The sequence below is a fragment of the Cupressus sempervirens genome, chromosome 10 (assembly GCF_028749045.1).
Source record: "Cupressus sempervirens isolate cs-2001-9-10 chromosome 10, ASM2874904v1, whole genome shotgun sequence".
NCBI classification, from domain to species: Eukaryota; Viridiplantae; Streptophyta; class Pinopsida; order Cupressales; family Cupressaceae; genus Cupressus; species Cupressus sempervirens.
In genome coordinates, this window is record NC_143127.1 from 548,816,714 (window position 1) to 548,960,892 (window position 144,179).

General features: G+C 35.0%; 1 protein-coding gene across 2 annotated transcripts; it reads left to right on the top strand.

The window, feature by feature from the left end:
• The first annotated feature begins 1,753 nt into the window (after positions 1–1,753).
• Positions 1,754–93,774, top strand: LOC149535065 (serine--tRNA ligase, chloroplastic/mitochondrial-like). Of its 2 annotated transcripts, none has more exons than XM_089804729.1 (10): positions 1,754–2,075; positions 2,144–2,304; positions 35,179–35,272; positions 35,398–35,546; positions 35,627–35,719; positions 90,436–90,615; positions 90,825–90,991; positions 92,770–92,904; positions 92,989–93,082; positions 93,200–93,774. In XM_089804729.1, exons 1-10 carry the CDS (start codon positions 1,823–1,825, stop codon positions 93,491–93,493), a joined length of 1,620 nt encoding a protein of 539 aa, XP_089660855.1. In that variant the 5' UTR covers positions 1,754–1,822; the 3' UTR covers positions 93,494–93,774. The 2 variants fall into 2 exon arrangements, with proteins under 2 accessions (XP_089660855.1, XP_089660856.1); XM_089804730.1 differs by having other exon boundaries at positions 2,159–2,304.
• Positions 93,775–144,179: the final 50,405 nt, after the last annotated feature.

Sequence of the window (144,179 nt, forward strand, 5' to 3'; positions counted from 1 at the left end):
GTAAGATAGAGTGATACCAACATAAGTTGTGTGTGTGTGTGTGTGTGTGTGAGAAATAAATATAATTATTTTTCTTAATAAAACAAATAGTCAAAATAAAATCATGGTTATAATAAAAAATTAAAATATATTATATTTTAATTAATGAAACTAAGATTTTCATTTTTATATTAAAACTCACATCTTTTAAAGAAAAAATGAAATGTATTGAAATATAAAAATATTTTATAAGTAAAACTAATTGTTTAATTTTACACAATTAGAGAAGGTTTACTATTTAATGTTTTGTATTTCTAAAATTTTCATAAAATTAAGTAATTTTTAATTATGAAATAATATCTATATAATTTAATATGTATATTTGTAAATAATAAATAGATTTAATATATATAAATTTGATGTTGATGAATAAATATGATGTAATAAATAAGAAATAAAATATAACTATTTAATTTTAATACATAGTTTATAAAAATCTAATAATAATTTATATATATTTTAGAATTGAATTATTTCTATTTTGTGGTTATTTTTTAGTATGTTTTTTGATATAAAATATAATTATTAATTTAATATTAAAATATATATTTAAGTTTTAAATGTATTTAAACTAAATGATAAATTGTTTAAATAAAAAATAATAATAATAAAAAATAATATAATTTAAAAATTGTAACACTTATCAATTATACATATTACAAACACTATTATAAAATATAATTAAAAAATTAATATTGTTTAATTTATTTTTATTAAAGTAAAATAATAGTAATAATTTAACTACTTTTATTTAAAAAGCAAAGTTTAAAAAAAATAAGAAATTCAAATACAAAGATATAACATATTGAAATTATATTTAAAAGACATAGAGAGAGAGAGAGAGGTATAATTTGAACTTATGCATTACATGAAGTTTTAGGAACAAGTTATATCAAATAGTAAAAAATAAACATCAATGTAAAACTAATAATAAATATATTTAAAATAAGAAATTAAAAATATTTAATAGATTGTGATAATTAATATTAATTAGACATGTGGTGTGAGGTGGAAGATAAAATGATTGAAAAAATAAAATTTTATCAAATTGTCACAAATGTGGAAAAGATAAAGTTATAATTAATACATTCATTAATGTAAGATGAGGTTGTTAGAAAATAGTTATATTTTTTGTTGAAGAAAATTAATTTTCTACTCTACCAAAAATAGTACGGACCAATAGAATGGATGAAAAATGTGATTTATAAAATAACGAAAAATCAGAAAAAAAATAAACATTTGAAATCTCATATAATCTTTTAAATTCTTGAATTTGATTGGTTAGTGTTAATGTCATATTTGGATTGACATGAATGCATAAGTATTCTTGCTTTCGTAGGAACTAAAAATCAACTTGTCACAAATGTGGAAAAGATAAAGTTGATAAGTAAGACATGATTTCCACAGCTAGTCAAATTGTGATGTGAATAACAGGATTTAACTGTGTGATTTTGAGTCAAACTCGATGACCCATGTTTCATGAGTAGTGATTCAACATGAATCCATCTCTCATGAGAATAAATGGAACACTTGGCACTCATTGGATCTAGGTGATGCTCACAGAGAAAGTTGTAATTAATGCATGATGAAATTGTTAAAAAATATTTGCATTTTTGCTGAGAAAACAGAAATTAATAATAATAATAAAATAATAAAAAATAAAAATAAATTTAAATATAGCAAATTATGGGCATATGGATAGGGTATCCAATTTGTAGAGCCGGACAATTTCAGCCACGGGGGGGTATGTTAGACTAATGGTTAAAGTTGCTATCTGACTCCCATGCTTGGAAGGCATCAGTCATCGCACCATTCGAAGATTGGTACAGGAAGAATGAGTCTTCCATGGGGACCGAGTTCAGTGGCTCGCAATTCATCTCCTCTTTCCACTTCACAATGTCTGTTCAGAAGCAATCCCAATCTATGGAGGAGAGGTTGTGTCGTGTGTTTGCCGATGAGAAACCCGTTCTTGCGCTGCCCCATGGCTGCTCTGGAAACCCAGTCTGCTCAATCTCCTTTCAAGGACGAAAACAAAGGTATGTATATAAAATTTCTCTTGGGCTTTTGTAACGAATTATAAATGCAAAAAATCAGCTTGTGGCAGACACCTCTGTTGCAGATAGGCCGTTTTGGAGAGCGAGCATAGACTTTAAGTGGATTCGGGATAATAAAGAGGTCGTTACTTTGAATGCCCACAACAGAAAATCCAGTGCCAATGTGGAGCTTGTAGTTGCACTATATGACCAGTTTTCCAATCTCCAAACCGTAAGACAAATCTCTCTTACATTATTTATTGCAAAGTTAATGTTGGAGAAGAAAATTGGAGCGTATTACATCAAGATTGCCACTTTAGTAGAGAGCCTTTGATATTGTGGTCTTCCAATATGAAAAACTTATTGTTTAACTATAAAATACAAGAAATGTGGGAAGATAATATATCTAGTAGCGGTTGTGTTTACATGTCTAAAAAACTTATTGTTATTCTCACGCTGTTTAAGATGTATTGTTATGGCAATGAATTGTCTCTAAGATCTATGTTGTTAAACTTTTCTTATTCATTCGGACTTCCATTGTTAGGGACATCTATAAACCATTTGAACTTGTGGACAACGTATCTGTAATATTTAATAACAAATCCCTAGGAGAGCAGGACTTCTCTGAGTCATCTCCTTCATTTAATCTTACCAGCAAATATTGAGTACTAAAGAAACTGCTGGGTAATTCATGTTTCTTTGATATATTAGAAGTCCACAGAGATGCAGCCATGACTGTTATTGATATGCATACGATTACATTGCTAAACGTATTTCTAAATTTTGTAAAGACCAAAAAGTCTTACTATGTCGTTTAACATTCCTAGCAGTCAATCATCTTTTTATTTATTTCCATATATTCTTTACAGCTTTCATCTACTTTAATTTTCTTCCCCCTCTGACAGCTGCTTCAGCTGTCAACCTACTTTTTCGATTTCTATCTGTCATTTACAGCCGTTTCAGCTTGTCAACTACGTTATTTCTAGCTACCTTCACATATAAGTTTTCTATATTTCTATACTTGTACATGAACTAACTATGTAGCTACAACAGGTTTTATCATCATTTCCCAATTCCTATATGAGATTTGGAACATTGTTGGGGAAGCTGATTGAGAGAACTAGTTTACATTTTGGAAGAGTTCCTTTCCAGGCTAACAAGGTGTGTAATGATTTTCCAATTGTAATTGGTGTGGGTCTTGACATCAGGCAAAGCATCTCTGGCAGTAAAAATTGTTGAAAATTGGTAATGTTAGCCTTAGGTTGAGTAATCAAACCTCCTCCTTCAAATAAGAGAGCCCCTACAGCTGGAGCTTGCTCACATTGACAAAATCACAAATGCTGCGTTGAGCTGGAAGATTAGGTTGAAAGGCATTAGCTGTGTGATATTTTTATATATTAATATAATATTATTTGTCTTTAATGTTTGAAATTTTCTTCACGACCCCCCTTTAGAGAAATCTCTGAGCAAATATATGTTCTTGGATTGTATTTATTGTTCTAAAATGCATGATGCAATAGGTTTTTTGAGGTCTTCTGATAAGAGTCAGCCCTAAAAATTGAAATTGTATGACTTTATAGAAGGATATTTTAGAATGTCATTTATTAGGATATGTTAATTACGGGTTCTATTAGGGCTCACACCTAAGAAATATTACAATAATAGATAAGTCGTCTATTATTAGTTAATGGTTATCTTTTGTAAATATCTAATTAGCTTTAATTTGCTTTTGTTTTTTTGCTTTCTCTAGAATAGAATGTTTCTATTCTTTACGATCGTTTTCTAAGGAAACATCGTCTCATTCTTTTGTATAAATTGACCGTCTAGTCTCTGTTAATAACAAGCAAGTATTTACCAATTACTTCCTTAATATGGTATCAGAGCCTAGACTTCAAATTTTTTCAAAATTTTTATAATTTCTTTCGAAATTATCTGCTCAATTTTTTTTTTGAAATTCTTTTTGGAGTCTTTTACGTGCTTTGTAATACCTAGTCATGGCTAGGGTTTCATAGATAAATTTGCAAATTCATTTGAAAAAAAAAGGCATATTTTCTTGGGTGTTTTTTTTCTTCTGAAAATTGCAATCTACAAATCAATGATTTCTTGGGCGTTATTTTTTCTTGGGTGTTTTGGTTTGTGCTGTCCTTGCAAAAACGCCTCTGTTTTGGAACAAATCGGGCATCTTTTTGCCTGCGAAGGTTTTTTTTTTGCCATTTTTTACCTCCATGGCTGCTGATTGTATTTTTTTCGAAACCCTAATTTTTGAGCTCGAAAAAATATTTTGATTTCAAATTCTTGGTGGGTTTTTTGAGAGCTCAACTAGGTTGTCTGTTTTTTTTGGGTACCTCAATTTTCGTGCCTCAATTTTCAAGCTAATCTAGAAAATGACAGCATATTCCTTTTGAGTTTTTTGGCCTCTCTTCTGGGTCCCTCTCTGATTTTTCTGGGTGTTCCATTTTTTGCTTTGAAGAATGTGCCTTCACAGATTTTTATTGAAAAACATGCCATGGCATCTTTGACAAACATTCTACTCGACCATAACTCCAAATTCAATGGTCAAAATTATGGCACCTAGAAGCAGCGGATCAATGCAATTTTTGAATATTGAAACACCGATCAACTTGTTTTGGGTGTTACGAAGCGTCCGACTTCTCCCGGTCTTGATCAAGATACATGGGATTTGAATAATCAAGAGGCAGTGATGCTTCTCAAATTATCCGTGGCTGATGATTGTTGGAAGACTTCCCACCATGTAATGTGGCTTGTTACAAATTGAAACTGCAGTTATTGCATTCCCTATTCTCTCTCAAACAATTGAAACAAATTCTCTTCCAACGGAAAATAGCCTGCTTGCGTATAGAATGGTTGGCAGAATAAGTTCAGTGCTGTCCATCAAACCAAAATTTTCTGCCCATGTTGAAAGCAAGTTACACTGAAATTTGAATCTAGAATGATCTAAAGGCTTCTATCAATAGAACCTCCCAGCTGATGTAAATTGTATCACAGGAATTTATGATTCAATAAGAAGTGCTTCATATTCTTTGTTCTTGTTTATTTTTTTGATATAGCTCTGTATTGTTTCATATTTAAATTTCATCATGGTATCAGAGCGCATCTGATTTCTGGGTAGTGGCTTTTTTGGAGCAAATCTCTAATCTTCTTTATTGCAGGCTGAAAATTGGTTGAGCAACACCAAGTTTGTTCTCTAGACAAGTTTGGTGAGAATTTCATGTTCTTGTTAACTCCGAGGTGCTGAAAGTTCTATTTTTTTCTTCAAAAAGGAGAGAAGTTGATTAATGGATTCTCTTGGTACTCCTCTACTCTCAATTAGATTGAATGGAAAGAATTACTATGATTGGGTTTCACAAATTGAAATGTCTTTAACTTTACAAAACTGTTATGATATTGCCATTGGTAGTGAACAGAAACCAAAAGACTCTGGGAAAGAACAAGATGACTGGGATAGGAGAGACAAGAAGGCAGCAGCCTTGATCAAACTAACACTGAAGAGTATGAAATAAAAGAAGTGGAGTGCAAGTATAGAAGATATTGAAAAATCTATATCAAAATTTAGGTGATGTATGGATTATATTTCTCACCACAGAGCTGTATAATATGAAATTCACAAGCCCACAAGAAATAGTGTCTCCTCTAAGTAAATTAAAGGAAAAGAAAAATGAGTTGGTTTCACTTGGAAAGAACATATATGATAAGGGATTTTGTTCAAATCATATTACAAAGTCTTCCAGGTTCTTATCAATCTTTTATAAGGGGACTAGATATTGCAGACAAACTAAAAGCTATTAAATTTGATGAGTTGTGTGCTAAGTAAATTCAAGAAGAAAAATGTCAAATAAAAGAAAGAGAATCTTCTACAGTTGAGTGTGAATCTCAAGCATTTGTAATGAAAGGTAAACAATATCATTAAAATGTACAAGATAATAAATCAAATGGAAGGAATTGGAAGTATGATGATAAAAATAGCTCATCTAAGAATCCAAATAGAAGCAAGTGGAAATGTCACTATTGTGGTAAACAAGGACATAAAGCTAATGAATGCTACAAAAGGATTAATGATACAAAGTATAAGTCTACAAAATCATTTGATTCTAAGAGAAATGCCTTTTGTGTAGCACTTAAAGCAAATAGTTCTTTTAAAGATGAATGGATAATTCATTCTGGTTGCACACAACATATGTCACATAATCAAGAGCAATTTGAGTTACTAAATGAAAGAGATGGCGAAAATATATATTTGGGAGATAACAGTCCTCTAGAAGTTAAAGGAAGTGGAAATGTTCAAGGGAGTAATGGAATCTTTAAGAATGTGAAGCTTGTCTATCAATTATCAACAAATCTTCTCTCTGTATTTCAAATTGCCAATCAAGGATATAAAATAGAATTTTACAATGATAAATGCTTAGTCAAGGATGTGAACAATAATTATAAAGTGGTTGCAATTGGTAAAGTGGAGAATGGATTATATAAATTTCAAGAATTCATTGAAAATAAAGATGTATGTGCTATTGCCAAGTATGATGATATGAGCAGGTTGTGGCATGAGCATATGGGACACATTAACTATCAAAGCCTCAAGCTTATGGAGAGGCTAAATATGGCGCATGGGCTCCCATAATCTCACCTAAGCAAAAGGTATGTGAAGGATGTGCAATGGGTAAACAACATATAGAAAGTTTCCCACAAGGAAGATCATGGAGGGAAAAAAACCTCTTTACATTTGGTCCATAGTGATGTCATGGGTCCTTTCAAAACACTCTCACTTGGACATGCAAGGTATGTTCTTACATTCATAGATGATTGTACTAGAAAAATTTGGGTGTATTTCTTACAAAGGAAGGATGAAGTGTTCCATAAGTTTGAAGAGTTCAAGGTTCTAACCGAAAAACAAAGTGGGAAATCTCTAAGAATCATAAGAACAGATAGAGGAACTGAATATATGAATAAGGAATTCTTGGGATTTTGAAAACAAAATGGCATAAAAAAAAATTCAACTATTTCCTACTCACCACAACAAAATGGGTTGCAAAAAGAAGAGAATTTGTTTCAACTGTTTGAGAGAGAATAGGGGATGCAATAATTGCAGTTTCAATTTGTAACAAACCACGTTACGTGGTGGGAAGTCTTCCAACACAATATAAATTTCTTCTTCTAAGTCACCATACAAAAAAACACTTTTTACATCCATTTGAAACATTTTCCATCCACACTTTGCAGCTAAAGCTATAATAGTTCGAACGGAAGTCATTTTAACAACAGGGGCAAATGTCTCAGTATAGTCAATACCTTTTTCTTGTGAGAAGCCATAGGCCACTAACCTTGCCTTGTATCTTTCAATTGCTCCGTCTGATGTGAACTTTGTTTTGTAGGTCCATTTGCAGCTGACCACATTCTTTCCCTCTGGAAGTTTTGTTAATTCCCAAGTTCCATTCTTCATCAAGGAGTTGTACTCCTCTTGCATAGCCTCCTCCCATTCATCTTTTCCTTTTGCTTCCAAGAAAAACTCGAAGCATATTGTGTTGGAAGACTTCCGGAAGCCTATATGCATGATGAAATTTAAAATATGAAACAGTACACAGCTATATCAAAAAAATAAATAGAAACAAAGAATATGAAACACTTCTTATTGATTCATAACTCCCTGTGATACAATTTACATCAGCTGGGAGGTTCTATTTATAGAAGCCTTTAGATCATTCTAGATTCAAATTTCAGTGTAACTTGCTTTCAACGTGGGCAGAAAATTTTGGTCTGATGGACAGCACTGAAATTATTCTGCCAACCATTCTATATGTGGGCAGGCTATTTTCCGTTGGAAGAGAATTTGTTTCAACTGTTTGAGAGAGAATAGGGAATGCAATAACTGCAGTTTCAATTTGTAACAAACCACATTATGTGGTGGGAAGTCTTCCAACACTCCCCCCTTAATTTCTGCCAGTAAATATATTGTGTGGGAGAAATTATTACAAGAATAAAGTTAAACATCAACTTCTTTGAGACATAACAAGGTTCGAAATTTGAGAAATTTGACTATAGACAATGATTTGGTAAAGATATTTACAACTTGATCTTCAGTGCCATAGAAGTGTAGCTTGATTACTTCACTCTCCATGAGGTCTCGAACAAAGTGGTGCTGAACTTCAATATGTTTGGATCTTGCATGGTAGACAGGATTCTTTGCAAGCTTGATAGTGCTTTGGTTGTCACAAAATATGGTAGTTGGATGAGCTTGTTGATGACTTGTCTCTTCAAGTATTCTTCTGATCCATAGAGCTTCTTGAGATGCCTTTGATACTGTAGTATATTCGGCTTCTATTGATGATAGTGTCACTGTTGATTGCTTCTTGTTGCTCCAAGAGATTGGTCCGGATCCAAGGTGGAAGATATGTCCTAAAGTTGATTTCCAATGCCAAGCTTGTAAGTGCCTTTGATGTACTTCAAGATCCTCTTAGCAGCCTTCCAATGTTCAAAGTGTGGGTTTGCCATGTACCTGGATACAACACCAATTGCATATGCAATGTTTGGTCTAGTTATTGTGAGATACAAAAGACTACCAACAAGTTGCATATATAGTTTTCCATCCACTTTCTTTTGATCTGAATGAGCACTTAATTTTAAACCTACTTCACATGGTGTATTAGATGGCATGCAATCACTCATATTAAACTTTTTCAATATATCAATAACATATTTGGTTTGGGAAAGCAAGATCCTACTATCTTCTTGCCAAACTTGCATGCCCAAGAAATAGTGCATCAATCCAAGATCAATTATCTCAAAATTTTTCTTAAGCTGTGTCTTGGTGTCATCAATACATTGTCTGGAATCCCCTGTAATGATTAGATCATCCACATATAAAACAATGATAACAATTTCATCTTCAATATGCTTGACATATACATTTGGGTCAGCTTTGCTCTTTTTAAAATCCATTTGTTACAAAGAATTCATTTATTTTGGAGTATTATGCCCTTGGAACCTGTTTAAGGCCATATAGAGATTTCCTCAATCTACATACTATATGTTCGTCACCATCTTTAACAAATCCTGGTGGTTGTTGCATAAAAATTTCTTCTTCTAAGTCACCATGCAAAAAAACACTTTTTACATCCATTTGAAACATTTTCCATCCACACTTTGTAGCTAAAGCTATAATAGTTTGAATGGAAGTCATTTTAGCAACAGGGGCAAATGTCTCAGTATAGTCAATACCTTCTTCTTGTGAGAAGCCATGGGCCACTAACCTTGCCTTGTATCTTTCAATTGCGCCATCTGATGTGAACTTTGTTTTGTAGGTCCATTTGCAGCTGACCACATTCTTTCCTTCTGGAAGTTTTGCTAATTCCCAAGTTCCATTCTTCATCAAGGAGTTGTACTCCTCTTGCATAACCTCCTCCCATTCATTTTTTCCTTTTTCTTCCTCAAATGTGCTTGGAGTTTCAACCTGCATCACCTTAGCCGTAAGAGCATAGTTAGCAACAATCTTGGGGCCTTTATGATAGACCTCTTGAATGCTTCGAGTTTTTCTTTTATTCCTTGTGTCTTCATCATCACTGCTGCTCGAATCTTCATCCTGCACTTCTTTTCCTTTTGTAGGAGATATCATATTTTGCTCTGAAACATTAGTATCAATATGCTCATCTTTTTCAAGCAAAAAAGGAAACTGAGAAAATGTAGAGGAATTAGTATTCTCAAAGCCTTCATCAAACCAGACATTTCTTTTGATTTGAATTTCCTTTGTACTAGGATTATACAGCCTATATCCTTTTGATTCTTCAATATATCCCACCATTATGTACTTCTCACTTTTCCTTTCTAATTTACTTCTCTTTTCATTAGGAATGTGAACATAAGCAGTGCAACCAAAAATACAAAAATGAGACACAGTAGGCTTTCTTTCACTCCAAGCCTCTTCAGGGGTTATTTTCATGACAGCCTTTGTAGGAGTTCTATTTAGAATATAAACTGCTGTATGAATTGCTTCAGCCCAAAAATGTACCTCTATTTTTCTAGGATGGAGCATACACCTAGCCATTTCCATTATAGTCCTATTTTTCCTTTCTGCTACCCCATTTTGTTGTGGTGAGTAGAAAATAGTGGATTCTTTCTTTATGTCATTTTGTTTACAAAATCCCAAAAATTCTTTATTCATGTATTCAGAACCTCTATCTGTTCTTATAATTCTTAGAAATTTCCTACTTTGCTTTTCTGTTAGAACCTTTAACTCTTTAAATTTATGAAACACTTGTTCTTTCTTTTGTAGAAAGTATACCCAAATTCTTCTTGAATAGTCATCTATGAATGTGAGAACATACCTTGCACCTCCAAGTGAGGGTGTTTTGAAAGGACCCATCACATCGCTGTGGACTAAGTGTAAAGGCGTTTTGGCCCTCCATGATTTTCCTTGTGGGAAACTTTCTACATGTTGTTTGCCCATTGCACATCCTTCACATATTGCTTTTGTTGGAGAGATTCTTGGTAGACCATGCACCATCTTCAACTTCTCCAAAAGTTTGAGACTTTGTTAGTTTACATGCCCTATACACTCATGCCACAACCTGGTCACATCATCATACTTTGCAATAGCATGTACATCTTTATTTCTAATAAATTTTTGAAATTTATAAAGCCCATTTTCCACTCTACCGGTAAATTGCAGTCACTTCATAATTTTTAGTCACATCCTTGACCAAGCATTTATCATTGTAAAATTCTACTTTGTATCCTTGATTTGCAATTTGAAAGACAGAGAGAAGATTTGTTGATAGTTGAGGGACAAGCTTCACATTTTGAAACATTCCATTATTTACTTGAACATTTCCACTTCCTTGAACTTCTAGAGGACTATTATCTCCTAGATATATATTTTCACCATTGCTTTCACTTAATAGCTCAAACTGCTCCTTATTATGTGACATATGTTGTGTGCAACCATAATCAATTACCCATTCATCCTTAAAAGAACTATTTTCTTTAAGTGCTCTACACAGAAGGCATTCCTCTTAGAATCAAATGATTTTGTGGACTTATTCTTTTTTGAATCATTAATCCTTTTGTAACATTCATTAGCATTGTGTTCTTGCTTACCACAATAATGACATTTCCACTTACTTCTATTTGGATTCCTATATGAATTATTATTATCTCCATACTTCCAATTCTTTCCATTAGATCAATTATCTTGTGTCCTTTGATGATATTGTTGTCCTTTCATTACAAATGTTTGAGATTCACAATCGACAATAGAGGATTCTCTTTCTTTATTTGACATTTTTCTTCTTGAATTAACTTAGCACACAACTCATTAGATTTAATGCCTTTTAATTTATTAGTGTTGGAGTTGAGGAAAGCCAACTCCGAAGACGCCCAAGATCACCTGCATGCGAGAACCTGTCAAAGAGAAGCCAAGGAGAGGAAGAGCATGGAGCAAGGGTAAAACCCTAAACGGACATGAGAGACAATATGTGCAAACACAATGAAAAATGTATTTACAATATACACAATGCCTTATGAAAATACAAAGAGGGAGCCCGCATATAAAGAGCTCATGGAAGCTTGTAGAACAAGCTAAAAGGTGGTAGAAGATAAGGATGACAACTCAGCACATATCCACAAAAGGTGGAACATGCTAGAAGGGAACAAACTCCCGTGTTGTCATCAACTAACCACTACATGCATTAAATACAAAATATTAAATAAATGCATTTACCTAAGTAAGCTTAAGTAAATAGAATAAATAATTAATAATTAATTATTTACTCTAACACCCCCCCTTAAGTACAACTTAGGGAAATGCCTTAAGCTCACAAAACTAAGATGAATGTAGAATGGGTCTCGGCAACGAGGCCATGTTAGGTACCCATGTACAATGCAATAAAATGCAACCTCTGAAAACGGGGAAAGAGAGAAAACCACGTGGGAAAAACCCTCCCCCAAAAAGAGGTAACCTAGTGAAGAACTAAAGAAGTCTCCAACTAGGGAAATGTCCCCTAAAACAAGAACAAGGAGTGATCATGAAGAGCATCACTGAAGCATGAAGAAGCCGCAAATCTGTCAAAGTGCTGATTTGAAAAACCTCCATGGAAGAAGAAGGCACGAACCGAGCATGTCTATATGGTAGATGATCCATCTCACCGAAATGCATATGTAGCCAGCCACTGCAATCGCCTTGTATATAGGATCAACCACTGAATACATAGTTCACACTATCGAACCATCGAACCATGAATGCATTAGAACAACAACATAACCCCCCTTAATGCAGACGGGGTGTGATGACAGGCAACTGACCAAAGTCTCCTGCAAACGAACCAAGAACGACGAGAGAGGAAAAGAGTTACAGACACCTATAAAGACACGGTCAAACGAACTCTGTATGGGGCTAATGTCGTGGAAGGGACACTCACTTGACAAAGGGAGAAGGCCTAAAACAGCAAACAACTATCCCCCCCATGGTGCTTTATGAAAATAGTGCATGTACAACTGACTCAAAACAACGTTCATGATTTCTGGAATGCAAAAGTGGCACTTTATCTCAGTGTGATACATAAAAGTGCTTCAAAATGATAGCTACAATGATCAAAACTGAAAACAAGCTGCAACAAAAGAAAGTACAGCAAAAAACAAGAGAATCCATGCCATGGAAACAATCTTCGGGCCTAAAACACTCAAAATATCCACCATATAGCAAAAATGCCAAAACTATGATAGAAAGAGCAGAGGCCAAAAATTTAAAAAAAGGACTACATTTCTGAAAAGTACATAGAACCAGCTTTCCAGAAATATAAAGTTTTCAAAAAACAGGCATGGGACGCAAAAGATATACTTGCCGGAGTAAAAAAACACAACTTCAGACTTTGATTGAAAAAACGGGCAATAAAAAAGCATCAAAACCTAAAAATGCCTGCACCAAAGTCTCCGTCTCGGAACCAGCTTTCCGACGCTTCTTTCGGATCGGAAAAATACCTCCGTATGCAAAAGTTATGGCCAAAAAACCACAAGTAGGTCCAAAAATGAACTTGGAGAGGTGCATGCAAGGATGGATGATGCAAGGATGACGTCATGTTGATGTCAGCAAGTCATTGGTTTAAAATTGATGGCCACGTCAGCCGTCAAGCAAAAAAAGAGGGCCACGTGGCTACCACGTGGCAGTGCCACGTGGACGCCACGTGGCGGTACGACAGATGACGTGGCAGGGGCCACGTGGCAAACCTACCATGTGTCAGTCGCTAACGGGTTGCAGAAGCTGCTGACAGTGCAGAAAATCGTCGATGCAGGCGCTGACAGAGCAGGGCCTGCAGACTGTCGACGTGGATTGTGTTGCTGACGCGGGCGGACACCTGTCGAGCGGACGTGAGTGGCGGAGGAGTCGTCCGGAGGCGGAGCAGACAGCGCAGAGGGAGGCGTCGCCCAGCCGTGGCGGCCGATGGGTGGCCCGGCGGTGGCGGCTCTGCAACGGTGGCGCGGCTGCTGCTGGTGGGGCCATGGTGGCGGCTACTGGGTGGCCGCCCGACGGTAGTGCCTGTTTTTATTTTAAATTTTTTTTTTTCGACCCTGCGTCTGTACAGTCAGTACGATAGCGACCTAGAGGCTTCAAAAAATCTCCAAAAATGCCCTGTGTCCAAAATCGAAAAGTTTTATATGACTCCTGACTGCAAATGGCCTTCCGAATCCAATGGTGATGTCTGTTTGGGCCCAAAGTGCTCCTAAAATTTGCTGATCCCCTGATTTGAAGAAAAAATGCACAAACAAACTAGAGTTTGTGACTCCAAATCACAGCTTCAAAATTTCTTCAACCAAGCAGCAGCAGGAAGGCTCTGATACCATGTTGGAGTTGAGGAAAGCCAACTCCGAAGACGCCCAAGATCACCTGCATGCGAGAACCTGTCAAAGAGAAGCCAAGGAGAAGAAGAGCATGGAGCAAAGGTAAAACCCTAAATGGACATGAGAGACAATATGTGCAAACACAATGAAAAATGTATTTACAATATACACAATGCCTTATGAAAATACAAAGAAGGAGCCCGCTTATAAAGAGCTCATGGAAGCTTGTAGAACAAGCTAGAAGGTGGTAAAAGATAAGGATGACAACTGAGCACATATCCACAAAAGGTGGAACATGCTAGAAGGGAACAGACTCCTGTGTTGTCATCAACTAACCACTACATGCATTAAATACAAAATATTAAATAAATGCATTTATCTAAGTAAGCTTAAGTAAATAGAATAAATAATTAATAATTAATTATTTACTTTAACAATTAGTAGTATCAAATCCCCTTATAAAAGATTGATAAAAGCCTGGAAGGCTTTGTAAAATTATATGCACAAAATCCTTATCATCTATGCTCTTTCCAAGAGAAACCAATTTATTTTTCTTTTCCTTTAATTTACTTAAATGAGTCACTACTTCCTGTGAGCCTTTTAATTATAGATTATATAGCTCTGTGGTGAGAGATATAATCCATACATCACATGAATTTTGATACAAACTTTTAAGAATCTTCCATACTTGCACTCCACTTCTTTCATTTCGAACTTCTGGAAAAACTTCTTCTGAAAGTGTCAACTTTATCAAAGCTGCTGCCTTTTTGTCTCTCCTATCCCAATCATCACGTTCTTTTCCAAAACTTGCTAGTCTCTGCTCACTACCATTAGCAATATCATAACAGTTTTGTAGAGTTAGACATTTCAATTTGTGAAACCCAATCATAGTAATTCTTTCCATTCAATCTAATTGAGGGTAGAGGAGTACCAAGAGAATCCATTAATCAACTTCTCTTCTTTTTGGAAAAAAAAAAAAAGAACTTTCAGCACCTCAAAGTTAACAAGAACATGAAATTCTCACCAAACTTGTGTAGAGAACAGACTTAGTGTTGCTCAACCAATTTTCAGCTTGCAACAAAGAACATTAGAGATTTGCTCCAAGAAAAAGCCATTGCCTAGAAATCAGATCTGCTCTGATACCATGATGAAATTTAAAATATGAAATAGTATATAGCTATATAATCCTAATACAAGGGAGATTCATGTTAAGAGAAACGTTTGGTTTGATGAAGATATTGAAAGTAATAAATCTCCCATATTTTCTCATTTTCCAATTTTGCTTGAAGAAGATTATATTTATTGGCACTAATACAATCCTATATAATTCTAATACAAGGGAGATTCATGTTAAAAGAAATGTTTGGTTTGATGAAGATATTGAAAGTAATAAATCTACCATATTTTCTCATTTTCCAATTTTGCTTGAAGAAGATAAATCTATTGGCACTAATGATTCAGATCAAAATATGACATATAGAGTCAAAAGGGTATAGGCTATATAATCCTAATACAATAGTCAAAAGGTTATAGGCTTCAAAAGGTTAATTCATTAAGAGTCAAAAGGTTATGGGCTATATAATCCTAATACAAGGGAGATTCATGTTTAAAGAAATGTTTGGTTTGATGAAGATATTGAAAGTAATAAATCTCCCATATTTTCTCATTTTCCAATTTTGCTTGAAGAAGATAAATCTATTGGCACTAATGATTCAGATCAAAATATGACATCTCTTCCAGAAGGAGCAGACATACAGGTTGAAGAGTCAAGTAGCAGTGATGATGAGGACACAAGGAAGACTCGAAGCATTCAAGAAGTCTATCAAGACAACCCTAAGATCTTTGCTAACTATGCTCTTATGGCTAAAGTGATGCAGATTGATACTTCAAGCACATTTGAGGACGCTAAAGGAAAAGATGAATGGAAAGAAGCTATGCAATAAGAGTACAACTCCTTGATGAAGAATGATACCTGGAAATTGACAACACTTCCAAAGGAAAGAATTTAGTTAGTTGCAAATGGACCTACAAAACAAAGTTCACATCAGATGGAGCCATTGAGAGATACAAGGCAAGGTTAGTGGCTTGTGGTTTCTCACAAGAAGAAGGTATTGACTACACTGAGACATTTGCTTCAGTTGCTAAAATGACTTCAATTCGTACCATTATTTCTTTGGCTGCAAAGTGTGGATGGAAAAATGTTTCAAATGGATTTAAAAGGTGCTTTTTTGTATGGTGACTTAAAAGAAGAGATTTACGTGCAACAACCCCTAGGATTTGTTAAAGATGGTGAAAAACATCTAGTATGTAGATTGAGAAAATCACTATATGGTCTTAAACAGGCTCCAAGGATGTGGTACTACAAAATAAACGAATTCTTTGTAATAGATGGATTCGAAAGAAGCAAAGCTGATCGAGATGTATATGTAAAGCATATTGATGATGGAATTTTTATTATTGTCTTGTATGTGGATGATCTAATCATTACAGGAGATTCCACACAATGTATGGAGAACACCAAGAAACAACTCAAGCAAACTTTTGAGATAACTGATCTAGGATTAATGCACTATTTCTTGGGTATGCAAGTTTGGCAAGAAGAAGGAAGAATCATGCTTTCTCAAACTAAGTATGCTCTTGATGTATTGAAAAAGTTCAATATGAGTGATTGTAAATCAGCCAATACACCATGTGAAGTAGGATTAAAATTAAGCACTCATTCTACTCAAAAGAAGGTGGATGAAAAATTGTATAAGCAGCTTGTTGGTAGTCTCTTATATCTTACCATAACTAGACTAGATATTGCATATGCTGTTGGTGTTGTATCTGTTAAATTTTAGGATCTCTGCAAATGTAATAACATTGCCATTGTTATTGATGTGTTCCAATTGCAGATTTGCTTCTCATATAAATATGAGAAGGAGGAGACATGTCTCATAAAGAGACATGTCTCTATAGTTAATCATCATTGGTTAGTATATTTAATATAACTAACCATATATATATAAAAAATATAATATGTAATATATATATTATATATATAATAATATGTATGTATAAATAATATATAGCTAATGATGATTTACCATTTATAATGAATCTCATGATTATATCAATCTGACTGAACTACAATTTAACATAATGTGCTATCGGCAATTTGATTACATACAAACTCATTACATTATGTAGATTCTTAATATAATTTTAAGTATATATGTATATGTATAATATTATATATAATAATAATAATAAGACATATATATAATTTTAATGAATTAGTTATGTAACATTAACTTGAGGATTCAATTTCACACAAGCTAACTTCTTAACACTCCCTCTTTAGCAAGGGAAATTGAAACAAGTTTAACTTACACAATAAGGTGTAATCATCATTATGTTTTAAACTAAGAGAGAGAAAAAAAGAAAAAGAAAATAAAATAATGGATTTTCATGGTGTCCGACTATCGCCCAAAAGACCCGTGAAGGTTATCAATGTGTCCGGCAAAATCCGGTCCAAAGAACAAAGATAACACCAAATTCAACCATTGTTTGAAGACAGATCAACTAAAATAAAGTCGTCACTTTATAATAGGATCAGAACACACGAAAGGTCGTCACCTTTCACAAGAAAAGTCATCACTTTTCACAAAACAAGCTTGCAAGAAAATTATATATATATTCATGAATATGATGCAACAAAATGATGCAAGTGCACCGACTAAATGATGCAAGTGTACCTCCATGTCAATTAAATGATATAACTCATCCTTGTGCTAAGTGCACCAGTATCATCCTTAGGATACATATCACAAGGTCATATGACATTAGGTCATGGAACATTCTCTACAAAAGTAGATTTATCACTGTATGCATATAATCATCAACCATATGATGTTAGTCAATAAGTGCATAAGAAACAACAAACATTAATCATGTCAAGTTTACCTCTAAAGTGATATGGTCTACTCCCTTTGAATAAAATATTAATCTTTTTAACCTTCAGGTGATAAGTCAATACTTCGTCATGATGTACATAGAGGTAGGCCCATCAAAATCATGAAGACACACCCATATATTTCTAGACTCCCTCTGATTATAAATCTTTTGAGCTTCAACGTTGCTTTAGAAGAAATGTTAGACTCCCCCTTAATAAAGAAGGATACTCATAATCGCAATCATCATGGATATTTGTTTCAAGATCCTCACATTATCCAACTCGATCATCATAAGACTAATGAATTCTAGATCACAACTTCTTTGGAGCTACTTCATAAGATTGAGTCTACACAATATTTGGTAGCATATGTAAAGTATCGACCTTCTTTTCTTGCAAGAACATCCTCAGATATGAAGGAAAAAAAGAAAAGGTCAAAGCAAATTAACTCTTATAGTACATATAAATTTATAACCAAGAAAGAGAGAGACTATAGTGAATAGATACTGAAATACTCAAGAGTAAGAATTACTTATCTTTCTATGACAATCCATAAATGTCAATTTCAAGTGGGAATTTGAACATTGTTTATTATATTTACCCCCCACAATGTGAAATTCCAACTCTTGAACAATTTTACATACTTAGTACCCAGTGTATGATCATGCAAGTTATCTAAGGAAATTTTTTTCATTTTCTTATGATGTTCACAAAGTATATACCCATTAAAATCATTTTATTACTCATAAGAACTTTTGAACTCCCTTTGAATATCATTATTAGAGCTCCTTATCCATGATTGCTTTTGAAGAAGTGTCAAACTCCCTCTAAGTCTTGATATCATTCCTGCAGTTACATTCTCAGAGGAAAAGATCAAGGAAGATAACTAATATAGTATAAAAATAAAAAATTACAAAGAGACTATACTGAGTAGATAAATGTAATACTTAAGAATAATAAATACTTATCTATACATCAACAACCTTGATATTAATGAATCCAGCAAAGGCTCGTAAAAAAACAATGCCTCCCATGGAAATGAAACATTGGTTCAGGTAATTATCGAGTGCTCCATAATGTAAATTTCTACTTATTTGGGTGTATGAATTTCGGGGGCATGATTTATACTTCTCAGACTGCATAACATGTTATATTGTGTTACATACTTAACATTGAGTCTTTGGGTATGTATATTCGACCATTCAACTACACTCCATTTTGATTTATTCACTTTCATGACTAGATGCATATTGCTTACAATCAGTTTTAATGCAACTTATAAATATCTCCATTGTGTATCTTAGGATGGCACATTTGGGTTGTACCAAAATGTGTCATAAGAGAGAGACTAATCATATGAATCAATTATTTCTTATTATAGAAGATACTTGAGATTCCAACATTATTAAATCATTTCTATATTAACAATGATTTGGTCAACTTATCTATTTGATGAGATACATTATGTGGATGTTTTGTCAATCACTATCTCCAAATATATATATGTATATTCGAGTGGTGCTATGCAGATTTTCTGCCACCAATGAGGAATTTATTTATTTTCTTGCTTATGCTCAGTGATGAATTCAGTCACACCAAACAAGTCTTCCATCTTAACATACGATTTGAATTTTTTCCTTGTCTTAATAACTGAGATAGCAATTTATTATGTTTGTATTCTGAAATGATAATATCCCTTTTTAAGAAATATGTCAACCAATCCACTGCCTTTATTAATATTGATTTGTATATTGGTCACTGAGTATCTTGAATCTGATAATGATGACCTTATGAAACTTATATTATGTACGCCAAGGAGTGGAATATATCGATAGGTAACTGTTTTTGATATGAGTAATTATTCTTGCAACTATAGCATTTCATAGTATCATCATATTACATTGTATAGGTTCAATAAAGATTAAGATGGCATGACTGATGGAATGCAAAATGACTTTGTATATAATTTTTGTACATATGAGTTATTCATATTTATTACTTTAATATATATATTCTAACTAATAATGTGAAGTAAAAACTACATAATTAAGCCATTTACCTAATAAAAATAATAAGAATAACTTTTCTAATCAATAAAATATATTAAAATTTATAGCACATACCTCTTTAATACTTAGCTCCTATAATTTCGGGTTTCTTAATCTCCTCTTATTCAATGGCTATAAAATATATTTTATTCTCTTTTTATTCTCCCCATGAAGGTCCACATAAGATACCCTTGTTTAATTTTGAGAATGACTTTTGAATTAAATATTGAAATGGCCCTTAACGTTAGTTGAGTATGCCTTGAATCTTTTATTTGAGTTTTTTTAATCCTCCTTTTTTAAGCAGGCTCTTATGGTCTTGTCACAATTTATTGTGTTCATGATAATTCTTATTCTCATCCCGTCATGTCCAAACCACTTTGTTGGAGTTTGGTGATCAAAATATGAGTGATGCCTTCCTTCACGAATCTGTTGTGATATTATTCTGCCTTTAACTGCACCTTGACTGGACACCTGAGGTATATGTTGGAAGGATTTGTTTGATTATTCTTCTTATCCTCCAATGCTTGTTACACTTTTATTTGTCTTTGAATCTTTATCCTTCCAATGTCTTATTTGTATCCACGGTGTCTATCCCCGTGCCTCTATGTTTTTATCTATGCTCATCTGCAAGGCATCGACTCAGATCTCCTAATCGATTTTTATATTATAAATCTAAACTTTTCGCCAATGTTGAGGAATGATTGCTGCAGATTATTTTAAATACTACTGCCAACTACATTGGATTGAAACTTTGTAAATCATTTTCATTGAATTATTTGTCTGTATTGCATTATTTGTCCAAAATGAAAATCTTTCTCTTAACATATATATTCTCGAGCTTCCCACTGTCGAATTGAGATTCCTGTAATCTATGTTGCCACAGTTGCTTTAAGGACTTTGAATACAGATCAGTATCTGAATTGTGACTGGGAAAATGATGCATCCTTTTGATTAACACTCCATACATTTGTGATTGCATCACTTCATACAAACTATCATAGGTACTTCAGAATGAAGTCAAATTAAATCACCATTGTTTTCTACTTCCAAGTGCTCATTATAACTGTTCTGATTTTAATATTTTGCATCTGATTTAGATGCTTAGTTCACTTTTTCTTTATTACATTTGCAGTTGGCTCTAATACTATGTTAAATTTTAGGATCTCTGCAAATGTAATAACATTGCCATTGTTATTGATGTGTTCCAATTGCAGATTTGCTTCTCATATAAATATGAGGAGGAGACATGTCTCTATAGTTAATCATCATTGGTTAGTATATTTAATATAACTAACCCTATATATATATATATATAAAATATAATATGTAATATATATATTATATATATAATAATATGTATGTACAAAGAATATATAGCTAATGATGATTTACCATTTATAATGAATCTCATGATTATATCAATTTGACTGAACTACAATTTAACATAATGTGCTATCGGCAATTTGATTACATACAAACTGATTACATTATGTAGATTCTTAATATAATCTAAGTATATATGTATATGCATAATATTATATATATTATAATAATAATAATAATAAGACATATATATATATATATATATATATATATATATATATATATGTATATATATATATATATATGTATATATATAAAATATTATATGTATATATATATATACAATTAATGAATCAGTTATGTAACATTAACTTGAGGATTCAATTTCACACAAGCTAACTTGTTAACAGTATCCAGGTACATGGCAAATCCACATTATGATCACTGGAAAGCTGCTAAGAGGATTTTGAGGTACCTCAAAGGTACTTCCAAGCTTGGCATTGAGTACAAATATGAAGGAGAACCTACTTTAGTAGGTTATACATATTCTGATTATGCAGGAGATATTGATGACAGAAAATCAACTTCAGGATACATCTTTCATCTTGGATGTGGACCAATTTCTTGGAGCAGCAAGAAGCAATCAATAGTGTCACTTTCATCAACAGAGGTAGAATATATTGGCGCATCAAAGGCATCTCAAGAAGCTCTATGGATTAGAAGACTACTTCAAGAGACACATCATCAACAAGCTCATCCAACCACCATATTCCGTGACAACCAAAGCACCATCAAGCTCGCAAAGAATCCTGTATACCATGCCAGGACCAAACATATTGAAGTTCATCATCACTTCGTTCGTGACTTAATGGACAATGAAGTAGTGGACCTACACTTCTGTGGCACTGCAGATCAAATTGCAGATATATTTTACCAAAGCATTATTTATTGTCAAAATTTCTCAAGTTTAGAACTTTGCTATATCTCAAAGAGGTTGATGTTTGAATTCACTCTTGTAATAATTTCTCCCACTTAAAGATGCATTAGTGGTAGAAATTAAGGGAAGGTGTTGGAATAATTCCACTATTTAATAAGTAATTATCGCTGTTTGTTACAACTAAGCAGCAGGTTGCTATTGACATCTTCCAGTCCATTAATTGGTGACTGAGTAAACTTGCAATTTTGTCATCTTTACCTTCTCCACACATGAAGTTAGTTAAGATTTTCTTGGTTCTAGAAAATGTAAAAGTCTCTATATATAGAGAGGTAATTGCAGTGCAATAATCAATCAATAAACAATATCTTTCTCCTTGAATATGTTCTGTACTACTGTTCTTTTCTCTTAAGTTTATTTATGTTTTATGAGTTTTTCTTTTATTCCTATGCAAGAAGAGTGCAACTCCTTGATGAAGAATGGAACTTGGGAATTAGCAACACTTCCAGAAGGAAAGAATGTGGTCAGCTGCAAATGGATCTACAAAACAAAGTTCACATCAGATGGAGCAATTGAAAGATACAAGGCAAGGTTAGTGGCCCGTGGCTTCTCACAAGAAGAAGATATTGACTATACTGAGACATTTGCCCCTGTTGCTAAAATGACTTCCATTCAAACTATTATAGCTTTAGCTGCAAAGTGTGGATGGAAAATGTTTCAAATGGATGTAAAAAGTGCTTTTTTGTATGGTGACTTAGAAGAAGAAATTTATATGCAACAACCACCAGGATTTGCTAAAGATGGTGAAGAACATCTAGTATGTAGATTGAGGAAATCTCTATATGGCCTTAAACAGGGTCCAAGGGCATGGTACTCCAAAACAAATGAATTCTTTGTAACAAATGAATTTAAAAAGAGCAAAGCTGACCCAGATGTATATGTCAAGCATATTGAAGATGAAATTGTTATCAATGTTTTAAATGTGGATGATCTAATCATTACAGGGGATTCCAGATAATGTATTGATGACACCAAGACACAACTTAAGAAATTTTTTGAGATAACTGATCTTGGATTGATGCACTATTTCTTGGGCATGCAAGTTTGGCAAGAAGATAGTAGGATCTTGCTTTCCCAAACCAAATATGCTATTGATGTATTGAAAAAGTTTAATATGAGTGATTGTAAGCCATCTAATACACCATGTGAAGTAGGTTTAAAATTAAGTGCTCATTCAGAGCAAAAGAAAGTGGATGGAAAACTATATAGGCAACTTGTTGGTAGTCTTTTGTATCTCACAATAACTAGACCAGACATTGCATATGCAATTTGTGTTGTATCTAGGTACATGGCAAACCCACACTTTCGACATTGGAAGGCTGCTAAGAGGATCTTGAAGTACATCAAAGGCACTTACAAGCTTGGCATTGAGTACCAACATGGAGGAGACCCTACTTTAGTAGGCTATATAGATTCTGATTATGCAGGTGATATTGATGATAGGAAATCAACGTCAGGATATATCCTCCACCTTGGATCCAGACCAAGCTCTTGGAGCAGCAAGAAACAATCAACAATGACACTATCATCAATAGAAGCTGAATATATTGCAGCATCAAAGGCATCTCAAGAAGCTCTATGGATCAAAAGACTACTTGAAGAGACATGTCATCAACAAGCTCATCCAACTACCATATTCTGTGACAACCAAAGCACTATCAAGCTTGCAAAGAATCCTGTCTACCATGCGATATCCAAACATATTGAAGTTCACCACCACTTTGTTCGAGACCTCATGGAGAGTGAAGTAATCAAGCTACACTTCTGTGGCACTGAAGATCAAGTTGCAGATATCTTTACCAAATCATTGTCTACAGTGAAATTTCTCAAATTTCGAACCTTGTTATGTCTCAAAGAAGTTGATGTTTAACTTTTCTTGTAATAACTTCTCCCACACAATATCTTTACTGGCAGAAATTAGGGGGGAGTGTTGGAAGACTTCGCACCACGTAATGTGGTTTGTTACAAATTAAAGCTGTAGTTATTGCATTCCCTATTCTCTCTCAAATAGTTGAAACAATCTCTCTTCCAACAGAAAATAGCCTGCCCACGTATAGAATGGTTGGCAGAATAATTTCAGTGCTGTCCATAAAACCAAAATTTTCTGCCCACGTTGAAAGCAAGTTACACTGAAATTTGAATCTAGAATGATCTAAAGGCTTCTATAAATAGAACCTCCTAGTTGATGTAAATTGTATCACAGGGATTTATGATTCATTAAGAAGTGCTTCGTATTCTTTGTTCCTGTTTATTTTTTTGATATAGCTGCGTACTGTTTCATAATTTAAATTTTATCAATGATCAACTTTCTTAGATTCCATCCGGCAAGATAGTTGCTGAGATCTGGATACATCTCAAAGGTCTTCATGAGACTTCTGATAAAAGTAGAGCCTTCTTTTTGAAAAATACTCTATTTTCTATTGTCATGGATGAGTGCACCTCGCTCTAAGCACACCTGAATTAGAATCATGAAATCCGTGATCAGTTACTTGCCATTGGTTGCAAGATGGAGGAAGAGGATATTGTACCAAAATCCTATGAGCATTTTATTGAGACTCTCAGCATCACATCTTCTAGTGTTGATTTGAAGTTCATTGCTCCTTGCACACTGCTGCTTCAGCAAGATCGGTGGAAACAATAGTTCGGTAGCAGCTCCAGTTCCACCTCCATAGAGCAAGCCTTTGCTGCGAAATCCTTTCAAAAGGATAAAAACAAGTTTCAACAGCCATCTTAGCAGAAGTCTTTTGCTCCAGCATCAGATGGTTCTCGAAAGAAGAACATTCAATGCAACTGCTACCACAAGTTTGGACACATGAAGGTTGAATGTCGAAAATGCTTAGCTGTACAGTCTAAGCAATCAAGTTCGCAGCCCAAAGCAAACAGTGCAGATCATACTGAGCAGGTGAAATCTGCCTTTTACGCCTTCATGTCTAAAAGACATGCAGATCATGTTCATGTGAAGTCGTTTGCTTGGTACATTGATTCAGGTGCCTCTCGTCATTTTACTCACCGCAGACACTGGTTTACTGACTACTAGCCTTATGTAGACTCTATTATTTTTGGTGGCGGAGAAAAGTACATGGTTGTCAATAAAGGAAACATTCAGATTTAGTTTGTTGGGAGGAATCTCATATTCCTTGATGTGTACTACGTTCTAGGGATGGAACTAAATCTACTCTCAATCAGTCAGTTGCTGCGACATTGTCCACACTTGGCAGTCACCTTCAGTTCACATCAGTGGACAATCACTGATCGGGCGACTAAGTCTACTGTTGCAATAGGTCTTGAGGATCATGGTCTTTTCAAACTTACTAATTTTGGTGATTCTCAGGACTTAGCTATGGCTGCTCGGCAGTCTTCTGTCAGCACACTTTGGCATCAACAATATGGGCACTTAAATGTGCATTATCTCTCACAGCTTGCTCGGGATGAGCTTGTTCTTGGATTACTAGAGATTCAGACTCAACAGCTTGGAGTTTGTGACGCATGTTAGGCTGGGAAGCAACATCGCACACCTTTCACCAATGGTGATTCTTGGCGAGCTTCTCAAGTACTTCAACTTATTCATGCTGCTATTTGCAGCCCTATGGCCACTCCTGTTCTTGGGTCCAGGTATTTTCTGTTGTTTGTTGATGATTTTAGTAGAAAAATGTGGGTGTATTTCCTTAAAAAGAAATCAAAAGTTTAAACCTTTAGTTGAAAAAGAGTTTGGGAAATCTATTATTACTCTTAGATCAGACAATGGGGGGGAATTTTGTTCTAATGTTTTCTCTAGCTTCTTGGATACACATGGCGTCAAACGCTAGTTAACCACACCCCACACGCCACAACAAAATAGTGTAGTTGAATGTCGGAACAAGACAATCATTGAGATGGCTCGATCCATACTTGAACATAGACATGTTTTGAAGCAGTGTTGGGCAAAAGTAGTTAACACTGTAGTTTATTTGTTGAACTGGTCACCCATAGTGGTGGTCAAAGGTAAAACTCCGGAAGAGGCCTGGTCAGGTCGCAAGCCTAGAATCAGTCACTTGAAGGTTTTTGGCTTCCTTACTTTTGTTTTGATCCCTGATGCTTCATGCACCAAGTTGGATGCCAAGAGTTAGAAACTCATGCTTGCTGGATATAACAATCTTCACAAAGTCTACCACCTGATCAATGTTGAGACATCTCGTCTCATCTACAGTCGTGATGTAGTCTTTGATGAGTAGCGAGGACCTTTGATGCCTGTTTCTCCTGTTCTTGATCTAGCAGACCAACCTATGCAGGCTCATGGTTTGGGAGTTCGGCTTCCATTCGGTCCACTTGATGGGAGAGCTCCAGTAGCTCCTGCAGCTCCAGTTATACCAATGATACCTATATAGACACCTTCGGCTTCTCCTGCAGGATCACCTCGCTTTGTAGATGGTTCACCTGACTTTGATCCAGATTCTTCTGATGAGGATCCTGCTGATCAAGCATCTCCTAGTACTAATGTTGGTCATTCTCCTATCCGGCCTAAGTGGTGGGCTAAGGCACTTGTTGATCTTCATGATAATGAGCTCATTGATGGGAGAACTGCTTGGAAAAAGAGCAAAACTACAGATTTTATTAACTTTGCTCTCATGGCCAACATTCATAGTGTGTTTGAACCTCCAACATATTCTGAGGCTAAAGAAATTCCAGAGTGGGAACAGGCCATGACATCTGAACACCAGAGCTTGTTGAAGAACAACACTTGAGTCCTTTCTGATCTTCCACCAGGGAAGAAACCCATTGGTTGCAAATAGGTCTACAAAATCAAATACAAATCGGATGGTACTTTGGATAAGTACAAAGCTTGTTTAGTGGCGAAGGGCTTTTCTCAACGTTAGGGCATTGATTACGAGGAGACCTTTGCTCCTACTGCAAAGATGAGCACCATCAGATTAGTCCTAGCACGGAAACACAGTTTGGTTGGAAGGTCCATCAGATGGACGTCAAGAGTGCTTTCCTGAAAGGTGATCTCCATGATGCAACCTCTTGGTTTCAAGGTTGCTGGTAAAAGACCATCAGGTTCTCAGATTAGTAAAAGCTCTCTATGGTTTGAAGTAGGTTTCTCGGGCATGGTACATAAAAATTGATAAGTACCTCAGTGATCAAGGCTTCAAGAGGAGTTCTTCAGATTCAAATTTGTACATCAAGATTACTGACAATGACATCATCCTTCTAGTTATTTATGTGGATGATCTGATCATCATTGGCAGTTCGGCATCTTTGATTTAGGGAATCAAATAGAATTTATGCTAGTCTTTTGATATGACTGACCTTGGGCTCATGCATTATTGCCTAGGTGTTGAAGTTTGGCAACAGTCTTTTGGTATATTCATCTCTCAGTCCAAATATGCTAGGGCCTTGTTAGACAAATTCCGTATGCAAGATTACAAACCTGCATCTACACCTATGGAGAAAGGTCTCAAGTTGACAGCAAAGTCTGATTGTCCTTCCGTTGATGATACTACATACAGGCAACTAGTAGACAACCTCATCTACCTCTCTACTACTAGCCCTGATATCAGCTTCGTAGTCAACTATATTTCACACTTTATGACAACTCCTAAGGCTAATCATTGGATGGCAGCAAAGCGTGTGCTTTGTTATGTGAAGGGCACTTCAGATTATGAACTTCTGTACTCTCGAAGTTCAAATCCTAAACTTAGTGGGTTCACAGATTCAGATTGGGTAGGCTTTGTTGATGATAAAAAGTCAACATCTCGATATGTGTTCAGTTTGGGATCCAATGCAATCACATGGACTAGTAAGAAGTAGCAGGCAGTTTCTCTCTCTTCTACAGAGGCCGAATACATAGGGATTGTTAAGGCAGGATGTGAAGCTGTTTGGCTTCGTCGGATGCTTGGGGGTATGTAGATGTCACTAGCAGGACCGACTACCTTGTTTGTTGATAACGAAGGCGTTATCAAGTTAGTACAAAATCCAGTCTTCCATGAATGAACCAAGCATGTGGATGTTCATTGTCATTACATACAACAATTGGTTGAAGACGAGACTATAGATTTGCAGTATGTTCCTACCACAGATTAGACTGTAGACATTCTCACCAAGCCTCTTGGTTCTGATAAGTTTGTCAAATTCAGAGGACAATTTGGTGTTGTGGATAGATTAACCATTAAGGGAGGGTATTACAATAATAGATAAGTCGTTAACTAGAAATGGATCATCCAATGATTGTTTTATTTTGAATTCAACGGCCTTTAAGTTTATATATATTACTTGAATTGATTTTAATTCTAATAAATAAATATTTAAAAGATATAAAATTAAATGGATAATTATAATACATTTTTATTTAATATATATTTTTAACATATGTTTACTATGATGAATATAAAAAGTAAAATTAGTTTTTAATGTTTATGATTTTATATGTAAACTTTTAAATATATCTAATAACGAATTATATTGTCGAATAATTAATCACGAATTTTGTCGTTCATGGGCACAAATTCAAACTCTGTGGTCCCACATTGTCGATTTGCCAAAAAGAATTTAAAAAACAACTGTTTAAATTTAATTTTTAATGCCAAAAATTGCACGAATATTTCGGGGACGCTTTTTTGTTTCGGGGACAGATTGGGGACATTTTGGGCATCCCCTATATGTTTCATGAACAGGTCGTCGTCCCCAAATGTCAGGGGACTTTTCCAATTGTTTCTTACTGTTTTTTGAAATTGGGGACGGCTAGGCATGTTTCCTTTTTGTCCCACTGTTCCCTAAATGTTTCAGGGGTGGAAACAAGTCCTCTAGGGACAAGAAATGTGTTAATGTGTAAGATAGCTTATTTCATAATACACATTTCGATCTTTACAACAATATCTTCAGTACAATTCGACAAAGTTAAAACCATGAAGCTCATGAAAGCTCAAAGTCTTATCATGACTCCTTATATGAATTTGGTAACAGAGATGAAACATGCATGTAGCTCAAAGCCTCCAACATATTCTTTACCTTACGTGCACAGATAGAGAAAATAAAAGCAACACCAAGTCTGCTAGTTACCTGCTTGCTTGAGTGTTCTACACTAGCTTTAAACATGATAAACAACTCAAGGTCTGCAAGACCAAGTCTTAAAACCAAACTATAAGTCTAAACACAATTAGCAGCTCACAGTTTGCAAGATTGAATTTAAATCCCTTGACAGTAGCACAACATTCATAAACAATTTCCAAACAATTGTTGTCACATAACAACTTGAATTAGCACAACGTCTGAAAATAACTTGCCTTCTTTATTTAATGCAATTGGATTTGCATCTAAGCTCAAAGTCTTAGAGTGCATGCACAAATTGGCAGAGTTTTATTATATTGTCAAAAGATAAAATATTACATAGAGCACCCTCATATACATAGGTGAAGGGCTGGGAGAAGAAAGTGGGAGAAGTCCAACTAAGATTTATTCCATAGCTAACTAACTGCAGTTGACTTATTCAACATTGCAGGTCCTATTATATTTTCAGTTGTAATGTGATTACATGTAATTAGTATTACAAGTTGCAATTTGGCATGCAATCTTATCACATTTGATCACAATTTGTCACGTTACATGCAATTTGTCAAAATGGGATTTTACTTATACATAATTGAAACTAATCTGAGTGTCTGTAAACATGATTCTATTACACAATCCTCTGTCTGATCTTCATGCTTCTATAGGATGCTGACACTTTGAGGAATCCAGGCTTGATGAAGGCATTTTTGTCTCGAGACAAGAAGTTGCTTCTATTAAGATAATATCTTATACTTTCTATAATAGTCAACTACTTGTTTGTAGTCCATCTTTCAATCTAGATAGGAATGTTTCCTATCCCGTCTCTTTTTTCTTCAGTCCAGATAGGAATGTTTCCTATCCTGTCTCTAGTTTTGTTTCTAATTCCGTCTTCAGTCTACGTTGTTTCTTTTAGAAACAATGTCCTTGTAATTCTTTCTAAGGAACACATTTGTTCCTCTGTTAATTAATGAATCATTCGGAAATCCGTTAATCTGCCAACTCTTCTTGAATCTTGTAACATGGTATCAGAGCTATTACTTAAATTTTTTCGAAAAAATTTATAATTTCTTCGTGAAATTATATGTTTAAATTTTTTCAAAATTTTTTCTGTTGAATTTCTCTAAAACCCGCTTAGGGTTTTTGGCCTAGAGAAATTCCCGAACTCGGGTCTGCCTGTGTTTGTTCAGCACACTCTAGCCCCATTCGTCTATGCACATCGATCCTTGAAGAAAAATCTGCCATTTTTTATCAAGAAATCTGAAGTTTTTTCAAGCGTTTTTCAGCCAGGGCCTTTTTTTTCAAAACCCTAATTTTTGGGGCCAAAAAAAAATTTTGTTTGTAGATTTTTGGTGGGTTTTTCGAGAGCTCAACTGGGTTTTCGTCCGTTTTTTCTGGCTGCCTCGATTTTTGTGCCTCGATTTTCGAGCCAGCGGATCCAAAAAACGACAGCAGATTCCTTCTGGGTTTTTCGAGCTCTCTTCTGGGTCATTCTCTGATTCTTCTGGGTCTTCCGTATTTTTGCCTCGAAGAACGTGCCTTTATAGATTTTCATAGTTTTTCATTAAAAAACGTGCCATGGCATCTTTGACAAATATTCTGCTCGGGCATAATTCCAAATTCAATGGTCACAATTATGGAACCTGGAAGCAGCGCATCATCGCAATCTTCGAATATTGAAACACCGATCAACTTGTTCTGGGTGTTACGCAGCGTTCGACTTCTCCAGGTCCTGATCAAGGCGAAGCTGCATTTTTTGCCTTCTGAATCTGTTTCTATTTTTTATGGGTTTGTTGATTTTCTCCTCAAAAATCATTTCAAGTTGTCTGTAATACGCAAGGTTGCGTGAGATTATGGGTTTGTTGATTTTCTCCTCAAAAATCATTTCAAGTTGTCTGTAATACGCAAGGTTGCGTGAGATTCTGGGTTTGTTGATTTTTTCCTCAAAAATCATTTCAAGTTGTCTGTAATACGCAAGGTTGCGTGAGATTCTGGGTTTTACCGTTTTTTTCACAAAAACGAAGTTTTGTAATTGCAATTTGTTTTGGGTCATAGCACTCTTCTGGCAAAGCTTCTTGGTTTCAGCATTCTGTAGATCCAGGGAGGGTCTCAGTTATCACAGAATGTTCCGACATCCGTACGTTGACCATTAAGGGAGGGTATTAAGATAATATCTTATACTTTCTATAATAGTCAACTACTTGTTTGTAGTCCGTCTTTCAGTCTAGATAGGAATGTTTCCTATCCTGTCTCTTTTTTCTTCAGTCCAGATAGGAATGTTTCCTATCCTGTCTCTAGTTTTGTTTCTAATTCCGTCTTCAGTCTACGTTGTTTCTTTTAGAAACAACGTCCTTGTAATTCTTTATAAGGAAAACATTTGTTCCTCTGTTAATTAATGAATCATCCGGAAATCCGTTAATTTGCCAACTCTTCTTGAATCTTGTAACAGCTTCCTTGATCATTCTTCTGTCCAGTAGCTTTCATTTGGAAAACATTGTTCTGACTTTCTGTGACCATCTCAGTCTTGAACTTGCCTTTGATGAAACAATGGACCCTTTTCTGTTTGCTGTTATCAATGTTCAAACCTCAAATCACTGCAGCGCACCCTTTGTCTTTTGATGATATGTAAGTGTCCGCTGTTTGTTCTTTTTAAGGACAAATTGAATCCATACACCTCCATGACCATTGTAATAAAAAACAACGATTTAGTACTGTTCTGAATCACATGATTGTTATCTTACGACAACACATCCTTTGTTCTTTCACGGATCCCTCTTGGTTATCATTGCTTCTCTTTCATGCTTAGCTCCTCTTGATGCTTTCAATGTCAATATCTTGACTCTAAGAATCTGCATTTCATCATGGTACCAGTGGAGAATCCCTAACACCTTCTTCAGGATGAAAATGTTGTAAAACATTGCCCCTGTACCGATTTATTAGTTTGGTGAATCGTGTGTGCAAACAGTACTGACAAAAGGAGGTCTAAAATGAGACACAAATGTGGGGTCACAAGTGAATTTCGGGTCTTGAGGACTGCATTACAAGTGTGGAAGGTCATAAGCATTTACTTGCAATTGGGGAAACTGAAAATGCATTACATATGTGAAATGGGAATATAGAAGTTTGAAATTGTAATCGAGTCTTAGAGATCTAATTTCAAGTGATCTAAAGTCCTTTCTAGGCTGCATTTGGGTTTTGGAAGGCACACTGGAAGTGGGGAACAGCTTGTTATATTTTACAAGTGTGAAATAAACATTACAAGGTTCAGATTGGGTCTTATGACATCAACTGCAAGTAATATAAAACTACAAAAATAGCAATTTGCAGTGTAGTTCTCGAGATCCGAAAATGCAATAGGGCATTTGGACAAGTAATACGATGCATAAAATAGATCTTGAGAATATAGTTGCAGGTAACTTGCTTTCATTGTTATGCAGTTCTACTAATCCGATATAGCAATATCATACCATGGAAGAGGTTTTTCCTTTAGAGAAAATACGGATTCTAGATCATTCGAATTGCAAATGGAAAAATAATATACACATGTTTTCAAAGACCACAAATGGACTTGAAACTCACGAGTTTCTAAGGAAAAACAAAGCATGAGAAAACTGTAAAAAATGAAGTAATAAAAACTTAAAAATCGACTAGCAAATAGAGAAAAAACTACAACTTAACCCATAAACAAGAAACAACCACATATAAAATGCATATAACTCAATATGATGCTCAATATGACCAAAGATTCCACAGAACATTTTGATACCAGAAAATTCTCTGCAGATTTTGACAGCAGAATTTTGTAAGCGGAAAATTGACTGCAGAAATTTTAATTGTGATATTGCTATCAGAACTTAACTGTATAGATTTTGAGTCAAACTCATTGACCTAGAAATTTTGTTTACAAATGAATATTGGTTTCGAAACTCGAAATTTTCAATCAGGAAACTCGAAATTTTCAATCAGGAAGGGCTCTATGAGCAACCTGGAATCTGATACACTAGTGCATTGATGTATACCTTCTCTCTAGGAAGAGGACCCGAATTTCTGAGCTTAATTATAAAGTTTCAAAACAAACAGAAATCTAAGAAATGGAAAGGGCCTGATTGTTAGGTAGTCTACTGGATATATTCAAGAAGCATATCAAAGGCCAACTAGTCTGAAAGATAAATTTTCAGATATGGGAAGGCGTGTTCATTAGACTGTGATACCAATTCATATGATTCTGTTACTGTGTGTCTTAACATAGATGTGGGAGAAGCATATGTATTTAAACTAAAAATCGTACTACAACATTTAATATTCCTCACAGTTTGTCTCTTTTTACTTATTTCTGAATAATTTTAACATTTGTTCCAATTGTTCGTCACTTCTTAATTCATTGCAATCTTCTACCCTTTACAGTTGTTCTAGCTGTTCTTCTACTTATTGGTTTAGTTTTATCTATCATTTACATCTGTTACAGCTGCCATCTACTTTGTTTCTTCTGTTTCTCTGACTTTCATCTATTTTCACTTTATCTTAATCTTAATCAACCCACTTGTGCATGGACAATAGTTAATTTCTAACTTCACAGGATGTCCTTATCAGTTACACCAGTGTATCTTATTTGTTTTATAGTGCTAGTGAGCTGCCCAAAACTTCTGTACAAATGGATTTGAAACTCACAAGTTTCCAAGGAAAACAAAGCGTGAGAAGACTGTTAAAAATGAAGTAATAACAACTTAAAAATTGACTAGCAGATAGAGAAAAAACTACAAATTATAACCCATAAACAAGGAACAACCACATATAAAATGCATATAACTCAGTGAAGACATATTTGGGAAAAAGGCAAGGGAAAACGTCTGTTATGATGCTCAATATGACCAAAGATACCACACAACATTTTGATACCAGAAAATTCTCTGCAGATTTTGACAGCAGAATTTTGTAATTGACTGCAGAATTTTAATTGTGATATTGCTATCAGGACTTAACTATGTAGTTTTTTAGTCAAACTCATTGACCTAGAAATTTTGTTTACAAATGAATATTGGTTTTGAAACTTGAAATGTTCAATCAGGAAGGCCTCTATGAGCAACCTGGAATATGATACACTAGCGCATTGATGTATACCTTCTCTCTAGGAAGAGGACCCAAATTTCTGAGCTTAAGTATAAAGTTTCAAAACAAACAGAAAATCTGAGAAATGGGAAGGCCCTGATTGTTAGGTGGTGTGCTGGATATATTCAAGGAGTATATCAAAGGCCAAGTAGTCTGAAAGATAAATTTTCAGATATGGGAAGGCATGCTCATTAGACTGTGATACCAATTCATATGATTCTGTTACTGTGTGTTTCTATGTTAACATATATGTGGGAGAAGCATATGTATTTAAGCTAAATATCGTACAACATTTAATATTTCTCACAGTTTGTCTGTTTTTACTTATTTCTGAATGCTTTTAACATTTGTTCCAATTGTCTGTCACTTCTTAATTCATTGCAATCTTCTACCCTTTACAGTTGTTCTCTCTGTTCTTCTACTTATTGGTTTAGTTTTATCTATCATTTACATCTGTTACAGCTGCCATCTACTTTGTTTCTTCCGTTTCTCTGACTTTCATCTATTTTCACTTAATCTTAATCTTAATCAATCCTCTTGTGCATGTACAATAGTTAATTTGTAACTTCACAGGATGTCCTTATCAGCTATACTAGTGTATCTTATTTTTTTTTATAGTGCTAGTGAGCTGCCCAAAACTTCTGTACAGCTGGATGCAGTCTATATATTTTGTAACTATAAAAAGTAGTACATAAACTTATTTTACCCATGATATGTACTACTTTTAAACATAAATGTTTCACTTGAAATAATAAAGTAAATATTCATAGGAATGAGCAATAGATCTATTTAGGCATTGTATCGACAAACACTATACTTATTTTCAGTAACAGATGGCAGGTAGTACAAAGCCTGCGAGCTGAGAGGAATGCAGTTGCGAATAAAATGAAAGGCAAACTTGACCCTTTACACCGTACAAAACTAATAGAAGAAGGTATATGTATTGCTGTTCACATAATAAGCTGTTAACTGTTTTTTGTTTGTGGGCTTACTATAGTTCTATGGTATTTAGGCATGAGATGGCTTTGCAGTTTTGACTGACAGTATGCTCATCTGCAGGAAAGCACCTGAAGGACAGCCTTGCAGCACTAGAAGATGATCTTGCAAAACTAATGGATAAACTTCAGCAAGAAGCATTATTGATACCAAACCTTACTCATCCAGATGTCCCAATCGGAGGGGAGGATGCGGCTTCAGTGAGAAAAATGGTGCAATCACTTATCTAATTTCATTGGCATAGTTGAAATCTTGTAACACAAGATGCTAACATGTTATGATCTATGTACAGATAGGAAGTAAACACGAATTCCAGTTTCCTGTGAAAGACCATGTGGAGTTAGGGCAAGAACTTGAACTCTTTGATTTTGAATCAGCTGCAGAGGTATGATTTGAAAACTTAATATGTCATTGGCATTGGGAAGCTCGGATGATTTTCCAGTTACACGAGAAAATTTGCATTATCCGTTTGCATTTTCTTTGTAATAGATGAGTTTGGTTGGCTCTTGGCATGGTTGGGAAGTATCTGTTTCTGGTCAAAAGTGAAAAAATCTGACCCTTCTAAATTATACCATGTACAACCAAAAAAATACATGTATGTTGTGAAATTTCAGACTATTAACAACGATATAGAAACCTTACTTGTATGTTCTCTAAAATTTTGCTTTGAATTGTCTCCTTCCCATGCATGGTCAAGGACTGTTGACTGAGTTTTCTAGGTGAATTCAGTGGTGTCTTTCCTGTGAATTATTTTATCATTCTTTTGTAGATGATTTTCTTATTTGTGAAGGCTAATTTTGTTTGCTGGTGATTCTCACTTTTTCTTATTGTAAGTTGTTAAATTTCTATTTATACATTACTTTTAGCTATGAAATGGTAACAACTGAGATTCACAATGATTTGAAAGGATGATGTGCTTGGATTTAAATAATCAATATGGATCAGCAATGGTTAAAATAACTTAAGTGATAAAAGTTTAGTATTGTCAATAACATAATCAACTAAAATGGTTTCCAGTTCAATAGTATCCAAAAGGGGTTCAGGAGAATATTTTTCCTTTCTATAACATTATTTGTCAATACCACCAAGTCATTTGTAAGAATTTTTCTTCACTAAACTTTCTATGCTTTTTTTGGCCAAGGAGAGCATTTCTTGATGCCCCTCTTCATTTTGCTTCCATTCACTGCACTGAGCTCCAGTGGCTGTGATGATTAATTGACATTCATCTTTTCTATGTTTCTGTGTGTTTGGTTGACTCTCCTCTTGCCATGACTCTCTATTTAGTATCTCCTATATTTTTCTACAGAGAAGACCCTGTTTTATCTGTGCTTTGCATTGACAATGGTTCAACTATTTGGGAGGATATTGACAAACTGGTGAAGAACATTATTTGTGTAATAATGGTTAGGACTGGTTGGTAATATTATCTGATTCGGATTGCTGATTTTTTGTAGATTCAGGCATGAACCCTGAGGTGCAAGAAAATCATTGAGTCTTTGACTTGATCAGAAATTGTGATATAATGCTATTTTATTTGCAAAACTCCAAACTGTGATTTGTCAGAAATCGCTATTTATTTTTTGCTATATTTTAATGAAATTATTCATATTTTCTGATTCCTAATTAATTTAATTTATTACTATATTTAAATAATAAAGTGCTTGGTAAACTTTTTAACATGACTGGCGAAGCTGGTACAACATGCTCTGCAGCTCCACGAGAAATGCTTTTGTCCTAGAGCTATGAACCTGTGAGGTCACAAACGGGGGACCTCATCCCCTTATTACAAAGCTGATGCCCAAACCTGTGAGTTCATTGGATCAGCGAAGGCACAAGCCCATGATCACAATGGCCCAGCGGGGTTTGAACTTAGGAGGGGACAACACCACCACCACCACTTAACCAACACACTAGTGGTGCACCTTAAGGATTTTCTGATTAAATAACAATTAATTGAAAATCTAATTATCTAATAGTATGCCTAGTCAATCTTGAGGAAGACTTTTACAATAGAATTTTTCATCTGCTATTAATTTCATCATTATGCGACAGGTCATCATAGATGGATTCAACTGCTGCTTAAACTGTCATAGATAGGAAAAAAGACAGAGCCCTAAGAGATTGAAATAGCTGAGTGTTCCAACTTCAGGTGTTTCAAATTTTGAAGACTCTTGAGCTTCTTGTTGATTTTTCTTGTGACTCATCCTCGTAAATATTATTTGGTGTTTCAATTTTTCCTCAGTTACGGGTACTGCTGTTTGGGCCCGGGTCCTGGTACTGGTACAGTTTTGGTACTGGTTCTTCTGGGGTACTTCATGGGTTCTCTTTGGGTCCTTCATAGAAGGACACACAACAAACGTGGGCACCCAGGAAGTACCTAAAGGCAGTAGGTTAGTTTATGTATGTATTTCTAATTTGTTCATCAGCATGCTCTTTGTATCAGCTTTAGATAGTGTCTTGCAACAGCTTGCTAATATTATTCAAATTAAAATCGGTCTATGTAATGCCCTTAGTTTATGACAGTAGTGAACAGCAACCTACTTTGATTCATTTGATGGTCACGGATTGATTTTTTTTAATTTCAAAATCTGAGTATATTACTGTTGATAGATTTGTATAACCCAGCCAATAGTTATGTTTGTTGATCATGTTTGAATTGATGTCAATTTGTAATGGATGTAATCTGAAACCATATTAATAACACAATTATTTATTTATAATTTTATTGGCCAATACGGATTTATGAGCATCAATCTTTTTTTTGTATTTGTAACTTTGATGTTGAAAATAAATACATACATATATTGACAAATCCCGAATCCGCAAGGAGGGAAAAAATTGTCGTACCCATGTACCCGAACCACGTATCCATACCCGAACCAGAACCCGAATTGGCAACTTAGAATTTTTCTATCGATATCCTTACGGTTTTGGCTTTTCTAGTTCACAAGATTTTTTTTTCTTATTAAATGATTAGAAACCTAGATTATTTTTGTGTTTCAGCCCCTTGATTATGTTGCTGCTGTATTCTTCTATTTTAATATTGACTGGTTTTCTAGGTTTAATCACCAAAGTTTATAGGTTGATCCACTTGAATTTCAGTCTTATTGTCCCCTAGTTTTCACTTACAGGTGTTTGACTGCACATGTATGATCTCTTAATTTCTAATCATGGTCGTACTGTAGCTGAAGTCCCTGGTAGTGTTCTGTGTGTCAATTTCCTATTGCACATTGTGAGGATCCTTCAATTGCAGTTGTCTTTTGAAATATTTTGCTAAAACTTCGATCTAGCAATATCATGTCAAGTGTCCTGGAGTGTGATGGAGCCCAAATATTAGGAAAATTTAGGGCCTCCATTTGAGAAATAATGTTGGAGATTCAAGGTGATGGAGTATTGTCATATGAAGAATCTGAAATTATATACTTAGCTGTACTTGAATGGTGTGTTTCTAATGAAAGGTCAGTGAAAGTCTTCTTGAAAACAAAATTTTAAAAAGAACAATATCCTTGGAACAGGGCCCTTCTAGCAGAAGTTCTCACACGTGCATTACAACAAGATCCTGAAGGATTGGTTGGAAGTAGGAAGCTTGCATACTGATGAAGAAATCTCAGGTCCTAGTGTGACTGCATATTGGTTTGTATTAACTGTGATGGTTTATATTGTTTTGACAGTAATGGTCTCCAAGTGAAGGATCCCAATGGAGAGTAAGATTGAATATGATTATTGTGACAGAGTACAATCAGCATCTGTCTGTTATTTCATAATCATTTTGAAGTTTATCATGTGTGCTCTTCTTCCAACATTATTCCCAACTATTGGACAAGGATTCCAGAAAAGGAATTTGAGGCAAAATGCAGATTATACCCAGACACGATGAAGAGCAATTTTCTGAGAATATTGCAGGAGTCAAGGAAGTAAAACATAGATGAAATCATTGATGCACATTTTACAAAATATATCTACTGATATGTGTGTTGAACATTCAAAGGGTCGGAAATTTCTTGAAGTGTTTGAGGTGTTTGCAAGATACACGCACAGCAACTGCTTTTGTGGTTTCCAGGTCCCATATTATCTGGTAGGCAATGGAACAGAAAGTTTCACAGTAAAATACGGCACTAAAACCATGATTGCAATGGGAAAATATACTACAGGATCTCCACAATTACATTTGTTTTGTGAAAGAAATAACTCAGGCATTCCCAAACTTAGAAAATCCAGTCGGTGGTCCAAAGCTTGTGGAGGTATTTGAGCCGAGCAAGGAAAGAGGTGGAAGATGTGAAGAATGAGGATGTTGTCACAGGTTTTAAACACAGTCCACAATGAAACTCATAATATCGAGCAAAGACTCCACTGGCAAGAAGCACCATCGCTCATTAAACAAGTATTGATTTTGCAGTGAACAAAGTGTTGCAGTGAAACATAAACTTCATGTACACCTTTGATATGGATCAATTGCACTACAAGCACAGATACGCAATTTTGTGAAGGCACAAAAGTGACTAGCGGCTCTACTTTTTACTAAACATGGGAGTCTTGTTATCAACAGAAGGATGCTGCTTCATACCAATGGAATGCAGAGGTGTTACAATATAGTCCCGATAATTGCCCAACAAGCATGCATAACTTCAGTTCCAACCTACAAACAATGAAATGAAATGAAATATTTTTTAATGATATCCACAAGACCAACCGTCTAAGGGACCAACATAGGACCCCTTAATCAGTCTATTGAGATTGTCACTTTTGTTGTGGATCTGCATAAGATGGCCCCCTTGCGGAGTCTTGGCCCTTCAAAGAGCTCTTCTATCTTGTTCACCTTTAAAGTGTTCTTGTGCTGGTTGCGAATATCCTCGTATGTGGTGCAATCTTTCACATAGTGCCATTCCGTTTCCACCACTCCCTCATTGCAAAACCTACAAATTCTGTCCTCCCACTCTTCCTTAGGGACTGTCCATTTGCTAGTTTCACATCTCAGACGGTGTGATCTAGATGTCAGTTGGGTGATTAAGATTTTCGCCTTTCCTTTGATCTCGGCTCCTAAGTACTCTTTGTCGCCATGTTTGCATGTGGGGTTAAATTCTTTGACATAGTAGGCTTTTTTTCCTACCTAACTGATTTGTCCACACGGCAGATCTGATTTTTTCTACCACCCATTTTTTAATTTCTAAGTTGGTTTCGGGGCACTCTTCGTAGTCAATGTTCCATTTGTTGAATGATTTGTTGTTTTGTTTCTTCCACGTCTTCTTCCAACTGTCAAGCTCCTCATCAACCAGCATACTAGGCCAGCGATGTGCATCCATTTTTCCCACTTTTTTTAGATAGCTCAACAAACAAACAATTGCCGAGGCCTCCACTGGGAACATGCCTGCCTCCGCCAAAAGAATCTCGTAGGGAATTGTTGACTTGACTTTGAGGTTAGTTGTAATGAAGTGCTTTTGTATTCTTTCAATTTGTCGCCATTTGTGGTTTGATATGTTGCTCCCCCATACCTCGCTGCCATAAAGAATAATCAGAATCACCATCAACCCAAAGAGGATTTTCCTAGTCTTCCAATCTCATAACTCCGCTGTCCTGCACCTATTTTGAAGAAGGTAAGAGGCCTTGCACCCCCCCATATCCTTTTTGATTTGCTTGTCTCCCAACCCAGCTAATAATGGAAATCGATCTCCAGATTTTTGTATTCTTCTATAATCTCTAAAGCTTTGCCCTTAAATATGTAAGTAAGTTGATGTTTTCTTTTCCTTAAGGAAAAGACCATGATCTTGGTCTTAGATGTGTTGACCTCCATCCCTACCTCTGTGCATGTTCCCTTAGCCCATGTGCTGTTTTAGCAATGAGGATAAGATAACCAGCATAAAGAAGCAACCTAATCATTTAATCAGCTAGCTGCATTCCCTCTCCATTGGCTTTGTTTAGCCATTCCTCCAGCTTGCCAATATAGAGGCCAAACAAGGTAGGAGATAGCAGACAGCCTTGCTTGACCCCTACGTTGCTGCCAAAACATTCCGACATGCCCTCGTTGGTTCTGATTTTCGCTTTACTCTGTTCATAAAGCTTATAAACAACAACCCTGTACTTTATTGGGACCTCCAATTCTTCCATTCTATTCCATATTTTATCTCTAGGGATAGTATCGAAAGCTTTCTTAAAGTCAACAATGCAGCAAAAGCCTCTTCTCCTTGTTTCCCTCACACTTTCTCAATGAGATATCTTAGGGTAATGCAATGGTCAATGGTAGAGTGTTTTGGTCTGAAACCCCCCTGTCCTGTAGCTCCTTTTCCTTCTTTTTTTGTCCATCCGCTGATTCTTTACTCTTAACATACTCCCATAGAGCTTGCCTCATAGGGGGTTCACCCTGATGGTGTGGTAGTTGAAAGGGTTTTTGACGTCCCCGCGTTTATGAAGAGGAATAACTACATTGGTGGTCCATTCAGTGGGAAAGCAGCCTTGTGTGACTGTATTAAAAATGTTCTTGATGTGCGGAGCCAACAAATCTGCCCCCCACTTTAGAAATTCAGCTTGCAACCCATCAATATCCTGAGCTTTGCCACTCGCTAATCTCCTTATCCCTAGATTAATGTCTTCATCAGAAAATAACTCAACCAAACTGCTGATTGTGGGAAGTGAAACTTTGCCCTCCGGTCTCTCATAAAGAATTTTTGCGTATTCTAGCCATTGGGAATTCGTAATTTTATTTTCAACATGTTTTCTAGCTTTTTGTAACTTCCTCCAAAAACCTTTAGGGTTATGCTTTCCTAACATGATTAACTCCTTCCTTTGGTTAATCACATATTCTTCTTTTTTGGATTTGATCAGCCATTTGTATTCTCTTATGATTGCTTTGTTTTCCTTTCTCCCTTTAAGGTCTTTTTTTGCAGCCTTGCATTCTTCATCATACCATGGGTTAGCTGGAAAGGTGTTTGAGATGCTTTTCTTTATTCTTGTTCTCTTCCAACCTTTTAACGCTCTTTGAATTAGTGGGATCATTGAGCTGTTGTTGATGTGGTCTTTCTTATCAATGTTTACATTGAGATTTGTGTTGTCGTGGTGCATTTGGATCTGTTGTTTAAGAGCGGTGCAAAATAGCTCTTTATTTTCATTGTTTATAAGAATCTTGCCCTTTTGTTTCCTTTTGTATTGTCATCTTGGACCTGATCGCTTTTTAGCCTTTTGATTTTCATATTGTATTAATAAAGATGGGCATATGGTCCGAATTTAGCTCCATAGGACATCGTTCAATTCTGAAATCAGCTACCTTGGTGATGGTTGAGTGAGAACACATCATAGAGTCCACTATGCTTTGTCCGTTATATGTTTTACAAGTGATTTTGTTTGATTTTGGCCACATCTTCATGCCATTGCAAACAACCAACCCGTGAAGGCTACATAGCCCTAAAAGTTCAGCCCCAAAGTGAGACACCCCACCTTTCTCGTCCTATGAGGTCCTTTTACTGATATTGTCTTCATCTTCTTTTAGTCACAAGGGATTGCTGTCCTCTGTTAAGTCATTAGCCAGATGAATAGATTGGTTACTCACAGTTTTAGCATTAAAATCTCCTATAAGGATTGTGTTTCCGGTATAACTAAAAGAAAATACATCTTTTTTGACAGCTGCAAATGGATCTTTGTTGTCTAGATTTCTCTTTTTGTAGAATTTAGAACTTTTTGGTACGAAATAGCACGCTGCCAGCCAGGTGATCTCCTCGTCATCTTCAATCTTTAGCCATATAAATTGTTTATTTGAATCCTCTTTCTTCACTTTTATGTTTTTGTTCCACGTATCTTTTATCAAGATAGTAATCCCTCCATGACCTTTACCTGTCTTTGTTTCTTCATTCCACACAGAATTTATTGTACCCTTCAAAATCTGGAATCCTACACCCTTCATGTTCATGTGTCTCTATGAGGCAAATAATGTCTTGCTCATCAGCTATGGGCCCCAACCCCGGTTCTCTTCTCTATGGATAATCTCTACAATTCCAACTCACCATGTTTAGATACTCTCATGAGGTCCTAAGTTCCTATTTTTGACTCGTTGGTTTATCGGCAATCTATGCTTTACCGTTTTTCATCCAAGCCCATTTACCAGCAGCCCTTGCTGATTTTACTTTCTCCCACTCCTTTCTCGTTTCCTCTTGCTGGTTAATGGTCAAATCCTCGTCTAAATATATTTGAGTGCCTTTGAGTAGCCCCTTGTTTTTCATGATTGCGCTTTTGTCCTCTATGCTGTTTGAAGTCTCTCACTTGTCTATTTTTCCCCAATCCCATATTTCTGCCAATCCTGTTCGCTTGTTGAATTTTACCCACCCAATTTAGTTTGTCCCTAAGGAAGTCATGTGTCAAGATTTCTGTTTATTCACATTCCCCATAATCTTTTAAACCTTTAATAATGAGGTTTACAACCTTTTCTTTTATGTCCTCTCTCATTTGTTTCCTGATTTGTTTTTCAATGAGTTCTTTTAGTTCCATGGACGGTTCATTGACTACTTGTGCCCATGACTTGGCCTCTTTTATTTGTTCTTTTAGTTCATTTTCTCTTAGTACCATGTCTGCTAGTGCTGCTTGAACTTCCTCGATTTTTGTTGTGGTATCTAATTTTGCCATTTTTTCCGAGTTGTGTTCTTCTATTGCTTTCCCTTTGCCCAAAGCTTGTTTGAGAGTGATTATCTCTTGCTGACCTCTCTCAATGTTGTCTTAAAGGCTTAAAACATGCTTTTTCAGCCATTTGTTCTCCCTTTCAAGCTCCCGACTGGTTATTGTGACCTCCTGCAACTTTCCACTCTCTTGCTGTCCTTCTCTTCTAGGGCCTCTATCCTTCTTTTCATATCCATAAGGTCATTTACATACAGTTCCGATGACCAGAGCAAAGGAGAGGAGGGGCTGTAAGATTCTTGTAGGAATCCCCCCTCGCAAGTTCCCTTGTTTGCCTCAGCTTTTATTTTAGGGATCTTTGTTGTAGGCTCCTGGTTCCCCCCTTGGACTACTGGCTCATCGGTTGTTTGATCCTTTGGGTTAGTTATTGGAAGATTTTTAGCTGTCTTCAATAGAATCATGATCAGTTTCTTCTACTTCAGTTGTTTTTTATTCTTTCAAATTTGCCTCTGTTTAAGTATCCCCAGGTATTGCTTTTCATTCACAAAGATGAACTTAGTGTTTACGTTGTGATGTTCCTCCTCCTAGCCTCTGATAGGCTGTAATGTCATGTGGGTATATAACAAGCAATCATTGTAACCCTGAGGGGAATCTAGGCAAAGAATGCTTCAGACTCCTTGCGGTGGAAATATGGTAGTTTCGAGTTTTACGACAATGAATGTAATCGCAAAGAAAAATATTCATGAACCCGCACAAATGCGAGGATGACAAAAGCCTGTGAAATTGGGGAAGTCCGATTACGACAAATATAATAATTAGAAAATATTACACCTTGCCAAATTATGGAAGCATTCGAAACATCTCCTATGTTTACAACTGGACGGTGATGTGTCTTGCCACTAAGCCAACCTAGACATCGCAAGAAAAAACAAAGTATATATAGAATCAGGAAGAAACATAGTCAAAGGAAACACGCCAGTCATTGAAGAAAAGTCAATCAGTGTAAAGAAAACAATTGTAATGAAACAATCAATAGAAGATGAAAGGTGGCAATAAAAACGACGATTCATAAGATACTATTGTTAAAAACAATCCATCTTATCGGCAAGTTAAGACAAAAGTCTATCGACTTGTTAATGTTGACAAGCATATTAGTAACAAGAGATGCATTGCGTCATAGTTCCTGCCTAGAGTACAGTGGAGGTGAAATAATAAAAGCTTGCATAAATGTAATTTTTTTTTATAATATTGAAGGTAATGATTTATTTGTCTTCCAAGAAAAAGAAAACTTTAGAGAGTGCTTAAGGTAATGAAAAGGATCTAAAATTGATTCTAGACTGTATGCTTCGAATTCAAAATTTTGTAGCATTGACAAATACTCAAAGTTTAAATAATATTTAAATTTGAGAATAATATAAGGAATAAAAATAAGCATCTTCAAAACATTATAGAAAGATACAAATTTCGCATATAATGTTAACATGATAAAAAAAAATTGATAATAATAGGTGGAATATAATATTTTGATTATGTTATTATGATTAACTATACTATTGTTATTAATTTTTTATATAATTCAATATTTCCCTTAAAGTAAAAATAATTAAAATATTATGCAGAATTTTAGAACTAAAGGAATAAATAAATATGAGATAATTGAAGGAAAATAAATAAATGCATCCTCTCAATTCCAAGACAAAAGGCAGCTATAGAAGAAAATGTCTATGTTTAAAAATAATTAGTTAAATTATATCACTACTGCTAATAGTCACCAGCAATGAGAAATGGTTTATAAAACATGTTAGCAATAAAATATTGCTATTTTAGTTGCATGACAATCATAAAATTAAAGAGAAAGTAAATCAGTGAGTGAGTCAAAAGGTAAGGTCTGCCAGAAAAAATTGGGATAAAACATGTGTATGCTGTTTGGACAGATGACAGAGTGCAGCTGAATATGAACAATGGAGAAGGCAGGTGTCCTGTTCTACAAATGCCACTTGAAAACAAAGTAAACTTGATGCAAATATTGTAATTCCATAAAATACATACTCATTAAAAGATCAGTGCTTCTCCAAATTTACTGGCATAAATAGTTTGCAAAGTGAATTCAGCTGTATTCATCCATGGGCATGACAAAATGAGGAAAACGGAAGGGAAGAAAATATAGAGACAAAAAATAATATATGAAGAAAAATGAACAAAATGTAGCTGAAAATTGTTCTTAACTGTTTGCTGCTTGCAATGACTCTGTCCAATCTGCAGTTCAACTGGTACTTGCCCGCAACAATTATGCTGACTGTAGGATTGTATGTTAAAATGCTGAAATAGTATGGCGACAGAAGTTTAGTGGTGTATAGAGGTGAGGAAAGAAACAATAAGATAAGAGTTTCTTTTCACAAATTGGGGATGGGGTACAACTTTCTAGTAATTACCACGTATGACGTATTCAAATGATTTAAGAAACATGTAGTGCAAGTTTTTTTTTTTAAATGGTTAAAATTAAAACTTCATATCTTCTAGCATTTTTTTGCTTTAAATTAGAGATTTTTTCTCTGCTTTGAATTGACATAAAATTTGTCAGTTCTGTGAATTTTGGGGAGGGAATTTTGAATACAGTACAGTTTTGAAACCCTCTTCAAGACTATTACTTTCACGAGCAAGACATTGTGTTCTTTGGAAGCTACATTTCTCAAGTCCGTGGACATTGAAAATCCTTCAGACATCATGGAAGATGTTGACATTGGGATAGGCATATTTCCACAGTATAGCAACATGAAATCTGATTAAAAATGATAATTACAGGGAATGCAAAATATTTTGTTTGAACAAATAAAAATATGAAAAACAATTGAATAGAAAACTAGATACTCAAAACACACCATTCAAATAAAATGAATCAGATTTGAAAGCCAACCAAGTTGGGTTCACTGTAAAGAGAAGTCAAGTTGAAGCTGAATAGCGGTTTAAACTTTGTATTGTGCACAAAGACCCACTGTGTGAAGGCTACCACGATCTTATAAAAAATCCAGCTGGTGTCCCTGCCATAGCTGTGGCTCATGCATATGATTCATTTCGATGGAGCAAATTCCTCTCCCCCTCCTCTCCGTATTGGCGGGGATGTCTGTGTGAATAGTATTCTTCAGCCATTATTCAGCTACCATGTCATCCTTAAAATTGGGCGGCACAAAGCTTTTTTCAAGTATGGTGAGAAGCGGGAATAAAGGGTGCATGGCTGCCATTTTAGAACCTTTAAGGCTCCCAACTTGAGAAAAGATAGAGTGTGCATGGCAACAAGAAGTTTCCAGAATTTTCTGAAGTTTTCCATGTTTTTTTCCATTGTTATAATGTTAATAAAAACTTATATTTTCTTTAAACAAAAATTACTTTTCTGCTTGTTTCGTCCAATGAAAAATCAGATAAACTAGAATTTTCAATTTTCAAAAATAAGCATTTATATATAACTATAATGTTTGCTGTGGAATAAAATATAATACTTTGCGCTGATTGGTCCGTTAACAAAGTCAAAAAAAAAATAGGGACTGAATGAATGCGATAGTTACCTGCCTGTCGGCAGGAACTAATAAGTATGATGGTCGATAATTATAAAATTAAATGATCAATCAACAGGCATAACCTTTCTATGAAAAGTCACGTAAGTTGTATATAAAGGGTTCAAATATTGAGGAAAAGAAGCTTTAAAAATAAGACATATTTGACATTGGACAGGAAAAAATATTCATATTCATTTGTAGAGAGGGATAAGGAGTTTTAATATGGCTTTGTAATATAAAATTCAAAAATTATATTCTAATGATAAATAAAAAGTCTTTTGTTTATATTTAAAGCATGGAGATTTAAATTGCAGTTGATTCATCCTTTATAACCATTTAAAAAATTTCATGAACAATTTAAATGTTAGATAAGTGGAGTGGGTCTTTAATGGCATTTTAAACTCGATCATCCTAGATATAGTGAAATATTAAATTGTTTCCATATCTATGTCTAGTTTGTCTCCCTACCTCAGGAGTTAAAGTGCAATCTGGACTAGTTTTAAAATTGTGTATATATATATTTGATCTGTCGCGTCTTGATTATTAATTTGTTTATAGTTTACATGCATAATTTTTTATAAAGTTGTACATGATAATCTTCATTGTAGTTGACTCTGTTACCCGAATAAGCAAAGGCATTGGTCTTTTGAATCATTGAAGTATTATTGGATTTATATTTAAGTCAGAAAATCTATATCTTCTTTTTTACAAGCATCAAATCCATTATTGACAAATATTATACAAAATATTCAATCAATTCAAACATTCAACATCCAATTTTATTTTGATCGAGTTTGAGGACCTTGCCAACCAGAGAACTCACAAAGCTTAAATTCGCTATAAAAAAGCTTTGGATCATGTGATCAGGTTTGGAGTGAAGGTTTACCCGCCTAAGTGTAGTGAACCCTGAAGTGCAAGGGAATTGAAGTCATTCCCGTTCGTTGGCCAAAACTGATTGTGGAATCCTATTGGAGAATTGGCAAGCTCATGGATTTCCAATCTGTGGTTTTGGGAACCAACAAAGTGGAGAGTTATACTTACTAGCTTACACAATATCTTGTTGTCTTTGTACTAAGTTGATGGCTTGTGGTTGGTTCGTTAAAGCCTATGTGTGTAGCTCACGTAGTGAGTGCAAAACTTTTGTTGGCTTGGGATAATTGGTAAATTTGCTCATTTTTGCAATGCATAATGACTTTGTCTCTTTTGGGAGAGAATGTTGATGTGGTTTCGAGTTTGAAGTATTATATGTGGTGGCAGACAAATGGTAGATTATTATTGCATTTGATTTTGAATGTGGATCCCACTTCCGTATGTGTGATGTGCAATAGAATACAATGCCTTATTTTTTAGTGCACATGGTGAGATGTGATATAATGAGGCCACATATTAATCACCCCAACAAATGCAATGCTCCTATTGATTGAAGTGTCTAGCATGCCTTTCTAGTGGCACTAGGCATAAATCAAGAGCATAAATTTGATGCCTAGTAGGACTTTTTCATTATCAAGGCTTTTTTCATTGTGGCTTTCAAGGGATGTAATCTACACAAGATTGGATAGTGATTGATCTTTATCATTCAAATACATCAATGGTTGGCATTCAAACAAAATTTGAAGGAGTTTGTATCATGCTATCGCTTTGAAGAAGTGTAGGACATGGCACCTGTACCACTCCTGCACAAATATAGCATAGTTGCACCATTAACGATTTATTGAGGCTCTGTAACTACCTAATTAGATTTTCCTTCTGCCCAAATGAAATAATTGATCATTTTAATGTCCCCATTTGTTGCCAACATCAGAATTTCAAGGATTAGCGTAATATTGGATCCTTGTAGGCTAATGAGGATGGTTAAAGGGTCTTCTGAGGTTGATTCATCTCCAACATTTATGGATTTGGCCTTCATTTGATATCATTTGGACTCCATTTGCCATATTTGCTATGTGTAATAAGTTACTCTATAACTTTATAATAACATTAAAATATTTAAATAAATCACTTAAATCACTTGAACTTTAATATCTCTTGAAACACTTGTTTGATTGCCATGTCATCTGAAATAGGGATCTCTCCTCATAATTCCCCATGTGACCAAATACACCTTCTGAAAATAGAAAGGGTCCATTTCTATCCCTCCTGACTTACTACAATAAAGTCACTTTAATATTATAAAGTGCAAATATAAAGTTACTTTATGATTTAAAGTCACTTTATGACAAAAGTAACTTAAGTGACTAAAAGATGAAATTGACATTTTATCCCACATTGCCTAGTTGTTTGTCTTACCTCATATCGAGGTTCTAAAATTTGGAGCTACATTGGGATTGACACCATGAAAAGATATTAACATATTGTTTTGAGAATTGGTTGCTTTAATGTGACTGATTGCCTTAAGGGTGAAACCCCTTAAGTGGTGGAGGAGCTGGATGTAGCCCCAACATCTCGTCAAAGACTCATTCATTTCCAAACATAGCATATTGAAGATGAGATTTTGTATGGTGGACAGTATTCAAGTAAGTATTGGCACGAGGCTATGAATTTGTGATTTCATAGGTATTGAACTAGGTTCAACTAGCGGCCAGTTTATTCTCAGTTGAGCAGTGGCCAAGTTGGGATTACAAACAGTAGCAGGTCTCCTAACGTGGTGTAGGAGGAACAACATACAGACATTTTTACCACAGGCAAACCATGTGAAAGTCAGACAGGCCATAGAAGGAACCACAGTGTCTGCTAGAGTAACAAGGAGTTGACAAGCCTAAGTGCATTGTGTGTGGCATAAGTGTTGACACTAGATATCGGGAGTTTGGGACAGAAGCAGACCTGTCCATTGACCTAGCTGCCACGCGAACCAGCTCCACAGCAATCAGACCAGCTATCCTTTTCACCATCGAAGGAAAGGTGGTATAGCAATCTAGTATAAGTGCAGGCTTAAGTACAAATTCATTAAATTTCCTTGCATATTTGTCTTATACATTATTATAGCTGTGGTATTGTGGGAAGTCCAAGATAGTGGTAAAATCTGCAGGTCACCATTACCATCAGAGATTTATCAGAACAGTCCTTTTACTGTTGAACGAGTACAGTGCCCAACATTGATACACCACAACCTTCATACTAGACTGCATGCAAACTGTTTGTTGAAATTCCACCTGACCGATTCTACCTTTTTGATAGATTTAGAGGGGAATCTTATAGTGGTATCAGAGTTGTGCATCCTGATAGCCTGTGAAACATATTTTCAGGGAATTTTAATGAGAGTGCCAAACCTGCCACCCTGTTGGGTTTGTTTTGCATTTCTGAACAAATCAGAATCGCTTAGTTTCCAGGAGTATATTATTGCTGTTATTGCAAAGGTGTTTTGGCAAAGTTGTGGACGACATTCAAATAAGTCAATTATAATAGCTAGTGAATTTTGTAGTTAATGGTGGTAGCATAGATACTCGATTGGTTTCAGTTGGCCCCCAATCTATTATTCATCAAAGTAGTGTATTCTACCAGCCTATGTGGTTATTGGAAATTGTTTGTCAGAAATTCTAATTAGAAATTTCATTAGAAACATTTTACAAAAGGTTTAATTTGAATGGTTTAAATTTTCTGAGAAATGTTTTGAAAATTGTATTCTATTGGAGGTTTGGAAGAGTATTTCTATGTGAGAAATAAAGCAATGCTATTGCTAGAGCTATAAGTCCTGCTATCCTATGGAGTAGGAAAGTTATTTTATTTTCAGATTTGCTATTGCATTTGGAGTGACCAGCACTTTAGCTTTCTTTTTCTATAGACAGACATAGGAGGACTGGTAGTTCTAGAAGCTGGTGGAGTAATGAGGAATTTAGCACGAAAACGAATGCTTTGCAAGAGAGTATGAAAAAACTTAAACTTCATCAATAGAGGTTGGTGGTGAGCTTGTCAGATCCAGAGATAGTTGAGAGGATAGCGAGGTATATGGTTTCTGCCTTTAGAAGGTCAACATCGAGATTGCAGGGAAGGAAGCTTGATTTATCCTCGATAGGTGTCCATGATGCAGATGTACTTTTATTTAGTACAACACCTGCTAGTCCTATCTGCAGTGTTGATGATGGACCCATTTTACAGAGATCAGTAGATGTGTTAGTACCCTTGGTGGATAACGACACTAAGCTTCAACACGTTGAGGCCCCTAAAGTTGTTGCAGCCAGTGCAAGAGGCAAATTGCTTCCTCAGATAGGACCAATGCATGTATGGAGTCACCCAGTTGTTATGGTGGTGATTTGGGTGTTACAACGAAGTTAGTAGATGTGGGTTCATGCTCTAGCGTTATTGATTCATAGCCTGACATAGAGTCATCTGTGCGGAGTCAGGTGACGACAGCTGAAGCTCTATTAGGTGATGGGGATGCAAATAGTATGGACACCTTTGGTGATTTGTTGGATGATGCTATGAGTTGCACCGGGATATTGGGTGATGACTCTAATAAGGTTTTGGATGAGTCCGAGGATCAATGTTTACAGGATCTTACTATTGAGGTGGAAGCTGAGACATGTGGGGAGATTGATATTGCGAGGGCATCTATCTCTTCGGAGTAGTTGTTTGAGGTACATAGTAGTTGTATCTCGGATGTAGAGTTGTGCAAGGACGATAGCACACATATGAGTGATCTTGTGGTGGATAATTCTGATTTAGTTTCCTATCACAATGCAGTTACTGAGATACAGAGCTTGCATAGGAGTTAGGGGTTACAAAGGCATCATGTGACTTATCAGTTGAAGGTGAGTGATAGTGACATTTCTTCATCTCTTGATCATTATGATGCTATTCGACATATGCTAGCTACATTTGGTTGGGGTGCCCCTGTGTCAGATGAGCACGGTGATAGTAGTCTTCCCCTAGGAGAGGTTCATGTGCTTTGAGAGGTTGTTAGGATCTTGAAGTATAGTTACTCTCAGTTAGTTGATGACAGAGATTACCTTCTGAAGTGGGGTAGCACCTGTTATGAGACATTGTTAGGGAAAGAGGAGGAGGTGGTTGAGCTCAATCGAGAGCATGAGGTGACGGTGGACTCTCTTCAATACACTCAGTTGGCTCTTTAGGAGTCATAGTCACAGTCACAGTTGGATCAGGTTACCATGGAGTTAGAACGGGTACAATCAACACCAGCGCTAGACCCTGTTCAGTTACATATTGTGGTTGGTGGTGAGTTTGATTCTACGGTTGAGAATGAGGGACATGATGATGTGGTGAACCCATTCGTCCAGGATATGAGTGTAGTATGTACAGAGGAGGCAAGAGCATCAGTGGAGACAGGCTCTCATGGTGATTTGCTTCCTTCTACTGGAAGTGAGTCTATTTCTTCTTTTCATACAACTCATAGCATTGGACAGTTGGCATTGTCACATTTTTGGAGAGATCAGCTGTGGATTGTGGGGGAGCATATTGATGCTTCCACATATAATTTTTACTGTGTTGAGTCATTCATGGAGTATTTTCTTGAAAGCTCGGATTTGTAGGAGATTTCATACAGTATATTTGAGGGTGGTCTCATTTGGGGCTCTTGTGCTATTCAACAATTGGTGAGGAAGATTGTAGAGACCTTGGCTACAATGCTTCCCAATAGGGATTTTGTGGTTGGGCTTGTTGAGAGGGTTGCCTGGGATCCTACCCGACCAATAGTTCAGAGTCAGAGATTGGAGCCATCTTCTGATTTCCAGTTTGATGACGATGAGCCCTTGACAGAGATGGGAGTTTTTATTGGCGTTACACTGTGAGGAGTGCTCATTACTTTTCTTTTGACCCACAAGTAGAGGACTTGGTTTTCAACGTTATGGATGGTGATAGAAGGTTTGGTATTCATTACACCCGCAGAGGGCGTACTTCTCCACTAATGGAGGGAGATTCTAAAATATAGGGTATTGTGAAATAGTTGGATGTGCTAGTGAATGAGATGAATCAAAATCACAAAGGATGACCCAATTGATTTCAAAGACGGGATTTGAGCAAAGAATGATATCACTTTTTCTAAGAGCAGAAGGTGATGATATAGTTGCGGCTTTAGATTTGCGAGACGTTTCTTACAAGGTCACCGGGAGACGGGGAGACTTTGAGGTCTCCGGTACTGGTACTGGTACCGGTACGGCAATTTTTCAAATAGGAGACGGGGGTACTTGGAGACGGCAATTTTTTTTTTTTTTTTTTTTTAAAATAAATTTTTAATAGTTTAAACTTAAAGAGTCTAATACTAAAAGTAAATACAAAATTTCAAAATTTCAAAATAGTAATACCGTAAGACTAAAAGACTAAAGTAAATAATAAATTAATAATACTAGTGTTGTCACATTAAAAATTAAAATAGATTCATAGAGTCAAACTGTCAAAGATATAATAATAATAAGCGGTTAGATACAGAAGTACATTACTGAAATAGATTTTAAAACCTGACAAATTGGCATTGCTACAAAAAATTTGTGAAAATTATTGAATTATTCAACATTGATGCATGCATAGAGACACACTTAGGATTTCTATTTTCTAACTAAGAGTTAGGATTGCTTAGTTTAAAAGGGAGTAAATCATTTTGTAATAGTGTTTTTTTTCCAGTTACACAGATTCAACTAACAAAGGTTCCTATATTGGTACTAGGATATTGCCAACAGCAGATAAACAGGTACGAATAATAAATACGACTTATACATCAAACTGAAACATGATATCCTCTTGAAAAAACAGAAATATGGGACCAAATACATTCATGTTAACATACATAAAACCTCTAGTCTATCACTGTTATCGCTGAGTCTTTATTAGCAAATAGATGCTTGGTTTTCATGAGGAATAATACTATTATCAAGCATTTGCATATCAGGTTTCTGTAACATACGTAATACTATCTTCTAATGCACTAACAACAGTTTTTGCACCCTAATTCCTCAGCCGCATAAATTTATGTGATTTGGGATCTTTACTGCAATCCTGTACAGCTTCCAATATGTTGTCTTAGACTTGTATCGTGTTCCTGTAGGTGACGTACATCACCAAGCAATTGTTACGGAATTCATATAGTACCTTAGATTTTTGCATTAAAAACATTTAAATGAGGGCTAAAATATATAAAATTATTTAATATTATATTTTACATTTATATTTTATCAGGAGACTTCGGGGAGACTTCACTTTTTGGATTAGGAGACGGGGAGACTTCAGGAGACTTCGTCATGAAGTCTCCAACCTTTTTTGAGGTCTCCGGAGACGCGAAAAGTCTCCGAGACGCGTCTCGGTCTCCGAGACGCCACTTTTAGGGGGGAGACGGGTCTCCTGGTAACCATGGTTTCTTATGAGGCACTGCATGAGTTGGGCACAATTGAGGTGGAATGTGATGAGGATTTATGTCAGGTTAAGTCAGATGATGCAGTTGTTGGCATGAGTTCCCTGGATCATGTATGTGATGGCGATGCAACGATAGTGGGAGTAGGAGCATGCAAGGATACTGTCATATCAGCAGCCACTTTTGTGTCGGTTGAGCCATCCAATGAGGAGTTTAGCAGTATGCAAGCAGTTGTATATGTGTGCTCTAATGATAGTACACTTGTTATTGTTGATGAGGTGAGTGATGTAGTGATAGAGTCATGTTATACTATCGATCGACAAAGTTTTGATGTTCATTTCATGAATAGTCCTATGTTTGACATGGTGTAACAATGTCTTATGACAATCCGTTGTTTGAGGTTGATGTTGATCACTCCCTTGAGTGGAGGTGGGCGCAGTTTTCACCATCTATAAAGATTTAGTTTTCTTTTGCGATAGTTGGTAATGTTCTTGTGTCCATAGATTTTGACGTGGCTACACCTATGGTTGATACAGTTGGCACGAGTGCATATGGTTCTTCTGTAGATATGTCTCTTCAAGGGATTGTTGATCAAGATTCCAGTCCAGTTTATATTATATGAGTGAGAACTAGGATGAAGATATTTCTTGTGGGCGATTCTTTTGGTGATATTCTAACTCCTACATCATTAGCACAAGTTTTGAGTGCTATACTGCAGGTTATGTTGTTGGTCCTGATGATGTTAGTGGTATGCAGTTGGTTCTATGTTAATAGGGGTGTCACGTACTACTTCATTTGGGATCCAGGTGGAGGTTGGAGTTCATTGTGATTGCTAGATTGCTTGAGTGCAAGCAATCTGGGGAAGGGAGGATTGTAATGTCCCCATTTGTTGCCACCATCAGGATTTTAGGGATTAGCCTGATATTGGATCCTCGTAGGCTAGTGAGAATGGTTAGAGGGTCTTTTGAGGATTGATTCATCTCCAACATTTAGGGATTTATGGATTTGGCCTTCGTTTGATATCAGTTGGACTCCATTTGCCATACTTACTATGTATAGTAAGTCAGGAGTGATAGAGATGGACCCTTTCTATTTTTAGAAAATGTATTTGGTCACATGGGGAATTGTGAGTAGAGATTCCTATTTCAGACGACATGGCAATCAGACAAGTATTTCAAGAGATATTAAAGTTCAAGTGATTTAAGTGATTTATTTAAATATTTTAATGTTATTATAAAGTTATAGAGTCATTTTAATATTATAAAATGCAAATATAAAGTCACTTTATGACAAAAGTAACTTAAGTGACTAAAAGACGAAATTGGCTTTTTATCCCACATTGCCTAGTTGTTTGTATCTTCCCTCATATCGAGGTTCTAAAAGCATGGAGCTACATTGGGATTGACACCATGAAAAGATATTAACATATTGTTATGAGAATCGGTTGCTTTAATGTGACTGACTGCCTTAAGGACGAAACCCCTTAAGTAGTGGAGGAGCTGGACGTAGCTCCAGCAACTCGTCAAAGACTCATTCATTTCCAAACACAGCATATTGAAGATGAGATTTTGTATGGTGGACAGTATTCAAGTAAGTATTGGCACGAGGCTGTGAATTTGTGATTTCATAGGTATCAAACTAGGTTCAGCTAGCGGCCAGTTTATTCTCAGTTGAGCAGTGGCCAAGTTGGGATTACAGACAGTAGCAGGTCTCCTAACGTGGTGTAGGAGGAACAACATACAGACATTTTTACCACAGGCAAACCATGTGAAAGTCGGACAGGCCATAGAAGGAACCACAATGTCTGCTGGAGTAACAAGGAGTTGACAGGCCTAAGTGCATTGTGTGTGGCAGAAGTGTTGACACTGGATATCGGGAGTTTGGGACAGAAGCAGACCTGTCCATTAACCTAGCTGCCATGTGAACCAGCTCCGCAGCAATCAGACCAGCTATCCTTTTCACCATCGAAGGAAAGGTGGTAGTAGCAATCTAGTGTAAGTGCAGGCTTAAGTACGATGAAGACTGAAGTTATTAACAGCATTACCAGGTGCACCATTATTTGTGTTGTCACTGTTTTAAGAATTCTGAATCTTAAAATCAGAACTGCCTTGGTTAATACTGTTCGATTTACTTGATAGTTCTTTGTGTCATTCCACACGGAGATGGATTATTGTGGTTGTGATGTTAATTAATATAACAAATTCATTAAATCTCCTTGCATATTTGTCTTATACATTATTACAGCTGTGGTATTGTGGGAAGTCCAAGATAGTGGTAAAATCTGCAGGTAACCATTACCATCAGAGATTTATCAGAACAGTCCTTTTACTGCTGAACGAGTACAGTTCCCTTGATACACCACAGCCTTCATACCAGACTGCACGCAAACTGTTTGTTGAAATTCCACCTGACCGATTCTTCCTTTTTGACGGATTTAGAGGGGAATCTTATAGCAGATCTAGAGGGGAATCTTACAATTGTAAAGACATTTTCACATGCAGTGGTGGAAGTCTTTTTGCCCAAAAGGAACCATTGATCATAAAGACACATTCACATGCAATGGTAGAAGAGGGAACGTTCAAAGGACCCACACAACTGTTAATGCAGCATGGTCTTCACACCCTCCATTTTGGCAGATCTAATGGGATTTTCCTTTGTGTTTACCAGTAGGAGTTTGGCTGCCTTTTGGCATTTCATCTTGTGACAAGTGTCACCCATCTGTGGGGACTTTCTTTGTAATCTTTTCTATGTATGGGATGGATCTTTTCTTCTGTAAAAAAGGGCTGGAACAGAGAGGGAAAAATTCTAAAATTGAATGCCACAGTTATTAGAAAAAATACAAGTGAATTATTGTTATCTACACATTTTGTTTTGATAGTTATTTCTGGCTATATGATATGAATATATGCTTGCTTCTACAACCATCTCCTTTGTGAATCTATTTTTCTCTGAGATGAATAGCTAAGGGCTACAAATCTCTTCATATACATTTGCTTTCTTGAATTGCCAATTTGTGTTTGTTAATAATCAACAAGTATTACAAATATTTCAGGATTAGTAATGACAGATGTAGTATTCACAATGATTTATTAACTATGCTCCACAAAGTTTGGCAACGGGGACATTTTATGGGAGGGGGACGTGTTTCCGGTACGGGTATGGTCCAAGCCAATTTCTAGGGGATGACTACTAAAAAAATAGGGGAATATATATATATATATATATAGAGAGAGAGAGAGAGAGAGAGAGAGAGAGAGAGAGATTTTAAATATGCATATCATAACATTGATAAACCATTCACCATAAACATTTTAGAAGCTCAGTACATAGAAAACTAACAAAATTCAAATACTTCCATTTGAATAATATGGCATACAAATAGCAAAAATGTCTAAAGGCTCCAAGTTTCATGTATGAAACTACATAAAATACTGAAATGTAAACAATAGATATATAATTAAGTCTGTAACTAAAATATTAAACAATAAACAATAACATAGAAGTCCAACTCCATAATCAACTTTCAATAATATTAAAATGTAAATACTATAAATAAACTACTAAACGATAAACATAGCAGTTTGCAATAATATATAATTGTCCTAATTTGTCCATAATCAATAGATGGTAATACTGAAATGTAAACAATAGATATATAATTAAGCCTGTAACTAAAATATTAAACAATAAACAATAACATAGAAGTCCAACTCCATAATCAACTTTCAATAATATTAAAATGTAAATACTATAAATAAACTACTAAACGATAAACATAGCAGTTTGCAATAATATATAATTGTCCTAATTTGTCCATAATCAATAGATGGTAAGGTCTAAGAGTCTAAATCAAGTAGATTTGATGCCCTAACCTCCTCTTTCAATTATTGTTTGTCCCTTGATCAGCTGCCGCTCCTCTTGCTGCACTTCTCCTTTGTGAATGTGAAAATGAATTTCTTTTTCTTCTTTTTGGTTATTTTATGCTTAGATTAGGTTTTCATATTGTTAAATATGGTTTGGGTGTCCTTGTGGGCAAGTCAGCCTTTTTCTTTTTCAAATTTTAAAATGCAGTATTTTTTGGTATTGGCAAATCCAAAAATCGCTTGAGCCACAGGGGATGATCAAAAGTCTTCGGGGTGGGTAGGGGATTTCTAGCCGTCACCTAGCCCTCCCGGGGACTTCTAGCCCTACCCCCATATGCTGGTGCTCTCAAAGTGGCGTTTTCGAGATGGTGCCCGATTTGACGAAAATGGGATGCCTTTGGGTACGACAAATTCCTATCTTCACAGCTATGTATCATTCTTGGGATGGGTGCGCTTGGAATTTCACAGGGAATAGGTCCTTGTAGAACATAGATTATTAAGCAAGACAATATTTAATCAAGCCACAAACCATAGGTCCTATTACAACAAGGCAATGGTATGTGTTTTGAACCAAAATAAATGTTGTTGTCAATTCTAAGTAGAAGCAGTATTTGATGACTCTATTTCCCTCAATAGGCATTAGTTAGCCAATATAAGCCCTCCAGCCCATTCATACTTATGCTTAGTTACCGGTTTGAGTTCAATTCGAAATACGGGTTCGAAGAACCGGTTCGCTAGTACGGAAAAATTCTGGAAAGGGTTTTGGGTTCATTTGGGTTCGTTTGTACAAAAACGTGTAAAAATTAGAATAGATTATATATATACATACTTATGAAGCCTAGAAGCCTAGAGTATCATAAAATCATATGATGTAAACTCCACCTTGCACAAACTTCTTTTGCTCAATCACATATTTGCACATCACAAACGATGTTAGAAGCCAAAATAATCTACTTACATTCACGTTTTAGGGCAACTGGAACTCAAAAAATATAAAATTCGCCCAAATTCATCCAAATTCGTCCCAAATTCATTTTGGGCAGCCAAAATTCGCCCAGGTTCAAATTCTGGATTGCGGGTTCGAACCAGCCAGGGAAATTTGAACCTTGATCGAACTTGGGTCGAATTGGACCCGTATTTCGAACTGGTTTGAACATAGACAGGGATCTTGGGCCAAAACGGCAAACCCGGGTAACTAAGTACTCATGGAGTGAAAATCATTAGATAAATACTCTATTTTTATATGTTATATCTGGAGCATTAAGGGTACAAGGAATGTTTAAATAACTTGAAGAATATGATACATTTTTGCAAAATTTATAAGACTATTTTATCTGCTTTACACTATGGTAAAACTATTGCATTTCGCTTAGAATCTAGTGTGCATTTGCAAAACTTGAAGTGCAGGAGAGAAAAAATTATTATCTTTTTTGTTGGCCAGCCTTGTTAAAGTAATATAGTAATATTTAGTATTTAATGTTCATGTAAGTAACTTGCTTTTAAGTTAGTCAATTTAGTAACTTCCGATTCTGTTTTTAGTTCTTAACCATCTCCATTATGGAAAGATCTTCTTGCAATTGCTTATCTAAGGAGTATTTCTCTCCTTTGTTTAACATTGAATATCATTTGATTATCATTTCATGGTATTGAAGTAGAGGTTAGTTTTTTGCAGATTTTTTCAATAAAATTTGAGGTTCAACTATGTAGAAATTTAAATTTCTAGAGGTTTTTTGCCCTTTTTTTAAAACAAAAATTGTGGGTTATTTTTGGCAGTTTTTTTAATAGAATAAAATTAAATTCATGGTTTTTCTTAATCATTTTGTGAGAAAACTTTTAGAAGATTTTTGCTCGATTTTTTATTTAAGAAAATCAAAGGATTTCAATTTTTACTTTTTGGTGATTTTTCTAAACAAAAATTGTGGATTGTGCAAATTTCTTTACCGTTTTATCACAAGAAAAATGAAGTTTGTTAAGATCTCTAGGGTTCTTTGTTCTTGTGACCAAGGGTTGCTGGTTTTTCTGGTCTCAAGGGAGTTAACACGTTTTTCCTCCAAGATTGTGATATTTTTGATGTCAAAGGTTTTGCTCTATTTTTTTTCTTCCAAAAATCGTGGTTTTCTTTGTTGTGGGTTTGTTGGTATTTTTTAAAAATGTGAGCTTTTATGATGATCCTCAAAACAAATGTTTTTGTCAAATTTCTCACAGAATTGTGTCTTTCCCTCATCAACAAAATGCCTTGATGATTTTTTATAAAGTTGTGGTTTCTTGCAGAATGTTTTGTGTCGTATCTAGGGTTTCTAGGGCAAATGGTGTTCCTACAAATTGTAAAAGGTCTGCCCTGTTCGTCCACTTTCCTGAATTCAAATATCAAACCTATCCATCCATGAACTCGATATTACTTCTACTAATCCAATAACAATATTAACAACCAAATAAATGATGACTAAGAATGTACTAAGACACTCTCAACAGCTATAGTCAGATTTAATTTATATTTCAATATTCAAGTATATTGCTATTAAATTATTTCCATGTATGTGTAGTCATTATTACAACCATATTGTTTATTAATGCTCAAACAAGTGGACAATGAAGTTGCATACCAAAATTGCTACCAAAATCACACTTTCAGACTTGATATAGCTTCTACCAGGCATGTACGGCACACTTTATTAGATGCAAATTCACTCAACTCCTTTAATCAACTTCAGACTCGTGTGTGTTAGAAACTAAAGTCCACCAAGATAATTGAGAGGATGGGGGGGTGGTGGTGAATTCGCTATGTAATTAAAACAACTCTCAATATCTTTATTAATTTTGAAACATGTAAACAATAGATGTAGCAACCATAGAAAGATAACCATGCACAATAACACCAAATATGTTAATTAGGGAAATCCTTCATCAGAGGGAAAACCTCAGTGGGAGTGATGCCCACAAAATGATGTACTAATATAAAAGTTCCTTGTGAAAGGATAGACCCTTTTATGAGTCAATTGTTAGGATTAAAAAGACAGAAATAACAATTACAAGCAAATATAAACAATATCGGAAAATAATAAATCGCACATAAGACAACACAAGACACAAATTTAACGTGGTTCACCCAACCCTTGGGTTACGCCCACCAAACAACGAGTCCAATATTCTTATTATCCAGCGCTTACAACCTGATTACAATCCGCAATCCCTTATAGCTCAATATCGCAACAAGAAGCTACAATTTCATCATACATTATAAAATCCCTAACCCTAAGCCATTTTATACAAGATTTTTGCCTCTTTCAAAGTTAGGGCTAGAATAAGTCATCCAATAGAAAAAATACTAGTTGATGCCTTTTACAATAATAAAGTCGGTCGAGCTTTTGGAAGTGCTGCCCTTGAAAATCCCCATGGGGGCATTACCCCTTGACCCCACCTTGTATTGCACCAGGGGCTCTACCCTAGAACCTCGCAAGACCTTGTCTTGGGTGTGCTGCCCCCAAACCCCCGTAGTAAAAACTGGGGGGAAACTGCGCCAAATAAAGTGGGAAAAAATTAACCTCTGAGGCTGATTAGGCTCCACATCACAACATCAATGAAATACAATTAGTATATGGAGTCCTTGTTAGAGACTTTGAATCCTTGTTAGGAGTTGTGCCAACCCTGTTATGAGCTGAAAGGAGGGCAATTGAACTCACTGTCCAAATAGCCTCAAAATAGTCTTCACTAGACTATCTTCCGGATAACCATATCCAAGATCTTTGAACTGACTTAACGATTCTTTGCTAATAGAGTTTCTTTGAAGCTCACAGTACATCAATCTACATCAATCTTTGCTTTGATCAAAAGATATTTGCATCCAAGTTCGCATAACCAAACATTACAATACATATGATTGTATATGATGATTTACTACAAGGAAATGACCTTTCCTTTATACCAAGTCCTAATAAAAGTATTGAGTTCACCCAAAGGCTTTCCCAATTTACAATAATAATATAGGACATCATTATGATATTACAAGATATGTTTTATCACAATTAAACTCTTTCCTTAATGATACCATCAATAGTCGGCTCGTTGGAAATAACACTCTGAACAATCTTCAATAAGTTGGCTCAAATTGCATATCTGATTTGGCTATCTCAACCATAGCGTGCGCTAAAGCAAATTCCATCTCAATTAAAAGATACAACTGATTTACCAGCAACTGCTTTCTAGAAACTCTCTAAAAGCAACCTCCATAAAACTTTGCATAACTTTGCCAAATCTGCAAATCTTTTTTCACAAACATAGCCTTAGCATTAGGACGGGCTCCTAAAGCTGCCTTCAAGTGCACATAACATAAATCGTTGACCGTTGACCTTACCAAACAATTCTTCCTTTGTAATCTAGTAATTTGCACAAAATAGTGCATATGTTGACATTAATGACAAACTTTGTCATGAATGCAAGACATAACCACTGAATCATATCTCCAACAATGCTAATATACTCCCCCATAGGAATACCATCAGCATTTATGCTAACAGTCCTTCCCTTTGGTGTTGATGACATCATAGATGGAAAACATCTAAGTGTCGCGAATACCAAATATATTTCTTCCTCATTTGCCTTTACTCCCCCATTCATGCTGCCTATGAATGTAAACATACATCTTAGTCTTTGATAGGTTCCAAAGAGTTTTTCATGTTCAAATCACACCCATACAGAAATCAGTATGCATTAGCAAGGTGTTAATCTCCCCCATACATAAGCATCTTCATCAATCAATGTTCTTCATGTACTATTCTCTTCCTCAAAGGATGTTTTTCATGTACATATCTTTCCCCCATTGACATCAATAACAAAGCTATCATTATGTCAATTCTCTAAGTTCAATCATTTCCAAATTAATCTGTTAAATACAATTACCAAGAGTCCTCAATGACCCAGCTCAAACATAGATACTCCCCCATAGGAGATGCATCAAGCGTCTAGTCCAGGTAAAAGATATATTGTTTTGCTACCAACTGGATTGATGCAATCTCTGTATCATCTACTTTGAAGTGGTGTTGCCCCATTTTTGGTCGCCCTTTTTTTACACTTTCCCCTTAGTCCCGCATAAAGAAAGAATTGTCCTCGCGGCTAAGTAAAGGTCCAAGGCTCAAAGAACAAGCAAAAATCGAGTGCCCTAACTAAAGGAGCGGGTGATCACAATTTCATTACAGGAACCCTAGACACGTGGCAACATTGCGGGCGTTCGAGCATAAGGGGATGCAGTGTTCCCCCCTTTTTGCCAAAATGATGACACGTGGCGGCATTTCAGGTTCTCGCAAGTTCATGCAACTCACATTCTCATTTCTCTCCTAGAATTAGTATGAACCGTTGATCTAACGGGATCAACAGATTTGAAGAGATGACATGTGGAAGAAGAAAGTGTCTAGAAATTTGATGTTAATTCATGCCATGTGGGCCCAACTTTATTAACAGCTAGAAAGATGCATGACATGAATCTCTAGATACATGGCAGCATTTCGGGTGTTTGAGCATAAAGGGAATGCAATGTTCCTCCGTTTCGTCGGAATGGTGACACATGGTGGCATTCAGGTGTTTAAGCATAAAGGGAATGCAACGTTCCTCCTTTTTGCCTGAATGATGACACATGGCGACATTTCGGGTGTTTGAGCATAAAGTAATGCAGCATTACCTCCTTTTCGTTGGAATGATGATATGTGGCGAGTGTCAACTTCACAAGTTCTCCCATCCCGATGACATGTTCTGCTTGCAACACCATTTTCTCAACACATGTCATTATGAAAGCTTGTTAGACAGGCCAATAAATGCCTGAGAAATTAATGGAAGGGAATGTTGATGCTTCCACTTACAAATCTTTTGTAATCTGCAAAAAATGACAAGTATCTCTCTCTTTGGCCTTCTCGAATGTAATTTTGTAACGGCTAGAAGTTGAAGGGCCTATATGTACTGTTTTGAAATCTAATTGAAGGATCAGCGAATTTGGTGCAAGTTTTCCCCCTATAAGAGTGGGTTATAAAGTGAGAATCGAGAATTTGTGTTGAATGGAGAATTCAATTTTTGCTTGAAATTGGGAATTATTAGTCTTAAATTCTTAATAGTTGTTAGGATTAATGGTTCTTGCAATGAGAAGGTTACTCTGGTTTACTGTATTTTCTTCTCCCTTGCTGAAATTGCAGTGAATTCTTTTTTTGGGAATTTGGGTGTGAGTGAGTTGGGGAATCATTTAGTTTAACAGTGGTTGGGCTAATGGTTTCGATTGGTCGGAGAGCCACTTGGGTTCAGTTGCATCTCTATCTCCTCTGTGTCTGCATTTACAAGTAAATTCACATTTGATCCAGTAGTTGGTAGATGCCTTTGGGAGTAGAGTTAGAATTAGTTGATGTGCTGAAAAGCGGTCTGGTTATTTTCATGGTTGTGGGAGTGATTGGCTTGAAATCTCTAAGTCTTTCTTGGGTTTTCTATGGTCACGGAAAATCTGGAATTAGCCTCTCCTACTCTCTCGTTAAGAGCATACTCCTGATTAGAAGTAGGAACCCGGAACAAATTCATTGCACATCCACTAAGAGGGAGCTGTACCTCTAAAGTTCAGAGGGAAGTTAAAGGAGGAGGAAACCAAAAATGCTTCCCAATCTGTTGGTGTCTCTTTGTTTTCCCACCCCTTGGGCGAGAGAGAGTCAATTTCTCCCTAGAAATAAAGGAAGACAAACTGTCAACCAACAAGTAGGTTAGGACATAAATCCAAGCATACCTCTCAAATACTCTAATGCGTCCTTGGCCAAAATTTTTGTTAATATATCTGCTATTTGCTCCTTTGTGCTAACATACTCCAATCTGATCTCTTTCTCTGCTACCTTTTCTCTCAAAAAGTGATACTTAATTGAAATGTGCTTTGTTTTTGAATGTAAAACTGGATTCTTTGCCATACTCACTGTACTTGTACATTTAATTTATTTTTCAATACTGAAGTACATTTCCATTAAATCATTTCCATGAATGTGCAGTCAGTATTACAATCACATTGCTTATTAATGCTCAAACAAGTTGCATACCAAAATCGCTACCAAAATCATAGTGTCAGGCCTGATATAGCTCTTACCAGGCCTGTATGGCACACTTTATCGGCTGCAAACCTGCACAACTCAATAATTCAATTTCAGACTTGTATGGCTCAGATTTTGAGTGTCCCAAACTGCTGCAGTAGTATTTCTGACTCAAGTCTGTGAGGTCAACTCCAGAGGTACGACACTCCTCACAGGGGTTTCAGACTTGTATGGCAATCCTTGGACTTGATATAAATGATGAGACAAGTGTTTTTCTGTTGCAGATCAATTCTGGAATACTTCAATTATAATCTCCAGCTCAAACTTCCCAATTCAAACCCAACTATAACAATGTCAATAGAAGAATAAATATCTTAATGCTCAGATTTTTACCTTGAAACTCAACCGAATCTCGACTGTCTTCCAATAGCAAGGAAATTGTTGTTTATGAGGGATTTTATGCTCAAACCCTTGAAGAAGATGTCTCCAATATTTAATTATTTTCATTTCTTTAAGCATGCCTGAAAGAGAGCTCTTCAACATCATTTTTATAACACTCTCATAAGAACTCGTTCACTTACCTTGCTAATGTGGGATAAACAAGATCACTTTTTGCATTTACCTATTTTTACAAGATTTTGTTTTTCTCCTTATTTTCTTGTGATTGCTTTCCCCCTATTTTATTACCAGTCCTATTTTTTTGCGATGCTTTTTCCTTTTATCTTAAGTCACCGAATGTTTTATATCTCCGATACGTTATTAAATAGAGGACTTTAAATATTTTCCTCTTCACCTTTTCCTTGCATTAATAAAGCTCAATATTTATATTTAACTTTGTAAACCAACTTGTTCAATGCATAAATAAATCATGTCAATGATATTAAAATTCTTTTGTTGATATAACGTTTATCATCAACATGCCATCATCACTGAAGGTCCTAACCATGGCAAATGACTTACTATACATAGTAAGTAATGCCCAAAATTGTGTCAAAACACCTCAGAATGATCCACAGCTGGAATTGCCTAGGACAAATGGCCTCAAAGTCCCTCAAATGTCTTGGCTGATTAGCCTGGAGGACCATGGAGAAGTAGGCTAACAACAAATTCATACCACTTGTACTAGAAAGGGGACATTAAACAAATGTTTTGGATTTTATGTATATGACAATTTGTTCACCAAATCATGTCTGTTCTTAGCATTGCATTGAGGGTTTGATGACTTTTCCACAAAATCATGGTGCTGTTTTGCAGGAGTTTTTTTTGATGATTTTTGGCAAAATTGTGGTTTCAGAGCTTTTTGTCATTTTAGAAATCTTTTTAGAAGTTGATCCTGATCTCTAGATAACGGTAGGGATGGCTTGGTTATCCAACAACATGTTGAAATGCACTCAGGTTGTTCTTGTTCTTGGTCATATGAGGAAATTTTGTAGAAAGTGGTTGGCTCGTTAGAAGTCCAACTAAGGAGGGTTTTCTGCAGTATGACCATGTGACAGGGTGTTCTGAAGATGAGTTAGCCTTCTATGCGTTAGTGGTCAAATGACTTGCAAATTATGTCAAGTCTTTTGTATGGTTGTTCGTAGAATGACCATTAAGGGAGGATATTAAAGTAATATTGTAATGTTTAGTATTTAATGATTCTATAAGTAACTTTCTTTAAGGTAGTCATTTAGTTTAGTAAACTTCATTTTTGTCTTTAGTTATCCATCGTTTCTGTTATGGAAAGATTTTCTTGTAGTTACTTATTTAAGGAGTATTCCTCTCCACTGTTTAACATTGAATATGAATTGATTGTTATTTCAATTCACTAGAAATTCACTACTCATTAGAATTTTTAGGAAGCAGGTTGGAGAGCCAATAGTTACCTCCAAGAGAAGTCATTGTAAAGAAAAGTTCCGTTGTATTTTCATAGCAATTTTGTTTGAATTAGTCTCTTGTGGCTTTAGCCCATGAGTCTAAGATAAGTTTGTAAGAAACGATAAGATAGAGCAAGGAACGAGAAATTATCCAAGTAAGTTAAGTGTGAAACAATGTTACCATGAGATAAGCAAAATCCAAGAGCATACACCAAGATGGTTCAACAATGGAGACAAGGATTTATAAGGGGAAAGCAAAGAAAACCCCTTGTGAGTATTATGAATGAAGGCAAATGCCTAGAGAAGAGAGAGAGAGAGTGTTGGAGCAAAATAGCTCAATACAATAACATCAAAGTGATGAGAGTAAAGAAGAAAGGAGGAGGAGCATCTCTTTTAAAGAGATGAGAAAGGAGTTGCATGTGTAACTCCCATTTCTATGAATGCCACATTCATAATAGGTGTGCAAAGTGTCACAATCCTCTTAAGGAGGATAAACTAAATTCCTTAATAAAGGAATTATAAAAATGAGTTCTCCTCACATGTGGAATAAATGACAAACAATGACATGTCCTCCACATGTGTACAATAGGACAAACTACATTTAGGGATCCTTGGAATATCCCAATTAATACATCCAAGGGAAGATTAACCTTTCTAACACCCTCCCTTAATCTTTACTTGGGGAGTTTACATCAACGGGTTATAAACCCAAATTTTTACAATGAAATTGAAATCTCTCTTTAGAAAGTGGTTTGGTTAAAATATCAGCCACTTGATCTTCACCTTTACAATAAAGAAGAGTAATTTGCTTGTCTTCAACTTGTTCTCGAATGAAGTGATGTTGAAGTGAAATATGTTTGGTCCTTGCATGAAAAACTGGATTCTTTGCCAAGGCAATAGCACTTTGATTGTCACAATGTAGAGGGGTATGTGCTTGTTGAGGTAGACCCAAATCGTCAAGAAGTCTTCTAATCCATAAAGCTTCCTTAGCTGCATTGGTACAACTTCTGTATTCAGCTTCAGTTGAGCAAAGGGAAATAGAGTGTTCTTTTTTACTTTTCCAAGAAATTGCACCTGAACCAACAAAGAAACAATAGCCACAAGTGGATTTCCCATCATTGGGATCTCCACCTAGATCGGAATCAGTATAGCCATGTAAAATAAATTCAGAATTGGCATCATAGAATAATCCCATATTAATGGTTCCTTTAATGTACCTTAAGATTCGTTTAGCAACTTTAAAATGAGTTTGTTGAGGTTTAGACATAAATCGAGAAACTAAACCAACACTATAAGCAATATCAGGTCTAGTAAGAGTTAAATAATTTAAACTTCCTACCAACTGTCTATACAAATTTTCATCAACAAAATGAGTATTCATATCAGCCATTAATTTAGTTCCTAATTCACATGGAATTGAAACATGGTTAGAATCATTCATCTTAAATTTTTCTAAAAGATCATGAGCATACTTGCTTTGAGAAAGAAAGATACCCTTAGGAGTTTGGCAAATTTGCATACCTAAGAAGTAATGTAAAATACCTAAATCAGTCATCTGAAATTTCTGTTTAAGTTGAAACTTAATATCAGAAATCAAAGCATCTGAACTAGAAGTGAGAATTAGATCATCTACATAAACAATAACAATGATAATATCATCGTTAGTATGTTTAATATACAAATTAGGATCATTCTTATTTCTAGAAAAACCTTGAGAAATAAAGAAAGAATTAATTTTAGAATACCATTCTCTAGGTGATTGTTTAAGACCATAAATAGATTTTTTCAATTTGCAAACCAGATTTTCACTACCTTTCTTAACAAATCCAGGAGGTTGAGCCATTTAGATTTCTTCATGTAAATCACCATTTAAGAAGGCACTTTTAACATCCATTCGATGAATGGGCCAATTCATTTTAGATGCTAAAGCAAGAACTAATTTGATAGTAGGCATTTTAGCAACAGGAGCAAAAGTTTTATTATAGTCTAATCCTTCAATTTGTGAAAAACCTCTAGCAACTAGTCTAGCCTTAAATTTACTAATTTTATTATTAGTATTCAATTTTGTTTTGTATAACCATTTACATGAAACTATATTCTTGCCATGAGGTAACTTGACTAAGTCCCAAGTTTGATTAGCAATTAAAGAGTCATATTCCTCTTGCATGGCTTTTTGCCAATGAGGTTGACAGTTAGCTTGATCAAAAGACTTAGGATCGTTAGAATTCATAATAGTAGTCATCAAAGCATAATTACAATAATTAATCCTTCTATGTTTAATTACACCAAATCTAGAAATGTAGTCATCATTTTCATTGATAAAGTTTTGAGCCCATTTAGGTTTACGTTTAGTTGCAATGGAATTATCACTAGAGGAAGAATCATTAGCAATAAAAGCATCATTAGTAGCTACTTGAATATCGTTACTTGTAGGAGCAGAAATAATAGGTGGTACTTGAGTTGAAGGGTTAAGAGGAGGAGTAGGGTTAAGAGAAGGAGGTTGGTCCTCCACCAGCACAATTTTAGTGCCACTGAATTCTGCATCATGTGTAGTAGAATAGTCATGGACTCCATTTTCTGCAATACAAACATCTCTAGCAACTTGAACTTTGTTAGTAGTGGAATCATAAACACGATAACCCTTAGTGTTTTCATCATAACTAACAAACATATAAGGAGATGACTTAGCATCTAATTTATGCCTTTTTTGTTTAGGAGTATGAACATAAGCAACAGATCCAAAAATCCGCAAATGATGTAAATCAGGTTTCCTACCAGACCAAGCCTCTTCTGGAGTAATATCCTTGAGAGCTTTGGTAGGAGTCCTATTAAGAATATAAGTTGCACAAAACATGGCTTCAGCCCAAAATTTATAATGTAGATTCTTAGCATGCAACATGCTTCTAGCCATTTCAACAATGGTCTGATGCTTTCTTTCCGCCACACCATTTTGCTGTGGTGTATAAGGAATAGTAAGCTCGTGTTTAATTCCACATGATTTCAAATAAGAGTGAAAAGCATTATTACATATTCCTTTCCATTATCAGTTTTGAGAATTTTAAGTTTAAAACCAGATTGCCTTTCAACATATAACTGAAATTCAATGAATATATCAAGAACTTGATCTTTGCTATGAAAAAAATAGATCCAAGTTCGTCTAGAAAAATCATCAACAAAGGTAAGTGCATACCGAGAACCTTGGATGGAGTTATTCTCCATGGGGCCCAAAAGATCACTGTGGACAAGATGCAACTTATTAGTTGCCTGCCATGATTTTCCATTTGGAAAGGGCTCCCTATGCATCTTACCACTCATACAACTTGTACAAGCAATCTTAGAAGGAATAATGTGAGGCAAGCCATCAACCATATTGTTTTTTTGCATTAAAGTAATATAATCCGAATTTAAATGGCCAAGTCTTTCATGCCATATATTGAAATCAATAGAAGTATGTAAAGAATATCGTGAACTAGAAAATTCATGAAATTTAAATAAGTTGTCATTATCCATTTTAGCATGAGCAATCACTTGTTTAGTTTGAGGATCCATGACATAACATGTATCTTTATAGAATTCAACTTTATAGTCCTGACATAACTGTGAAACAGAAAGCAAATTAGTTTTCAAATCAGGTACATACAATACATCATGCAATTTACCATTAGGAATAGTTACATCACCTAAACCTTCAACTTTACAAGTCTGATTATTAGCTAACTGAATAGGAATGTTAGCAATATCAGGTTGTAGAGAATCAAAAATTTCTTTATGAGAAGTTACATGTTGTGATGCACCACTGTCAACAATCCATTCTAAAGGTCTGCAAAGATTAAAGCTACAAGTAAAAGCATGACGAGAATTAGAACCAGTAGAGTTACCTTTTTTATGATTTGATTTTTGATTATGGTTACTGATATTCATAGGTTTTTTATCATTTTGCTTTTTAAAACAGTTATTGACAACATGACCATCTTTGCCACAATAAGAACAATGAGGTTTGGAATTGGAATGATTCCTGATTATTAGTATTACGATTGTTATTATGATGATTGTTATGGTGATTGTTATTATTGTTATATTTTGCATGAAATGTATTGTTGGAATTATTAGAATTAGTATTACATTGTTTATTGTTATTATTATTATTATTATTTGAACGAAAATTATTATTATTTGAATTTTGAGACATAAATGCATGTTCAGTTGATTTAAGGGTAATAAACTGAATTAGCTTAGCTTCTTCTTGTCTTAATAAAGTTTGAAAAATAACATAAGTTAACTGAGAAGTTAAAGTAGGAATAGCAAGCTATGCATGAACATTAGTTATAAACTGTTGAAACTGTCTAGGAAGACACTTTTTAAGAATAAGATGAATTAAACGAATGTCCTCTAACTGAACACCTAAAGCAATAATTTGGCTTTTAAGGGAATCAAATTTTAACAGAAATTCATCCATACTCTTAAAATCTGTATGCCTGAGATCTTCAAGTTGATCCTGCAACTGTATTTTGCGATATTCATCTCCACTATCATACTTGGTTTGCAAGATTGACTAGGCATCATGAGCTTTAGAACAGTGTGCAATTAACACATAAATCTGGAATAATGGAAATACCAATTAAACCTAAAGCTTCTTCATTTTTAGTTTTCCAAGTATCTTTTTCGTCTTGGGTAGCTGCTGAACCAGGTTCAACAGAAGGATCAGTGGCTATCTCGAAGAGGTGTTTAAAACGAAAAATGAATGAGATATGAGTTTTCCAGGAATGATAATTAGAATGACTAAGTTTTATTTTTGGAATTAAGGTTGACATCTTTATGGAAAAAAAAATGTCCCCCCTAATAGAAATATGACTTATACGTTAACTCGAATGAAAACAAAATGTGATGATGGAACTATGAATAAGTTTCTGAAAAAAAAATGATATAACTCTGCAACGAAACGTTAGTACAAGGATTAATTTGAAATAAAAAAGAATCTTGCAGAAGCGTTTTTAGAATGATTATAACAACGAATCCAATTTTCTATATTTAGGATGGCTATATTAATGATTCCTAATGATTAAAAAAAAAACGTAATACAACATTTAAGTGTTTTTTTTATTGAAAAAAAAAGATAGAGGAATCTAATTTGCTATAATTAAGATGATACAGAATGATTGAAGAAAGAAAACGAAAAAGAAAGTAACTGCCAAAAGAAATAGAAAGATGCTAAATAACTGAAACCACTGACATGCAGAGGTCTAGGACGACAAAATGACAAAGATGAAAAAGTTATGCAGGCATAAGGACAAGCTGCATAAAAAAACTTGCGGATTCTGCAGATAAAGAGGAGTCATAGAAGGTGAGCCTTTAGATAAACCCTGAACATGCAGGTTCTTCTGATTATGAGGACTCACAGAAGGCGATTCTTTTATGGTAGTTTGTGCTACTGCCACTGATTCACGTCCTCCAAATGACAAAAGCACTTTTATGGCGTTTTATACTTAGAGCAGCCTTCTAAGATTAATTGCACTAATAAAAACGTCTGAAAGATGAAGCGTTTGAAGAGAAAAAAGAGGTGCAAAACAAAAAACGTTAACCAGGGTTCTGAGCAGAGGGGTATGGCGGCGAGGAGATAAGCCACAGTGATAAACAAGTTTTGGATCAGCTTCAAGCTCCAAAAAGACTTCAGATCAAATGGCGGTGAGGTGTTTTTTGTGAGTGTTCCCAAAACAGCAGCAGACCCTGTAGCTATATTGCTTTCTGCATGCAGCTTCCCGAACGGCTTGTTACTACGCCTTGTGGTAACACATGCAGGGCAAAGGCTGCCGCAGCCAATAGAGGAGACTCTTCTCAAATCCCCAAGGTTTACGTCACTGCTTCAAACGAGTTCTGGCTGCTACTGCCTCCGGTGATAAGACTGTGCGTCTTTGGGATGCAGTGGATATCAGCGTGAATATACAATGGGCTGCTACATAGAATGTTCTGAGCGCCTTTGGAAGGCGTTCAAGGAAAATGATCTCAGCGAATACAATGTTCTTAGCGTGAATATCTAATTAGGGTTTTTAATTAGATACTAAAAAGAATGAGATTTTTTTTAGAAAAAACAATCGATCTATAGATATTCCAAGGAAAGATACTAAAAAAAAATTGAATGAAGGTAGGGAAAGAATGAGAATATTTTTTTAAAAATCTCATAGATTTAAAATTTTATTATATTTCAAAATAGATGTATTATGATAAAGATTAGAAATTTATTTATTTTACAAATATGAATATGAAATGTTTTAAATTAGCTCAATATATATATTGAAATGAAATATAAAATTTAAAATAGAGTTATAAGGAATGGTTAAATTTCATAAAAAAAAAAAAATTAATCTAAATTTTAAAAAAAATAAAAAAAATTGCACACATTAGAATTAAAAAAAAATGCTATCTAATAAATGCTTCGTGTTTTGGCGGCACGCCTTCCAAAACAAGAGCAAAAAAAAATTGAATTTTTTTTGAACAATGAACCCTTTGGCGGCAAGCCTTCCAAAGAGGGTTAGTAAACAATGATAAAAATGATGCAATAAAAATCTGCACACAAAGGATGTTAGAATGAGCAGAAAATTGCAACACAAACTTCTTCTCTCAATGACGTCTCCAAATAAGGTGTGCTCCAATGAATGGCAACCTTTAACACAAAACTTAAAACAAGGATTAGATACCTAGCTCTGATACCATGTAAGAAACGATAAGATAGAGCAAGGAACGAGAAATTATCCAAGTAAGTTAAGTGTGAAACAATGTTACCATGAGATAAGCAAAATCCAAGAGCATACACCAAGATGGTTCAACAATGGAGACAAGGATTTATAAGGGGAAAGCAAAGAAAACCCCTTGCGAGTATTATGAATGAAGGCAAATGCCTAGAGAAGAGAGAGAGAGAGTGTTGGAGCAAAATAGCTCAATACAATAACATCAAAGTGATGCGAGTAAAGAAGAAAGGAGGAGCATCTCTTTTAAAGAGATGAGAAAGGAGTTGCATGTGTAACTCCCATTTCTATGAATGCCACATTCATAATAGGTGTGTGCAAAGTGTCACAATCCTCTTAAGGAGGATAAACTAAGTTCCTTAATAAAGAAATTATAAAAATGAGTTGTCCTCAGATGTGGAATAAAGGACAAACAATGACATGTCCTCCACATGTGTACAATAGGACAAACTACATTTAGGGATCCTTGGAATATCCCAATTAATACATCCAAGGGAAGATTAACCTTTCTAACAAAGTTGTTTTGTAAATAGGGAATTGAGAATTTGGATATGGTTTTTTATGGAAAAGAATGCCATAAAGGACTCTTTAAGGAAGCAAACTGCTGTAGTAGCTCATTAGATAATGGCTTGGGAATAAGATCCCTCACTCTTTTGAAATTTTCTATTATTTAAGGATTCTCTAGGTTAATTGCTATCGTCTTCTACATTCTAATGCATATTATATGCTCTCCTACTTTGTTGATACAATCTTCCTTTCATGTTATTTTGCAATAGCATTAGACAGGAGTACACAATGCTTTTCCTACATTTTGCATAAGGAGCAAGGACTTAACCAATCATTGCACATAAAGAACGAGTAAGATCATCTTGATGAAAATGTGGTGGACTATCTGCATTAATTATGGACTGGATTGGCAGTACAGCGGGTTTTTGTGGATTGTGTGGTTATTTGTTTGTGTAACTAGTTTTGTAGATTTATACCCGTTACCAGATGTAAGGCATAAATTTCTTTTGCACCAAGATAGCCTGGAGATCGGATCAGATTGAGAGGGTTTGATTGTGCAAAATCTTTAGATGGAGAAAAAAAATTTCTCAAGTTGTACTAAGATGTTTCAAGCATTTTCTGTTCAATGATGAAGCTAAAAACCTCATGGAGAAATAGGTGTTCTTTAACAAAGGAAAAGACAGCTGTTGAGAAAGAAAGAATCCTCATAAATCAGGAAAACAGGGATATATTCAGCTCTCTCCTCAAACAGCAACTTCTTGAGATAGACAATATCTTGACTGTTGAAACGGTCAGTGAGGAGTTTGAGCATGTGCATAGTAGGTTGCTGATCCCTATTATGCACAAGGTGTAAAAACATGTAAAAGATCTTGCAGTAGAAAGAGGGCTGCAAATACTTTTCCTGCTGATCTGTGGTATTGTTAAGTGTGCAAAGCAGCCAAGAGATCTATAAAAGGGAAAGATCCAAGTAAAGAAGACAAGAAGAAATATGCAAAATTCATCCAAGGAAAAAAACAGGAGTATGTATTTGCAAGAGAGGGAGTTAATATCTCTAGGCAAACACAATCCCAAAGACTTCCAGAAAGAACTACAACAAAGAAAATAACAAACTGATTAGAATACACAAAGGTACTTTATGAGAAGATTCCCGAGAAGAACTCTCCTCCCATTGTGAGTACTTCTGTGGAGCTATTCTTGATATATGATATCGAATTGGGAATAAAGAAGTTAGCAAAATGGTAAGGGAAGTGATATTGACAGGTTTCAAGATGAATTTCGTAAAGTGGGGAGCTGATTTTCTTGCTCCTCACACAAAAGGAATATGGTATTTTGATGGATTGGACAACTAGTGTGGTTATTCCTCTCTTTAAGAGTGGGGATATCAATAATCAATCTAATTATTAGACCATTATGGTCAATCCTTGTTCGAAAAACTCTCTGGGAGCATGGTGGAACTCATAATCAACAACTGGGTAGAAGGTGAAGGAAAAAGAGCAAAAGGGCAAGCAAGTTTGAAACCTAGACATTCTACTATTGATCATTGTGTCACCCTTCGACATTTGATAGAGAAAATATGGGACAATCAAAGGAGAGAAGTATATTGCTGTTTTGTGGACTTCAAGAAAGCCTTTGACATGGTACTTAGAGACAACTTGTGGAACATAATGGAAGAATTAGGCATTTTGAAAGTGTATAGAGCAGCAACACATAGACTTTATGAGAGAGTTAGAGCCAAAATCTGAACTAAGGAAGGAATGTCCAAGCGCTTCGGTAGTGACATTGGTGTGAAGCAAGGATGTCTGTTATTCCCAACTATGTTTGGCTTATATGTTGATAACTTAGAATCTTGGTTAGACAAAATAGATGGAGAAGGGGTCCAATTAACAAGATATGTGGTGAAGCTACTTTTATACTCTGGCGATCTTATCTTGATATCAAAAACAGCTCAAGGATTAAAAGACCATTTAGAGGCTTAGGAAAACTTTTGTTAGGGAGTGAGGATTCAGGTGAACATCACCAAAACAAAAATCATGATTTTTTCTTTGAAAAGAAAGGAAAAACATACTACCTTTCTTTTCAAAGGCAACCCATTGGAAATTGTGAAAGAATGCAAATATATGGGGATTGACTTCCATTATAGGCTTAATTGGGAGACTTGTAGAGCAAGAAGGACATAGGGGGAAGGAAAATGTCCTATCTGCTTTGAAAATAGATATAGAAATACTGAGCTTTGGGATTGGAAAACCAAGAAAACTCTATTTGGTTTGTTGGTCCCACCAGTTGTTCTTTATGGCTGCAACATTTGGGGGGTCAGCATGACAAAATATGAGTGGAGACATATGCATTTCTATTAATGGAAGTCGGTATTTTCCTGTTGGAGGCAACAAAGATAACTCGGTTAATTTTGCTATTTAAAGAAACTTGAAACCATGGATAACTAACGATAACCTCGAATTGCGATGAAAGAGGGTTTGGTTCACAAGAAGAAAACTTGGATGAAACAAAGCATAAAGTGGTTGGGCATGTGGAACATCAAATTACAAGGATGTCCTAACACCAAGGTGGAAGTAAAGAAGCTTGTCATAGGAAAATTTAAGATTGCCATGTGGACTAATCACGTTGGTCGGAAAAAGGTGTATTATATTAAAGCGTTCAACTCATCCCAAGAACATGGTGATAATGCTTACCTAGGGGCAGCTATTAAAGGGTAAGCTAGGGTGCTAGGCTTAATTGTGGACAAGTTCACATCATCTCAAATGTGAGACATGTAGATGGAAAAGGCGCAAAGAGGAGTGAGAAGAGAGGACTTGCAAGTTCTGGGAGACAAGTGTGGTTGAGACTGAATGACACTTTCACATTGAGTGCACATCGTAAGATGACATTGGGGCTTAGCATGAAATCATCTTGAAGGCTGACAATATGCACAATTTATTTGAGGAGGATAACATCAAACAGACAGACTGCTAGTATAATGGTCAAGATTCATTGCAGGAGATCAGACACGGAAAGAAATTTAGAGTTAATTTAAGGATGTGATCTATGGTCCCATAGACTGATTGGTCTGGTGGATGTCACAAAAAAATCTTTATTCATTTGGAGGATCCTAAGCTGAGAAACAGATAATTTCCTATGAGAAATCGCAGCCCACATGGTAAGCAAAATCTTCCATTAACATCTCTATTCAAACTTGAGGTGAAGATTGAAATTCTACCTCATGAAGAAAAGGTAGATGTTGAGAAGCTTTACCATTGGTTGGCACAGTTTTAGGTGTATTTATAGTTTGCTGTTTATATTCTGTGGATTGGGAATGGCTGGTTACAGCCATACTAAATGTGTACCTATAATTTGTTAAACACAGAATTTGAAACACAGTTGATAGTGATAAAGATAATTGATAAGTCAATTTTATATCGTAAATTATAAATAGAATCTTCGTAAGTAATGAAATAATTGATTAGATTATGCCATCTTTGAAATCTCAACTGTTTAATTGTTATAACTCGAAAAATGCTAAGTTACACGGGTACCCCTCCCCCCCCTCCGGACCTCGAACTGGTTCGAACCGGTTCGAGATTCTGGTCCGGTTCGACCAAGGTTCGCCCAGGGTTCAATTTTCGAATCCTGGTTCGAACTGGTTCGAACCCGGGCGGACCAGGCTAGGAAAATCAAACCAGGTTCGAACCCAGCCAAGAACCCGCCCACGGACGCGGAAATAAAGTTATTTATTTGCATTTTTAAATAATTTTTGGGGTCCACGTACCCTAAAAAGGTGTTATGAATTGGTTTTTTGCTCTCTCATAGTCATTTGTTGTTTCTAAATAGGTTGTTTTGCCTTGAAGGAGAGCACATAAGTTTTTGAGCAAGCATCCGGTTGTGCAAGGAGGAGTTTGAAGATTGACTTGTTGGTGTTCTTGAAGTGTTTGTGCATCATTTATACACATTTGCAAACTTGCAATGGCTGGAAAAGGACCAAGAGGTAAGATCTTATTCCATTTACTATTGTTTTGTTCTAGTTTTTCCAATTTTTTTTCATTTCTCTTTCAATCTTCATATGTTCTAAGTTCTTGAATCTTTTCCATTATTTCAAAATTCGTCATTTTCTTGCATATAGATTATGAACATATATCTAATTAGTAATTTATTGCCATAGGGAAAGGTTCGAAAGTAATGTCATCTACCTCTTCATCAATAGGCAACACCGAACAAAGAATGGAAACCAACTTTGATTCTCCTCTATGGAAGTATGTAGACATTATAAAACCCATTCCAGGAGGTGGTGCATTCCGTTGGAGACGTCGAGGATGTGATGTAGAAAGAAATAGTTCTTATTATGGTGTGGTAGGCCATCTATGTGGTTATACTGGAAGAGGAGTCAAGAAATGCCCTGGCAAAAATGGTGTCCCTATACCAAATCACACCGTGTTAAAATATATTGAAGAGCATGAGGCAGCAGAAGAGAGAGGACACAGGGCAATAGAACTCGGTAGTAGTAGCAATAAAAGTAAAAAAGCTAAGGGAATGTAGCCCCCCTCAGATGTTATCGTACAAGACCATCCCTTCTTCAATACTACAATGGACATTGACACTGAATCTATCCCCATTGTACACAAAAGAAAGGGGCCAATAGAAACTTCTTTTCAAAACAAGGCCCGGGATATTGCTGACATTAAGGTGGGAAGATGCCTCTATGCAAATGGGTTGTCTTTTAATGTTGTCCGCTCTCCGTTTTGGAAGGACATGTTGAGGGGTGCCAATGAAGCTCCAAAAGGGTATTGTGGCCCTAGTTATGAGAAAGTGCGCACCACCTTGTTGGATGATGAGGTCCAACGGGTTGAAAATCAATTGAAGCCCATAAGGGACTCATGGGTTGAGACAGGGGTGACAATTGTTTCAGATGGCTGGAAGGATTCTAGGAACCATCCCTTGATCAATGTCCTTGTGGTGTCCCCTAAAGGGGCAATGTTTCTGAAAGCGGTGGATTGTGAGGGCAAAGTAAAAGATGGGCCATTTATTGCTGATATCTTAATTGAGGCCATTGAACAAGTGGGTGCAAGAAACGTTGTCCAAGTCATAACAGACAACGCAAAGAATTGTAGAGCAGCAGGTTTGTTGGTTGAATCATGATATCCACATATCTTTTGGACACCTTGTGCAGTCCATTCACTCAATCTTATGCTACAAAAGATTGGGAACCAAATTGAGTGGATCAAAACAGTGTATGAAGAGGCTGGGGACATACAAATGTTTGTCACAAACCACCACATGACTCAATCTCTTTTCAGGAACTACTCAAAATTGGAGCTATTGAAGGTAAATGAACTTGAACTCAAATTAGTAATTTAATTTTTAATATTTGACAATTTCTGATTTTTCATATTTTACTTGTGCAATTGCCAATGTGTATACTTTTCTTAGTTTTCTAAAATATGTATCTAATAGTTGTTTTTTGCTCTAATTTATGTCACAGGTTGCTGAGATCCGTTTTGCATCACATATAATCGTCTTAAGATGACTTGTGCAAGTGAAAGATGCACTTCAAGGTATGGTAATCAGCAACAATTGGGGTGTATGGAAGCAAAAGAACACTGAAAGGGCAAACAAAATAAAGGATAGGCTATTGGCTGACTCATGGTGGGAACGTGTGGAATATTTCCTTAAGATCACCGAGCCCATTATGAGCATGCTTAGGTACACTGACATGAATAGGCCTTGCCTTGGAGAGATCTATGATGGCATAGACTCAATGATTGAGAAGATTAGGCGAGTTATAAATGAGCAAGAGCAAGATCCGCAAGAGACCTTTTTCAAACAAGTGCAAAAAATTATTGATGAAAGATGGAACAAAATGACCACTCCATTACATTTGCTTGCCTATGCCTTGACCCCCAAATACTATAGCTCACAATATTGTGATCTACCAGGAAGGTTGCCACCATACAGAGATATGGAAGTGTCTGACGGGTACCAGGCAGCATTTAGAAGAATATTTCCTGATGATGATATAAGAGATGTAATCATGGATGAGTTCATAGCATTTGTCAATGCTACGGGTCTAAGTAATGATGCTCTTCGTCATCGGTTCAAAAAGCATGCTCATGGTTGGTGGTACCTCCATGGCCAAAAATTCCGAACATTGCGACCCCTTGCAATCAAAGTTATATCACAAGTAAGTTTTATTTTTTTTTAAATTAGCTCACTTTATCTTCAAAAGAATTTTTTAATAAGATTGAATTAATTCCTTTTTAATTGCCTACCCTATGTTGTCTTTATAGGTTGCTAGTTCTTCTGCATCAGAAAGAAATTGGAGCACCTATTCTTTCATCCACTCGGTGAAGCACAATAGGTTGCAATCAAAAAAAGCCGAGAACCTAGTATTTGTGCATAACAACTTGCGCCTTCTTTCACACAAGAGTCAAGAATACAAAGAAGGGGAGACAAAGAAGTGGGATGTAGATGCAGAGATTGCAGACTTGGATGCTTCCACTGCTGCGCTTACAATTGATGATTTTGATAACTTTGATGCCAATACCATTGTTGATTCTGCTGCTGATCCCATTGGCCTTGGTGCAAGTAATAGCGTAGGCGAAGAAGGAGGAGATGAAGAAGAAGATGAAGAAGAAGAAGATGAATATGAAGAAGATGAAGATGAAGAATGAAGAACTTAGAACTAGAAATTCAGAATTTTAATAGATTTTCATTCTATTAGTTACTGTTAAACAATTGAACGTGAAACAATGACACTTGAACTTGATATTTTAAATCTTTTGAATCTTTCATCTTTGATGTTGAAGTTGATTGAATTATGTTACTATATGATGGTATGCTCACCATGATACATTGTTATGTTATTGTTTATGTTGTTTTAAAGTTTTAAATGTGTTTATGGTACTATGCTACATTCTAATTTTAACTCATGCTTCATAAAAAAAAAAAAATATATATATATATATATTTATAATTTTTACATGTTTTTGTACTAACGAACCCAAAAGAACCCAAACCCTTTTCCAAAATTTCGTCGAACCAACGAACCGGTTCTCGAACCCGAACCCGGAACCGAACCACGAACCGGCAACTTAGGAAAAATGTAATGAATTTCAAGAGTTCCAACTTTAGTGGCCCCTAAAGACAAGAAATTCTGCACAAAACCATAAAGCTTTACAAATTGTAAAAATAAACCCTCTTACATGAAACACCCTGTAATGGGCACCCCTGGATGTCCCAAAAAACTAAACCAAATCGCCGAAAGGAATTATGTCAAACAGTTTGCATTCAACTTCTTATTTCTCCGTTTAATGTTTTAAACCCCTTATAACTCCGGAAATCAAACGTTTATTGTTTGTTGTGTTTCGTGCATGGAATTGGTATCATACAACATAAACAAGCAAGAAACTACAATGATATGCAAAGTGGAAATGAACTGCTGCTAATAAAATGTTATTTTCAGAATTCATAAAACCAAATACATAGCAGATTTATCAACTCACTAATTACTTCAGCAGTATTGACATAATACTCCAGCCCATGCTTACAAACTTGCTGCTACAGTACTTTGTCCTTCAATCAGTCCACTACCTTCATAATACCATTCCCTCCAAGCGGCATAAGCGTCGGACAAGTAGTGAAGAAGATATGAGCAAAATACCAAATCTGCCTGTAGCCGAAAATGCAACTAAACTGCCTGATAATGAAGCTAATAACAAAGAATTCCAAAGGCCAAACCCCAAAGGAATGACGTCTAGAATGTTACAAGAGAGGATAGATGTCCTCAAATGCCAAGAACGGAGCTGCAACTCACACACCAATTTCTTCTCACATTCAACCTGCCTAATGAAGCCACAAATGCTTCCTTTTATTCTATTTCCAAGGGTCCGCTCAACTCATATGGGCAATGTGGGATAAAAGATGTGTAATATATAAAACATATATTAAAATACCCCTTATGTCTCCCTTGGGTACACATCACCATAAAATAAATATTAAAGTAACACTTTAATATTTTACAATTAAATTAGACGTTACTTTAATAAAACTTCAGGCATTAAAATGTATTAGCAATTGGACTCCGAATAATGCGAGTGATAGCTCATCGGAAAGCTCTCACCGAGGAGTATCGCATCCAATCACCAAAATTGACCTGCACTGTCTTGTCGACTTACTAAAAATAGTAAGTATGCCTGAAACTGAGTAAATCAACTTCGTTTTGGCCCAAACTGGAAATGACTAGGCCAAAACATTCCAGGATCCCATTAAACCCTTCGTTAGCCCTCGGGACCATGTAGAACAAGGCTAACGCACACACACTTGGTCAACTGCTAAAATGGGGACATTACACACCCTTTCAAAACATTTATCCCCCTTGTTTTTCTCTTTCAATAATACATTTTAAAAAAGACTTAAAATATTGTTGGCCTCTCTAAAAAGAAACTGCCCCTTTCCTTTTTTTTAAAGAACACTACTTTTTGTCTTCTTGTAAACTATTCATAAATTTCATTTAAATATATCATTCAACCTTCAAAAATCATTCCTTGAATGTGTTGGTTCCCAAAACCACAGATTGGAAATCCAAGAGCTTGCCAATTCTCCAACAGGATTCCACAATCAGTTCTGGCCAATGAACGAGAATCACCTTGATTCCTCTACATTAGGCTTTGCTACACCTAGGTGGGTAAACCTTCACTCCAAACCTAATCACCTGATCTGAAGCTTTTCTATAATGAATTTAAGCTTTGTGAGTTCTCTGGTTGGCAAGGTCCTTGAACTCGATCAATATGAATTTATATGCTTTCTTGAAATGGTTAAATGTTTTGTATAATGTTTATCAATAATTGATTAGATGCTTGCAGGAAGGAAGATATAAATTTCTGGCTTCAATAATAAAAAGACCAGTGCTTCTGCTTATTTGGGCAACAGAGTCGACTATAATGAAGATTATCACGTACAACGTTACAAAGTTCTATGCAATTAAACTAAAAAAAATTGAATAATCAAGACGTGACAGATCAAGTATATATACACAATTTTAAACTAGTTTATATTGCACTTTAACTCCTACAGTAGGGAGACAAATTGGACATAGATACATAAACTATTCAATATTTCACTATATCTATAATGATGGAGTCTAAAATGCCATAAATGACCTTGTCCACTTATTTGATATTTAAATTGCCAACGAAATTTTAAGATGATTATAAAGGACGAATCAATTGCAGTTTAAATCTTCATGCCTTTTAAATAAACAAAAAGCAAAAACAGGCTTTTATTTATCATTAAAATATGATATATCAGATTACGTTGAAAGCCAAGCCCTTATACTCCTTATTCCTCCTTACAAGATCTGAATATATTTCTTTTTTACATATTTCTCCAATATGTCTTTCTTATGTTGTAATATATATTACCTCTCACCACTGCTCCATATTTATATTTTTGAAAATATAAAAGAAAGTGACTTTTCATATTCAAGAGTCACGTCTCTCTAGAAATAAATTACATCTTTTGTAACCATAATTGCACCAAATAATGATAATATAGTTCATCCCCTTTTAATCTTGGATTAATCATTATTTCCTCTAAAAGTTTATGGTATGCAACTCAGTCCATTTTATAATTATGATTTTAGTGCTGGCCTATGAATTTCTATAAATGGCGATGCCCATCAAATTGTAGACTGATGTATTTATATAAAATTAATCTTCTAATATTGTCTTCGAATCTTTTGAAGGACTTTGATATGGGTGAGTACTTTCATCCATTACATTTGGTTTGTGGAAGATGACAGGAATTGGATTTTTCAAAATGTGGATTTGAATTTTTTTGCGTTTGATTCAAAATTGGCAAAATGGAATTAGAATACCAGACTTCTAATTTTGTCTCAAAACCAAGTTTTCCTACTTCCTACTAGCAAGTAGGAATTGAAAATCAAAACCTGGTTATGCTTTTTGAGGAGTGTAAAAACAATAGATTGGACTACTTTTTAGAGTCTGCCTGCAACTCCAAGTTTACTCATAAAAATGTGTCTTCCCACCCATCTTCGTAATGAAACAAACGGTTAAGTAAAATCCCAAAAATAGGAATGAAGATTTGCAAAACCTTGATTTGGCTAAATTGAGATTTCTTGATTTCTACAATTCCACGAATCAAACAGACCCTTAACTCCCAATACCATCGGCTTTCACCAAAAGCTTATCGCACACTTTAATATTTTCCAGATCTACCTATTGAACACCATCATCGAGATATTGTTGCTAGATGCTCTTTTATTTCATACGTTTTTGTATTCTATCATTGTTTTTTACTCCGTGAACTCTATCGCTGCTTTCAAACATTTTTTTTTAGAAATTGACGGCACCCGATAAGAAGTATCACTCTTGTGAAGGGCCTTGTAATCGTTGTTGTTTCCCATTGCTTTCGATTCCTTCATACACTGCTCTTTTCTATTATTTTGTCGCATATGAAATGTATGGCAGTGTTGAGATTTGCCTTCTACTACTGCAGCTGTATTGGTTTCCATATATAATCTGATGTGTATATTGTTTTCTTTTGACTGATTTAGGGGAGAGGACCCATTAGTTGAACGCATCCCAATAGTTGTGATAGGAGTTGTTCACTTGATACCTACACTTATTGACTGAATACCCAATTTTTTTGACAACGTTGTACCAATACTTGTGACTTTAAAGTTGTTAGTACAATGCTAACTACCCAAAATTGAATAAAATGTGCCCTTAGTTATAAAGATTAACCAATGATGTGATGCCACATCAGCTGTTCAACTATGGGTACCCTTTATGCATGACCATTGGTCTCACTGTTTTTTTGGCCTGTTTTGGACAACTTGGCAAAAAGCATGCTGATGTGGCATCATAACGGGTGACGTGGACTTGAAGCCTTAGTTATAAGTAGGCGACTCACCAAGTAAGTTGCTGTAAAAGACTGGGAGTGATTTGAAATTTTTATGTAGGGTTTTGATAAGCACGAAGTTAGGATGTTCAAGTACTGGGTCCTCTCCCCTAATCACTCCTTTTCACTTTGAACGTGTGCTTGCTACTAATCATTTCGACCCTTTATGAAATCGCATTCATAAATAGGACAAAACGATGACTTTTTCATAGCATGGCTGTAGGTATTCTATTGTAGCTTTTTTATTGTCTTTCCTTTGAACATTGTTTTGCTGCACACATCTTACCATCGCTGTATACGAATCACCGATTAAAGTCTGATAAATATTATAATGAATGTTTCTGTAGGTGCATCTTTTTATCACAGATAATTTTCTTCATTTGTTCGTTACTTATTTTTTCTTTTTTTTTTTATTGCTGGTGTTCAATATTTGTATATTGCCCTTTGAGTGCCATTCTTTTCCTGTAGAATATGACTATAGCTATGATTCGAAGGTGTCTGCAGATCCAATGGTGTCCGAATAATAGCTTGTCTTCCTATCATAGTGCTTGAATATTTGTATGCCATTGTAGTCCTCCACACATATGTTGCAACTGCAGCTCATCCTATGATAATGATGCCCTTCATTTTATATTTTTTGGTTCAGGTGATAAAGCATCATCCCTGTAGACATCATGTGAACTTGGTATACTTGTTTTGTTTTGATTTGCAATCCTTGAATGCCTTAAGAAATTATGCTATGAAGATTTCAAAGTGTTTGGTCTTTGTGTCTTATTCCTTTTCTTGATTTCCACCAGTCTGAATTGCTTGTGCCATATGTTACTGTTACATTTGTTCACTTTGATCCCAGCATATGCTCTTCTGGTTCTTCAAAGCATAATTGCCTTGTTGCCTATTATAAAGTAACTGCCACTGCTTTGGATACACAATCATACTAATATATCATTACCTTTATGTGTGCTGCTGTTGTAGCATATAAACATTGTCAGCCTGCTGCCACACATTGTTGTCTCCTTATGCTTATAGATAAGGAAGTTGCCATTATCATTGGTTTTGCTCATGCTCTTGACATCAATGTCAATGTTTTATCAAATTCCCAAAATTATTTCTTAAATGGAGACCCTAAATTGTGCGAAAATTTGGGCTCCATCAGAATGACTGACCTATCTCTAAAATATGTTGAACCCATTTTGTAATGATATAACGTGTTGAAAGGTACAAGATATAGAAGCTGCTATTTATCCTATTGCCAACTGCAGTACCTTCAGAATTTAATGACAATGATTGACTGCACACACAGTGATGGCATATGATCCACACGGTGAAAAGAATCCATGACATGAATTGTTCTGTATCAGACATGGCCTGTTGATATCAAGCAAAAACAAAACTTTCTTAGGGGCCCATATACATTGATAATATATAAGCGTTTTTAACAAAACTCTGGGTGATTTTGAAAAGTTTATGCATGTGATTTCCCATGGGTATGCCCAGATCTTATTTGGGTAGGTTTAGGGCACACCCCTAATATCTTGGTACACTAGGGATATGCCCCAGATAACATACAGGGTACCCAAGATGGTAGGACCTTGCCCACAGCCTACTTGGGAGGGATCTGTACCCATGCCTGGACCTGTTCCTTTAGGTTCTGTGATGGCTCCCAAAATTGAAAACTTGGTAACATAGATATATTTCAACATGTGTTAGATTAACGAACAACAACAAACTTCTTTTGCTAGATTAATATTAGCAAAGTATATTTTGCGTTCAAAAAGTACTTATTCTTTGGCTTATAGATCAAATTTCAATGTTAACGTTAGTTAAGCACCAATTACAGTGTAGCATATTCTTGGCAACATTTAGCCAGCTGTAGCAGATATATTATTATATAGCCTCCACATGGAATGTGTTTGAGGGCAAGTGGAGTAAATCGAGCTTATACCATTCATGTATCATATGTTTATGAGGTTTTTCTGTGTGTATGTTTCTTGTTCTTGTTATACCTAGGTTTTACAGTCTGTCAGTTATGCAAGTATTGCACAAATAAGTTTCTGTACTCTAGTAATAAAATCATCTGCATAAGCAGAAACCTATTTGTGCACCCAGCATATTCAATCTTATCTTTGTGGTTGTTCTAATAGCACACAGAAGGCTAGCTTTAATAATGGATTTTTTAATTCGCAAGATGTTATCATAGACCTAAGTTTAGTAGAAAGAAACCATTTATTACACTTTCCTCTAATATTACTCTGAACTAAAATAAGCCCTTAATTTTCACTTGCAGTAGGTAAAGAAAAATCCAGTTATCAGTGCCTCTAGTGAAGCAGGGATCTCCTCATGACCATTGGTTGCTGGGTTGGCAGTAATCCAAATACAAATTATCATTAATAACTTATTGTCTGATTGAATAGAAAGATGAGAATACCTTTGAGTGTATGCCTGGAAAGACAGTTGATGTCCTCTAAAGTCTAGATATTATGAAAAGGTGGTTCATGAATTTGATGTCAAACTTCGAAGTTAGAAAGATGCAGTGGTTCATCATGGCCTATATCCAGTCGGAGTACAACAATTTCAAAAAATTGGGAAGCAATGTAAAGCCTTGTTTTGGATTCTCTTAGGTTCTTATCCTAAATAATTCCCTTTTGTTTTAGTTTGTGGCTTCACTTGCATGAGCACCAATACCTAATGATCTCTTTATACGCTTGTATTTGAGACCCCATTTGATGAAATAAATTTTGTTAAGTTCTTTATCCTAGCAGATACTCTTGGAATGATGATCCTCGAGAGGTTCCTATGCCCTTGCATTATTTTTGAATTATGATATAGTCATGACAGTTTTTCTGATTAAATTAGTTTCTATGATCCTTTTCCCTTAGTCACTTCCATGGCCGTCCATAGGGTATATGATTCTACAACATTACTGGACGCAATCTTAATCTTAAAGTAAATTCTGGCTGAACTGAGGCATCTGTGTCGATAAATGAAAGCCTCTGCTGTGGATCTTGCTTTAAACCATGTCTTCTAAGATTTTTGAAAGCCCTCTTTGTACTTATGCTCTGCTGCATGGTCTTAACTTTTTAAATAGAAATAATAATCTTGGTAGTTTCTCCTTTGGCTAGTGTGAAACATTAACAAAATTACACTCATTGTGCAAGTTCTTTAGAAAACATCATCATCTTTTCCTGATCCTCTGGGTGGCTCTCTTGACTTATTGCATTTTGTACCATTTTGGAGGTTTCTGAGGTGTTACTCTGACTAATAAAAGAACTTGTTGCCCCATTGAACTGGATTCTAAGTGACCAAATTTGAGATAGGTAGGGTACACTGGTATGCCTGTATGATAAATGTAAAAATTATAAATACATACTAATATTATAGTAACACAAATAAATAATATGAATGTAGTAAAATGTTAACAACTGAATATTGTTTTATTCTGTGAAATAATAAATGTAACTAAATAGTAAATATACACATTTAACCATTATTTAGTGATTCTGTTAATATTAATCTATATTAAAATATAATAATATAAAGAAATTGTAAATATTTGCAGACTTTGGAATAGCAGGAAGTATGGTGAAGATTTACCATCCCAAAGCCATGCTTTTGGTTATTCAAATTTGGTTTATTAAATCTTATACTCTTGCTTCTCCAGTCGTGATTCAAAGGTGGTATATTATGTATTTTGGTTCTTAGTTACTTCCGCTCATAATGTAACCGAACTAAAATAAAGCCCCATGGTTGATAGCTTGCCACAACCAGTTTGGATTGTTAAATAATGAATATTTCTTAAAATAGATTAAGCTTTCAGAAACATTCTGATGTTGAATACTGGAACTTTCTTTGGGGAAAGTGATTGTTGGTGTGGTACAGAAGATTTGTGTCTCAACTGTGGAGGGGTGTGATGGGCCATGCCGCCATAGGATATGGCATCGTTGTATACCAGAGGAGAATCAAAGTTTAGATAAGGTGGCATATTATGCTATTTGAGTTGGTGATATTTATTATTTTCCATATGTTATCCTTCACTATTAAAGAAAAACACAAAATAGAAAACAATGCTGTTGTTAGGGTTTTGCAAGGGTCAAAGACTCAAAAAGTTAAACGAACATGCTTCTAAATCATTGAACTCTTGAATTGTGTGCTCTAGATTTGTCCGATTTTGTTGTGCGACGATTCCAAATGTTTCAAAGGAGAAAACTCCAAACCTTCTTTGGATCCATAGACAATTCAAATCAGATTCTGAATTTGGACAAATTGTACCTGAAATCAACTTGAAAACTTGCTAATTTGGCAACCTAGGTTGGGTTTAAAACTGTAATAAGGGTTCTGAAAAGATTTTGCTTGAACCAACTTGTAATTATGTGATGTTTTATCAAGATTTTTAATCATGTAGTTTCAAATAGGAGTGGTTAAGAATACCCATCTCTCACAAGCCTGAATAATCCACTTAGCACTCACTGCATCTAGGTGATGCTCACAGAAATGAAACATTATGACTTCTTGAGAGCTCAACTGTGACAGTGCTACTCTGATTCAAGTGCAATTAACAAGCCAACTTAGCTTGCTGCCTCATTTGCAAAACCTTCATAAAGTGGTGTGTCCTATGAAACATTGATTATAGGGTTTCTCAGATCATTCATTAACGAGTAGGTGGGTTTTCAAGCTTGTAATTTTCAGATCCCTTAAATATCTAGCAATAGCTCAGAAAGAAAATGGAACTTTTGCTGACCATGTATTTGTGGTGCAGGTTAGTGGCTCAAAGTTCTATTACCTAAAAAATGAGGCTGTTTTATTGGAGATGGGACTCATTAACTGGGCTCTGTCAGAACTCACAAGAAGAGGATATGTGCCTTTGAGTACCCCTGATATTGTTCGGGCATCTGTTCTTGAAAAGTGTGGCTTTCAACCCCGGGCAGAGAATACCCAGGTGTTGAGTCCTTCTATGATACAAAATTTGATTGACAGAACAATTTCTATCATTAATAATTTATTGTCTTAGTTGTCCTTTTTATATGTTCCAAGGTTAAAGTCATAAATCATTGGAGTTACAAGAAGATCAAAGGTTTAAAGATAAAGATGGTGCATTTGAAAATTTGAACCACCATGATACAGATATACTAATTTTGTTTTGAGCAGGTATATTCTATATATGGAACGGACCAGTGTCTAGCAGGAACCTCAGAGATCCCAGTAGGGGGAATGTACATGGATCGCATTGTAGCTGACACGCTCTTGCCAATAAAACATGTTGCTTTTTCACATTGCTTTCGCACAGAGGCTGGTGCTGCAGGCTATGCAACAAGGTATGATTGCATATTTTTTTATGCAAGTGTCACTCTCTTGAGTAAATGGAAGTGCACATGTTTTCTGCTATATTATTTTTTATTGCATTACATCAACATTGGAAACTATGATTGCATTAAATAAAAGGTAATCTACTCCATCCAACATATGTTTCTTGGAATATGAAAAAACTGTTCAACTGAACAAAATGTCTGTAACTTGTATGCACTCCATACTAATAAAAAATGTGGTTTGAGGTTCTTGAAAGGGCCAATGTTTAGATTCAGTATATTACTCACTAATGCTGCTTAGGATTGATAACGCTATGTGGAATGGTGTGCAAAATGTTTGGTAAAATCATTATTATCTACATAATGGAGACAATTGAACATGTAAAATCAACAATTTCTTGAGTACTTTGATTTGTATAATACCACATAAAATTTATGGTCAGTATTCTACTAATATCTTGCAACTATGTCAACTTGAAAACAAATGCATGCTCAAAAGAAACTATATTTCATATTGGAAAATAGAACATGCTTTCAAGTTAGTAAATGTCAATAAACCTCCCTGGCTGAAGGTCTGATCTCTCTTGGCAGGATAGGTTGAGGTCCCTAGTTCTTGTAAGGGACTTGATTCCCTCCTCATAAACTCTTACATGTATACTTTAATGGAGGTTGGTAGTACTTTTGGATGAGTGTCAATAATCTTTGTTTTCAAGTTAAGCTTTGGGCTCATTATTTGGGGAGTATATCCCTCCTATGTGTGCATTTCATTGGTCATTAAGGTTGTCAAAAATATTCACTCAATTTCAAGAGTGACCTTTGTTATGTTAATACATGTTGTGCTGACTAGTTTTATTATTTTAATTGTTGGCTAAGGTATTTTATCATATAACTATAAATTTTTAAATGCAATGGTTAGGTTTTAATTGACAACTATCGGTCCTTAAAATAGTACTAATGCTGTCACAGAAAGGGCACATTTATGAAAAACCCTCCCTGTATCACTTGCATTGTAAATGGAAACCTCTGGAATAAGGCATTAATTGTTATATACTAATGCAATCATTTTGGTCTGAATTGTTATTCTTTTTTTTCTACCATGACTTATTATCTTGTAGGGGGGTAGGATTTTTTATGGTCACATCATTGTGTGCATGTCATTGTGAGCTTATTCCCCCATACATGGTTCCCCCATAGCTTCTTTAATGTGTGGACAAAGGCAATGGAAATGGATCCTTAGCCTGTGAAGTGAAACTTCTTGATTCCATTCGCTTGCCTCTACTCCACTAGACTAAAATAGTAGTGCTTGGAGGAGAGCGCCAGTGTGTTCCAGCTCTCTAATATGGTCACATGGCGGGTGCATTCATTGAGTTTGAACCCGATCCTCTCTTGCAATTATAGCTAGTTAAAAGTGCAAGAGGATTTCTTCATTCATCACTTTCCCTTAACCTGTCTGGATATATGAGTCATTCAATTTTAGGGAAAACAATTATTTTTGCAATCAGACATACCTATGTTTTATACCTTCATTCTTATTTCTTTATATACTAAGTTGGGCCTACTATCCACAAATAGAATATTGGTGACAGATGATTGAGACTCCAAGCCATAATGATGAAAAGATACCATGGCTGCACACTGCTTTGTTGTTTGAAATGCTTCATAACTGAAAATAATAGATCTGTGTTATATAGATTCCTCAGCTCCTTCTGGTGAGTGATTAGTGAACTGAGTGTTTTTTGAATTTCTATTGCCTAAAGTATGGCTATTTTTTCTGGGTTGTTGAGCAGGGGTTTGTACCGTGTCCATCAGTTCAGTAAGGTTGAAATGTTTGTGATATGTCATCCAGAGGAAAGTGAATTATTCCTTGAGGAGCTAATTAGCATTGAGGAAGATCTCTTTTCTTCACTTGGATTACACTTAAAGTGAGTTGGAAATCTTTGGCTGTTTAATTAATTATACAGCATAATTTTTTGTTTTTTTATTTTACAATCTTTGATTTTTTGCAGGATTCTAGACATGCCTTCTGAAGACTTAGGTGCACCAGCATACCGCAAGTATGATGTGGAGGCATGGATGCCAGGTCTAGGGCGGTATGGTGAGGTATACCCTAAACTGTAATGCCATTCAGCAAGGACAAGATTTGATTGGTAGATAGGAAAAAAATATATGCCTCTACAAATATCCGTGTAATAATTATACAAATTTTGTTATTTTCAGATATCCAGTGCATCAAACTGCACAGATTACCAAAGTCGTCGACTTAATATTCGGTTTCGACCTGTAAGTGCAGAATCAACTCTTTCAGTGGCTGTCAAGCCGAAGAAAGGGAAAATCCCATTGCCACCATTGCAGTTTGTACATACGTTAAATGCAACAGCTTGTGCTGTACCTAGAATGATTATATCCATACTTGAAAATTTTCAGCAGGAAGATGGGTCTGTAATTGTTCCAGAAGTTTTGAAACCATTCATGGGTGGTGTTGAAGTCATATATCCAAAGTCGAAACAATAAAGCATTTTCCTATATGTGAAGATAATTTTGTGACAGTTTTTTGAACCATTGTTTCTGAACAGGACCTCAGATTTAGCTACTGAGTGTATGAAATGTTTTCCACCTCATACATTTTAGTACTCATCTTTCCTGACCTTAGTAGTTATCCTCAAATGGTAGGTTGACTACACATTTATTGGGATAAGTTGTAGGTAGGTGTCTTAAATGCATTTCTGCATTGCTTACTTGATCCCTTGGTAACTTAAAGATCCAAAAAAGTATAAAACAGTGTTTTTTGAACATTCATTTTGTTCAAATGAAATTTAGAGGGCAGATTATCCCAATACTATAGACTATAAATAAGAGAAGATGTAAACACAATATGTTGTCTACTACATCACGCTTTGCAGAGGGAGGGCATTCTTCTTCAAAAGATCACATTGATAATGATATAGCAGATCGCACTGACAACATGAGGATATTTAACAGTAGCAAGTTCTCATTTATTTTTTTATTTATTTTTACGTGGGGGTGTTCCCGTGACCTTAGCCCAGCAATGACCAGCGGCCGGTGCGAGCTTAGGGTGAGACTAGTTCCCCATGGGTGCAGAGCAGCCGCAGGCAAGCCACTCTCACTATTTGAACCCAGAGGCGGAATCAAACTCAAGACCATGAGGGTGATCCACAACTTCAAGCCTATCCGTCTACCGTGTGCGCTAGGGGTCGCCCCCTACAAGTTCTCATTTATTATGAAGAAAGTCAGCAGACTGCTTCCATAAATATTCTTTATTCATATGGAAGGGAAAATACTTTGAGGAGGCCATCTTACTGTAATAGTTGTTTGTCGGGTAAGAAATAATTATAGTTTGAGAGAAAAGAATTTGAAACAAGATCAAGGGAGAGTTGGTAGTATTTTTGTTAAAGAGTCTCATGACAATGCCAATAATCCTAATGATGTCAGAATGATGGAAGTGTAAGACAACAAAATGTCCAAAGGTGCTATCAAATAATGCCAAATGAAAACAGAAAATTGCTCCTGGAATCAGAGGCAATCTTGTGAATAACACTACAAAGGCTATACTCTAAGTCACAGGGTTCGCCGAATTTTCGGCTTCAAGTTCGAAATTCGGCGAACCCATATAAAATATTAAGAAAACGTCTAAATTCGTCATGAAATTCGTACGGCAATGTTATCAGATTTCTGGGCGAAAAAAGCTTATAAAACGATGTCCATGGTCTATTGAAATGAATCCAATCGTATCTAAAACTAGGGCAAAAAGACTGTCTGAACATTTGAATATCGTGGCACCGTGGAAGGGTTGTCTGAAGCTTGTATTTGAAGATGCGTTCCGCTCCAGCCTCCTACCGTTCACCTCTGCTTAGCTCTGTCCGACCTATGCGTTTGATTAACTGCGTAACCTTCCAACCGACGGGCTCTCCAGTGACAACCAAAACTTCGTCTATTCGTTTTCTCTAACAACGGGCGACAATTTTTTTGTTTATTTGGTTAGGTTTGAAACTTTATTAAGATTATTATAGTAGATGGTGTTTTTATTATTAGGTTTTAATCTTTTATAAGATTATTAAAATAAATGTTATTTTTATTATCTCTTTATTAAGAGTAAAATATTTGTACCGATGTGTATTTATTGTAGGAAAATATTCATGTGTATATTATATGTATACAGTACATTTATTTATTATCAGTAAAATATTAACATGTAGCATATTTATTAATTTAATTATTGTTACAATACTTTTTAATTATTTTTAATTTTGTAATATTCACACTTTATTTAATTAGTAAATATTAAATAAAACAATTATTTTGTATATATTTTAATTCTATTTATTCATAAAGATTAGTATAAAAAAATCATACTTTACAATCATAATCATATATTTATATTTTTTTAGAAAATTATGTAAGACGAACTTATTGTCGAATTTATTTGATTTTTTTTGCCTTGTCGAACATCATCCGAATTTCATAGTTGACGAACTCGAACTCGAACTCGAACCTTGTGACTTAGGCTATACTTGCTATTGAAAAGGTAAAGGTTGTCCAAGCAAAGGTTGACAAAGCTCACACTGTTCATTCACCACTTACACTTCATTTGATATGGCTCAAACCATAGTTTAAAATATCGTTATCAAGAACTAATTGCCAAGGGCAAAAAAAAGAAAAGATATCAGCAAATACTGGAGATTAGTCGGAACTTCTCGGGAAAATATTGAGAACTTAAAAAATTGCTTAAATTTATTTGGGAATGCATTTTTTTGTAAAATTATATAAGGAGACGCATTCAATGAGTTGGTAAATGAGTAAACAAACCAAACAAGCTGATCTAAATATATATAAATGCAAAATGGATACAAAATCACATCCTCGTGGAATGCTAATGGTTCATAGCCATAGATGATTATTGATAGTTTGAAGTTTGAACTCTAAAGCAAACTAAAAATACCAAAGTGTCTTTGTAATATTATAAGCAAATACAAGTGTCAAGTACAATGTCAAAGTAGGCTACATCTTCCTCTTTCCCTTCCCAACAACTCTAGTAAAAACTGGCAGAGTGGAAGAGAGTTTGGCTCTCGCAGTTTGTTGTGGTTGGGGTTGTGACCGGACCTTCATCCTAGATGTAGATGGTGCTGAAACTAGCAATGACTCCTCGTCATTTGTATCCTTGTCAGCCCTAGTGCCCTCATCCTATGCATCAATGCCATCCAATTCCACTCTAAATCCACCCTCCTTCATATCCTGCCTCTCCAAATCATAGATCATTTGTAAACAATAGAGGTTGCTCCTGTGATGTGCAATCACAACAAGGACCTATGTCATCCAAATCACATGGACTGATTTGTACAATATCTCTCTCATGCATAAGTAAAGGCTGTAATACACACAAATAGGGTCATTGAAGTGTTTCTATGCTAACTTGTTCCTCTTATTTGTGTGAATGGCTTCGAATAAGCTCCAATTATGCTCTAAATTGGATGGGCTACATGGTTGACATAAGATGTGAAGAACAAGCTTTTGAAGATTTTAGATATTTCCATCCCAATTTTGACACCAAGCATCTCCAAGATAAATATTAAAGAGTTAAAAAGAAAGGTGAAAACATATTTTAATAACTTAATTTTTATCTACTTATCATGTATGTGAAAGACATCAAAAGTCCTAATGTTGTACCTAGGGTTTGAGTGTTTCTTCCTCTTCTTGCCAAGTCTGGGGATAATAGCTTTCTTATTGTATTCTAATATACTTCTATCTCGGCCACAATGAGGTGTCTTACCTCAACCTCGGGTAACACATGCATTCAATGTAGCCCTCTATGAGCTTTCCATTGAGATCCCCATTGAGATCTCCTACTCATCAAGAAAAAACAAGGTTTAAGGAAGTACCTTGCCACATTAATGGGTTTGTGGAGTTGATTATTCCACCTCCGATCAACAATTGCCCATGTAGGGTCAAGTTTTAGACTACTCACCTTGTAGTAATTTTTTACAACCTTTTTGGCCCTATCCAAGACCTCATAAAGATACCCCATTGGGGTTTGATCCTCATCTACCAAGTAGAGAATTTTAACCAACGACTTCAACACCTACAATTGAAAAGTAGAAAAAGATTAATTATTAATCAAAGACTAGAGCTACAAATTAATAATGAAAGACTTGATTATTGAATACAAAAAAATCTCTTTTTTTTTTTTTTTTGAAGTTTCCTATTTACCTTCACAATTTTCGTATCAACATCAAAAAAGTGGTTGTAAAGATGATGTATGCACCACTCTATCCATTCGACTTATTTGAATAACTTTAGTCTATCCATGATTGACTCACAAATATTTGTTTCAAAGAAGTCAAAGAATTAATAACACTTTGCAAAATCAAGAAAATCATTGTAAACCTTGCGATTGCTAGTCTAACTAACTCCTTTGCATAGATGTATTCTCTCATCAAGCGAAGAACCCAAGGGTCACTGTAGATATATTTTGTTAGCTTTCTTGCATCTTCTACAACCGGTTTCACCCAATCCAATTTTCCTATGTTCTCCAAAAGAAGGTCAATGACGTGTTGCACAAGGATTCTTAAAAAAATGTGCTATACTTATCTTGGAGGATCCTACCCGTTGCCACCTATGCCACTGCATTGTCAAGCGTTATTTGCAGCACATTAACAACCCCCACCTCCATGAAAACTTTCTCTAACATTAGAGCCAAAGTTTGTCTTTATCTTGTTCGAGGCATCTAAGGATTTCAAAAAGGCCACTTGATCCTTGCAAGAAACCAAAAAATTGATGACAGCATAGTATTTTCTATTTGTCCGTCCATCTAAAAGTATATTGTGACCAATTTGTTTCCATTGTAATTTTTGGTCTTCTACCACATCTCTAGCCACAGAAACATCTTTGAACAACCTATAATCATGAAATAAAATTAATTTTAAGCACATAATTTTGAAGGAAACTCCACAGTTAAGCGCGCTCAGGCTGGAGTAGTACTGGGATGGGTGACCTCCCGGGAAGTCTCGGTGCTTCACCCCTGTGAGCATCACCTAGATCCAATGAGTGCTAAGTGTTCCATTTATTCTCATGAGAGATGGATTCATGTTGAATCACTACTCATGAAACATGGGTCATCGAGTTTGACTCAAAAAAATCACACAGTTAAATCCTGATATTCACATCACAATTTGACTAGCTGTGGAAATCATCTCCTACTTATCAATTGATGAGCTTAAGGGGCTTTCTAATGAATGGTTCATAAGGCACAACACTTGGTGAAGGTTTTGCAAATGGGGTTGCAAGCTTTGGGTTTAACTGTGAAGGAAACTCCACAGTTAAGCGCGCTCAAGCTGGAGTAGTACTGGGATGGGTGACCTCCCGGGAAGTCCCGGTGCTTCACCCCTGTGAGCATCACCTAGATCCAATGAGTGCTAAGTGTTCCATTTATTCTCATGAGAGATGGATTCATGTTGAATCACTACTCATGAAACATGGGTCATCGAGTTTGACTCAAAAAATCACACAGTTAAATCTTGATATTCACATCACAACATAATTTTGAGTTAAAAAACTTACATTAAACAAAAATAAGTAAATTGTAAAACATTTAAAAAATAAAACAAGTGAAGTAACCTCCTACTCGAGTCTACAGGAGTAGGCACCTTGTAGCCCTTTTCCTGCTACAATAATTCCTATCACAAAATTCAATCAATAAGGACTTGTTGGAACATTGATCAAAATGTTAAAAAATAAAAAGGTGACAGATCGAATGTCAACTTGCCAATGCACATCGTTGTTCCACTCAGTTACCTCTATTGATGGTTGTGGTCCAAAAGTGTTTCTATCACAAAAAGTTATCTATAGAAGATGTGTCTGGCAGTGGTCTACTAGAACCATCGTAAGTGAAAGTTAAGGTAATGATAAATTTGCAGATCCTATGCTAGGATGAGAGCCCACTTTGCCCTCAAGTGCTTCTTCTTCTTCTTCTTCTTCAAGGTTGGATGAGATACCTAGTCATTATTTTATTATGAAATGATCATTGTTTTAGGGTATAAGTGGACACATTTTTTTTGAAATCAGGGAAACCTAAGCTTGAAAATCCCATTTGAAGGTTATGTACTCAAAATGAGAGAATGTGTAAAACACAAAAATTATAGTACTTTGAATCTAGTTTCTAAACTACTAAGGTTTTTACAAAATGGATAAGATTAAGAGGGTCAAACCTTGTGTGCATTAAAAATTGTTCCTGTTTTTTGCTGAAAAACATGACATAGCTATTTTTGTGAGCTCAACAAAACATATAGTTATATTTATTATATTGAAAAACCCTTTGGTAGGATGATAGGTAAGAGTGAGATCTAGAAGTTGCGTATTTTTTCATAATTTTTTGACGAGCAGTTTTTTTCTATGATTTTTTGAAGTGACTCCATCCTGAAAATTTTGTACCTCTTCATGCACTAGACATAACCTACATCAAAATAATCTAAAATCAACACTTTAAAAAAAAGTATATAGAATCAAGTGTAGAATAATAATATGTAATTTATTTTTCATTTGGTTAAGTAGATCAAAAGTTATTAAATAAATGGTAGACATATGTTTGAGAGGATTGTCATGAGATTGATATCGAAAAATCAACTTCACAATGCTAATCTTGTCCAAAAATTAAAAATTTCATATGGTTAGAAAGGTAAGAAAATGTGTCAGATTATGGTGGTAATTTTAGAGATACCCACTTCACCATTTGAAAACCTGATGAAGTCAAATATGAGAATTGATCTTAGAAGTTGAAAAAATGTCTAAAAGCAATGAAAAATGGAGGGAAAACATCAACCCCTGCCTTTGGGTAGTTAAAAAGGCATATTACCAAGGCTAAATGCGATCACACTTATTTGTCAACAAAACGTGATCACTTATTCTTCATATACTATACATAACACAATTGCATTATGTCTATGTAAAAGTATAGTCAATTGTTAAAAGGCCTTATAGGCCCAATTAGGCCCAATTAATGAAGCAACTACATAAAAACGGATTAATTTCATCAAATAAATGATTGGAGGGACGATGTACAATGGGTTTTATACAAAGAGTGTGGTGGAGGAACAATGCATAGTTGGATTTATACAAGATTCAAATGCCAATTTTATTAAAGAAAGTTTAGCTTCTGGAACTCAGATTGTGGGTCTTGGAATCATTCAATTTGTTGTTCATCCAAATGGAAACCCTTACAGGGAAGACCTATTTGCAATGCAACAATACAATGTAAGGTCAAGATATAGGATAGAGATTCTTGTGGTTGAACTAGAAGATAAATCATCTTCTAAAGAAATGATGGAGACTTCCTGTGACGGTTTTGAGGTACGCCGATTCATTTTACTCAACTTTCTCTCTGTTTTTTTTATCATGTAGGAAAATGTAGTGATGGGTTTTTGTGCGTATGTCAAGAATAAGAGAAAGAAGGGTCTAAAAAATTAAGCTAAGGGTGCATTACCATGACAAACAAGGAAACATACAACAATATTCTTCTCAAATGGATAGGAAAATCATTAGAGCTCTCGTCGAGATGAAATAGTAATTGATGCTCAACATTGATAGCAAATTTAGTGTAGATCTTGAAACAATGGAACATATTGATAAGCACTTTAGTTAATGCATGGATATAATTTTGGACCTCTCTCTCTCTGTCTCTTTGAAACAAGGGAGATTAAATCTTCCATGACATTCTAGTAGTTAGAGGTGCCATCTTCATCACAAGTTTTCCATGACAAACTAGTAGTTGCAAGTGCCATTTTCACCACAAGTTTTCCATGATAGTCCATTAGTTGTAGGTGCCATCTTCATCATAAGTTTTCCATGACAATCCACTAGTTGCAGGTGTCATCTTCATAACAAGTTTTCCATGAAAGACTAGTAATTGGAGGTGTCATCTTCATCACAAGTTTTCCATGACAGTCCAGTAGTTGTAGGTGTGATCTTCATCACAGATTTTCCATGATAGTCCAATAGTTGTAGGTGCCATCTCCCTCACAAGTTTTCCATGACAGACTAGTAGTTGGAGGTGCTATCTCCATCACAAGTTTTCTATGACAGTCTAGTAGTTGCAGGTGTCAGCATCACAAGTTTTCCATGACAGTCCAACAGTTGCAGGTGTCATCTTCATCACAAGGTTTCCATGACAGTGTAATAGTTGTAGGTGCCATCTTCCCAAGAAAAAGCTTTGAAATGAGCTTACATGCATCTAAACTCAAATTCCTACACATTTATGGTCTATGTGTCCCAAAGCTTAAATGTATTTTCAAGAAGAATGTGCGTTTAATGAAGTAAATTTTGCATTAGGATATTTAGTTGTTGCAACAACAACATCAGAAGCCATCTTCAGCACAATTTGATCACTAGACAGGTTTGCATGCAACTTCTATGGTGGGATGTTTTCTTTTTTGTCTTATGAAGCTTGGCGATCCTTGGAATCCATATAGCATACATTACCACATGTATTAGGTATCATGTCTTAAATGCAACCAATGTGAATGCTAACTAGGTCTTCCGAGTCTCAAAAATCTCAGGAATCATCATAAGACCCCTTAAAATATTGTTTCTAGGTACATGTGCATTGAAGATCTTTTGTCACTACTTGAGCTACTAGTAGATGGTGAGTATTCATCATCATCATCTGACATCTAGGCTCACATCCATATCATGTGTTAATTGCAACCAAGGTGAATGTTAACTTGGTCTTCCAAGTCTCAACAATCTCAAGAATCATCAGAGCATGTCAATGTATGAGACTCTTAGAGCTCGAAAACTATCACAAGCAGTAAAGAAAAAGGAGTTGTTTGTTTCAACTTTCATCTATTTGCATAGGCTTCTAGTAGGAGAAGGTCTATTAAAAAAATGGTTTGCATATGATTATCCTTGGATATCTTGCCTACCCATCATTCAAATTATTGACTGATAGAAGACAACAAATTGTTAGAGGCCTTTTGGAGTCTATAGCTTGTGAAGCCTATAAACCCTTTGCAGTTATGTACACTTTGACAATAATAACTTAAGATGATAAGACATAACACATTACAGTGGCTGTGCATTCCCATGTATGTCAAGAAAAAAACATCAAGACGATGTTGATACTGAAATATGATCCACACAACCAAAAGGAAAATATGTGCTTTGCAACAGAATTTGTTGAGCTAGTTTCAAGAGGCTTATAATTAGAACATCCAGATCTTTTTGCAAGTTTATGTGAGATGTTAAAGGTTGGGTGCATCATAGGATTTGATATTGATGCAATCAATGATATGCTCCGGCATAAGAACCTCCAGATTTTTAAAGAAGATGAGAGTTTCCTTTCAAGATTTTTCCCAATTGAAGAGTCCTTTGGTTAATATCAACCAAAAAGACATAAGATATTAGGAAGGAAAAGGTCAGTGACATCAGTTGAGCAAGCTAGGGCACCACATAGTTATAAGAAATCAACTAGGCCAGTTACGTCACCGCATAATTCCAGGATATCAACTAGGCAATCTACATCTGCATGGCAATTTTCACCAGATTTTGTGGATGGATGGGACAATAGATTGTAAATATTTAGGCAAGCATTTGAAAACATGAAAAAAGGCTTACTTAGTTCTTTGAAGATTAAGTTAGTAAGAATGTTATTCCCTTCATAATCATTGGATAAAGAACAACTAGAAAGTAATTTAGGCCTTTATCTTATGAGGATGACGGGGAATGTCTGCCTTAAAATGCTTATTGTTTTAGAAGTTCTTACTACCAACGAAAACTATCAAATGGTGGCATTCAAACTTGAAAATTTACTAGGTGATGAAGTTTTTACATTGGGGATCTGATAATATTCTTCTACCAGATCTAGATTTCAACTCTTTTGTGGATCTATAGGCTCAATCATATGCCTAAAGGATTGGCTAAGAGAAAACTGTGACTGTATATCAACTAATTACAAAAATGTTTAGTTGAGGAGAAAATATTGCAACAATCAAGAAGAAAACTAGCTATGGAGAATCTGGTTATGAATTTTGTTAAGAATGAAACTATTAACCAGTTACTCAAGATTACAAGACAAAGAATGGGAAGAGCTTATTGGACCCTTGACATAAGTTATAGATAATGACCCGAACGGCTAGAAAGGGGAAAACAACAAAGGAAATAAGTAAGAAATGCATGTGAGCCTATATTAGATGATGATGATGTGAATACTCCCTCGGCTCTCTCGCTCTCCCTCTCTCTCTCTCTCTCACACACACACACACACACTCCTTCCTTGCATCTCCTTCACTCCCCTCTCTCTATAGACCTCACTCTCATTGCTTCTAGTTCTTCATAAATCGATGGGGTTATCGAGAACTAGAAGCAATGTTTCTAGTTCTTAATAATGCGATCATGTTTTTTTAAGCATAATGCGATCACATTATTTCAAAGTTAAATTTTAAATTTTTTTTTTGGCTTGGTAACAAGCCAAAACCCATTTTGAAATTTGATCAAAAGTACACATAACACGATCATGTTATGTGCACTTTTGACTTTTTTTCATAGTGTCCACTTTTTTGCACACCATCTTGGTGTATATGCCCTTTAGCAAAATCTAGATTCTAAACTTGTTGAGCGATCATTTTGCACAATGCTAACAACATAAATTCTCTCAAATCTCTCTTAAAAAGTTGATCATTGACCAACTCCAAGGTTCTAGATGGTTGTTTTTCAACCTATTGGGTAATTAAATTAAAGATAAATGTGAATGTTCACAAGGAGGCCTTTGTTGGTATCTACCAATTTTGCACAACTTTGTTGAAACATAATCGAAAATCCAATATATTTTTGTATTTTTCATTTTATGATGAATTCAATTTCTAATCAATGCAACTATATGAATTCCTATTTTAACTAAGTGTTTGAAAAATAAATAATGAAGATAGAGTAACAAGAGAATTTAAAAAAATTACTAAAAAGGAAATTCCCAATGGATATAAGCCAAAGTAACAACACGCTTGTGAATTAAATTATCAAAAGGATCTGATAGGAAACCAATGAAATTAGAAGCAACACTTCCTCAACTCCATTGATGCAATCATCAATGAGGAAATTTAATGAAAACCAAAAAATGTTTCATGATTCATCAAATTGCATGGCCACGGAAAGTGTGCTCACATGAGACAAAACACTATGTAAGAATAATAGAGATCCCTTCTCCAATTCGTCACAATACCAACAATTGCTAACATAAGGCAAACACCAAAGTTAAAAGATCACACAATTATAACGATGCAATAAAACCATTAGCTCCATTATCATTCATGAACATGAATTAATAAAAAATAACACACTCCGACAAGATTTACTACACTTGGAAATGAGAGCACCAATAGCATTTATTATTGTATCAAAATATCGACCCAAAGTACATATTAATCCATGCATTTAAAATAAATCCTCTCCCCCTTTTGTGTTAGAAGTGAGAGCTCTTCTAATGCAAACTCATCCTAAAAACTAATAAAATAAAGCTAATTACATACAAACCGACTCTCTAAATGGTGCTAAGTAGGTCTCTGCCCTTGTTAATATCAACTAATGGATGCATGAGCCTTTACATGACTTGAAAAATAAAAGAAGAAGAAGATAAGAAGAGAGAAGCTGTGAGATGATTTGGAAGTTGCTTGGACTTCTAAAAATGCAAGCTTGGCCTTCTCTAGGTGTTTCTTAGAGTTGAGCTGTCATCAAAACACATTTTCAGTGCATGGAATGCTAAAAAATAACAACTGATAGTTAACTACCGGTGCACTACTTCATCTTCAAAATTATTTTCACACCTTGTGAAAAATGCACCTTGTAAGAAGCCGACCTTCTGAAAACACACCTCTGTGAAAAGCCCAAAATTGACAAAATATTTCTAACTCCACAAATTTCCAAGAGTGAGATCTTTTCTAATTCCACAAATTTCCAAGAATGAGAATTTTTTTAACTCCACAATTTTCCAAAGTGAGAATTTTTCTAACCCCACAATTTTTGAAAGCAGGAAAATTTTCAACTCCACAATTTTTTATGAGTGAGAATTTTCTAACTCCATAATTTTTCAAGAGTGAGAATTTTTCTAACTCCACAATTTTTTTAGACTGAATTTTTCTAACTCTGCAATTTTCCAAAGAGAATTTTTCCAACTCATTTTTCCAAAGTGAGAATTTTTCGAACTCAATAATTTTCAGTTTCTATCATCTAGGTCTTGTTGACCTTTAACCAAAATGATGTGTGGATGTTAAATTTGTAGTTCAATCAGATTGATATGATCATGAGATTCATTATACATGGTAAATCGTCATTAGATATATATTCTTTATATTGCATATTATTATATATATATATATATATATATATATATATATATATATATATATATATATATATATATATATATATATATATATATATATATATATATATATATATATATATATATATATATATATATATATGGCTAGTTATATTAAATATACTAACGAATGATGATTAACTATAGAGACATGTCGCTTCATGAGACATGTCTCCTCCTCATATTTATATGAGAAGCGAATCTGCAATTGGAACACATCAATAACAATAGCAATGATAATTACATTTGGAGATTTCGATCCATGTTACTTAAGATGGTATCAAAGCAAGATTGCAAATGTAGAAAATAGAAATAGAAGAGACAACATCAAATTTGGAAATCTTGGACACAGAGAACATTACAGGGTCATCATATTGTTAAAAAGAGAGTAGGGAACCCTCTATTGCATTGTGATAATGGATAACAAAAAATGTTTTTGAGCGTTACGATAGAGAATATGATGAATACACTTTAGTGTGATACAAAAGAATAATACTACGAGAGATCAAAAGAATCAACCATAGTAGTGATGATACACCTCCTTATGCGAATCAACAGGCACAAACACGTTTGTTTAATATAAATTAAATATTTTTCATATTTGTTTAATATAAATTAATGACTTGATGTGTGCGAGAGTTTTTACAGAAGGATGTAAAATGAAAAGGAAATTTAATACCGCTTGAACATAGTTGGAACATGTCTCTAAGTGAACATAGCCCACATCAGCTATCAAGCCTGATAAATAAGGATAGACCTCATTCAACAAAATGAATACAATCTTAGACTAGATTATGTATTGGTGAAACTGGTAACATTAAAAGACATGTGTATGGATCATCCAAATTGAGGCATTAATATTGTTGCTAAAGAAAATTCAACATGGATTGCATTACGACATAGCAATTCTAATCGATGTCTGTCTGCTATTTGGTTCTCACCTCTATGATTGCTTTGGTCTTAAATTTTTTTTTTCATTGATGTAATCTCTGCAACCATAGCCTTAGCAGAAGGAGGTCACAAATGATCAAGCATAAATAAGACATGAGAATTACTATTGCTAAGATGGTTTCACCTATGGATATAATATGATTTTATATAGAGAATAGGAGAATAGATAAAATTTAAAGGACAAATTAACTAGTATTGGTATGGTATGCTATGAGACCGAACCACAAATACCAAGCAAGAGTAAGGCAAGGATTTGGACACCGACCTTGTAAGGTAAGTAATGGTATATTATTAAAGTTTTATTTTTCACACTCTAATAAAATAGGTTACCTAAGGTTGTTATATCATTAATATATTTTTAAAAGAGATTTGACAAATTTGACATTATTAAATCAATAAGCATTTATCTATCTTGAGTATTCTACTTATCTAATCTACTATAGTCCCTCTCTTATTTTATATGAGCTATTTTCCTCCAAGAATGTTCTTGCATGAAAAAGAGGGAGATTAAGATTCATTGGGAGCCTAACATCTCATTTGAGACAACCTTGAAAGAGAGGGAGTAAACCATGTTGTGCTGGATTCACCAATGATAGGAATACATAGACTGTAAGATATTCATTCATGTGGCACAACGATACTAAATCAAGATATTGGTATATTGTGGACAAGCTTGAGAAAATGGAAGGACGTACTTGATTCTAATGTTAAGCTAAATGAATGTTTGAATCTTAAATAATCAAAAGAGAAAGTTGGAAAGGAACTGTCATATTTAATTCAAAATTGTTCAAGCAATATAAGAATGAGTGGAAATTTTACATTGAAGGGGGAATAAATAGGCAATGTTCCATTACCACTTGAACCTTATTTAGAAAGGAGATGTTCCAATCTCTAAAGACAATTCTTGAGTCTTCATGTTCAGATAAGTAATCTTATTTTAGTTTAACTCCTTGTACTCTCTCTCTCTTATTTGTAATTCTATATGTACCATGTGAGCTACTTCCCTTGATCTTTTCCTTTGTATCTAAAGATGATCTTGCAAGAAAAGTAGGATGGTACATTAGGCATATTGTACAGACTCAATCTTATGAAGTAACTCCAAAGAAGTTGTGATCTAGAATTCATTAGTCTTATGATGATCAAGATGGATAAAGTGAGGATCTTGAAGCAAATATCCATGATGATCAAGATTATGAGTATCCTTCTTTATTAAGAGGGAGTCTGTCACTTCTTCTCAAGGCAACATTGGAGCTTATAAGATAAATAAACTCAGGAGTTTAATAATCAGAGGGAGTCTAGAAATAGATTTGGGTAACTACCTCATGGGCCTAATTCTATATACATCATGAGAAAATAATGACTTTCCATCAAGATGGAAGACTATCGGATTCAGAGGGAGTTTAACAAGCATCCTTGGGGGAAGAAATTTTGTGTGAAAGTAACTAGAGGACCTGACCTCCCAGGATTGACATTTAGAGAGAGAAATTTTGAGATGCAATCCTTCATGAATGATATCCTCTCTATGAGAAGAAGTTCTAAGTGAAACTCTTTGTAATGCACTCTTGTTTATTGTTGTTTCAGTACAGTAGCTATCACCATGAGAGCACGTGAAGCATATGGAGACTTCTTATCACTATATAAGAGATATGGTTGGCAATGATGTTATCAAATTAAGTTATGGGCAACATGTTGATATTTTACCAAGCCTCTTGTGAAGTTGAAAATTGTGTACTTCAGAGGTAAAATTTGTATGACATTTTTTGTAAATGCATTTATTAACTAATATATTCATGAATGTAAAATTGCTTGCAAGCTTGTGTTCTGAAAAGTGATGACTTTTCTTGTGAAAGGTGACAAACTTTCATGTGTTTTGATTCTATTATAAAGTGATGACTTTATTTTAGTTGATCTATCTTCAAAAAATGGTTGAATTTGTTGTTATCTTTGGGCCGGATTCTGCCGAACATATTGATAACCTTCATAGGTCTTTTGGGTGATAGCTAGACACCACGAAAACCCATTGCTTTGAAAGTTTGGGTTATCCTTGTTCTTCGAGCTAGATTTCATTGGACACATTGATAACCTTCATGGGTCTTTGGGCGATAGCCGGACACCATGAAAATTCATTCTGTTTTATTTCTTTTTTCTCTCTCAGTTTAAAAAACATAATGATGATTACAACTGATTGTGTAAGTTAACCTTATTTAAATTTCCTTTGCTAAAGAGGGAGTGTTGAGGATTCTAGCCTCATGGTGTATTGAAGTAAATTCCATATGTTAATTTACATATGTGTTGATGAATTCATATCGATATGCCATTCTAGGGATATCATAGTGAGATGATATCTCCTTATACTCTAGAACATAGTATGTTCTATATAAATCCTTCTTAACTAAGAGGGAGTGTTAATTTGTAGTTCACTCAGATTGATATGATCATGAGATTCATTATAAATGGTAAATTGTCATTATATATATATATATATATATATATATATATATATATATATATATATATATATATATATATATATATATATATATATATATATATATATATTGTTAGTTATATTAAATATACTAACCAATGATGATTAACTATAGAGACATGTCGCTTCATGAGACATGTCTCCTCCTCATATTTATATGAGAAGCAAATTTGCAATTGGAACACATCAATAACAATAGCAATGATAATTACATTTGCAGATTTCGATCCATGTTACTTAACAGTGGATGTTCTCTTCTGAACTTTTAGATGATAGAGGTGATTTCTCGAGGAGCTAACAAGTCTAAATCTTCATACTTTTCCCTCACTTTGTGGAAATCATGAAGTGTGACTTTTTGGACATTCCTTGGAACTTAAAAGTCATGGGTTTGAGTGTGATCTTAGTTGGTGTAGAAGACGAGGAAGCCATGGTGATGTTGGGGATCTTAGGGGCCTTTAGATGTTTTAGATATGTGCACCTACACAACTTTACAAACAATTCATTCACCAAACTTTCAAATTGCACACCTGCACACATGCACACATGCGCACTTGCAAACCTTCAAGGAAGTGTGCAAGATGCTCAATTCACCCAAAAATAGAAGTCCTTAGTTTTAAAAATTATTTCTAGGTTTTTCTCAGATGGAGTCTAGGACCACTATTGTGTACTTTTTTCTAATATTTTTGATGATTTAAGCCCATTTGCACACCTTGCACACCTATGCACTTATGCATCTTCAAAACTTGTAAAATTGTGCACCTACGCACACCTTCACACCTATGCACCTTTTGGAGTCCTTCAACTTATGCATATTCAAAATTGCAATGCGAACCTTATGCACATGCACACCTTCAGGAATGTGCTCAAAGTGCTTAATTCACCCAAAAATTAAAGTTCCCAATTTTGAAAACTTTTGGGTTTTTCTCAAACGAGGTCTAGGAGCACTCTTGTGTACTTATTTTCGATATTTTTGATGATTTATGCACTTTTATATTCCAAAATTTTCATAGACTTGAACTCTTTCTGCTTCTTCTATCTGAAATCCTAGAGCACCTTTGTTGATTATGCACATGCAATACCATCATAATTTTTTGTGCTACAAATGATAAGGATGTTAGAATTATTTAGAATAACTGAGAGGGGGGGTGAATAAGTTATTCAAGGTCCAAATGCCCTAATAATACTTTTTCACAAATTATAGTGAATCCATAAACTTTTCATCCATCCAAGCTTAAATCAATCATCCTTAGCAAATTACAGTAAATCAATATGCAGAGATAAAACATGCAAGATCAACACATGACACAATGATTTACGTGAAAACCCAATTTGGGAAAAACCACCAGTAACATGCTACTTGATTTTCACTCTTCTAAAGTGATGCCTTGTTAAAAGCCTGCTCTATTAAAGGCTTACAACACACTATTAAATGTGACTTTGTTAGAGGATTTCACCATACTGTTAGGAATGGGCCTGATCAAAGGACTTTAGAACATTCACTTGGAATGTCACTCTGTTAAAAGATTTACAACATGGCTATTAAACCAACCTAAGTCAAAAGGATTTAAACTAACTGCTACAATTGCCAGAAAGTAACAATAATGGCTTTTTGATCTGATACAACTTACAACATATCTTGCAAATTTCAGATCACACTTCAGCTCAATCCTTTGCTTGGCTTTAATCACTTTAGCTCTGACAGCTTGTCATCTCAAGCTTCATCTCTTTGAGTCTTCTTACTCATCATACCAATGCAATCATATCTGTGGTCATCTGTTGAAGCAGAGTAACCGTGTTTTTTTTTTTTACTCCTTAGCACCTTCTTCAGCACTTTATACTTTCATGCTTGATCTCTCCTCTCTCTTTGCTTCGTGACCTTGTTATTCCTTAAATAGAAATCTGGATTGCCTTTGCCGCTCGATTCTCCCTCTCCAACTTTAGGGTTTCATATGGATTAGGTAGGATACAATGTATCTACCCCATATCTTGCTCTTTTCTAGAAACTTCGTCTAGAGTCCAGTTGTATTCTCCAAAAACATTCTACATGGTGTTCTGTGCCACTAGCTCATCACTCTTATCTTCTATTTAATTCACAGAATTCAAGATAACAACCTTGTTGGCTCAGATCTGACGAATCTTCGATTTTTGAAATAATGCAGCAACTCGGCACTATTGGTTTACTAATGCTCAACATCTCTGTGTTACTTGACACTTGTATTTTCTCGGCACTTGTTTCTGCTCGACACTTGTATCTGCTCGGCACTTGTTTCTGCTTGGCACTTGTTTTTGCTCGGCACTTGTTTCTGCTCGGCACTTGTTTCTACTTGGCTTCAACTAGGAATCTGTTCGACACTTACTAGCTTGCTCGGATCTCTCTCTCTCTCTCTAATGAACTTAGTTCAGCTTTGCAAATGACTTAGCTAAAACCTTGCATCTTTGATATGTTTTAGTGTGCCCATTTTCTGTGTCTTAGAGTATGTCATCAATACACTTTTTCATCAATGGCTTAGCTGATCCTTGTACTTCATTACAACATCATAACTTCAACCTTTCTCTAGGTGTTCTGGTTACATCTTATTGATTGCCTCCTCCTTGTCAATCAACCATTTGATAGTGTTTGGATCACTAAAGCAATTGTCATTCCTGCAAGTAGCAAGTTTGACATCAATGAGAAAACAATGATTGAGAACATTCTTTACCAGTTCCATTACTTCCATGATCATTTCCAACAATCTCCCTTATGATCTTTTCAATCATTTCCAATAGAGGATGCCATGATGACCCTATTATGAGGAACAAGCTTCTGTGCACAAAAAAAAAGGGGGTTCTCGTTTCTAAACTAAAAAATGGGTCATTTGTTGTGGACACACAACAAAACTAATGATGACAATTATAAAATAATAAATGATTCTTTAAAAGGAGATAGTGTAAGATACTTTGTAATTCAAAAATTACTGTGCTCATGGCCAATTTTTCCCTTTCCCTTTGCCACTTTTTCTCTTCTTGGGAAGCTAGAAAGACATTCACCTCTCTCTTTATTTCATCTGTTGTGAATTGGCAAACCCTTGTGTCATGCCCGATGATCCCTCCATTCTGCTATTTCAAATGAGATATGCCTCCACTAATTACTTTTTCACATTTTATGCATATCACAATACTGTATTCAGGTCTTTCAAAAGCATATGGCCACACATTGTCTCTAGCCCCTTAAGGCCATGTTCCTACATATCCTAATGGGCATGTGTCTATCAGGGCACTACCAGACCCTACAACTGACCCAGTTGTAGAGGTATCCCTATTTGCCATTTTGATGAAGAATCAACCCATGCATACAAATTTAGAAACAATCTAAATAAGTTTTAAAAAATGAATAAGTTTAAACATAGGTGAAACTTGAAAAAAAATTTAGGTTATGTAATTTTAAAAAAACTACAAAATTATTGAGAAAACTACAAAAAATTATAAAAATTGCTAAAAACAGTGTTAGATCTTGTTTATTACACTCCAAAATGAGTTAGAGCACATTGGAAATGGTATTAAAGGGTTTGTATAAACTTGGATGCAACTAATAAATGATACAATGCTTTTTAAACAAATGAAAAAGAATTTGGATACCTACTCGTGAATCCAAATTTGCTTGAAAAATGTAGTGCCTACCCTAGTTTACATTTTTGCTATTATTGCCGAACTCTTTTAGGCTAGTTTTATGCTTGATTACTAGTAGTATTGTTTTGAGATTATCAGATATTATTTTACATTTAGTTGATTATATGATGAGATTACTAGGTACTCTATACTTCATGTATGCATGATGATTATTCAGTGATTTTAGCTATGAATTATCATATGTGTTCTCTTATGGATAATTACTCCATAGTGCATGTGTATGATGTGTGTGTATGTTTTCTTTATGTATGGCATTTCTGATGTGGTTAAGGAAGGGATTCGTAGTCACTTGCTAGTCGGGATCTACACGATGCACCACTTTCTGCCATTGCCTGTTTAGCTTATAATATTGTGTTTGTACATGTGTGGATTTTATGTAGGTTGCAGGTATTGGGTATCGACTTCCTTGAATTGCTAAGATGAGCGTACCCTATCACATTATCTCAATGGTAAGAGAGGGGAGATAAAATCTTAAGTCCAAATCCTAAACCTTTAAGTCATCTGTCCTAGAAAATTAGGACAAGTATCTAAGTTGACTACCCTCTGAATGCGTCGAATGATGTTAATCATGACTATAACCCTTTAGTTTGATTTTGTATGTGTTTGCTATGATGGTTTTCATTTTTTTTAGTGAGTCTTTGGTGATTTTTCTATTATTTAAGTCAAATTAAATGATCAAATTAATGATTTAATTAAATGAAAATTATTATGATATTTTAATATTTAATTAATTGGAAAATTAATTAAATAGAAAGAATTAAATTTAAAGATAAAAGTTTAATTTTAGAACATGATAATATTTATTTAATTATAATAATAATATATTTAGAGTTCATTTTTAAATAAATGCTATTATTATTTAAGTTAAAAAATATTTTATCAATTAACGTTTCGAAAATAAATTAAAGCATAAAAAGATATTAATTTATTGAGAGTTTTAAAATTACCTAAAGTATGCATGAGATTAAAATATATCAAATTAATTAAAAAGTGAAAAAATATATTATTTTATTAAAAGTTTCATAATTGTATAATGCGTGCATGGGATTAAAGTTTAATAAATTAATTGAAAAGAGAAATCAGGTGAAAACTAAATAAAGTTATTTTATAATTTGATTAACGTGCATGGAAAAGATAAATAAAAGTTAATAAGAATTAAAGTTTGGTGAGCAAGGAGTCCTCTCAGGTGAACGTACAACTAGTGCTCCGATTTTAGGAGAGAACTCCTTATCACCAATTGAGGGTTCATTTTCAAGGGACCAAAATTTTGGGAGGTTTTGAGAAGGGACTGCGAAATTTGGAGGAGGAAGGAATTTTTGGAAAGAAGGTGGTTCTAGGAGGAGGAATTTCTCTACAATCTTCTTGGGTGTAGTGATTATCATCAGTGTCCAGGTAGACGCTCGTGATTATTCGCTAAACTTATTATGCTCTTTCTTTTCTGTCTTCATCATGTATGTTGAATGTTTTTATGAAGAATTCTTGTGACAAATGTTTTTAGTAATATACATTCCTAGAATGAATATTAAATCTTCTATTTATTGGGAAAATCAAAAGATCTATATAACCCTTTTTCAATAAATTAAAGAAATTAAAATCTAATTTGGGAAGGGTTTGAATTTGAAAATGAAAACTCTAGATTGAAAATTCGAATGGTTGTCTGTATCTCTCCTATCAGATTAAAATGGCAATTGTTTATTAAAAAAAATATATTAAAAATTTTATTTGGGGAGGGGTTTTGTTTGAATTAAATTCAATATTATTTAAGCAAAATAAAAATAAAAATATTATTGGGGGGTGGGTTTCACCCACCACCTCCCCTTTTTCCTTCTTACCTCCCCCATACCGCTGGTGCAGACATTAAAACCTGTGATGACAGGTACACTGCTGATCGCAACAATAGTAGTACTATTGTCTGTGGTAGCAGTATACCTGTTGTTGCAGGGTTTAAGGCTGGTGGGCCTTTAAAATATATGCCGTCATTTTTATATATTATTTTATTGTTATTTATTTTTAAAAATGTTAGTTTTTATTAAAAAATAATAATATTAAATTTTAATTATTATTTATAATTAATTAATAATATTTATTAATATTTATTAATTTAATAATTAATTAATAAAATATTAGTATATTTATTTTATAAATTCATTAATTAATCTAATTAATTGTAATTTTAATTAAGTTTAATCAATAATGAAGCTATTCCTTGAAGATTTAAATTTTATTTAAATTATTATTAATAAAATTGTAAATTATTTTATTTGAAAATTGATATGTATTGTTTTAATAATTTAAATAAATAATTACCTTTGATTATTTTGGAAAAATGTACTTGTATCGAATAGGGGTAATTGCACAAATTATTTAAAAATAAGAATGGGTTAACTGTAAGGGTGAACTTTGAGACTTATTTATTTGGAATATACATTGAAACAAAAATGAAACCTTATATTTAACTCATCATTATGTTTTCTAAATCAAACCCAACTATAAGATTATCTATTTTCTATGTACTATCTATGATTTGGGGTTTCAGGGTTTGTCCTAGCTTTGACTAGTCTTAGGTTGTTACCAGAGGCTTGGGAGTTTTGCGTTTGTGATATTATGATGTTTGATCTTGATCTTTTAAAACTCAACCATGGTAATCTGTCTAGTATGCTTTATGATGTGTGTTGATCTATTGATTGTTATTGCTTTCCAGTGTTCTTATGTGACACTGGGGTGAATGCATGACCTACTTGACTTAACCATCTTTGAGTCCTCGATCAGCTCTATTAGGATTGCTTTCTAGTCACTTTGATAGGACTGAGGTGTTTGTTTGCTTTGTTCTTGGTGATGTCATGTTGTGACATGTTTGACTTAACCATTATGAGTCTTCAATCAATATTACTTTTGGGATGCTTTCCAGTTGCTCATAGAGAATTGATGTGTCATTGTGAATTATCTTTTGATGCTTTCTAGTCACTTGTATAGGATTGAGGTGATTTTATATGATTATTGATTTGTGCTTTTATGAGTCTAGGGTAGGTTATCTATATGTAATGTCAGGAAGTGACTTGCAATGGGGGTCGAGTCCCTAAGTGTCTGCCAGGGCAACCCATTGTAAGTTATTTAATAAATAAAAATACTACACTAAATGAGAATAAAATGAACCTAATAAGAGTCTTTGTATGTTCTCATCCATGCCTCGAGTTCTAGTACATATTGGGATGGGAGTAGAGAGAATGCTTGGTTGCAACCTTGCATTCGTAGCATGCCTTGTCAGTACGAGAGGATACTAGTGGTTGCATACAGATCACTAGGGTCGGGGTCTTGAGAGACTGCTAGGGTAACTCTAATGTGATTCGTGCGATGACACTTGCCCACTTACATAGTAGGTTTCCTACGTGTCTTTGTGTGCCTCTAGGTCTAGATGTCGATTTATCTTAGAACCTTTGAGTTAGATTGCTTTGAGGATTTCCTGGTCTTAGAGAGTACTTTTGATATGTGGTTTAATATCCTATTTGGGACTTGAGACTATCTCCTCAGTGCAGTGGGAGTGGGCCATTTAGGTTCCACGCGGTCGGGTGGTAGTGCTTTTTACTCTTACCATTGAGATCCATCTGTAGTCATCGTGGTTGGAGCTTTTTTGTTTGCATTTCCTTTCATTCTATCTATGTATCATTATGATGGATGATTATAACTTATGATGAATGTTTATATCTTTTATGATGGATGGTTTCATTTATTTTATTGTACTTGTATCATGGATCCGAGGAGGAGGATGTAATCTAGTTTTATAAATGTATTTTCTTTTAGCCTTTCATACCCTGTGACATGTACAATGGATGATTGAGCATTCCGAATTTCATTTGCCAAGAGGCATTCAGAACAAATGTATATTATTTAAATGAACATTGGACTTTTTAGTTATTCTTTCATATGGATGTGGTATTTGATGGATTTAGTATTAATTAAATTTAAATGTGATTCAACGTCATGGGATCCTTAAGGATTGTAACCTACTATGTATGCTTTTAGTTGATTGTATGTTATTGCTTCCGCTACTATGCATTTGATGTGTATATTTTATCTTTCTTATTCAAAAAATAAAATGTTGGTAAACTTAGTAAAACTTTAGGTTATTTCTTTTGGATCCTTTGGCGGGGCGTTACAAAAAATCTCTTGGAATCCACTTCAAATCCATAATAAATCAATCTACAACACTACAAATGATGACCTTTCTCCTCTAGAACCTTTCTAACCTAAATTCGCTTTCCAAACAAAATAGTCAATCTTGCCCTTTTGTTGGGTTGTCTCAGCCAAATATTGGTTGCGAGCAATAAGTTTACTAGTTTACACGATAAATTGCATATTTATGTCTAATAAGTTCATGATTTATCAATGATATTTTACCATCTTATTTGCGAGAGGTTTAGATGTTATTTATACTTATTTTGACACTAGCACAAACTTGTCACGGTAAGATAACTTATCAATGATAATTTGATCTATGGTTCAACTATATCTCAGATAATTTTCTATTCCATTACTTGAAATAATGAGGATAGAGGAACATATGAATGATGCTATATGATTGATTACTAGTGCCTTTAGTAAGTCAAAATGAGGACAAAAAGATACTAGATATATCTAGCGATCTGAACAAGCAGGTAAATGAGTTGCAATAGGAAGAAAATGTTAAAATTATTGAGGTATATGTGTGGACAACTTTGATAAAGTGCCCATCATAGGTGGACCCATTTTATGTTAATTTAATGGTAACTAACAATCTCCTAACTAATTATGTCGAGAGGCATTCTATACAATGGGAGCACAAATGTAAATCCCAACACGAGAATCTTCCAAAATAGATTCTCTGTCAATCAAAAAGAAATGGAAGCGGTTACACACTAATTTAATTAAGATGATTTTATAAATATATTTTATTTTGCCATGGCTATGTGGCACCTTATAAAATAATAAAACTAAAATTTATTCCCAAAACAATAGGGCGACATATGGCCATCCCAAAATAATAGGGTGACACATGGTCATCTCAAAATAATAGGCCCCAAAATAATAAGGTGGCAAATGACCATACCAAAATAAGAAAGGTCGAAATAAGAAGACCACAAAAAATTTAAAAAAATAAAAACAACAAAGAACTTAGAAACAAATTTAAAAAAAAAAATTCTTACTTATTATAAATACTACATAAAAATAATTGTTATAAAATAATATACATCATTCGATGATACTATTATTCATAATAATATGTAATATAGAATTTTAGTTGGATGCTTTTTTATATCAAAGATTGAATGGAAATAAAACATAGTGTTTCTATAATATTTAAAAAACAAGATTACTTTTGTTTAATTAGAAAAAATAGAATGTTTTGTATGCAGAATATAAAACAAGAATAAAAATATTCATAAAATATTTAGAAAAAATATAAAAAGATTCTTTTGAAATCTAGTCTTTAGTTTTTAATTTATTTTAAAGATTTTTGATGATTCATTCAAATATTTTAAAATTTAACATTTTATTTAATGATAAAATGTAATTTAATTTGCATTTAGTAAAAATGTTTAAATGATTAAAAAACTAAATATATTTTATAAATATAAATTCTACTTTTAAATGAAGCACCAATTAATTTTAGAATAAATTTAAAACTATTTCTACTAACAACTAGATAATATAAGTTTATCTTAAATTATGAATAAGAAGCCAAATGGAGGCCGAAATAATAGGGCCCAAAAAATAGGACCTGAAAAAATAGGCTCGAAAAAATAGGGCCCAAAAAAATAGGACCCAAAAAATAGGGCTGAAATAATTTCTTTAAAATTTTAAATAAGAAATATATTCTTTTTGTTAAATATATTTTTGATTAGTTTTTGTTGGGAGTGGGGGAATTTGAAACAAATTTGTGAAATGTAAGAGACATCTATTGGGGGATATGAGGAGCTTCTCATAGATTATAAAACAAATGCTCCTAATTTCATTTTCATTTTTTGTTTTTGCAAGGAGGAAGAGGTGGAGATTATTAGAGTAGATTAGAGTTTTTGAAGAGGAGTAGATTAAAGTTTTGGAGTAATTGTTTTGAAGGTGAAATTTCTATTTCTATTTTTAACTTTTAATTTAGTTTTGCATTTAGATTTAGATTTAGTTATGCAGTTAGATTTAGATGTAGATTTAGTTTCAGAATTAGTTATAATATTCTACTTTGATTTAGATTTCAATTTCAATTAGTTTCATCTCAGATTTAGAAATGCATTCAAAATTGTTTAGATTTGCATGTAATAGTTTTAACATTACTTTCAATTAGTTTCATCTCAGATTTAGATTGAGAATTTGAATTGCATTCAAAATCTATTTGATTTGTATATTTGATAATACTTTCATTTGCACATTTTTAATGTGCACATTTCAATTTAGTTTTAGATTTGCATGTTTCATATTAGTTTTACATTTGCATATTTCAAAATGCTTTTGGTTTGCATATTTTAGATTTGTATGTTTCATAATAGTTTTATATTTTCATGTTTCAAAATATTTACATTTTCATGTTTCATAATTAAATTTTATCATTAATGTGGGTGACAAGCTTGCCATATCAAAAAAGTTTGTATTTACTAAAGTTGATAATTAATTTAAAATAGACGAATCATATATTTAGTTTATATTTTTTCATTATTTAATTACATTGAGTATGTATTTTATTTAAATATTTTTCATAGTATATATAGATTTTAAATAATATTTATGTTTGTAATGTTTGAAAAGTGGAAGGCAATGCCACCATATTTTAAATATAACCATCTAAATGTTTCATTTGAATTAGTTTCCATTTTTATTTATCTTATTTTGAACATTGTTCATTTGAAAGCATTTATATTAATTATTAATACTTTTTTATTATCATTATTTCTATATATTGATATTTGTTAATAAGTTTGCAGGTTACTATTTGAGTTATGGATGTCTCGAACAAAGAATCAAACATTATTGATACTAGCTTGACTACTTTGACCTCAAATGATTTCTTTGAGACTAAGTTTGATAAATGCCTAGAAAGAATTAAAGAGTCGTGCACAACTATAATTAAAGTTGTGGAGAACACAATATTGCCAATTGACTATGTTGCAAAAACATAAGTAATGCAGATGAAAGACGTGGAAAAATTCCTATGCGACACATCTACAAAAGTGGATGGGTTTCCCTCAATGATGAAAGAAGTCTTTCACAATCATTGTTCAAATATTAAAGATCACAAAGGAATCCTAATAATTGAAGAATGTGACATGTATTTGCACCATTAGAGATTTTTTTTTTTTTTGTATATAGTTCATTTTTGTCTCCGGTTTCATAATTTTACTTCTAATTAGTTGTATTGGGAATTTTATTTCCCCATTGTTCTATGTAACTTTCATGAAGAAGAGAACAAGAAAAAATAAATTTATTTTTGTACAAAAGATTTCTTCAATGGATGTGGTTACTAAATATGTTAATTAAGAGATAAAATCATAAGTCTAAATAGATGTCCTTAATGACAAGCATATATATATTGATTGCATTTCTTGATCATTACAATAAAATTTGCATTAGCATTTTTAAAAATTCAACAATATATAATGTTCTCACATCATCATGGAGAAATAATTTCCATAAAACTGATTCTTATCTATTCTTTCACACTTTTTACTTTTTACTCATAATTTCCCTTTCATAAACAAGACACAATAAACAAATTTCCACTATTCGACTCATATTTAAAACCTATATCCCAAATTTGACCATAGTTTTACTTCAAATACTCCAACACTACACCTAAATTGCATATTTCCCTTGATCATGTCCCTTATTTTAGTGTAACATTTAACCATTTATTAACCCTAACCATAACACTAAGTGTCATATAAATGAAATTGCAAACCTTGGATCCTTAGTCTAACTCTTACTCGATATGTAACTGTATCAAGCATTTAGTAAATTATATACATTATCCTAACCCTATATGTACTACTAACTAGAAATAATAATGTTATTTTTATATGTGGGAATACACACACACACACACACACACACACACACACACAGAGAGAGAGAGAGAGAGAGAGAGAGAGAGAGAGAGAGAGAGAGAGAGAGTCATATGATGGTGTATCTAGAGAGAGAGAGTACATTATAAAAAAGTTAATAACATGTGTCATAATAGCACTAATCATGGGCATTATAATAGGATTAACCCACATAAAAATTTAATCTGACAGTTATCATAATACTGAGATAAAGTGTAATAATAACACTAATGCCAACTTTAATATGATTAGTATCCCCAAAAATAACCTTAACCACAATAATAACATAAATCCTAACTTTAACTCTAACTCTAACTCTAACTCTAACTCTAACGCTATATAATATTATATTTTTTAATAAGTGAGAATATATATATATATATATATATATATATATATATATATATATATATATATATATATATATATATATATATATATAGAGAGAGAGAGAGAGAGAGAGAGAGAGAGAGAGAGAGAGAGAGAGAGAGAGAGAGAGAGAGAATAAACATTATAAAAATAAAAATTTAATAACATGCATCATAATAGCACTAAATATGGGCATTATAATAGGACTAACCCACATTAAAATTTAACCTGTCAGTTATCCTAACACTAAGATAAAGTGTAATAATAGCACCAAATCAGCTATAATATGATTAGAAACCCCAAAAATAACCTTAATCACAATAATAACACAAACCCTAACTCTAACTCTAATTCTAACTCTAACTCTAACTCTAACTCTAACTCTAACTTTAACTTTATCTCTAACTCTAACTCTAACTCTAACTCTAAATTAAGCCTAACCCTAATTGTAACCCTAACTCTCACTCTAACTCTAATTTTACCCCTAACCCTAACCCTATATAACCCTAACTCTAATCCTAATTTAAACCCTAACCCCAATTCTAGCCCTAACCCTAACCCTAGAATATAACTCTAATCCTAACTCTAACTCTAATGCTCATCCTAACTCTAATCCTAATAGTAATTTTAACCCTAATTCTAACTCTAATTTTAACTCTAACACTAATTCTAACCCTAAACCTAACCCTAACCCCAATTTTAACCCTAATTCTAACCCTACCCCGAACCCTAATTTTAACCCTAACTCAATTTCTAACCCTAACTCTAACTCTATCTCTAATTCTAATCCTAACCCTACCCCTAATTCTAACCCTAACTCTAACTGTAACTGTAACTCTAACCCTAACCCTACCCCTTATCCTAACCCTAACACTATATATAACTCTAACACTAACCTTAACCCTACTCCTTATCCTAACCCTAACACTATATATAACTCTAACTCTAACCCTAACCCTAACCCTAAATCTAACACTAATCCTAGCTTTATCTCTAACTTTAACTCTAACTCTAACTTGAGCCCTAACTCTAAGTTTAACTTGAACCCTAATTCTAACCCTAATCCTAACCCTAACCCTAAACCTAACCCTGGCCCCAATTCTAACCCTAACCCTAACACTAACACTAACACTAACACTAACACTAACACTAACACTAACACTAACACTAATTGTAACTCTAACCCTAACTCTTATCATAACCCTAGTGCTAACCCTAACTATAACCGTAACTCTAGCCCTAGCCCTAATTCTAATCCTAACTCAAATGCAAACTCAAACTCTAGCTCTAACCCTAACTCTAATTCTAACCCTAACCCTAATTTTGACCCTAATTATATTTGTAACCCTAATTCTATCCCTAACTGTAATTCTTACCCTTACCCTAACCCTAATTCTAACTCTGACTCTAACCCTAATTGTATTTGTAACCCTAATCCTAACCATAACCCTAACCCTAACCCTAACTCTAACTCTAACTCTAATTCTACCCCTACTCCTAACCCTAACCCTATATAACCCTAACTCTAGTCCTAGTTCTAACCCTAACCCCAATTCTAGCCCTCACCCTAACCTATTTATAACCCTAACTATAATTCTAATCCTAACTCTAACCCTAACTCTAATTCTAATTGTAATTCTCTCCCTAACCCTAACTCTAACACTAATTCTAACCTTAACTCTATCTCTAATGCTAATTCTAACCCTAACCCTAACCCTAATTCTAACCTTAAATCTAAGTCTAACCCTAACCCTAACTCTAACTCTAACTCTAACTCTATCTCTAATTCTAACCCTACCCCTAATTCTAACCCTAACTCTAACCCTAACTCTAACTGTAATTATAGCTCTAATTATAACCCTAACCCTAACACTAACCCTATCCCTAACCCTAACCCTAATCCTAACCCTAACACTATATATAACTCTAACTCTAACCCTAACCTTAATTCTAATCCTAACCCCAACCCTTATTCTAACCCTAACTCTTACTCTAACCCTAACCCAAAATCTAACCCTAACCCCAACTCTGTCTCTAACTTTAACTCTAACTCTAACTTGAACCCTAACTCAAACTCTAATTCTAACCCTAACTCTAACCCTAACTGTAGCTCTAACTCTAACTCTTAAAATGACACTAACACTGACACTGACTTTGACACTGACACTGACATTGACACTGACACTAACACTAACACTACCTCTATTTTTAACTCTAGCTCTAATTGTAACCCTAACCCTAATGCTAACCCTAATCCTAACCATAACCCTAACACTAACCCTAACTCTAACCCCAATTCTAACCCTAACTCTAACTCTAACTCTAACTCTAACTCTAACTCTACTCTAACCCTAACTCTAATTCTAACCCTAATCCTAACCCTAATTTATTTGTAACCCTAATTCTTGCTCTAATCCTAATTCTTACCATGTTGCCCCACTTTTCACTCTATAACCATTTTGCAAAAGTAGAGAATTTTGTGTCTTAGCTAAGTCTAGGTATGTTCAAGTCTAGTTTTAAGTTCCTTTAGGTGGAAAGAGTCTTCATCAGATTTTTCATCTTTCCCTTCCCCCACATTTCATGGCCGGGTGGTTTTCCTTTACGTTGTGAGTCTTATAGGTAGCTTAGTACCTAATCCGATGAAGATTCTTGCAGCATGTAAAAATTATTCACAAAGTTGAGCTTGCTTGCAACTTACCATATTTTCCATGAAAAGAAGAAGCTTGTGGAAAATTAAGCTTCGCCTTCTCCTCGGCAGGTTTTCAACCCATGAAGGCGATTTCTCGCGAAGAGCACCAAATGATGCATATGGGTCCATGTAAGAAGATAATGAGATACCTTATGGTAAATTCCTATTTTCACTATGATATACTACCTTGGGAAACATTCAGGATTCATCATAATGCTTAGAATCATCTCAAGTGGAAAACTCAAAATTGACTTCTCCTCGGCAGGTTTTCAACCCATGAAGTTTGTTTTCTACCAAAGAAAATTGTAAAGGAAAAGAAACAAGGAGTGAGTCCCTTTCGACTTTCACATTCCTTCTAAACTTCTTTGAACCAGAAGGAAATATTAACTCAAAAGATAAAGTTAAAAGAAAGGCTGGGCGAAAAAATGAAAATTGTCTTCTCCTCAACGGGTTTTAGACCCATGAGGACAATTTTATGCATTTTGAAGAAAATCAACTTGGTAAAAGGATTGGACCCACAAATTGTACACAGAACATCTTAAGATGATAATGGAAATAATCTAACCATTGCGGGAAAGATATATTAAGAAAAATTTGATTCGGTGGATATTTTCTTACGAAGTACTCTATTCATAACTTTTTGAAACTTAATGGGAAATGGGAAAGTAAGTATGAAAGAATAGAAAGCTATCGTTGGGCCAATAGAAACAGTGAAAAGACACTAAAATACCTGTTAGAGCTCCCACATTTAGTGTTTCAACAGATTTATCCTTTAATTCATTCGTGTGGCACGAATCCTAAAGATCAACGGGTGAATTGAGACTCCTATATAGATGGAAACATAATAGTTATTCAAACTACGACTTTTTCTTGAATTGTTATTCTATTAAATTGCACAAATTTTTCATATAGCCTATATTTGTGAATTCAATTACTGTTCTTCTTCTAGATTCAAAATTTCAACTCATTTCATTCTTAGACAGAATGGCAACTAGGTTTGCAGGTTTTGATGGGCTGAATGGAATCAAGTCCACATTGCAGAATTTCACGGATACTTCACTTCATTTTTATGATATGCAAGATTTTCAAAAGAGGTTGAAATTGGAGCCGATTCATCCCATAACTAAGAAGCTTCAAGGATGTGGGCTAATGGAAGCAGTTGGTTTCTTGGTGGTAGTCCAAGCTCTAGAATTGATTTATGAATGCATAAATCACTGCAATCCAGATACTAGACAGATTGTGTTACCAGATGATACAGTGTTGATTTTCATTGATAGGAAAACTGTGGTGAATTGCCTCCGAGTTCCAAAATAGGAAGAGTTTTTGGATTTGATAGTGGGAGGAGCAATTTTTGGGTTCTCCACTAAGAAGATGGTCTGGAGGAAGGAGATTATGTAGTCCTAGTTTCAAAAGCCACAGAGTGCCAAGAGTAAGGTCCCCAAAACTCTATTTGGTAGTATTCTCAAACCCAAGATTGTAGACATTCTAGTTCTCCTGCATAGACTGAAAGGTGAGGTAGAAGCTCTAAATTTCATTGAACACTATTTCTTTTTGGTACAAGTTATCTATTTAGATACACAATATATTGACTGGGCTCATGAGGTAAGTGAAAATCTTTCCAATGCTCTCAGCACTGTGAAGTTGTACAACACCTTCTATATGTCTTCCTTTTCGATTTACATGTTAGCTTCTCTATAGTTATGGCTGGGCCTCCCAAGGATAGAAAAATTTCCAAATGATGTGAAGTGTTATGAGTTCTATCCATGTTTGCAATTGCAAAATAGTTATGTAGAGTATGTCAAAGTTAATGATTCATTCACTATGAGAATTTGTAGGGAGCTCTAGGGATGCCCAGAGGGGAGATTCGTCTTGGAAGCAATGGCAACTATTAGCCAGTTTAGAAGCTATTTTTTCTAGTTCTCATCTTTCTCGTATTTGCACCTTGCAACTTTTGATGGATTTCCCTTGAAGCTGCCTAGATATCGAAGCGACATGATTGTGCTAATCAAGATTATGAGGTAGATAATCCAAGTGAACGTGTTGAGTGGGAGCTTGAAGAAGAAGGGATATGAGTTCCCTATGAAAGTAGGAGCTTTCAGTTGTGAGTCCCAATTTGATGCAAAGAATATTCTTAAAGTGTTCGAGATGAGGTACAAATTGTAGATGTATGAAGCCCTGACACCTATGTTCGATTCAAATGGATATGCTAGAGAGGTGTTGTAGATTGGGAGTGTGATCAAACACATTACCACTATTGAAGATTATTGGGAAGATGATAAAGATTAATTTGAAAGTTGAGATTGTGCCTTCACCAGGCTCATAGTGGAGCAAATAAAAAAATATAATATCAATCTTGATGTTGAAGTATTAGAGGATGATGGGCAATATGTGTATAGTAATACATATCTGACTAAGTTAAGAGACGCTCCTATTAGTTCACAGCCTTACAAGGATGCTAAGGAAGACTTAGATATCATGATGGTCTGAATCATCAAAAGAACTAGAAAGTGGGTTGAATGGACTACTACAAGGAGGAGTAGAAGTAAAAGAAAATCAGCTCAAGCTTCTCTAGTAGCTACATCTCCTTCCTCCTCTGAAGGTGGCACAACAGGTGTAACTTTGGCCATCACTCAAGGACCAACTCAACCATTAGGGGGAGGTGATCAACCTCCAGATAAGAACATCCCTATGGGTAAGATTTGTTAGGATGGCTCCCTCCTAGTTATTGGAACCCAAACTAATGTTGAGAAGAAGAAGATAGAGGAGCCAAAAGATAGTGCTATTACCCTAGTTCCCTCTCCCCATGTCACCCCAATTCCCTCACCTCATCATAGCCTAGTTCTGCAAGTAAGTGCTACACTTCTACAAAAAAGTAGCTCCCCAATGCAGATAGTGGATTTGAGAGATGGAAGGAGCAGTAGTAATGAATCTACAAAATCTAATGAGGCAGCTAAGAAAACCTCAGAGGCGAAGAAAGGCCAGAGCTCTTCCAAGCTCATTTCTAAGGCTCCAAAGAAACCCTTCTCCTTGACTGCGATGGAAATCACTCCAGTCAAGAAGAAGATGTTTAACATAGACTCACTTGGGATGACCTCTAAGGTGATAGACACCGATTCCTAGTTGGAGGACACTTTGGAGAAGAAGAGAAAGAGGAAGGATGAAGGTGCTTCAAATAAAGATACCTTATCTCTTGAAGTTCGCTCTGGATTTGCTTTGAGTAAGGTCAAGAAGCAAAAGACCTTGTATCCTTGGACAAGATCTTGAAACTGAGTACCTAAGGATGGAGATTGCGAAGCCTACCAAGGATGGACAGATGGAAGATATGTCCATAGACGATTTCACTCTACACTCAGTGGATCTAGGAGAGGCTAGACATGACACCAAGGTTGGCTTGTGGAAATCAACCAAAGAAGTAATTGAAGGACAACTGGAGAGCCTCAAGTTGTCAAAGGTTAGGATGAAGGTAGAGATAGAAGAGTTGAACAAATTTATTAGACAATTGGTCACTCCATTGAAAAGTATCTCCAAAAGGCCAGTAACAAATAATCCTTTTGCTACCAAAGTTCAAGCCCTTATCTCCCAGCTTCAAGAAGATAGGCACTTTGGCCAAATTGGTAAGGACTGGATTGGGAAGCTCAAATTGGAGGGAGTCTCTATTATAGAGAAAATTGGCAATGTTATCTTAAGATAAGAAATAGAGAAGGATAAAATCTCAGCAAATAGAAATACTTTGGTCAGAGAAAGAGTGAAGAGTGATGATTGTATCTCTCTTCTGAAGATGATTATTCAAATGAAGGCAAAGGAAGCCATTGAAGCAAAGAATTTTCCAAAGGGAGATGAACCTTTGTTCGAATGACTTCAGAGCATGCAATTCAAATCAGAAATGATCTTGTTAGCAGAGAAAGGACTTAAGGAGATAGAGGATAAAGTAAAGAAGGAGCAAGAGAAAGGTTTTGAGCTCATGAAGGGATTGCATATAGATTTGCAGACTAGCGGCCAAGGGAAAGGACTCATTGGAATAACCGTCATGCAGGAGAATTTCTCCAAATTCATAGATAGTTTGACAGTTGTATCCTTTAGTAATCAAAATAGAGTTGTAAAACTCCTAAAACTCAATGGATGCATACATGTGGCTATGGAGGAATTGCAAAATCGATTGAATGCTATGAAGGATTTAGCCAGGGAGCATTCTAAGTGGCTCTTGAGATACAACAACATACACATGCCTAGGCATGACGAGCTAATCTCAATTATTGTTGTTGCTAAGGCCTATAGGGAAAAAGTAGAAAAGGGAAAGAAGGTGAAGTGATTCATATTCTACCCCTTTCATTTTTTGATGTAATCATTGTAATATGAAAAATTGGTTTCTTTCCATTTGTCATTCTTTTGAGGAGATGAACTGATTGAACTTATATTATAATAGTCATCTCAGAATCCTATATGTATGAAATTGAAAGATTAATAAAAGGTCAGCTAATTTTTGGTGTGAAGTACTTGATATTGCAGAGACAATTGAATGGTATTTTGTATCAATTTTTTTTTTTTCCATTTTTGTTAGTTGTTAATTACATATTTTCTCTTTAATCTAATTTGAAGCAAGGAATGAACAGAGTTTCATTCCCCTATTTCAAAGTAGTGAACGGATGTGATAAGTGGTGTCATTGCATGTTCAAAGAGAAATCTCATTAGATGTTTTTTCCCTTCAGTTAATATTTCTTTCTATGTAGCTTAGATTCTAGCTGAATCAGTTTAGTATTAGTTGTTATGCCATTTTGAGTTATTAAGCTTTGTGAGTTCATAAGATGTGTGGGTTCATGAACTTAATCAATTTTTCTAAAATCAGTTCTTTCCTAAGTTAAATACTGTTTAAGCCTGGCTTAGTTTTACCTCTCATGTTCTCAGGTCAAGAACACACCCCATATGAGTTTTAGGAACAAAACATAATTCATTGCAAATCCACCATATGGAGCTGTACCTATTATTTCAGAGAAAAGTTAGCCTTTTCAAAAAGAAACTTTTCAATTGTTTGTAATCAGATATTGTTCATAATTTGGGTATTTAAGAGTCAGAATCAGAAAGAACAATCTATTTACCAAGATAACCTAACCCTAACCCTAACCCTAACCCCAAATTTCTCTCTCTAACATGAACCCTAACTATAACTCTAATTCTAACCCTAATTCTAACCCTAACCCTGACCCTAGCCCTAGCCCTAACACTAACACTAACACTAACACTAACACTAACACTAACACTAACACTAACACTAACACTAACACTAACACTAACACTAACACTAACACTAACACTAAAACTCTAATTGTAACCCTAACCCTAATGCTAACCCTAATTCTAATCATAACCCTAGTGTTAACCCTCACTCTAACCCTAACTCTAAACCTAACCATATTTCTAGCCCTAACTCTAACTCTAACTCTAACTCTAACTTTAACTATGACTATGACTATGACTGTGATTGTAACTGTATCTGTAACTATAATTATAACTCTAACCCTAACCCTAACCCTAATTCTAACCTTAACTATATTTATAACCCTAATTCTATCCCTAATCATAATTCTTACCCTTATCCTAACCCTAACTCTAACTCACACCCTAATTGTATTTGTAACCCTAATTCTAACCCTAACCCTAACCCTAACTCCAACCCTAACCCTAACCCTAACCCTATAGAACCCTAAATATAATCCTAATTCTTATATTAACCCCAATTCTAGCCCTAACCCTAACTTAATTATAACCCTAACTGTAACTCTAATCCTAACTCTAACCTTAACTCTAATTCTCACCCTTACCTTAACTCTAACACTAATTCTAACCCTAACTCTATCTCTAATGCTAATTCTAACCCTAACCCTAAATCTAACCCTAAATATAGCTCTAGTTTAATTCTAACTCTAACCCTAACCCTAACCTTAACTCTAACTCTAGCTCTATCTCTAATTCTAGCTCTACCCCTAACTCTAACCCTTGCTCTAACCCTAACTCTACCTATAACTCCAACTCTAATTATAACCTTGACCTTGACACTAACCCTAACCCTAAGTCTAACCCTAATCCTAAACCTAACACTATATATAACTCTAACTCTAACTCTAAAACTAATCTTAATTTTAACCCTAACCCTAACTCTAACTCTAACTCTAATTCTAAACCTAACCCTAACCCTAACTGTAACTGTAACTCTAACCCCGACCCTAACTCTAACTCTAATTGTAACCTTGACCTATCAATAACCCTAACCTTAACCCTAACTCTAATTCAAGTCCTAACCCTAACCTTATCCCTAACCCTAATTTTAGTCCTAATTGTACACTCAAAAGTGTCACACTCTAAACCATTCTATCTAAACGATTTCATGAGTTGGAATGCTTAGATGCTGACTTAGAGCTCCCTATCCACAGAGTGCAAGAGAGTATATTTCAAGAATAAAAAGGCTCTCAGATGAGCCTTAGAGATACTCTTCTTGCTAGTAAACCATGCAATGGGAGATTCCAAAGACAAGATGCAAGAATGCAAATGCCCCAAGGAGTTCCTCAAGAATGCAATGCAACTAAAGATTAAACTAGAATGAATATGAAAAGTATAGCTATTCTAAGCATGGATGAGAGTGTTACAATCCAAATATTAAGCTATGTGAGATAGATTATTGCAAAATAGAAGCTAAACTAACATGCAACATGAATCTAAGCTAAAATGCTATGGTATGAGAGAATGTAGACAAGAAATAGAAGTTCTCCACAAAGCTCCAAAGAAACCTGTTAGAAAACCTGCAGCATAACAATATTCAAAGTGATGGATTGGATCCCTTGAGGGGGAAAGCTCTCTCCCTTTTAAAGTCGTACGGATGGTAGAGATCAAGATGAAGATGGTGGATGATCAACAGTGAAATTCGAAAAGAGGAGTGATCCATGTGCACACACAAGTCAACCAAAAGAATATAAGTTGACTTGTCATATAAGACAAAAGTCACAAAGCCTTTTCTTTTAATTGCAAAATAGAAAAAGGACTTTATGTGTGCACTTTAAGTGGGTTAGAAGAATGGGGTGTTTTATTTAATTAAAAGAGGACATGTTCTTTTAATCAAATAATAAACTTAGGATAGCATAGTCAAACTATAGGTTATAATCAAATAAATTGATTATTAGCAATTTGGCTTAGGTAAGTGATTAAATTAATTTAGCCAAAATGTTGAAAAGGGGGCTAATAGTCTAGATGACTATTTTTAAGTGATTACATTTGCCCCTCTTTGACTAATGCACGATCGATCTGGGAACACATTATGTCAAAGAAAATAGAAAGCCAAGTAGGCAGTGATAGATATAGATATCTAATTTCAAAGAATTAAATGCAGAAATAGATAGAAAGTTCGTAATGCACAGCTTGATAGTGGTAGTACTGAACACTAGGAAGAGAAAAATGTTAGAATTCAAGAAGAATGTTAACACCTAGAAAAGTGGATAGAGTGAGAGCAAGTGAGAAGATAAAAAAAATGCTCCTAATAAATAGATAGTTGTAGCAATCAGTGATAAAGTATTTTTGCCCCCTCGGGATCGAAATTGAAATGAGGTAAGGGGATGCAAAAATTGGCTAGACATGAGAAAATTAGAATATAGCAATGTCCAAGATGATAGAAAGATGATTAGAACCCAATAATGACTATAAAAAAATTGATAAAATGCCCCAGTTTGACTAGAGTTGACCTCGAAGGATATGGCATAAAAATTAGGTCAAAACTAGTAGAAAGGTGATTTTAGACAAGAAACGGTGAATTGAAGTAGATATGAAGTATGGAAATGATGAAGACATGAAGAAATGAAGATGCCCTAGTGATGATTCAAAGATTAGACTTCAAAAGGTCAGCTAACTGCTCAGAAGAAAGTAGAATTTTAAAAGACAATTTTGACCATCAAGATGAACTCAGATTTCGATTTCGATCTCGAAAATGAATCTAGGACATTGAAATTATTTAAGAGGTCAAAACTTTATATAATGTGATGATAAGATAGAAAAGAGATGAAGTGAAAGATTAAGAAGGTGAAAAGACATGAACAAGAAGAAAGTAGAAATATATGAAAGGAGTTAGCTGATATGTCCACAAAAAAGATGAAGAGAGAGCTCTCCCCATATGTAAGAATGCAAGACTAAGCTAGAAAATGAATGTAAAATGCAAGCTAATATGCAAAGTGGTTTACTAGCAAGAAGCACATAACATTTAGACTCTTAATTTCATCATTGAGCATTTATTAGGGACATTATGAGATTATACAACCATCACTAGTATAACTATGAGGATATGAATATGATCGATATCAGATAGGTATGTGGAAATCCAATCTAAGCATCAGAGACATGTAAGTCAAGATAACTACGTGATTAGATTCCCTAAGTTTAATTTAGCAAGATTACACTTGTATCAAGGCATAAGCGCCAAGATAACCCCCGAGTGTGGTCTTGCAAAATAGTCAAGGATGATACATTTGTAAGTCAACATGTTGGATAGGACAAGCATAAATGCTTACAACACTATAGACAAACAAAGTATACCCACAAGCAGAAATCAAGAAAGTATGTCCCATGCCCCCAGTCTTCTAGTCAACGACATCCTCAAAAGACTATTAGGGAGGGAACACATGGCAAAGAAATCATCATAGATAGCACACAAAGTAGATAAAGATCAACATAGCTCATTCGTTTAAGTGTTAAAGTGTGTGTGTGTAAGTCACTTAGCCATTTCTTCTAGACTTGATTCTGATAGTGAGAAATATCGCGACATCGAAGACCGTAGGTAAACTATCTGTAAAGTGTTGAAAAACACTTGATGTCAAGGTGGGGGAAGTGTTGAGAAACACTATTTTGTGAGTTGTCAAAGAAATCCTAATGCACAAGAATACCTTAGTAGGCTAAGTAGCTATACCCCCGAGATGAGGACAAGAAACAATTTCAAGCTAGGAAATGTGTATCGAAGTGGATGATTGAGACAGATAGACATAGGTGTGAGGGTTTCAAGTAGCACATGTTTCCAGGTTTTCACCACTTGACAGATTTTTTCAGGACTTTTTTCAATTTTTTGTATTTTTGTATTTTTTATTTTTTTGGTGACACATCAAAGCACTTATTGCTAGGTGTTCACTAAGATGATTATTTTTTTAGGACATTTTCTAATTTTTAGGATTTTTTCAGCATCATATATGATTTTTTGAATTTTTTTAGAAGGTTTTAGATATCACTAGTTCTCAAGCAAGATCACATCATTTTCTCTCAATGTCTAGCAAGGTATAGGATATGATGGAGCAACGAGCTAGTGGATAAGCAAAGATGGATGCAAAAAGAGTATGAAGCAAGTGAAAGTGATCCTCAAGGACTGACTCCTCAAGAGTACCCAAGCTAGGGAAAGAGGTGAAATAGTCATATGAAGCATGTTTTGGATAAGCAATGGAAGTAATGAGAAAGATAACGTGTAGGATAAGCGGTGAAGCCAACAAGTGCGATAGCATATAAGATAAGCGATGGAAGCTAATGAGTAAGATAGCATGAAAGCATGTAGTCCAAAAGAGTAGCCATGTCAAGAGACCTATGAGAACCATGTTTCATTTATTATGATCAAGACCAAGGGGTCAACTAGATAGTATAGCAATGGGATAGAGCAATAAGAATAAAGCTCAAGATAGAGGCTATAAGTGAATGGGAGAGCACAATAGAAAATATCATGGATAAGATAACTAATATGCAAAGATAGCTCAACATTGTCAAGATCAAAGAGAGAAGAGGGGATAGATGGATGATGAAAGAATTACACATGATGCCTGTTTGCCAGGTTTTCATCATGGTACTTATCCAAGGTTCCACAAGAAGTAGTTTTCACCATACGATGCATTTATTTCTCTTTACTTTTGCTACCAAGGTGCCACAAGAAGTGGTTTTCACCAAGGCACATTTTCATTTTTTTCTTTTTTAGAAAGAGCTCAAGCTTTTTGTAGATAGTGCTCCTATAGAAAAGATAAGTAATGATAAGCTGAGACCATAGAAAGGTATTCTCAAAGATGTTGATAGGGTGATGAAAAAGAAATGGTAGTAGGAAGAGTATATGGAGAATAAGAGTTCATGTATAGAAAGTAAGTGTAAGCTTTAGAGGATTTCATGAGGGGAGCTGAAATATTGGACAAGATCAACATTGACACACACCTTGAAGGTTATTGGAATAATGGAGGAATCATGGATGAAGTAGCTTGAGGTTTCGATGTATGAGGTGGTAGAAGAGGTTTGGAAAAAAGTGGAGTGGAAGGCTTTGGAATAATTTAGGAAGATTTTTGGAAGAAGATGGAATGGAAGCCTTTGGAAGCTTGAATGTCAACTTTGAAATATTTTCAATATTCAAGTCTTTTAAAAGAGACTTGGGAATCCACATAGCTTTAGATTTTCCTCGTTCTTTGGGTGCTTGAGAGTGCATTTGTATAATGATGGATTTAGGAACCCATATTTTCTTTGGTTTAGCTCTTTGAGTAGTGGACCTTTGCGGTCTCTTTTGTGCATTCTCCTTCTTAGCATTCACATGTCGATTAGATGGGACATAGTGATCTTTCTTTTCCAATGGATTCTTATGTTTATTCTCACTTTCAAAGGACTTGGGATTTGTGGATGAATAAGGATGATATGACTGGTTTAGATGTATAGATTGGTGAAAAGTCATCAAGGATGAGTGTCTTTGTTGATCTTGAGGTATTATAGGAGAGCTAGGGAATGAGCTATGAGTGAATGTAGGAGATGGAGGAACATAAGGCCCCAATATGGATGGAAGGTTTGAATGCTTTAGCTTAGATGGATAAGGACCAAGGATAGATTTAGAAGATGCAAAGGGATAGTGGGAAGGGATATCAACATATTTAAAATGAGCAACATGGTCAAAGCCATCAATAGACTCATAAGCACCTTTGATAGGAACAACATTTTTAATAGAAGTACTTGAAGCTTGAGCATAATTTTGAAGTGGATGTGGAGAAGTAGAACATGAGGGGATGCTTTGATCTTGACAACTAGCTTTCGATAGCATATGAAGAGAACTTTTCTCATAATTTTCAGTAAGCTCAAGGGAGATAATGGAAGTGGTATCTTCATCATACTTGGGGGGTGGACAAGATATAGGATATGGAGAGGAAAAATATTGAAAGAGATGAAAGGGTACTTGATCTTGATCTTTCTTGACATTTATAGCTTTTTCTTTTCAAGAGTCCTCTTGACATGAATCCACTTCTAAGGACAAGGGAGAATGAAGAGTGAATGAAGTAGTGCTTTGATTAGGCATAGTAGTGCATGAAGGTTGAGGATGTTTAGGATTGGTACCATGGAAAAGGTTTGCAGCCAAGTGAAGGTTAGCTTGAGTTTCTTTTAGAGATAGCCCTTGAGGATACACATAGTCAATGTGGAAAGCATTAGGTTTTTTATTTGATGGAGGCATGTTGGAAAGCTTTGAAGTGTTGGGACATGCACGAGTGTTGGAAGAAGTGGAAGATGCAATAGAGCTTCTACTAGACATAGGTTCATTAATGTAATCTTGCTCAAGAGAAGTATCTTCACCACATGAGTCACTAGAGGTTCCAAGATCAACAATCTCATCATCAATGAGATCTTGGATTTTATGTTTTAGCTCTATACAATGAAAAGTAGCATGGTCATTAGATTGATTATAAGCACAATAAGCATCCAAGAAAGGATTTCCATAGGAGCTAGACTTAGGCAACATGATGAGCTTAGTTTCAAGAAGTGTTTGCAAAATGTCATCATAAGAATGTTCCAAGGGAGTAAAAGTCCTCTCAAAAATATGTCTAGGATCTTCTTCTTGTTTCTCAAGTGAATAGCATGCGTTCATGTCTTCATCATTATCTTTGTCAAAGATAGGTCCATCATGAAATTTTGGCATAGGCTCAAAGAAGGTATCACTTGCTTGTTCTCTAAAGAGGTCTTTAGATCTAGAAGATGAAGACATTTGATGTCTTGAAGTAGAGCATGTAGACCTAGAAGAAGAGGATGACCTCAAAGAAGGTGACTCACATGCATGTAAATACCTTAAGGAAGATTCATGTAATGATGCAATCTTCTCCTCCAACCTTTTCTCAAGTTTAGACTTCATTTCTTTCATGCGCTTAGAGAGATGAAGGTAAGAAAGATCATTTGTCTCTTATAGTTCTTTGTATTGTGCATATAGATCTTGAAACTCTTTAGTGACATGGAGGATATCATGATCATCTAGATTTGGTTGAGGTTTGGTAGCACAAGCTTTGAATTCCATAGTGATAGATAGATAATCAAGCATGAAGGAGACTAGAGGAAGCTAATAAGGTGACACAAGATAACTTGATGTCCAAACTAGAGAGGTAGATTATTTACTTGCCAAGATAGTAGAGAGAGATTAAAGTGACTTGTCAAACAATATGTCCAAGAAACTTATGACATGAATGACTCAAGTCAATAGCTAGGCAAGATGCCCAAATAGCCAAATACATAGAGCAAGCAGGGTGAAAAGTGAACAACTCTCCAACCCAAGAGTGTAGTCAAGAAATAAAGGCAACCATTTCAGCAAAAAGATAACTAGCAAGCAAACATAGACCATTAAGATAGAAAGACCAAGAGCACCAAGACCAAAGAGTCACTTTAAGCATGTTCAAGAACTAGAGACATAGAAAATAAAAATCAAATGATGAGACTCCCCTTAGCAAGCAACACAAAAAAATGTTTTCATTTGATGTTTTGACTTGGTTGACAAAGTTTGACAATAGTTGATAGCATAGCAAGTTTGATGTTCAAAAGCAATTTCTTTCCAAGCAAGATAGTGACACATGGAGTAGTCTTCAAACAATCAAGCAAGGGAAAAAGAAACCTTGCATGATACAAGCATATTTGAGGTCTCAAAAGAAATCCCTAGAATTATCGTCATGTGTATGTTCAAAATATTTTCACAGGTATACCACATTTGAAAACACATCAAGCAATATCTACCTAAAGGACATGGTTCATTACTCAACAACTTGGCCCACGCTTGATGCTCCTTCACCTCACACCAAGTGGTTGCCCACAAGAGATATTGGCTTTGTCATAAAAATTCCATAAGCATAACTAAGGGAACACATATGGTGAGTGTAAATCTTGGGGTGATCCGGGTAGTCCACTAGGATCAATCCTTGCACCAAAAAGTTGAGCGGCTAAAAAGGGTAGTTACTAACTTAGGGTGTTTAGATAGGGCTTCTATTCATAGTGTTCCTCTTGCTCCCAATTATAGGACACCTCACTTTGCGATGAGTAACCGATCTCGTGACCACAAGAGTACCTTAAGCATTCTTGCCTAGTGATCTTCCTATGGTCGAAATCTCATAAGTGATCACACTAGGCAAAGACAAACACTATATCTACCAAGGTTTTGTGTCCTTGATAGCCTTGATTTTATAGTGGGTTGGAAGAGCTGGGTAATTTGCTTGTCCCCACTTGGGTCGTTCCTCTCAGGTTATCCGAGAGCAGGCCCTCTAAAGGATTCTAACTACATAAAGAGTGGATCAACTTTCGGAAGTTAAGATTTTTGATTCACCACAAGGGTGAAGAGCATAATCTCCTATTCCATTCATTTTCTTCCAAACATGCCAAAAAGATTCAGTTGCCTCTTACTCTTGAAATCAAATGGTAAGTCAAGATTTCTGATTCACCACAAGGGTGAAGAGCATATTCTCCTATCCCCAAAAGATCCCAATTGTAAGTTTTAATGTGCCTAAAAATAAAAAACTAGTATATGCTGCACATGTAAAAGTAAAGAACAAGAAAAATTGGGTTTTTATGCATTGGGTAGCCTGCAAACAATGTTAGTAGCCCTTGCGCATTTGAAGCTTTGACATGCGTTCTTTTTATGCAATGTTTCAATTTTTTTCACAAGGATGGCAACCTGCAATCACAACTTTTTAGCACCACAAGTTAGTGTGAAATAACATAAAAATAAAAAATAAAAAGTGGTTAGTTGCCTCAAATATCCAAGTTATCTTCCAATCAAGTGTATGCAAAGAAAGTGCAAATTAATCACAAATGCTCTCATTTTTACTCTTTGCTTTTGACATAGTCAACAATATTAGACTTTTTTGCTATTATTTTGGATCCAAAAAGAGAAATTCAAAGAATATACCCATAATAAAAACTAGAGAGCTTTCCAAAAATGTAAGAAATTAAAAAAAAATCTCCTCATTTGTGCCCTAGACACCCATTTTGTCAAAACAGGCCAGATTTATCAAATCGAATTTTTGATCCCTAATATGACTTCAAAAGTCAAAACACAAAGATAATACCCCTCTTATAATTCAAAAATATTTCTAAAAATGTAATTTTTTCTGAAAAATATGCTGATTTGCGATCAAAAATGACTTTTTATGAAAAACAAAGAAAAAATCATAACTCTTGCAAATCACATCAAAATGCTTTGAAAATTGGACTAAAACATTTTGAACACATACCAAACTTGCAAAAAATTTTTTTGAACCAAACTCCAAGCAGTTTAAAAGATATGATCAAATCTTTAAACCAACTAGATTTTTGGCCATCAAACCAATCTACTTATGGGTTGACCTTAAAACCAAAGTGATAATTCTACAAAAGAACTTGATTAGATCCAATATGCTGCTATAAAAAAACCAAAGATAAGAAATAAAAGAAAATGGAGCTAGAAACTTGATTCATATCCCACGATGGGCGCCAAAAATGTACACTCAAAAGTGTCACACTCTAAACCATTCTATCTAAACGATTTCATGAGTTGGAATGCTTAGATGCCGACTTAGAGCTCCCTATCCATAGAGTGCAAGAGAGTATATTTCAAGAATAAAAAGGCTCTCAGATGAGCCTTAGAGATACTCTTCTTGCTAGTAAACTATGCAATGGGAGGTTTCAAAGACAAGATGCAAGAATGCAAATGTCCCAAGGAGTTCCTCAAGAATGCAATGCAACTAAAGATTAAACTAGAATGAATATGAAAAGTGCAACTATTCTAAGCATGGATGAGAGTGTTACAATCCAAATATTAAGCTATGTGAGATAGATTATTGCAAAATAGAAGCTAAAATAACATGCAACATGAATCTAAGCTAAAATGCTATGGTATGAGAGAATGTAGACAAGAAATAGAAGTTCTCCACAAAGCTCCAAAGAAACCTGTTAGAAAATCTGCAGCATAACAATATTCAAAATGATGGATTGGATCCCTTGATGGATGAAAAAAGAGTATGAAAAAAGAGTATGAAGCAAGTGAAAGTGATCTTCAAGGACTGACTCCTCAAGAGTACCCAAGCTAGGGAAAGAGGTGAAATAGTCATATTAAGCATGTTTTGGATAAGCAATGGAAGTAATGAGAAAGATAGCGTGTAGGATAAGTGGTGAAGCCAACAAGTGTGATAGCATATAAGATAAGCGATGGAAGCTAATGAGTAAGATAGCATGAAAGCATGTAGTCCAAAAGAGTAGCCATGTCAAGAGACCTATGAGAACCATGTTTCATTTATTATGATCAAGACCAAGGGGTCAACTAGATAGTATAGCAATGGGATAGAGCAATAAGAATAAAGCTCAAGATAGAGGCTATAAGTGAATGGGAGAGCATAATAGAAAATATCATGGATAAGATAACCAATATGCAAAGATAGATCAACATTGTCAAGATCAAAGAGAGAAGAGGGGATAGATGGATGATGAAAGAATTACGCATGATGCCTGTTTGCCAAGTTTTCATCATGGTACTTATCCAAAGTGCCACAAGAAGTAGTTTTCACCATAGGATGAATTTATTTCTCTTTACTTTTGCTACCAAGGTGCCACAAGAAGTGGTTTTCACCAAGGCACATTTTCAATTTTTTTTTAGAGCCATGAGTTGGAATGCTTAGATGTTGACTTAGAGCTCCCTATCCACAGAGTGCAAGAGAGTATATTTTAAGCATAAAAAGGCTATCAGATGAGCCTTAGAGATACACTTCTTGCTAGTAAACCATGCAATGAGAGGTTCCAAAGACAAGATGCAAGAATGCAAATGTCCCAAGGAGTTCCTCAAGAATGCAATGCAACTAAAGATTAAACTAGAATGAATATGAAAAGTATAGCTATTCTAAGCATGGATGAGAGTGTTACAATCCAAATATTAAGCTATGTGAGATAGATTATTGCAAAATAGAAGCTAAACTAACATGCAACATGAATCTAAGCTAAAATACTATGGTATGAGAGAATGTAGACAAGAAATAGAAGTTCTCCACAAAGCTCCAAAGAAACCTGTTAGAAAACTTGCAACATAACAATATTCAAAATGATGGATTGGATCTCTTGAGGGGGAAAGCTTTCTCCCTTTTAAAGTCGTACGGACGGTAGAGATCAATATGAAGATGGTGGATGATCAACAGTGGAATTTGAAAAGAAGAGTGATCCATGTGCACACACAAGTCAACCAATAGAATATAAGTTGACTTGTCATATAAGACAAAAGCCACAAAGCCTTTTCTTTTAATTGCAAAATAGAAAAAGGACTTTATGTGTGCACTTTAAGTGGGTTAGAAGAATGGGGTGTTTTATTTAATTAAAAGGGGACATGTTCTTTTAATCAAATAATAAACTTAGGATAGCATAGTCAAACTATAGGTTATAATCAAATGAATTGATTATTAGCAATTTGGCTTAGGTAAGTGATTAAATTAATTTAGCAAAAATGTTGAAAAGGGGGCTAATAGTCTAGATGGATGAAAAAAGAGTATGAAGCAAGTGAAAGTGATCCTCAAGGACTGACTCCTCAAGAGTACCCAAGCTAGGGAAAGAGGTGAAATAGTCATATGAAGCATGTTTTGGATAAGCAATGGAAGTAATGAGAAATATAGCGTGTAGGATAAGTGGTGAAGCCAACAAGTGCGATAGCATATAAGATAAGCGATGGAAGCTAATGAGTAAGATAGCACGAAAGCATGTAGTCCAAAAGAGTAGCCATGTCAAGAGACCTATGAGAACCATGTTTCATTTATTATGATCAAGACCAAGGGGTCAACTAGATAGTATAGCAATGGGATAGAGCAATAAGAATAAAGCTCAAGATAGAGGCTATAAGTGAATGGGAGAGCACAATAGAAAATATCATGGATAAGATAACCAATATGCAAAGATAGATCAACATTGTCAAGATCAAAGAGAGAAGAGGGGATAGATGGATGATGAAAGAATTACGCATGATGCCTGTTTGCCAGGTTTTCATCCTGGTGCTTATCCAAAGTGCCACAAGAAGTAGTTTTCACCATAGGATGAATTTATTTCTCTTTACTTTTGCTACCAAGGTGCCACAAGTAGTGGTTTTCACCAAGGCACATTTTCAATTTTTTTTTTAGAGCCATGAGTTGGAATGCTTAGATGCCGACTTAGAGCTCCCTATCCACGGAGTGCAAGAGAGTATATTTCAAGAATAAAAAGGCTCTCAGATGAGCCTTAGAGATACTCTTCTTGCTAGTAAACCATGCAATGGGAGGTTCCAAAGACAAGATGCAAGAATGCAAATGTCCCAAGGAGTTCCTCAAGAATGCAATGCAACTAAAGATTAAACTAGAATGAATATGAAAAGTATAGCTATTCTAAGCATGGATGAGAGTGTTACAATCCAAATATTAAGCTATGTGAGATAGATTATTGCAAAATAGAAGCTAAACTAACATGCAACATGAATCTAAGCTAAAATACTATGGTATGAGAGAATGTAGACAAGAAATAGAAGTTCTCCACAAAACTCCAAAGAAACCTGTTAGAAAACTTGCAACATAACAATATTCAAAATGATGGATTGGATCCCTTGAGGGGGAAAGCTTTCTCCCTTTTAAAGTCGTACAAACGGTAGAGATCAAGATGAAGATGGTGGATGATCAACAGTGGAATTTGAAAAGAAGAGTGATCCATGTGCACACACAAGTCAACCAATAGAATATAAGTTGACTTTTCATATAAGACAAAAGTCACAAAGCCTTTTCTTTTAATTGCAAAATAGAAAAAAGACTTTATGTGTGCACTTTAAGTGGGTTAGAAGAATGGGGTGTTTTATTTAATTAAAAGGGGACATGTTCTTTTAATCAAATAATAAACTTAGGATAGCATAGTCAAACTATAGGTTATAATCAAATAAATTGATTATTAGCAATTTGGCTTAGGTAAGTGATTAAATTAATTTAGCAAAAATGTTGAAAAGGGGGCTAATAGTCTAGATGACCATTTTTAGGTGATTACACTAATGCTAACCCTAACTCTAACCTTAACACCAACCCTAACCATAACTCTACTCCTGAATGTAATAGTTTACGTAACAATATCCTTAAAATAAAAATTAATTAAAGTCATGCAAACTAAACACCATATATAGAATTAAAAAATAAAATTTTGAAGAATAATTTTATAGTAAGTTTATATAACCACAATTTTTTAGTAACTCTATACAATTATATTTAAACATAAATAAATAATTCGATATTAACCTTATGAAAAATAGAAAAATACTTTTCCTATTGCGCCACGATTTCCACTAGCTTATATATATATATATATATATATATATATATATATATATATATATATATATATATATATATATATATATATATATATATATATATATATATATATATATATATATATATATATATATATATATATATATAACACTGAGAGCAATCGTTCTCGAGGTACCTATTTTAATAAATCTCAACTGTGATTAAAATAACCTTGGGATTAAATGAAAATAGGTGCCTCGAGATTGATTACTCTCAATGTTATATATATATATATATATATATATATATATATATATATATATATATATATATATATATATATATGCAGGAGCATCCAGAGGTATAAGGGCAATCCTTTGTCACCCAAAAAAATGTACTTAGACTTAGTTTTTGTTTTATGTCTTTACATTTTTGGATACCCATTTGGGTTAAATAAAGGTTCCAACTCTCACAGTTCAACTATCAGTGTGCTAGAAAATCCCAAAAAAATAGGAGCATGCAATTTGGCCATCATTTTGGTGACCTAGAAGGTGTGAATTGGCTAGATCAATTTAATTGTGATTTAGAGCATTCCAGAAAAAGAATCAGGTCAAAAGGCCCCACGGTTTGAAAGTTAAATTAGTTTTTCGGGTTTTGGAGACCTCCTAAGAATGGTTCAAAGTCAGGTTAGGGGCATTAAATGACCTCGAAAGGGGCTAAAAAATAGGGGACAAGTGAAGCTAGTCTATAGGGCTATAGAGCACTTCGAGAGCTTTTCAAAAATGTAAACAGTTTGTCAATTGGAGCTACGGTTCAAAAGTTATGCCTCCCGAAAGTTCGGTTACCGTTTCTAGATTCTTCTAGATTTGCGCCAACTTCTACCACAGCTTCCGGAACCTTCTATTTGGTCAGTGGATGCCTACTAGCACTTTCTAGAATTTACTCCTAGTCCTCAACCCTCTGGGGTCTATTTAAGGAGATTTCTGGCATTGTAAAAGGCAGTTCGGAGTGGAATTTGAGAGGAGGTACTGAAAGGAGAAATTATCTCCAAATTTATGCTATTGTAAGCCCTTAGGGCATGTTTTGAAGTTTATTTTCCTGTACTATTGTACTAGCTTATTTGCTCAGTTAATATAATTTTCCCTTTTCTGTTGTGTCCATTTTGTCTTAGGTTGTGTCCCCATCAAGTGGTATCAGAGCTAGTTTTCCTGAGTGTGTAGACAGAGCGCCGACTGTGTGGTTGTGGGATCGAGTTAGAAGATTCCTCCATGAAGAGAGAATGGTGGAAGGGCTAGAGCTATTAATCCTGAGGTTAGAGCCCTTCAAAGGCAGGTGCAGGCATTGCAAGAGGAGCTCCATAGAGGAGCAAATGTTACCACTGGTGATGACAGTGAGGATGACAATGAAGAAGAAGTTATGGGAACATAAGGGGAATTTGACGGGGAAGTTCTGAATCATGCAAAGGAAAGGCTTTTTAGGGCCATTACTAAATTTGGAAAAAGACTCACAATTGAAGTGGGTGTATTTTCAGGAAATCTGAAACTAGATGAGTTGATCGATTGGATCAATGAACTGGAAGAATATTTTGAGTATGAGGATATCAGGGACCCAGATAGGGTTAAGTTTGCAAAGGCCAAACTGAAAGGCCATGCCAAAATTTGGTGGCAAGAGGTCCAATTGGAAAGAAATAGAAGAGGAAAGGAGAAGATCACAAGATGGGATCGCATGGTGGACAAATTGAAGAAGCAGTTCATTCTTATGGACTATGAGCTTAATTTGTTTAAGAAGATGGATGGGTTAAAGCAAGCAGGAAGATCAGTCCAAGAATATATAGAAGAATTTTACCAACTCTTGATTAGAGCGGGACATGCAGAAGCAAATAAGGAGAAGGTTGCTCGTTATATCAGTGGGTTGCGACCTAGCATCCAGGAGGAATTAAGTCTGTTAAGAATGACCAGTGTTGAAGAGGCATACCAGTTTGCCCTACGAGTTGAAGAGAATTTGAATAAAAGATTTGAAGGAAGACAAAGAGGGCATGGTCAAGGAGGAAGG

Excerpts from the sequence above, each read along its gene's own strand:
- LOC149535065 (XM_089804729.1), top strand. The coding sequence starts at position 1,823 with ATGCTTGGAAGGCATCAGTCATCGCACCATTCGAAGATTGGTACAGGA. Across the intron at positions 35,547-35,626 it reads CGGCTTCAGTGAGAAAAATG|ATAGGAAGTAAACACGAATT; the intron begins GTGCAATCACTT and ends ATCTATGTACAG. Across the intron at positions 93,083-93,199 it reads GTCTAGGGCGGTATGGTGAG|ATATCCAGTGCATCAAACTG; the intron begins GTATACCCTAAA and ends TGTTATTTTCAG.